This window comes from Trifolium pratense, linkage group LG2 (assembly GCF_020283565.1).
Source record: "Trifolium pratense cultivar HEN17-A07 linkage group LG2, ARS_RC_1.1, whole genome shotgun sequence".
NCBI classification, from domain to species: domain Eukaryota; kingdom Viridiplantae; phylum Streptophyta; class Magnoliopsida; order Fabales; family Fabaceae; genus Trifolium; species Trifolium pratense.
The window spans coordinates 69671209-69796071 of NC_060060.1; the positions used below are offsets into that span (position 1 = coordinate 69671209).

Here is a 124863-nt window from a genome sequence, read left to right on the forward strand (position 1 = left end):
AATAACATTAGTTTTTCTTTTAAAATTATTTCAAATCATTACCACATGCAGTTTTATATCATGTCGGATCGTCACATACAGTTTTATATCATGCCGGATCGTCAACAATTAGCAAACAAGCATCAATCAACCAAGTTTAAACTACACAAAGGTTAAACTCTAAGCATATACAACTATTATAAACATAGAAGTATAATGCTCACACAACTACTCACAAAAGAATGGATAATCTAATCCAATTTGCATCACTCATAGTTCCTAAATGAACAGCATAAGTGATTCCACAAAACAAACACAACAAAATTGTTAGACAAACACGACTGACACACAACACTCACTTGGTCTGACTGCACAGACCTGCTCTGATCGACACATAACCCACACAGTCCGAAGACAACGGGGCTCTGATACCAATTGTAACACCCAAACCCTTTATTGTCTTTATTATGGCTTTAAAAAAATTTCCTTTTCAAAAACGACGCAGCAGATGGAATAAAGTTCTAGACTTAAGTCAAATGGTTGATAAATTGTTGGTTCGAGATATTACACTCCTCTTTACAAAAATAATACTAATGTAATTAATTAGTAAAACTCGTTTATACAAATTATAGAATTAAATAGTGTATTTATTGATTATACAAAACAACCTAGACAAGGGACTCTATATACATATAAAACCCCTTATTCCCGTGTCACAATCAGAGCGGAGCTTCGCCGAAGACTCAACATCGATAAACACATAACCTGTGAAATCTGGTCCCAAACCAGTCAAATACACAAAACGGAGAGTTAGATAAACATAATCAAAATATACAAGTGTAAGTAAACGATACTTAAACACTTCATCAAAAATCATGCATATTCTAACTCATAGATATACTTCATTAATCTTGTTTAATTAGAAGTTACAACCTAATTATACTCACACTTCATTAATAAGCATACATCATCAATCTCATTTAATTATAAGCTACAAGAAGTTATAATCAAATATCAATCATAATCCATAAACATCAAACATTGCCAATTAAGTGTCACATATCAATTATCACCAAAATGTACACATAGCCTAATGCATTCTAATGCCACAATCTTCATGCTATGTCCCCTAGACATATCTAATGCATGTGGTACCATCTTCTTTATTAGAGTATCTCACCTCTAATATCCTTCTTTATCGGATAAATATAATCCGATATCCTTCTTTATTGGAATATCCAATATCACATATAATTCATGAATGCATGTGTGTATTTCATGAATTCACTCACAATCATTTTAATTAGCATTAAGCTCTTCTTTTACTAATGTGGAACACTATCCAACATTACTTCTTTATTAAGATAACACTATACCTTAATATACGTCTTTATCGAATAACATAATTCGATATACTTCTTTATTAAGTTGATTTACACCTTAATATACTTCTTTGATATTTAAACAAACATCATCAACAACCATTTAACAATTGCATACAAACACAATTAATTCATGCCATCAACATACATCGATTATCACATACAATGTATTTACTCACATTTTTAACACAATACTAATAATATAAGTAAAGTGTATTAAGCATGCATTTTATCATAAAACAAACTCCGGAATCGGAATCTACGCGAAAAATCGAGTAAAATAGGTTCTGGTTGCATAAACCGTCAATAGGTCAAAAGGCAACGGTCAACCCAAAAGTCAACAGTCAACACAGTTCAAGTTGAACTACGCTGGGCGTGAAAGGTTCACGCTGCGCATGACACAAGGCTACGCCGCGCATGGAAATGATCACGCTGCGCGTGATAAGAATCATGCTACCCGAGACGACCAGCAACATTTCCAAAAGGATTACGCTGGGCGTGATGGGGATCACGCTGCGCGTGAGTGCTGAGGGACAGTCACGCTGGGGGCGTGAAAGGCCACGCTGCGCGTGATAGATCTGATGTTCTTCATGTTCATACGAAAAATGGTCCAAAACTCACTTATTTGGCCCCAAAACCCCATTTTACATGTTATAAAACCCAAATATGTTTGTTTTCATGTCTACTACACATACATAAACATACAAGAACATATTGATTTACAGATCTACTTCAAAACACGTCATAAAGTAAGAGATCTATACATTTTACTCAAAACTCATAAAACACATTGTTCTTGGTTCTAAGATCCACAAATTCCCATTTTTACCCATTAAATTCGTTCATACAACTTGTTAAGAGTTTATTAAACATGTTATGATCAATAGATTTCACTTTCATTAAGAAAATCCCACAACCCAAAACGAAAATGAGTGAAAGAGTTTGGGAATGGAGGAATCGACATCCTCCCCTCTTTATGACCACTCATGAATATGAAATCTAACTCTCGTACCTTAGATCCGACGAAAGCTCAACGATTGCTCTTGATCTCTCTTGCTCAAGCTCTCCTCTTCTCCTCCTTCTCTCTTCTTCCTCTTCAAAGTCATAAAAATGTGACACTTTCTCTCTCTAAGGGCTATAAATAGCTCCCCCTCCTTAAGTCCAAGGCCCATTGGGCCTCAAGCCCAATTGCTTGGTCCAACTCACGTTTAACTCTCACTAACTCGCGCGTTAACTAAATCTCTCGATAAATAACTTAAAGTTACTATCTTACTTAAAAGCCACGTCACCAAATAAATAAACACTTACATAGTGAATAATAAATTTGGGTCGTTACACATTATAGATATTAAGTTTGTTGATACTGAAAATCAATGGGCTGACATATTTACTAAAACCTTACATGTTGAAAGATTTGATTTTATAAAGAAACATCTGAACATGTTTTCAATTTCTGAATGAAATTTTTTTTTGGCATTTAAAGTGTAAGAGGTTATGTATGTCAGAACTTATGATTCAGAACATCTGAAATACAAGCTCTGAAATACTTAACTCTGATAGATTATTTTAAAAACTCAGAGGCTCTGAACTATTTAAGTGGAAAACGTTTAGCATTCGCTGCTGAACAGTTGTCCATTAAAATAGCAGTTACCGAGTAATCGTCTGCACGTGGTCTACGTGTGTCAGGTAGTGGGTGGTTAATGATTACTTTTAGTATTCAAATATTTGTCAATAAGCGTAACTTCCCAAATTTGCCATTTTTGTGTTAACTGTACGCTTTTAAATAAACTTACACAATACACTTGCACACTTTTCACTCTCACAACCTACACTTTCTTTTCTCTCTAAACCTCCAACAAAAAATCTTCTTTCTCTCTCTTTAGTTCCTACCCTTACCTAAACTTCATCATGGCTGGTTCTTCTTCTTCTTCAACAAAGATTCCTCCGTTTATGTTCAAACATCTTCAGATTGTTGGGAACGAGATGGAATTCCCAGAATCTCAACTGACGTTACTACCTGAGAAGATGGTTGATTTTGACAGTTTGAAGGAAAATGGGTATGATGTGAAGCCGTATTTCTCTGCTCAAGGATGGAATAAGTACTTCGACATGTTGAATGGTCCTATTTATCCAGATCTTTTGAAGAAATTCTGGATGAAAGCAAGAGTATTTTCAAAGTTTGAAGCTAAGCAAGAAGAACTTGCAGCAATCGAAAGAAATCCTAGTCTGAAAGGAAAAACTAGGAAGGAGATGGGTCTATTGGAGTTTACTGGTACACAGATTAGGTCTAACATCTGTGGTACCAATCTTACCTTCTCTCCAATTCACTTTAATGCTTTGCTTGGCTTGGATAACTCTGGTTTGGTGCTGGATGATTTTGAGAAGGATACAAGATTCAAAGACGAACTTCTGCACAGGATGTGCATTGATATGAAGTTGAAGGGAAAGGTTAAAGGCTTGACAGATGAATGCAGGGTTTTATTCAAGATTATTCTGTCAACTATCAGTCCAAGAGTTGGTGGTACTGATACGATCTCATGGCCTCATCGTCATCTGATATACTTTCTTCTGACTGAAAGGAAAGTAAATTTGGGTAAATACTTCTTTGAGAGGATCTGTGAAGCCATATTCTTAAGCAAGTCTCAGAGGAAAACAACCATTGTTTATCCTAGACTGCTTTCAGATCTTCTCTTCCAAGGTCACATAGTTCAGAATCTGAAGAAGTTCTATCCAGAACTTATGGCTCAGAAGTTCTCGCCAGAAGTTCTGAATGCAAGTTTTTTGACAAAGATGCATTTAATCGACACCAAGCTGGTTCAACCTAAACAGGAGTTCAAAGTAAGTCTTGAAGATCGTCTGTATGTGGATGGTTATCCAGTAATCTCTGAAATGGATGCTGAGCACATCATTCAAGATTATCTGAAGGTTCTTCAAAGTGAAGGTTATACTGTTGATAGGAGCATGGTTCCAAAGGCTCCAATAAACATGTATAAGCCTAAGAGGAAACCCAAGAGGAAAGCTGATTCTCAGGATGAACAAGTTAAGCCAGATCTTCTTGCTCAGAAGAAGGTTAAGGTTGAGCAATCTATGGCTGAACAGAGAACTAAGAAGAAACATGAGGATGTTGCTAACAAGGTTGCTGAAGCATCATCTAAAAAGCCAATTATTGTTGAGGAGGATAGCTCATCTGATGAGACTGAGTCTGATGATGAAACTGAATCTGATGAAGAGACTATTGGTGCCAAGCTACGTAAGAGACAAGTTCCTGATCCTAAAGGTAAGTCTCCTAAGTACATTTTTAATGAAGCTGAGATTGGAATAGGGTTTACCAAACCTCTTAGAACTATCCTTCCCAAATCTACTAACATTTCAACTTCTGATAACCCCCTATCTGAACTAGAAAAACACCTTAGCCCTGACCCCCTAAATAATCAACCTTTTACTCATGAAACCAACAAATCTTCATCACCTCCTAAACCAAAATCACCTCAACCTCAACCACACAAATCACCTGATATTCCATCATCTGAACCCCAACCAGATATTCCTACCTCTGAACAAGCCTCTCCCATAAAACAACCCTCTCCACAAAAATCTCCTGAACCAACATCTGAACACATATCTCCTGAACCAACATCTGAACACACATCTCCTGAATCAACCCCTGAACCCAATCCTAACCCAAGTGCTGAACATGGTTCTCCTGAACGTATTCACACTTGTGCTCCTAACCCTTCAGAAGCAGATGTTGTTATCATTGACAACCCTGCTAATGAATCATCAAAACACTCTCTCATTCCCAATATCTCACCCTCATCCTCTGACCTATTTGGTAACCTCTCCAATCAGCTTTATGATGACTTACTTAGGTTGTCACATATAAAGGACAGGTTCTTGGTTTGTCCCTCTGATGTGGATATGGAGGTATCACTACTCAAGGCAAAGATTTGTAATGCTCTGGATGCAGTGGGTGATGATATCAAGTCTGTTATTGGAAAAAGGGATATGGAGGTTGTTCATCTGATGAAGGAAGGCTTAGCAAGGGCTGGTTTGAAAAGGCTGACTATGTATAGTCATGAAGAGAATGAGCGTGCCAAGTTTGCTGCTGTATCTGCTGCTGTGAGGCGTCTGTCTGCTTTCAAGGAGTGCTGGGTTGATTCCAAACTTTTCAAGAGTCTTGAAGATCAAAGGATTGAAAATGAGCGTATGGCTGAAGCTGCTGCAAGGATTGCCCAACTAGCTGATGAGCTGAACCAAGAGGATGCTCCAGATGCTGATGTTCTTATGATTGATTATCAAGAGGACGGTGAACCCTCCTCTGATAAAGGAAAAGCTCCTATGGTTTCAGATCAGCTAAGAATTCTTCAGGATGCATTGAGGCAACAACAAGAAGATCTTGAGAGGCACAGATCAAATCATCAGAATTTAGAGTCCAAGGTGGATAAGCTTGACTCCAAAGTGGACTCCCTGAACGACAAATTTGACATTCTCTTAGCTTTTCTTCAAAAACCCTAGGCTTCTATGCACTTTATGTTTTTAATGTTATTTATCGTCTGAACAATTTTATTTTGAATTTTAACTTATTTATTGGTTTGATATTTTTGTGTGTTGTTTACTTTTATTTTTTTTTTACGATAAACAAGAACATAAGAACACAAGGTGAATTTAAAAGAAAATTTTTATTGATGATCTGACAACGATGAGTACATTGGTAAAAAAAAAAAAAAAGACGACCTAATCCTAGTCAGATGGATAATACTCAGAAGAAATCTCAGATTTCTCCTCAGCATCCTCTGATGAAATTTCTATAGGATCTGGGTTCTGCTCTTCTTCTTCTTCTTCGTCTTATTCTTCTTCTGGAACATAGCCAGCCAAGAACTCAACATAGTCAGCGTCATCTTCATTTTCCTCAGCTTCAGAGTCTGATGAAATGATTATAATTTCAGCATCTTGTGGTTTCTTATTGTCTTCTTTACCTTTTTCATCTTTTTCGCGTTCTTCTTCTTCCTTCTTTCTACGAACCTCTGCAATACGTGCACTAAATCTTTTCATTCTTCTTGATATATTTGTTTATCTTTTGTGTGAAGAATGTGTGTTAACACAGTTCACCTTTTATAGACGTGTTTGGCGCGTTGGTTTTCGCTTTTGAAATTAATTCACCTTTGTATCAACTAATTTCCTTCTTTGACTGTCTTGGTTATCTAAATTTTTTTTTACTTTTTGATAATGACAAAAGGGGGAGTAGTTACGCATTAATTGAAAGTTGATAAGTTTCAAAAAGCTGAAACCACTTTTGTTTGTTAAGTTATTAAAAGTTATCTTTTATTTGTTTTACGTATTTCAATGCGGAGATTAAGTAATTTAAAACTGAAATTAAATTTCATAAGTAAGGATAAGTTAAAAGTGCAATTTTAACTTAGTCTTATGAGACTCAGGGGGAGAGCTTGCAAACCTCTCACTCTGAAGAAAGATATGAAATTTGTTTTACTCTAAACTACTTAAATCTTATACTAAATTAAAATATCATGGATAAAACTTAAAGTTTAGACTTTATGGAGTATCAATCTTAGGGGGAGCTTGCAAACCTCATAAACCTAAGAGAAACATGATAAGTTAATTTAACAACAATTGTCAATTAATACTTATGTTTGTCATCATCAAAAAGGGGGAGATTGTTGGAACAAAATTGATTTAAAAATGTTTGCCCCTAAATCTATTAAGGTTTTGATGATAACAAAGTATTAATAAACAATTGGAAGGACTAAAAATTTAATTTAAGTGTGCAGATATTAGCTTAAGATAAGCTCTGAGTGAAGCTCAGAAGATTTGCATTCAGAAGTTTACAAGCGCTCAGAAGATGTTGAACTTCAGAAGTTACAACCTTCAGATGATGAAGTCGTCATAACTTCTTAAGTGTCCAAAGCTTCATCAACCTCTGAAGATTTTCTTGAAGTCTGTGAAGATTCTCTTTTGCGAGTCAACTCTTCTACCAATGAAGAAAAGGACCTTTCAAGCTTAATCAGAACAGCTACTCTCATTTTGTCTGTCCACTCTTGAGAACGTGGGACATCAGACTTGTTAGCTGAATAAGGAAAGTCTTCTCTGCACATGGTCAAAGTATCTGAAACTCTTACTCAGTTTTAGAAACAACCAAACTGCATCAAGACAAGTTGCTTGAAGACAAAAGGCTATCTACTTCAACGGTCATTTCTGCAACGACTCTTTTCTAGCTGTATATATACTAGAAGGATCAGTTGTATTAAATATATAAGATTATCAAGGATTTAACACGCGCTGAACAAACTCTGAATTCTGTGTATACAAGCTCTGAACCTCTGATCTAGTGTTTTTGCACTTGTAGTTCAAATACTTTGTATTCATTGTATTTGCTCTGTTAGGTTCTTCTAAGAGCAGTTGTATTCTTTCAACTATTTACTATCTCTTGTACTTGAGGAAACTTAAGCTTGTGTGCTTAAGTGAGAAGTCTTAAGCTTGTGTGCTTGAGCATTGTTGTGAAGTCTCTTGCTTGTGTGCTTGAGCATTTTGTAATCTTGTGTGATTATAGTGAACTCCCTTGGAAGTGCAAGGGGACTGGACTACTCTCGTTTTGTGAGAGGAACCAGTATAAAATTGTTTGTGTGCTTTCTCTCTCTCTATCTTGTTATTATTTGTGTTACTTATCCGCTGCTAACATAGTTAAGTTAAGAACTTTGAAAAAGTTTTAACTTAGCTAAAACACAATTCAACCCCCCCCCCCTTCTTGTGTTTTCACACCTTCACGGAAGACAAACAACCGGTAAGCAAAGCGCACGACCAACGTTCGGTCATTCGAGGGTTTAGTAGAGGTAAACCCGTCAGTCCCATTTTAAATCCAAATTTCAGGGGAGTCTCTGCTGAACATTCACCACAGAGATAATGGACAGGCTTAGGCTGAGGATCCATGACTGGTTTAAGTAACAGACCTGCATAAAACTTAATACATGTTATCATGAATTCAATTCAAGAGGAAGCTAATACAATTCAAGAGTAAATACATTATTTAGCAAAAATGTATATTTTAAGAAGAAGAAAAAAATAGATTATGAAATATGAAGAACTTCATTTCATCTAACAGTGGAAGCAACACGGTGTGCCCATAATCTGAGACTATTCTTCATATCAATTTCATTGTTCAAAGAATGAACTTTCCAATTCATCATCAATGGTTTCTCTTTTTTTCTCCATTCATAAACCTCCCAAGCTTCAGAAAGATAAGGTCCTTGAACAATAAATTCATCATACATATGGTCCCTGATTAAGCTCCAGATGTATAGAATCACCAAATTACCAATCTAATGATATTGATAATGATGGTACACCACTTAGTAATACCTCCGTAGCTCCAATAACAACCCCCGAGTAGAACCTGGAGTATTTTGAACCATGAGATACATACATAGATACACAACTTGAAATAAAATCAACGCATACATAACATTAAAATGTGTCGTACGTAACTCATAAGTCCTATATAACTTATCTCTAACCATAAGTCAGCAACTTACGTATGATTGTCGCAGCTTGATCCCTGATTAATCCCAGCAACTTACGTATGATTGTCGCAGCTTGATCCCTGATAAATTAAAATAGAAGCTGTTGGATGCAACTTGAAGGAGGGGAAAATAAAGGCACTGCACGCATTTGTAGAGAGAACAAAAGATTGGAAGGATTGTGCAAGGAAAGAGATAAAGATAAGGCTTAACTATACATTTAGTCCCTTACGTTTATTTTAGATTTCAATTTGGTCCCTTACGTTTAAAAAGTATCAATTTGGTCCCTTACGTTTATTTTAGGTTTCAAGTTAGTCCCTTCCGTCAATTTTGTCACATGTGGCAGTCAATTTGCATATGTGGACTGACACGTGGCACTTGGACATGCTGACACGTGTACTGTTCAAACGGTGTTAGTGACAAAACTAACGGAAAGGACTAACTTGAAACCTAAAATAAACGTAAGGGACCAAATTGATACTTTTTAAACGTAAGGGACCAAATTGAAATCTAAAATAAACATAAGGGATCAAATGTGTAGTTAAGCCTAAAGATAAAGATAAAGTTGTGCTGTATTTAAGAAGAAAACTTAGTTTTAGTTGAAACTGGTTCTGAACCATTGCACATACATTAACCGGTTTAAAATAATGTTCTAGTTGATCAATTGATCAAACCTGAACCACAAAGTGGGTTGGTATTTTTGGTCCAGTTAACCATGCACAAACCAACACATTAGATTCCATTGATTCAAAACCAAGTAGTGTCATATTGCAGGAAATGTGGAAAGGCAAGAAACCAAACCCAATTCCTTGGATGCATGATGAAAATAAGATATTATCAGCAAGAGGTCCTAAGTAAAAACTAACCCAAGAATTTTTACATCAATCAACCAACCCAAGGTTTGATCAATTGATCAAACCTGAACCACAAAGTGGGTTGGTTTTTTTGGTCCAGTTAACCATGCACAAACCAACACATTAGATTCCATTGATTCAAAACCAAGTAGTGTCATATTGCAGGAAATGTGGAAAGGCAATAAACCAAACCCAATTCCTTGGATGCATGATGAAAATAAGATATTATCAGCAAGAGGTCCTAAGTAAAAACTAACCCAAGAATTTTTACATCAATCAACCAACCCAAGGTTTGATCAATTGATCAAACCTGAACCACAAAGTGGGTTTGTTTTTTTGGTCCAGTTAACCATGCACAAACCAACACATTAGATTCCATTGATTCAAAACCAAGTAGTGTCATATTGCAGGAAATGTGGAAAGGCAAGAAACCATACCCAATTCCTTGGATGCATGATGAAAATAAGATATTATCAGCAAGAGGTCCTAAGTAAAAACTAACCCAAGAATTTTTACATCAATCAACCAACCCAAGATTTACATATTCAACTACTCAATAAACTACATTTCTTCTGGTCAAGCATCAAGTTAAACAAAGGATGTACAAAAAAAGTAGACACTGATGTAATAATGTTTTTGAAGGTTTGTTTCAGAATCATCATGGTGAGTGATTCTGACTTCTCAGGATCTTAATGTATTGCTAAGATCTTATTTCAAAGAAAATCCAATGTTTTTTCACCATCATTCAGAAGATAGATCTAAACAGTAAACTAGGAAAGAGTAAACATTATCAAAATAAAGAGAAAATATAACATTGAAACCATAAGTATGGTTTTATGGTTTTAGCAATTATTCAATTCCTAAATTATTCAATTCAACATAATCTTCTTATGTCAATGTGAAATCAATGGTGATGAATGATGAAATCAAAATTCAATTTAGTTTAACCTAATTCTCAAAATCAGAATCAAAATCAATGGTGATGAATGATGAAACCTAATTCTCAAATCAAAACAACATTCAGTTCAGACAAAATCAAAATGAATATCAAAATCAGAAGAAGCTTACTCTAGTACTACAATGAACAGACGATGGAGAGAATGAAGAAGACGACGGAGAAGAAGCTTTGAAACGGAGAAGACGACGGAGAAGAAGCTTTGAAACAGCGATGGAGAAGAAGCTTACTCTAGTACTACAATGAACAGACGATGGAGAGAACGGAGAAGACGACGGAGAAGAAGCTTTGAAACGGAGAAGACGATGGAGAAGAAGCTTTGAAACGGCGACGGCGTAGACGAGCGATTTCGCAGCTGTGTGATCTGAGTGTGATCGTGTGTGACAAGGCTCACAGTGTCACAAATTCAGATCGTAACACGTGGCAAAACAATTCCATGATCAAATGGCTATAATTGACTTATGTACTGTGCATAAAAACACACTTATGCATATTAACTTTTGCCCTCTATTTTCATATTTTACAATTTTTGTACCAACAATCTATATTTTTACTTTAAAAATTGTGATTTTTGGCTATAAAGGTGATTTATTGTCTCCAACATTGAATTTAAAGATGAAATATCAAATTTGAGACCAAAATTCACATTTTTTGTCATTAAAATTCGATAATTTTATGGCAAAAAAGAAAAAAAAAATATTGAGATAGGACTAAAATTGCAACAAATGTGAAAATATGAGACTTAAAAAATTAAATATTAATTAAACATATTTTTTTATGTCATTTCATATTTATATATGAAAGTTCAACTGCTAATTTTATCTAATATTATAAAGTCAATTAATTATGAACTAACATTTACACTAATATTTTAACTAATATGTATACCGAGTTACTTATAATCATCAATAATATACTTTAAATTAATATTTACATTAATATTTATACATTAATATTACTGAGTAACTTAAAATCATTAATAATACATTTAAATTAATATCCTACAAATATAAAAAAATTATTTTTTGGGGTGGGATGGGTCGTGGCCCACCTCAGCCCACCCCTAGGTCGGCTGCTGGACAGGTGTCATATCTCTAATTAGACAATGATACAAGTATAAAATGCATAAACATAATATTAATTATTTGAGCATACTTTATATTATTATGTCATGTTTTCGTTTGATTAATTTGATATTAAATATTATGAAGTATAGTGCAAAATACTCTATATGATTAAAACCAGAACTGGATCTCTTTCATGAATTGCGTTCAAATTCTGAACAATTTTTACCTCATTAATCCAGTGTTACAGATGCAAAAGGTGTAAAGTGGACTTCATGGATCTTAGCCATTCGATTAAATCAGGTGGCTGGGATTTAAAAATCCTGAAACAGATCTCGATCCTTGGATTAATCTTTTGGCTATGTTTTAAATAGGGAACGACCGGTGATGGGATGACACGTGGTCGTCCCCTACCTCCAGCCATCTTCTTCACACGAAGAACAACAACCAGCGGCCATGGAAGCTTCATGAAAGCTTCGGCCTTGAACAACAACAACATCAAATCTTGCTCGAAAATTGAAAATGAATATACATTTTTACTCGAAATTTCGTGTAGATCATGAAAAAAAACTTGGATTTTTCAAAAAGTGTTTATATTTCAAAAACAATTCGAACTTTTAAAAACCCCAAAAATTTCGAAAACTCGGATTTGAATAGATTAAGCAAAAGTGTGGTCAAACCTACTTGTTTCAAGCCCCCTGGTTTGGTGGTTGATTCCAACTCTTTTCTTGGCAATTTTGGTGGTTTGGGTATGCTTCTTTGATGCTTTTCTTGCGTTTTTTTCTTGTTGGTTATGGAAGGTTTGTGATGGTTTTGATGATTTTCGAAATTTTGTGAAAATGGAGAAAAAGTGGATGAATCTTAATCTTTGCCTCTCTTTAGACTCTAACATTTTTTCCTTCTGTCCATACTCCTTTTATAGAGTCTTAAGGAAAGTTCTAGGCTTAGAAATTAAGTTAAAATGAGGGTAATAGGGTAAGAACAAGCGATGGCAATTTTGAGATTTTTTTTGTTATTTTTGGTGGTTTTATTTGACTTTGATCATGATCACAATCAGAGCGTGGAGAGGGAGCACAAATTTGATTAGGTGTGGAGTGTCTAGATTCTTCTAGACCCTTTTGTTATGAGATAAAGAGATAAGGTTGAAGAGAAATGAGGCGGATAAGTTTTGACAATTTTTGGTGATTTTTGTACTTGTCTTTTGGTCTGCCATTCACAATGTTGAAATGTTAAGAACTCGACTTTGCATATGAAGCATACTCATCTGAGTCTTCGCTGTATTGTAGCTTTTGCGTCGGCTGTCTTATTTTTTTAACAAAAAGGACTTTGGTCAAGTTTTTATTTGGCGAGTGAGCTTTTATTTTGGGTAAAAATGGAATTTTGTGGTAGAATTGGTTTTCTTGAGAATGAAGTAACAAAATGAATATCAAATTAATATTTTTTTTGAATTTGAATTTTTAATAGTAAAATAATAAAAATGTTTAATATGTGGAAAAATGGAACAATAAAAATATGATGAAAAATGGGGCAGGACAAAATTAGGGTATGATAGAAAAGACCAATTCTAATTGAATTGTTGATTCATGTTCATAAATATTTTACAGGTGCTTAAAGAGTGTCCCGAGAACACTGTTTAACCTTTTCCTTTCTTTAATTTTCTTATTTAAAGATTGATATTACTAACTTTAAAATGAATCATTTGTTTTAGAGGATACAACTTCTTGTGTCTAAATTAATGATACTGAATAGCCATCGCATCCTTCTTCAGGATGTTGTTGTTTAGTCTTGACATCTGAATTTTGGAATTTGGATTATTGCCCTCACATTTTTTTCTACATATCTCTCCTTACAAATATCTCTACATATATCTATTTTGCATGATTTGATTGAATGCGTGTGAAAAAAAAATTACATTGTCGGTACATATCAAATTGACAAAAGTATTTCATACAATTATTATTTTAATAACAGATTAAAAGCATTGCAATTCAATATTTCATGTTCCAGTAAAAGTATTCATCAGATCTGAATATATTCCAACAGCTATTACATTTAAGAAACAACTATTATTCACATTTCCTTATTAATATGAATGAATAATGAAACAAACTCGATCACATGCTAATATGAATAAATAATGAAACAAACTTGATGACATGCAGAAGTTTGTAACGGCGCTTAATTTTGAGCAATAGACCAAGAATTTGACTCAATCCAGTTGTATGCGATGGGACTCAAAAAAGCATCAGGAATACCAAAGGAATTAACCAGAGCAAGTGCATGAGGTCGAAGTTCGGCACATAGTTTTGGCACTTCTTTCCTCACTGCAGAAGCATTCTCTGTTGACAAGTACCCGTATCGGAGAAAGGCAGCGTCTTCATCCACACTAATCAAAGCGTATAACGATCTTAACAGACCTAAGACATCCTGCAAAGGAGAAAAGCACAGATTATTAAATAAACTTGTTTTACATATTTATGTGCTGTAAATAATGTAACAACTAACAAATACAACCACGCAGAAGGAATACTCCATAAGCAATAACATACCTTCAATGAACCAGCTGGTAAAGCTGACTCGGCCTCCATAAATGTTTTTAGTATTGCTCGTTCAGAGAAAGCTCTGCCCAAGTCCTCGGCAAGTTGATAACTCTGGTAAAGAGAGTAGCTTCAAACTGTAAGATGGTGACAATAATGACGGAATAATTAACAAAACGTGGTAGAGTCCTCACTAGAATAAAGGCAGACTCTTTGCTATTTCCTTGAGATTGATGTTCGGAAACCTCTTCAGCAAAACGTTTCAATAGATCTCGCTCTCTTAGGTGGAACAGATCAATCTGCATAAATGAGAGGTGAGAAACAAATAGAAGCTTCTACCAACCAGGTCACTCCAAATATCAACAGGTATATAGTCAAACGAATACCTGAAATTCACTGCTCTTGATGGTAGAACTTGTTAACTGAGATGGGATGACAGGACAAGATTTGTTCATGTGTTCTAATCCCAGACCTTTAAATGGCTTGTTTTTTGTCTGACATGCTATGTATTCTGCGAGGAGTGCCTTGCTTATCTGAGGAAAAATGTAGAACCGGTAAATTCAATCCGGATATTTAACAAAAAATAGTGGAATGCTGCTTAAATTTTACATGAGTTTTTCAATGCTACTTCAAATCTTCAATGGTATAAATCAAAAATCATCAGCTAAAAGTTTATTGACAAGGTCCACCGTATCAGAAATAGGAAATCATTAGCTCTGGACTGGGTTTCATTAAGTATCTCTATTAATGCATAAGAACAAATTTTGTTACTCATGTGAAATCACTTCTGGGTCTAAGCATGACAAAGGATAGGCTACCAATACGTTTTAGCTGAAATCTCAATTAATGAACAATAAGCATGATAAGGATCGACATTCTAAGTTCTAATCTCTTGAACAAAAAAGGCTCAAATGTTATGATTAGCTCAAATGTTATGATTAGAAACCAATTAACCCAAAAGTTTACACTTAAGACCCAAAGTAGGTTTTGTCTTCAACAAATTCAAATGAAGGTTCAAGCAATGAGCTAAACCCCTGTTAGTATTCTCAAAGTTAAATCACATATAATTATTTGATATTTCTCTATCTTCTCCACCACTAAAATATAAAATGCAACTAATCTGACAAAAGGATTCAAGTATTGTTTTGCAATATACACATCATATATCTCCTTGGTTTGAATTTCACAGAAAACCAATTTTGAATTGAAAGGGGAATTCCATATTCAAACAATGCACTGTTTAAGAACAGTTCTAGAGCCTATACCTCCTGCAGAAAATACTCCCTCCAGTCTTATATTTAAGTAACAAAAAATGCACATCCCTTAAGAAAGTTGGTTAACTGCATTTATTGCCCTTGCATTTGCTCTAATTAAATTAAATTAACTGATGATAAAAATAATTATGCTTCCTTTTTTTCCCTTGCGTTTGCTCTAATTAAATTAAATTTATTGTAAAAACAACAAGTCTGTTGCCCTTTTTAAGTTAAATAATACTGCACCTTTTGGCCATGCCTTTAAACTCTTGGACTTCTTCATGTAATAGAAGCTTAAGAACAGATACAAAATTTGGAAATTCTAGATATGAGATGCTAGTAATAAATGCCTTTAAATTAATTGAAAAATATTGGAAAGCAAACTCTGGGAGTATAACAAGAAAACTGGACGTGACTCACGTGAGATAGTAAATACCTCTTGATGTAAAAGGCATTTTATTGGAACATTTAAAAAATCGGAAAAATGAATTTATACTTAATTCAAGGGTAAATTTGGAATGACAACATTAAATAGAGTAGAGAATAGAGTAGTGGTAGTTTGATTTTGCTTAAATTTGAGACCACCAATTTTTGTCATTTTTGTTGCTTATATGTGGAGACTTGAGGGAGTATTTCTCAAATCTAAGACTAACATCAGAAGAACCTGCTACACACACCAATTTTTGTCATTTTTGTTGCTTATATGTGGAGACTTGAGGGAGTATTTCTCAAATCTAAGACTAACATCAGAAGAACCTGCTACACTTCGTTCGCACTAAGTTTCATATTGAATTTGAACAGAATACTATAACATACCTGCTGCATCAGAACATTGTTGTCCCCCTCAAATGTTGAATGCACATCATATTCACCCTTGAATTGACCAATACGATTTTCAGTTTTGATGCCTTGTCCCCCACATGCTTCACGACATTCCTAAATCAAGCATTAATAGAACCTTAGTGAGGTCCACAGCTTACAAATTACAATCAATCACACCCAAGTATAATAGTAATTTGTATTACCTGAAGAGTGCGCATATTATTCCATGTAAAAGTAGCCTTGTATGCACTAGAAACAATATGAATTGCTTTGTTTGATTCAGGTGTTCTACTCACATACATCATTTTGAGCTCAATTGAGGCAAAACTCATTGCGTATCTGCAGAAGACGTAAGGAGATGAACATAAACAGGTACATTATTATATCTGTTCATGGTCAAACTAGGATAGCCGCTTGTTATTAAATCTCTGACGTCTAAATAATTATTAGAACGTAACAGCATATATATGGTGCAGTTGGTTAAGTCGCACTCTGATGAGTGTGTGCTTCATGTTGATTTTATATCAAATGCTTTCGTCTGGAATACATATGGGAAAATATCCCGTGTGTGTGTGTGTGTGTGTGTGTGTGTGTGTGTGTGTGTGTGTGTGTGCTTCATGTTGATTTTATATCAAATGCTTTCGTCTGGAATACATATGGGAAAATATCCCGTGTGTGTGTGTGTGTGTGCTAAAAGTGGCATACGCATACCTAAGTTTTGGTTCCTAAGGGATTTGAAGCACTTTGAGTTCTCAACAAGTAGATATTAAAATGCATGTATTAGAGTACTTACATCTTAGCAAGTAAAGGCAATAGGCGCTGTTGATGACTGGGGTAATCAAGCAGTAAAACTTCAGGCCCATTTGGTGCAATAGAAAAGGCCCGCCGTGTCAATGCATATCTTATAGCAATGGCTAAACTAATCTAACAGAAGCAAATGAAAGGCACAATAATGTAAGATGTTAAAGTTTGGTGAGTTTATACATAAAAAAAATAAAAAAACAGACAAATGCAATCATATTCACAAATAAAGATGGAATATTTACCTTGGAGATGTAAACCGAACTGACGGCAATAGTTACACGACCAGAGGTCAAGGGGGCTAAGAATGCTGCAAACCTCTGGAGCAAAACAGGCATACAACAAAAGATATATCAGCAAACTTTGCAATTGGAACAAATAAGAGCACAAGGAGATAAAAAGGAATGCCATCTCTTAGAAAAAGCAATCACCTGATCTGTATTTTTTATTGCACTCAAATATTCGCCACTTGGTGAAACGTCAGCCACAGAATTCAACAAATTCTCTCTGGGTATTCTTAATTTGTCAAACCTGCAATCAGATGTACAATAAGAACTTGAGTTTACTCCTTTAGATAAAATTCATTATCAGGTGCAATCTTGCTTAAAAAAATGTATATATTACCAGATACGGCCATTATCAACCCCATTTAAACCAATTTTATGACCACATTCAGCTATTCGGATATTTGGGCATATATTTCCATCAAAATCTCTGATTTGGGCAATAAAAGCATGCACCCCTTGGTTGCTTCCATTTATGTTGAGTTGTGAAAAAACTATAGTATGTGTTGCATGCTGAATAGAAAACTAAGTTAATACAGTCTCTATATGTACAAAGATATAGCAGGGAGAAAGTGTCAGCATCCAAACAATCTTACAACAACTAGGATTATAAATGGAAACGATAATAAAAGAGTCCTTACATTTGCTGCACCACCGATCCAATACTTCTGAGCTGACTCACACGGAGTATTGATGACAAATTCTCCAGTAGTTGGATCATAAGTAGTGATTGTTTCAATTCCTCGGACCTACCAAAATTACTCTGGAAAGATTATTAAAAGGGACAGAATAAAAAGCATTATAAACTACATATGGACCTCATAATCCCATCCTATTGAGCAACTTTCACATACATTACTCCCATGGCCCAACTCAGACATAGAAAAACAACCCTTCATGTCATAGTTTTCAGTAGCTCTCAACCATTTGTCATGGTGACGCTTGGTTCCCAGAAACTTCACAGCCCCGCCCCTGAAATCCATTATTCATAAAGAAACCATTCCAACAGTGACTCATTTGTCAAATAAACGTTTTGGAAGAGGATAATAAATAATCTCTAAGATGGCATCATCAAACAGATCCACCACTCTCTTCATGTTATCTACAACCACCTCAAAATAAAAAATGAAGAAAAAGAAAAGAATACAAATTAATTTAATTACATCATAATTTTACCAACGGATAGCTTCAGAGTGCATGAAATCACATCAAACTATAGGTGCAGGAAGTTTTTCTAGTAAGAAACAATTCATTTAACAAGGCCAACTGGACAAGTATGTGTCAAACTTAAAAAGCATTCATAACCTTCATTTGAAGGCTAAGCTTTTCTAATACTCATTCTTCAACAAAGTGATCTAGAGTTCAATCGTGTTAGAGATGCTGAAGTGGGCCTTGATGTGAATGATAATAAGCCCAAAGTGTGGAGGTTTTATAGGAGGAAGCATAAAAGATGCTGAGGTGGCAGCTATGTGATGGATACAATCAGAGTTAGTTACTATATAAGGGGAGTAGGGGAGTTAGTTACTATATAAGGGGATTAGGGTCAGGTCTTTACGGAAGAAAAAAAGAATTAAGATCACACTTTGGATAGGGAAGCCGTTAGAGCTTTTTAGGGTTGACAGCCGTCGCTATCAACACATTCTATTTTCCTTTGCTTGTATTCGTTCTTTTCACAGTAATACAAACCTCTTTATCGTTTATTATAATTTTATTCACACAAAACCCATCAATTGGTCCGACCTACCGGATCAAAACCCAGTTGAAAATGAGTTCAGCTTATCACCCAGAGACAGATGGACAAACTGAGGTCACTAACAGAGGGTTGGAGAGTTATTTGCGCCGTTTTGCCTCTGAACAGCCCAAAACATGGTCGCACTGGATCTCGTGGGCAGAATTTTGGTACAATTCCTCTTACCATATTTCCATTGGCAAAACTCCTTTTGAAGTGGTGTATGGCAGGACACCACCTACTATCATGCGTTTTCTGAGTAATGAAACTAAGGTTGCAGCAGTAGCTTTAGAACTTAGTGAAAGGGATGAAGCTTTAAATCAATTGAAAACTCATTTGTTGAGGGCACAACAACAGATGAAGAAGTATGCAGACAAGAAGAGAAGAGAGGTTAAGTTTAACATAGGAGATTGGGTTTTTTTGAAGCTAAGACCTCATAGACAAGTGTCTGTGGCAAGAAGAATTAATCCTAAGTTGGCTGCCAGGTTTTATGGGCCTTTTCAAATCATTGCTAAGATGGGAGAAGTTGCTTACAAGTTACAATTACCTGCACAATCTCGTATACATCCAGTTTTCCATGTCTCCCTACTTAAAAAGGCCATTGGAGATTATTCTGTGCAGGGAGAACTCCCACAGGAGTTAGAAATTGGTCCTGATGATGATAATTATCCTGAAAAGGTTATTGGTGCTAGGACTATCACACGTGGGGGAGTATCTGTGTCTCAGAGTCTTATTAAATGGAAACACAAATCCAATGATGATGTTACTTGGGAGGACGATGTGTTTCTCAAAGGACAGTTCCCTGATTTCAGTCTTGAGGACAAGACTTTTATTGAGGAGGAGGGAATTGTTAGAGATGCTGAAGTGGGCCTTGATGTGAATGATAATAAGCCCAAAGTGTGGAGGTTTTATAGGAGGAAGCATAAAAGATGCTGAGGTGGCAGCTATGTGATGGATACAATCAGAGTTAGTTACTATATAAGGGGAGTAGGGGAGTTAGTTACTATATAAGGGGATTAGGGTCAGGTCTTTACGGAAGAAAAAAAGAATTAAGATCACACTTTGTGATAGGGAAGCCGTTAGAGCTTTTTAGGGTTGACAGCCGTCGCTATCAACACATTCTATTTTCCTTTGCTTGTATTCGTTCTTTTCACAGTAATACAAACCTCTTTATCGTTTATTATAATTTTATTCACACAAAACCCATCAAATCGTCACCAACTATCTTGTAAATTAAAGTTTAATTTTAGCATAAGTTGGCACAGGCAGCTTAGGTGAACATAACCATGAAAGTTTAATTATTGGTTCGTATCAACAAACTTGACGACTGAAAGGTCAATTAGCATAACAAAAACAAGTGAAATATATATAACAAAAAAACCCAGCAATAAACATACAAAAGTAACAAATGTAGCTCAAATATGTGGTTAGTTACGTTTAGTGGATAGTTAATGAATATAGCAAGTTACTGTAACTTATTAATCATCACATATGTTCAACTTCAAATAAACATGATATTCATTAATCATCTAAATTGTACTGTATTCAAATATACATATATCCATTATCCCGATTTGTGTTATACATTTAAAAATTGTAGTTAATTGTGTTCAATTGATGATGAATGAGTTGTGACATGTTATATACTACCTCCGTCCCTAAATATAAAACTCTTCAGATTTTTATGTCCTTTTCTTTTTTTCTTTTTCTTTTTTTATATAAGAGCCTTTCAAATTTTCAAAAGTATTCATTATTTTTTACCAACATGTTTTGGACAGTAATAAATACTCTAGAAAAAACATTAACTCATTCTCTCTGTCTCTGATTAATACTCCAATCAACTTTCTTAATCTCTACAATTTTCTTCAAACAGTCTTATATGTAGGGACTAAGGGTAGTTTTGTGTTAAAATATAAAATTGTAGTATTCATCAATCATGTATAAAGTTATATTTAATTGTTTGACTAACCATAGTTTTGTTTGAAAATAACAAATGAGGAAATCTGTATAAAAATGAGGTAGAGAGAGAGAGAGAAGAAATAGTTGGTTACCACAAGAAGATATGAACGCCAAGCTTAACAGCAAGAGAGTGATCATACATTCCAATAACCTCATGAAGAGCCAATTTCCTCAACTCCTCTTGTGGACCATCACCGGTAAGCCAACCGCGAAACACGCCGCGATCCAACAAATAAGCAATTCGCTTCATCGTCATCTCTCGCTGTTGCTCCATCGACTGATTATAATCGGGGGAAACGAACACACGTCCGTCGACTTCCCGTCGGTTGAATAGACCGCTCTGTATGATTAATCCGAATAGCCAGTCGCGTTCCTCCAAATTGTGGCCGTCTAACAGCCTCCGCATCTCTCGCACATCGAATGTTACCGGATTTGATTCCGAGAGCTCCGGAGGTGAGTAGCATAGGCAAGCGTTGTGTTGTAGAATTGTTGTGGCCGTTGGTTGATCGTGACGGAGGTGGTTCGTGAGGATCTCGGTTCGCCGGTAGATGCGGTTGGTGTCCATGTTCACTGTTCAGAAACGCGTGTTTGGTGGAATTTGGAATATAATAATGAAATGGAATTGTTATCCTGCACGCAAAAACATGTTCACGCATTCCACTTCTTTAATGGTACTAGTATGTTTGCTATGTTTAAACCAATTTTATAAAAACCGGACCGGCCGGTTTGACCGGTTCGGCCGTGAACCGGACACAGCATCGGTCCGGAACAAGTACCAGAACCGCTAGTCCATTAAACCGGGATAAACCCACTTTGAACCAGTCTGAACCGGTATAAACCGGAAAAACCGGTCGGTTCTCTTCTAATAAAAAACCGGAAATTCAAAAAAAAAAATCTTTTCTAGATTAGTTACTCTTTTTGGTGGATTTCGGATTTGAATTTGAGTTATATATATTAATGAGATATAATTATTTATATTTGAATTTGAGTTATTTTCTTTTAAAATTATTTTTAATAGGTGCATTAAATACGATTTATCTATAACAATATATAAAGGGGATAAGGGAGTTTGAGCTGGATTTTTTTTGGTTCATTTTGCCCTTAACTTCCTTTATGGTTTTTTAATTATTCCATAATTGCCCTTAACTTCCTCTCTTTTTTTTTTATGGTTTTTTCATCTATATCTATTCTATACTATATCTATAACAATATATAAAGGGGATAAGGGAGTTTGGGCTGGATTTTTTTTGGTTCATTTTGCCCTTAACTTCCTTTATGGTTTTTTAATTATTCCATAATTGCCCTTAACTTCCTCTCTTTTTTTTTTTATGGTTTTTTCATCTATATATAATATATAAAAATAATACATGAGTTTTGGGGTAGAATTTTCATAATACCAACATTACCCTTGCCTTTTTTTAGTAGCAACAAAAATATTTTATTAACAAACTCACCATAACATAAAGCGTATCTTTTTTTTTTGGTACATAAGTTAGACACAGGCAGGCGCGGAACCCGCTAGTAAACAATAATTGAGAAATGATTGAATTTCCAAATTAGCCAAAGATTCTAAGTAAAATGATATCATCATGTATTAGAGAAATTGCAAAGGCCTTCATAGTTAGTCACATAGGAATTGGAGAAATATTAGAATGCCACATAAGACATGGATCAATGAAATGGTGCCACATAGGAATAAGACTATGAGAGAGAAACTCCTAAACATATAAATCTATATATATAAATCCTAGATAGTTGTGGAATTGTTTATCTAAACCCTAATCCACAAACCAATGAAAACATTTCATTTAGCCACATCATCCACTTTCATCCATTTAATGTGGGGTACTAATTGTAATTATTATTATTATTATTATTATTATTGTTTTGAGTTATTATTCATTTTAAATTTTTTTTGTTCATTTTATTATTTTGTGTATTTTATTGTTTTTTTTTTCAAAAAAGTTAATGTTTTTGCTAATAATCTTTTGTCTAATCTTTGTAAATATAAGGAGTTGGTCGATTGTCAGGACTACTTTTTAATGTTAGTAAAAAAAATAGATAAAATAAAATTTACTAATGATTGTTATGTCATGTATGATTTTTATCATATTCGATATTTGAGTATGAGATAAAATAAAATTTACTAATGATTGTTATGCCATGTAAAATAAATTTTTTATCTTTGCTCCAATAAGTTTCATATTAATATAAATGTCAAATTCGATAATTATAGTAGTTTTTTGGTAAGAGATAATGAAGTAGTTGATCCAACTCAGAATCCTTCAATGAGATTTATAATATAAATAAAAACTTATGTTTCAACATCGATTGTTTTCCATGGTCAATTATATGTTGTCATTTCCATAGTTATTTTGAAGAATGAGTTAAAATATTGCTAATCTATGTTAATGAAGAAGATACCAAAGTAACTTCAAATGTGATGTATAAATAAGTTTTTTAAATGTATAAACATCTATATATATAATTCTTAGATAGTTGTGCAACCACTAATCTAACCACAGTATATGAGTATGACCACAAACCGTTTTCATAGTGGCATGCATGACAATTTATGGATTACCAACTTATGTTGATAGATGCGATATGATCCATTGTAATATTTTCGAAATGTATAAACACATCTTTAACTATCTTATATTTACATCACTTTTATTATTATTATTATTATTATTATTATTATTATTTTGTTGTTGTTGATGTTATTATTATAATTTTCATAATACTTATTGTTTCAATTTATACGAATGATTTTTCAACGTTGTAATATAAAATACAGCATAACACCCGTGCATCGCACGGGTGTGGGACTAGTAATAGATTACAAATCTACCTAAAATATAAAAATAACTAATCTAGGTGAAATATAAAAATAAGAAATCAACCTAAAATATAATAAAACTAAATCTAACTAAAATAATAATATACAGAAGAAATCCTCCTACATCAGTCTCCTCTACCTCAAAAGAACTCGACCCCGAGTTCTCGTCTTGATAAAAAGCTTCCTTTGCAGGTTGACTCCTCCAATGAACATGAGACCACCCTCCTGGATCCCATTGAATGAAGTGAGAGGACCTGTCTCGTGTCAACACATCCAAATGACCACCGGAGTTCCATTGCTCAAAGATAGCACACAAAATTGGAAATTTATCACAAAAGGGTATTTGACCCAACTCGGTTAACATGCTTGAGCTAGTGCCAAAACCATAAGATTTAAGGTAAAACCCGAATTGAACCCGATCTACAAGCAAATCCTTGAGTTCAATGTGACGGCTGTGATGCGGCGGTTTTGCTGAGATGGAATTCGCTGCATGCATCCTAGTGTCCGGAGGTTCTAGTGGCGGTGAGGTTGTTGTCGGATTTCGCACAAATACATTTGGCTTAGACTGAGCCGCCACAGGTAGGTCGACATCAAGTTGTGGATCGCCAGACTTGCACAAGACAATTTTTTTTATCCTAGTTGGAGTCTCTTCACCTCCCTTTTCGGACACAACTTCCTCATTCTCAGAACTCAAGTCATTAGTAGATGGGTTGTTGCGGTTGTTGTCGCCCATTTCTGTTGTAGTTATTGTTTCTATTGTTGTTGTAGTGTCGGTTGTTGTTAGCGACGTCGTCCCCCTTAGTCGTCAATGCCGTCAACTTATCCGACAGAGCTTTGACCATTGTAGCTAAATCGCCAAAGTCTGCCCTCGTCACCATGGCTGATCAATTCACGAAAGAACAGGGGAAACCTGCTCTGATGCCAACTGACGCAGTATGGAAGCGTGAAGGAAAAACAAGCGCTAATCCTATAATAAAACACAGGTTCGCAAGCGACAAACCTGTTACATAAGGCTCCGGAATCCACCAGAAAGAGTAACTAATCTAGAATCCACTGGACTTCCGGAATCCACCAGAAGGAGTAATTTGGAATCCACCAAATTTGAGAAAAATCTCTGTAATTTTATTCAATCAAAAGGTTGCCTTCAAGGCTACAATAATTTAGCTTAAATAGGAGTGAAAAATAAAATTAACAAATCTCCTAAAAGATTGTAAAAATAAAAACAACAAACCTAGGTAAATAAAAATTACAAATCTACCTGAAATATAAAAATAACTAATCTAGGTGAAATATAAAAATAAGAAATCAGCCTAAAATATAATAAAACTAAATCTAACTAAAATAATAATATACAGAAGAAATCCTCCTACATCAATATTATTCATGACGAAATATTTTTATGTCTTTCCTGATCAATAATTTTTTTCTACCGGATCATAAATTTAGAGAATTATTATCATGTGAGATTTGGAAAGTTATTATCAAACTCAATTCTGCTAAATCAATTTTTTTTGCAATACAACCAAACACAACCATAGTCACGTAACTAATCACATTCATTATTTTGATTTTAACATTGCAGATTTAATATTAACCGATGATCAATTGATACAATATGCACTAGCAGATATTGAGATGATATTATGTAGTTGTGGGAAGAGTTTAAAAGATTATCCTCCAATGCCTAGAGCAGACACATCATTAGTTCCTGATATACAAAATAGTTGAATACACGACGAATTGAATTATAACAGACAATCATTAGATAAGGAACATGTTAGATTGATGTCATCTATGACTTCAGAGCAACGTAAAGTATATGACACAATCATGACAAGAGTTAACGAAAACAAACCTGGTGTGTTTTTTCTTTATGGTTATGGCGGTACAGGGAAGACATTTATCTGGAGGGTCATGTCATTCCGCATTACCCTCAAAAGGTGAGATAGTTTTAACAGTTGCCTCAAGTGGGATCGTTGCATTGCTTATACCTGGCAGTAGAACAACACATACAAGATTTTGTATTCCTCTAAATGTTGACGAGTTTTCAACATGTACCATAGTTCCTAAAAACCCTTTGACGCTATTAATACAAAAAGCAAAGCTCGTTATATGGGATGAAGCACCAATGATGCACAAACATTGTTTCGAAGCTGTTGATCGAACTTTAAAAGATATTCTCAAGTCTGTTGATGAAAAAAATAAACACATTCCCTTCGGTGGAAAAGTTGTTGTTTTTGGTGGAGATTTTAGACAAATTCTACCAGTAATACCCAAAGGTACAAGCCCAAAAGTTGTTCATGCTACTATTAATTCTTCGGTTCTTTGGAATTTTTGTGAATTTTAACATTGAGTAAAAACATGAGGCTTCTCGGTGGTGCTTCGAGTGCAGACGTTGAACAAAAAAGATTTTTTTCTGAATGAGTTTTGGGTGTTGGCGATGGAGAAATTGGAGATGACAACGACGATGATTTAGAACTTGACATTCCATAAGATTTATTGATTCCAAATTCAGGTGATCCTCTTGCTTCTATCGTTGAAAGCACAAGCACCTATCCCCAACTTTTACAAAACATGAACGATATAACGTATTTCCAAAATAGAGCTATACTAGCTCCTAAAAATTCAATAGTCGCCACAATAAATGATTATATGTTGGATTTAATTCCTGGTGAAGAAAATACATATTTGAGTTATGATACTCCACTCACACAAAATGTAGACGGTCAAACAGTGGATGATGTTCATACTCCCGAATTTTTGAACACGATCTTTACGTCGGGACTTCCAAATCACAAGTTGAGACTTAAAGTTGGAGTTCCAGTTATGCTATTAAGGAATTTGAATCAAAAATTAGGATTATGCAATGGAACAAGACTTATTATTATGAGATTGGGAAAACGTGCTCTTGAAAGAAAAATTATTTCAGGAAGTAATATTGGTGATCAGGTTTTCATACCTAGATTTTCTCTGACACCATCTGACGTGAGAATTCCTTTTAAATTTCAACGGAGACAATTTCCTATAATGATTTCTTTTGCGATGACTATTAATATGACTTGGGGACAATCTTTAAAGCATGTTGGGATATATCTTCCGTCGCCAGTGTTTTCACATGGTCAGTTGTATGTTGCAATTTCAAGAGTTACTTCTTGAAAAGGATTAAAAATATTGATGATCGATGACAACGGTGAAGATACGACTAAGACTTCGAATGTGGTCTATAAGGAAGTCTTCCGTAATATAACATAATTTTCTTTGTATGAATATTTATCCAAAATTATTGTTGAACTATCGTTTAATTTTACTCAACTTTTTTCATATACCTTACATTATTGGAATTATCATATTTTATTTAATCATTATATATCTTAGAGCTAATCAGACCCGTGCACCGCACGGGTCGATGTTCTAGTAGGAATGAGAGGATATTTCAATTATAGGGTTTAGCTTATAATTGAGCTTTTGGGTCAATACAACTTGATAAAATAATGGCCCAATATATTATAAAATAAAACTAACTTTTTTTTTTTGAGAACTAACTTTCTTTTTTACTATGTAAAAAAATTTAAATTATTGAGTCTAAAATTATTATTTAATCTTCAGCATTATATTTATTTTTAATTATTCGGTTCAATAACGGTTTAATAGCGGTTCAACCGAACCAGTTGAATCATGAACCGGAACTCTTACCGGTTTGATCTCCGGTCCGATTTTTAAAACATTGGTTTTAAACTACAAAAACACAATACATAACTTTATTTCTTTAAAAAAAAAAAAAACAATACTCTCTTCGTCCTATTCGTCCTATTTTATAAGACCTCATTTGAATAAATATATTATTCATATGTCTTGTTTTGACCGAATTTTTATAAAAGTATATAAATGTAAATATTATCATATAAGATCTTATTTGATTTGTTTCGACGAGTATTTTCAAAATATCAAATTTCTATAAATTTTACTAATAGACAATTAAAAATATTGGTAATCAAAATTATGCATCGGTGTGTACGTGCAGTGGTCAACTAGTTCTTATATTTTGGGACAGAGGGAGTACAATATATCATTTAGAGTAATGTTATGGTCACACCCTCTAACACACTCTTTTAACACACTCCAATTAAAATTAGCCACATCATCCCACTTATTTTCTTCCTTGTCGGTTAACTGGTAGTATAGGTTGAACAACTTTTGTTCTTCGTCTTCTCGCAATAAACCAAGCTTTTGTAATTGTCTTTCTCGCAAGGTTTAATCCGACCCATTTCAAAGACAGGTTTAATCTGGTCATCTCACCTTTGCTAGCTGCCACTGTATCCTCTTGAATTGTTTGAGAGTTTATGTAATCGTTAAATCGGGTTCCATTTTTCGTTTTGTAGTTGTGCTCCGATTTTGTTGCAGAGTTTTTCCATTGCAGGATTTTTCAGATCTAATTGGGTTATGTACGAGTTTGTAATCTGGGTACACTAAAGTAGAGTATTATGTTTTCCCATGGTCCTGTTAGAGTTTATAGTGAGTTTTAACTTTGCTGATTCATGATTGCAACGTTTTTCCTTTTGAGATCTTATTGGAAACGTGAAGATCCAGGGGTGGGAGTTGAGTAGTAAAGATGAAGATGAAGTTATAATATAAGGGTCTTGTTAACACGTGCCTATAGAGCATATGTTAAGGTATTTTAATATAGAAATTCGGCGTTTAATGATACAAAAAATTTAATGTTTGAAAAGTTAAAATGCACAAATTCTAAAGCATAATTTCAATTTTTGATTCATTAACATGTGTCATATATGCACATGTTAACATTATCCATAATAAGGGTTCCATAATAATAATAAGGAAAATGTTAACTTATGTTAAGGAGATAAATATGAAAATATTCTCTTGAAAATTGTGTATTCAACTTCTTAAACATTAAATATCTTATAACATTAAATGCTAAATTTCTATATTTAGTTATCTTATCATGTGCCATAAGGGCACTATCATGTGTCATAAGTGCACATGTTAACATGACCCTAATAATAATAATATAATAATAATATATAAAATAAATGGTTACATATTCCGGTAACAGGTAAAACAAGAAAATAAGTGGGATGATGTGACTAGTTTTAATTGGAGTGTGTTAAAAGAATGTGTTAAAAGATAGGGTGTACGTGGGCTGAATTGGATTGAGTTTGGTCAAAACCAAAACTCAAACAACATATAGTACTCCGGGTTGGGTTTATTAAAATAACCACCTGTTATAACATTGGGTCGGGTTGGACAAATCCACTAATTTCCGGGTTGGATTGGGTTGGGTTGTGGGTTACCCAAATTATTATTTTATTTTTTTATATTAAATATCTAAATATTGAATCATCATATTTTTCATAAAAAATAACTCAATCAATCTATTTTCTTGAAAAATAGGCTAACTTTTTTTCACTATAAAAAATAATCATACATTTTTTTGTGTAAATCTACTAATTTACGGGTTGGATAGCGTGTTATCCAAATGATGTTTTTGCATTTTTTAATATCAAATGACTAAACCGTGAATCACTATATTTGTTTATGAAAATTATTCAATTTTTTTAAATTTTAAAAAAATAATAAGAAAAATTATCATATTTGTTCATAAAAATTATTCAATCTTTTTTATTTTTGTAAAAAATAGTATAACTCATTTTCACTATAAAAATATTTAATAATCAAATGAAAAAATCTTTAGTATTTTCATAAAAAAATTTCAAGAAACATAGTACTAGTGGGTTAGTGGGTTTTTTGGGTTGGGTCCGGTTTTACCCGAAACCCAATTTTTTAATGGGTTTTTCATTTTTGAAATCCATATCCATCCATTTACCCGACCCAACCCACTTTTTTGAATTGGATTGAGTGGGTTTGACCGGGTCGGCCGGATTTGCCCAACCCATGTACACCCCTATTAAAAGGTGTGACCCTAGCATTACTCTATAATTTAATATTGAAGAATGTTAACTTGTGCCCTTAAGGCACATGTTAAGAATATAAATGTGGAAAATATTTATTGAACTTGTGTTGTATTCAATTCTCTAAGCATTAAATTCTTTGTATCATTAAATGCTATATATTTCTATTTTTAGCTAGCTTAACATGTGCCATTATAACACAAGTTAACATGACCCTTTAATATTAGTTAATTTTCTAAAAACAAAGTGTGATTAAGGCAACAACAAACAAAAACAATAAAACATAATTTTTTCAAAATCAGATCCAAAGCTTTCCCAACCCCATCACCGTCTCTCTACTTTCATGGCTTTCCCAACCCCACCACCGCCTCCCACAAACATTTTCGTCTCTTTGAAATAGTACCAAAGTCCCCTAACATGAACATAGAACCTTGAGAATATTTCTCTATCTCACCAATGGAAGTCATGAGAATGAGTTATGAAACTCACGAAGATATATATGAATATGATAAGAAAGAGGGAGTCGAAATTACAATGAAGTAAGGAAAGGGATAAGGGTATATTTGAAAGAAAAAAAATTAGAACATGTATCATCCGTCTTTCTTCGCACTTGAGCGATGAAACAAAATTTGTGTGGGTCCCGCCAGATTCTTTCTCTTTTTACTATCTCTTTCATAAACCAAACATGAAAAGTGACTAGTTTCTCCTCTCTTTCTCTCGCTCATACTTCTCTCTCTGCTAAATCACTCCAACCAAACAAGCCGGAACAACCACGGTGGAGAAATCCAATTTTGAGTATCTAAATGGGTCTCGCGTATACACCTTACTTATTTATAATTTTTTAATAATAGTACCTAATAAACACTCATTCTCTCCAACTCAACACCTATTAAAAAATAGGTCTTGCTAACCAGGCAAAGGTTATTATGCATAAAGGGATGTTTATGCATGGTGCATAAGCCCAGAATTACTCGTGTGCCCCCCAGAAGTTTCTCGCGCGCGCCCCCCAGCCCCCCCAAAGGCTCGCTATCCCCACCCCCTTTCTGCTGATGCACACGTTTTGTTTTTATTTTAGCCTACTAGGCCTGAAAGCCCAGTTCCTTTTTTGTTTTTTTGTTGGTTTTGTTGTTTACCCAGTTTTACACCCCCAGATTTTATTCTTTTTCTCCCCTAATTTTGTTACAAAATCATTGGTTATTTATGCAATGTTATTTTGAAAATCATTATGAATAAAATATGGTTTTAGTTATAATATTTATTTTAAATTAAATATAAATATTTTATTTGAAACCATAAGAGAGCTACTTTGGTTTTCAGATACAACACTAGTGACACCATTAAGTTATACTTATGGTTTCGGTTAAAATATTTATTTTAAATTAAATATGGATATTTTATTAGAAACCATAAGAGGGCTATTTTGGTTTCAAATACAAAACTAATGAAACCATTAAGTCACACTTATGGTTTCAGTTATAATATTTATTTTAAATTAAATATAAATGTTTTATTTGAAACCATAAAAGAGCTACTTTGGTTTTCAGATACAACAATAGTGACACCATTAAGTTATACTTATGGTTTCGGTTAAAATCATTTTAAATTAAAATGATTTTGACATAATTAAGTACATTAAATAGTTTTTGAGTACAGATCTCTGAAACCATTCCACAGCACAAATGGTTTTGGAGTACACATCTTTGAAACCATTCTACAGCAGAAATGGTTTTGACATGATTTTAGTTTAAAACTAACTACTAAAATAATTAACCATACATAATACTCTGAAATTTATCCCTAATCAATAAAATAAAATAAAATTCAATCAATCAAAATTAAAAGCGTGATAAAAAAAATCTGAGGGGTGCGCTAGAAAATCTAAAAAAAAAAAAAACCTGGGGGGGTGCGCTAGAAATTGGGGGGGCTAGAAAATGGGGGGGGGGGTGTAGCAATTGGGGGGAGGGCGTAGCAGTTGGGGGGCGCGTGTAGCAATATGGGGGGCGCGCTAGAAATTGGGGGGGGCGCGTAGCAATTGGGGGGAGGGCGTAGCAGTTGGGGGCGCGCGTAGCAATATGGGGGCGCGCATAGCAATTATGCACGGTGCATAAGCTTGGGCTTATGCACCATAACCAAACCCTGCTAACCAGTGCCCCCAGGACACTAGTTAAGGAACCAAAAGAAGAAATAAAATAAAAGTTGTGCATGGAAAACATCAAAATATAGACTTTTGTTGTATTGACTACACAATTACCAGGTAAAACTTTCTAAATTTGAATCCTTAACAAGTGCCCCTGGGGCACTATTTAGCATTTGCCTTAAAAAATTATAATCGGGTCCCACGAACAACTCAACATCTCATCAATAACTAAACATCTTTATAAACGAGTCCCACAAATTATATTAGGTATAATGAGAGAGAGTACTTATTTGAGAAGTGATACCTATTTTGTACTTAAATGTGTTGTACTCCAATGATAGTACCTAATAAGTACCATGAGTACCTAAGGTCTGCTTGACAAGCCAAAAAAACTAGCTTTGGGCTTTTGTCTTATGACTTATAAGCTAAAAAACCTGTTTGGTAACAATCTTTTCAGAAAGAGCTTTTAGCTTATTTTATTGACTTATAACTTTTTTTTCATAAGTCATTTCAAGTAGCTTCTGAGCTTATAACTTTTAGCTTTTCATTTTTCTTCATCTTTTACACTTATTATTTTAACTAAAATCCATATTTACCCTTTATAATTTATTATCATTAGAATTTAAAATAAAATAAGTAAATGCATGTTTTAACGTTGCTTCTTTTAAAATCACACACATATATATATAGTATGTTTTAACGTTGCCTTATTATCTATTTTCAAATATGAAGACTAAAACATTTTTATTTATCAATTCATAGGTACGTACCTTACTATAATTTTTTTTTAAACAACGTACCTTACTATAATTAACCATTATACTATATTGTGAATATATTTTATTGTTATTTTTTTGTTGTTATTTTTTTATAAAGTATATCAACTGAAAGGAAAATAATTTTTTTTTAAAAAAATTCAGCGTATAAAAATTAGTTTAATAATAATATTTGAAAGATATATTTATTGAATTAATAAACTTAAAATATTGTAAAAAAAAAAAAACTTAAAATATTAAATTCTAAGTATCTTAAAGGGTCCGTTTGATCTGCTAAAAAATAAGGGACTGGACAGAACAACTGTAGTTGTACTGTGTTTGATTGTAAAACTGTTTCAGGAACTGGACAAACTGAGAGGCAATGGACAGGACAAAAACAGAATTTTTTGTCCCTCACTAAACCACAGCACAACTTTTTGTCCGCAATACAAGTTGTCTAAAATGCCAAAATACCATTTTATTAACAAAATATCGTATAAGACAAAAAAATGTTCAATATCCCAAAAGTTTGTTCTGTGCTGTTCTGTCATGTGTTGTGCTGTTCTGTCTTGTACTGTTCTGTCCAGTACTTACCCTTTAACAAATCAAACACGCTCAAATAGTATTAATTTGATAAAAAAAATTATTGAATTAAAGATGTCATTTTTATGTCATTTTACATTTATCAGTCAGTTGAACCGCTAATTTTACCAAACACTTCAATCAACTTATCAGCTAGAAGCTATCAGCCATAAGCTATTTTTGCCAAACAGAGCCATATGTAGTACACTATTGGAGATGGCCTAATGTTCCTCCTGTTATTTGTTCTCTCTTACGGTTCGTTAATTCGATAGCTTTTTATTTTTTTTTACGATGAAGCTTAGAATCAAAACTATGACCTGTAGCATACTAACCAAACCCTCACCACTCGACCAAAACCTAGTGTCTTATTGTTTTTTTATTACTATTTGTTTTGTTTTTACTTTTTTTTTCTTGCCTAGTCATAGAAACTGCCACATAGCCATAGGCAACAAGTGTAGAGTTGAAAACCGTTTATCCGTTTAGGTTTACAATTCACAAAATCCACCGACCCGACCCGCGTAAGCATACTAGTAGTATATAGCATAACAGCACACACTTTCTTCGTTGCGAGTTCTGAACTGAATTCAGCATCGCGCCGCCGAATCGGAAAAAATGGGTGGATTCATGTTAGGTTCAAAGAAAAAGAAAAACAATAAGGGTCAAGGCGGTTTTGAAACACTAGGTCTAAATCCAAATGTTTTCAGAGGAATCAGAAATAAAGGTTACAAAGTTCCGACTCCAATTCAGAGGAAGACAATGCCTCTCATTCTTTCCGGCGTAGATGTCGTTGCTATGGCTCGTACTGGCTCTGGCAAAACGGCGGCGTTTCTTGTTCCCATGCTTCACCGACTTAACCAGCATATTCCTCAGGGTGGCGTTAGAGGACTCATTTTGTCTCCGACTAGGGATTTGGCACTTCAAACTCTTAAGTTCACTCAAGAGCTTGGTCGCTACACAGGTTCTTTTTTCTTTTTAACTACATATTTTGTTTGTTTGTATAATCAGTTTAATTAAGCGCTTATAGCATAAAAACTTCCTAATCAGGTTTGTTTATTTCGCCTATGTATGAGCTATTATTATTTTTATAACAAAATGTACAATTGTTAAACTTCCTTAAAAAAAAAAAAGCCAAACTATTTTTGTATTTTTTTTTACAACATATTCGGAAGAGGTTATGGAAAGAAGCTGAAATTAAAGTCAAATAGTTTTCTATGGAATATTCTCGCAAGTGTTTATGCTAGTATATAAATTCAAATATGTCGATCCAAACATGTTCACAATCACATAGTTAAAGGATATGATGCAATGTCTTGTTAATGTAAACTACTTTTATGCTGACATCTAATGAGAATCTATTGTTTTGACGTTATCCCACTCTTGTAAGTGTATTTTGAATTTGATTATATGAAGTGATGAAGTAGTGAGTCCTTATTGAATATGTCAGTGATGTCAGTGTAAGACTAATGTACACAGACAATACAAGGCTTCTTTATGTGTATATATTATGGTTGATATATATATATATATATATATATATATATATATATATATATATATATATATATATTCTGATCTGTGCTTTTTTGTTTCTGAATCAGATCTTCATGTTAGTTTGTTAGTTGGGGGTGATAGTATGGAAAGTCAATTTGAGGAGTTAGCTCAGAGTCCAGACATTATAATTGCCACTCCCGGTAGGCTCATGCACCATTTGTCTGAGGTTGATGACATGTCATTGCGTAAGGTGGAGTATGTTGTTTTTGATGAGGCTGATTGTTTATTCGGGATGGGTTTTGCTGATCAGCTACATCAAATTCTTGCTCAGCTTGGTGAGAACCGTCAGACTTTGCTTTTCAGTGCCACATTACCCAGCGCTCTTGCAGAATTTGCTAAGGCCGGTCTGCGAGACCCTCGCCTTGTTCGCCTCGATTTGGAAACTAAAATTAGCCCTGACTTGAAGCTTGTCTTTTTCACTTTGAGGCAGGAAGAGAAGTATGCTGCTTTGCTCTATTTAATTAGGGAACTTATCGGTTCTGATGAGCAGACTTTAATTTTTGTATCCACTAAACATCATGTTGAGTTTCTCAACTCGTTGTTTCGGCAAGAGGGAATTGAGCCTTCTGTATGTTATGGAGACATGGATCAAGATGCACGCAAAATCAATGTGAACAGGTTTAGGTCTAGAAGGACAATGTTGTTGATTGTCACCGACATTGCTGCTCGGGGCATTGACATTCCATTGCTTGATAATGTTATCAATTGGGACTTCCCTTCCAAGCCTAAAATATTTGTTCATCGAGTTGGAAGAGTTGCAAGGGCGGGTCGTACTGGTACTGCTTATTCTTTCTTGACTACCGAGGATATGGCTTACCTCTTGGATCTTCATTTGTTTCTCTCAAAACCAATCAAAGCTGCTCCCACTGAAGAAGAAGTCTTGCAGGATATGGATGGAGTAATGTCAAGGATTGACCAGGCAATGGCAAACAGAGAAACCATTTATGGCCGTTTTCCACAAAAAGTCATTGACCTTGTTTCTGACAGAGTTAGGGAAGTTATTGATACTTCTGCAGAGCTGGAAGCGTTGCAGAGAGCCTGTAAAAATGCATTCCGTTTATATTCTAAAACAAAACCCTTACCCTCAAAGGAGTCCATAAGAAGAGTAAAGGATTTGCCAAAAGAAGGTCTGCATCCTATTTTCAATAAAATGTTGGGAACAGGGGAGTTAACGGCAATTGCATTTTCCGAGCATCTGAAAAAGTTTAGGTGAGTGCAAAATATATTCATAAACTGGAATTATTCTTACCAACCCTCTACAGAAGATTTTATAGATGCATAACTTACTTTGATAATTCAATATCAGGCCAAAGCAGACAATTTTGGAAGCAGAAGGAGAAGCAGCTAAATCAAAGGTTAGAGCAATATATTTCTACTTTCAATACACTGTTCATATTTTGTTTGTTTGTGGTGGTCTAATTTAAGAATTCTATTTTTTTATTAGATATTTTGAATTAAATTTTCTAGTTCCTCCTTCAATTGACTAAATTTCACGATTCTCTTGTGCAACTCAACATTTTCCATTTTAATATATTTGTAAACATGAAAGTTGGATATGGCGAGATCATATGGTTTGTGTCTTTTATCAACTTTTCACAATTCTTCTGAATTATTGTCCATTATATGTTTTTCAGTAAATCTGAAAGTGCCTCACTTGGTCAACAGATTTTGGTTATGAAATAGGAGTATTAGTTGAGAAGTAATATGCAATATATCACTTTTTGGAGTGTTTCTCCTTTCACTTAAGCCCATGTTTTTTTCCTATTGCCCCAATCTAAAAAGTACTGATCAGAAATCTTAATTGTCCGAGTCAAAATTACTATAAATTAGTCTGTGGGGAAGATGTATCAGTCGTGTTGAGTATAAGGAGTGAAGTAAGTTGCTATAGGGGTTAATTACTGTCGACCTTGTAGATTTTGTCAATTCTAGTTTGATAGCTTGCTCTTAATTAGATGTAAAATCTGAGTTGGTAAAAATGCAAATATCATAGTATTTATCCTTGGCCCAGCCATCTCTTCCTTTGTTGTTTTCCCCCACCCCCTTGCTCCAACTTTTTAAATGAAAGATATTGTTGATAGGACGATTGCAATATGCAATGGATAGTTTGTGATTGATTTTGCATTTCTGACTTTTGGGGGACTCAATTCATTTGCCTTAACACAGTTTCATTATACCTGCTTGTTTGTTGCTTCTATATCTCTACACCAGACACATGTTTGTGTTTGCTATACTCAGACATTCTAGCCATGTCTTGATGGCTTTTTTACATCGCAAAATATGCATAATGCAAGGGTCACATTGTACATTTCCCAGTTGCATTTATTGAATAAACTAATTTGATTATGAAAACTATAATTTGTTCTGTTTATTGCATATGCATCTGATTATGTATCAGACATTAGATGTCATGATGTCATTACATCAACATTTTGCATTTATGTCATTTTCCTATCTTGCTCCTACACTTCGAATTTTGCTGTGCTGTATTGACAACTATGTTGTAGATGTTTTGTTCATGTTCCATGATATATCATATTGGAGTTTGCACTGCCTATCTTAACCTATTGAAATATCTATTTTGATGTCCATGCCTGCATTACTGCTTCTGCTTTATACCTTTAGATTAAAATATTTAAAATGAAGCTCAATAAATAAATGCAGGGTGGTCAGAGGGTTGATGTGATGAAAAGAAAAAGAGCCGTTCATGACAGCACTATAAATTTGGTTCATGAACACCAATCTAAGACTAAGAGTAACAATGAAAAGGTACGTAGCTATTACAGTAACTCGGATTTGGACTAGTCGACCACCCTTTTCTAATTAACCTGGTTTTTCCTGCCGATTGATTGGAATCAGTATGTTTTATTTCAACATTTTCTTTTCATTTATTCATTTCTCAAGGACAAACATATGTTTTCTCCTTGCAGGACGAAAATCATTTGGAAATTTCTTCTTCCGTGGAGAAAGGGAGAAAAGGTAGATTGTTCTCATTTTGGTGCTCTTTTATCATTAAAATATGATTTGTGATGGGAAATGAATGTGTTATTTAATTCATGTAATTGATTCCATGTAGCGAGAAAATGCTGTAGTTGTTCATCATTGATTCTTTATCATTTGAATTCCTTGCAATTTTCTTGTCTTCATCTTAATGTATTTCTTTTTTTTACCCAAATAAATGTGGGATTTTGGCTCGTCATCTTTGAAATAACAGGGTCTTGGCCTTAGTAAAATTTGGTGATTTAGGAAGAAGAATGTGGTGCTTAATATTTCAGTGATATATGGGGCAGTCTTTGGCATGAATGTTAGTGCTGCCTTTCTCTGGCTGTTGATTGAATTTACTTTTTTGTTTACCACACTTGAACTTTATTTGAAGTTATTGGATAGACAAATAACTCATACTGGTTCCTGCCAACCCCCTCCTCCGGTTTTCATTTTTCTTTCCCTGTTTTATAAAGTGATTTTCAAGTGCATTGTACTTGAAGGTAATGAACCTAGTACCTCAACCTTATGACCTCAATTTCTTAGCTGTTAAGATTTTGGCATTGTGATAATTTGTATGTTAAAATTGATAGAAAATTTCAGGGTTTCTTTTATTTTGTATGCTTTTTGGATTTTGAGCAGAGAAGGCTAGACTAGGAAGACAAAATATGATTATTTTCTGACTGTTTCTTTTGGTTTCAACAGCACGCGGTTCTAAGAGAAAGTCAGAAAGCTTCAAGGACGAGGATTTCTATATAAGTTCTATACCTAAAAATCATGTAAGCTATTGTTCATATTTCTCTGGATTCACATAGACATATACTATCATACTATGTTATGTGATGGTTTTTTTTGTTTTGTTTTGATAAGCTATGTTATGTGATGGTTATTCTTTTGAAACAAATAATTCATCTACCTTCAACTTATATCTTGTAATCATAACACAGCACATGGAAGCAGGCCTTGCAGTAAAAGCTAAAGAAGGCTTTAATTCAAACAGGTAAATATTTACTAGATTAATTACTAATCGGTCCCTTTTTTTTTATTTTAAGCCCAGGATGAGGTTGTAGGGTGGGAGGTGGATTATAAGTTGGAACCAAAATATGGCTTTGGCCATATTCTAAGAGCTTGTTTGGCCTGACTTTACCTTGCCTTGTCTTCTCCTTAAAAGGAGATGGTAGGCCAAACAACATTCAGTAAAAGCTCTTTAAAGTAAAGCTACGTTTTTTTAATGAAGAAAAACACAATAAAAGGGCCATCAAAAGTATTTGAGAGGAACTTTGGAAAATATTTTGCAGAATTTTTCTTGTTGAACCTGCTTCGAAACCAAGGGCTGTCATTGTATAAGTATTATTATATTTGTACGTATTTGCATGTTCTTCAGTGTGGGGCAAAGGCCACAGTGTGTAATTAAAGCTTAGAGCTAATATTGTTGTGCACTATTTCGCTACTGCAAAGGATTATAGCTATATTTTTTTGAATTTTATTTATCAAAATGGGATTATAACATTTGACCCTTTAATTTGCTCCATTTATGCTCAAATCAAAGATTTTATAAAGATATTTTCCCAAACAACTTTCAATTTTAAATTGGCTTTCAAGCTATCAAAAACCATTTGCCAACCAATTTTACTTTTAGTGTATATTTCTAAATCACTTATTCTTATTTTTAGCTTCAAAGTAGCTTTTACGCCCCAAAATAGCTGGGCCTAATAGACCCTAAACCCTTAGTTCAGAGGCAGCAAGTTGGAACAGAAACTTTCGGCCCATTTTGTTTGTCTCTTGGTGTTTAACGATTTTTCTTGTATATTACATTGTCGATATTCAAACTGGATGATTCAGTTATACACACCCTCCGCTTTTTCTATCTTTTTAGCTTTTGTTTGCTTGGCTTTGGTCCTAATGATATGTAATATGTACAGATTGGATGATGCTGTCCTAGACCTAGTTGCAGATGATGGTGCTGGCATTAAGAAACAAAAATCTGTATATCACTGGGATAAGGTAATGCACAGTTGTGTGTGGTTGAGTTGTATGTAAATAAAGGACAGAAATTATTTGCTTTTAAATATTTTGCAAAATCTTCCATTCATTTCTTTTAAACCTTTTGCTGTCAGAGGAGTAAAAAGTACATCAAGTTAAACAATGGTGACCGTGTTGCTGCAAATGGAAAGGTATATTATTCATAAGGTTCTATCTTTTATGTTGGTACTTTGTATGCAAGATGATATTGTTTTAAACAATGGTGACCGTAGGATTTAGAACACAACATTTTTACTTAATTACAGATAAAGACAGAGAGTGGTGCGAAAACAAAAACCAACAAGACTGGTATATATAAAAAGTGGAAGGAACGCTCACACTCTAAGATATCTCTTAAAGGGACAAGTGCTGATGGTGATGCTCAGGAATCAACAAGTTCTAGAGGTAATATACTTAATGAACTACTTACTTAATTTAGGGATGACAATGGGTTGGGGTGGGTCACGCTTCCCCTGCAATCATCCCTGTCTATATTCATGGATGTTTATGCTGGTAGCATGTATCTATGAACATCCGTGGGTATTTAGGCTCTAGAAATTGTATTTATACTCGATAATTGGATTTACCTTTCTGCCAAAATGTATCCAATAAACAGAAACATAAGAATGGTTGTATTGTAGCTTGGTCACTGCTCAGTTTAGTAACTGTTCTAATCTAAGTAGCATATGAAATTTGGATATTTTTCTGTGTCTGTTGCATACTAAATCTGGAATCTCATTTTTAAAATTGCCTCATTTACTATGTCATATGATTCTCCACTGTCCAGGAAATAGTTTTGCATGTGATACCTGCTGGTTGGTTAGTAATATCGAAGAATGGTTCATAGTTGTAAGAATCTTTTTTTGGTATGAACGCTGAACATTACAACTTTCTGATATTTTGTAATGCAGGATCTTACCGAGCAGGTGGTAGGAATTTCAGAGGTGGCAAGAAGCAGCATTCAATGCCCAATGCTCATGTGCGTTCAGAAATCAAAGATATGGATCAAATTCGAAAGGAGAGACAGAAAAAAGCCAACAAAATTTCTCATATGAAGAACAAGTCAGCAAAGGGTAAAAAATCTGGCAGAAAGGAAAATAATAATAATAAAAGAAAATTTAAGTAGACATTGTTTTAGGCTTCAGAAGTTAATTAATCAAGGAAAGGTAAAACTGATTTCTTTGAAAATTCCAGTATAACTGTATCTTTAAACGAATGAGGGGCATAGTAAAGTAAGAAACCCAAGTGACTGGAAATCACCGTTATTTTTTATTTACCAACCAATTTTGTATGTTCAAACTTCATAGTAATATAACACTATTTGTTGCTTTACATCTCCTTGTGCATTTCTACTCCTTGGTTAATTTTCTTCTTTTGCATTTCTGCTCCTTGGTAATTATTTTGATGTGGACCTGTGGTAGATTCTTTATAATTTGTGTTTCATGTGAAGTGTGGCTTTTCAGCATTGATGCAACGAAGTATTTAGGTTTAAACTTCACATAATACAATACAACAAGTAATGTTTTCATTCTATGGAAATGATTATTACGGTTTAAGTAATTTTATACATTCTTAACTAAGGTGCCTCGATAGGGTCTCTTGGTGAAAAGTAATCGTCTAAGATAATGGGTATACTATTCTAGAGTGTGTTCAGTGCACAATATTGTTTCCACTACTTTTTCAATCAGACTGAATTTGGATTTCACTTATTTTTTGAGCTTATTAAAATAGTTAATGCAAATAAATGAACTTGTGTTAATTCACAAGTTTTCATTGACAAAAATAGTATTTTTATAAGCTGTTTTATCATAAACTATCTTTAAAATTTTATAATAATATATAAAAATTAATTAATTTACATAAGTTGTTTCGCATGAACTAAAAAATAAGTCAATTCAAACAGACTCTACCACACACTCTAGAGTGTTATTAAGCAACACATACTAGTCAATCTATAAAATAGTATAACTTTTGCTATCCGTAAGAATCTCTGAATAAACCATTAATTAGATTACTTGAAAAAACAATTTAGTGACAACTCACTTAGGCTTTGTTTGGATTGGTGGTATGAGATGGAATGGAGTGGTATGTGGTGGTATGAAGTGAAGTTCCATTGTTTGGATTCTTTAAAAATGAATGGAATGGAGTGGTATGTGATGGTATGGATTCCATCCCATTCCATCATTTTCTCTTATTTTTCTTCCCCTCCAATTTGGGGTGTATGGGATGGAATACAAAATGTCCAAACAATGGAATACATTTTATGCTCCATTCCATCCCGCTCCGCTCCATTCCATCTTATTCCATTCCGCTCCATTCCGTTATGTACCATCAATCCAAACATAGCCTTAGGCTATGTTTGGATTGGTGGTAAGTGATGGAATGAAATGGAATAGAATGGTAAGTAATTAGTTTCCATTGTTTGGATTTGCAAAAAATGAATGGAATGGAATACAATGAAACTCATTCCATCTCATACCATCCAATTCTTCACTTTTTCATTTTCCCAATTTGGGGTGTATGCAATGGAATTGCTTTTTTTTTAATTAAATTTAAAATATTATTTATTGTGTTCGTCCCCTCAATATATCAAAAGAACATTATTTCACTCACCGTCACCGCCTACTGTGTTTCATAATCACCATCAATCTTGCTCCTCCTTCATCACCATGTGCTTTTTATTTCTTGCTGCTTGTTTTTATTTTACTATGTTTATTTTATTTTAGATTGGTTGAAAATTACGAGTTTCTTACTCTGGTGTTGTTAGTATAAAAAACAAAACCTCTAGAGATTCTTGCTCCTGTGTACTTGTGTTTTTTACTATGTTTATTTATTTTAGTATGTTTATTTGTGTTTTTTTTTTACCACAAAGTGAACTCGTATTGATTTGGTGTTGACAAAGTGTTGGATTGACATTGGTTTTTCTACAAAATACTAATACTATAATATTGTATAAATAAATAAGGTTGTAAATGAATTTAAAAAAAAATTATAACTTGTTTCGTTCCTTCAACTTACTAAATAATGGAATGACGTATTTGCTCCTTTCCGCTCAATTCCACTCCATTCCATTTGGTTTCATTCCACTTCGTTCCGTTCTATACCATCAATCCAAACATAGCTTTAAGTTTGTCTCTGTATGGGAGAAATGGAGAGTGAAGTTGAGGAGAGAAAAAAAGGGAAATCTTTTACCGTTTTGTTTTTGTTTTTGTAGAGATTATATGAAAATGATTGGCTTAAATGTTGATTTTATGACTAAAAATTGCTTACATTGATTTTGGCTTAAATGTTGATTTTTTTATCAAACAAATCATCAAAATTAAATAAACATAAGAGGCGTTCGCAAAGCAGAAAGCAAACACTTTACAGACACTTTGCCGAGCATAAAGCGAACAAACTTCTCCAATGGTCACATCTTTAACACACTCGCGTTGTAGAACGCGAATAGTGCTTACACCCTAATTTGTGAGGGGGTTAGTTTGGTAATTTCAAGGGACGCAAGAGAAATTACGGGGGGAACAAAAAGTAAAAGTCACTAAATAAATGTGTCATTCCGGCCAGACTTTTTAGTTAGTGGGCATATTGACGAACCCGACCCAATCTATATGGTTATTCTGGGCTGATGGATAGGGGTGCCCAAATTCAAACCAATCCAAAAAATAACTGCAAACCGATCAAAAAAACCGAAAACAGCAAAAAACCAAATATTTTTGGATGTCCTTTTGTGAAAATCGCTGGATCGGATTTTGGATTGATTTTTCAAAACCGATCCAAACCGAATCAAATCGCATACATATTTTTTAATAGTTATTTAACTTTATATTGGTGTGATACATTGCATTAACATATTAATTATTGGTTTTTAATAAAACTCACTTGGGTAGCATTGGTATTGGCTTGGGACCTGGGAGTTTGCTCCTCTTGAGGTCTGAGGTTCGATTCTCTCTGGCGCCAATTTGGGTGGGCTAATTTAGCTTCTTCGAAAAAAAATTATTGGTTTTTAATTTTCTCAATAACACTTATTAGTTCAATTTCATCTATTTCTTTTTACTATTTCATAGGTTTCAAATATATTTGATAATTGTCATTGCAAAATATTAATTTTTAATATGTGTTATATTTTACATCAAATATATTATTTTACCATGTATTTATAATATTAATATTTAATTAAATAAAATTTATTTTGTAATTTGGATATTCAAAAACCAATCCAAATTAAACCGCACTAAATTAGATCGGATTGGATCGGATTTTTTTTAATTAGCCATCCAAAACCGAACCGAACCGCGAGTAATTTTAACTTTGGATCAGATGGATTTTTCCACAAAACCGATCCAAATCGAACCGCGTGCACCCTTACTGATGGACTAGTCTAATTCTTTTTCATTTTAAATTTTTTTATTCACTCTTTTTTTATGTTACTTTGATGTATTAGTTACCCACATTTATCAATTTTATTGAGATATGATTGAATGTAAGTTTTAATAATTTTTACATCATCATTAAATATCAAATAAACTCTAGTTTGATTCCTACAAAACATAATGAATCAAATTAATAATTTATAAACTTAAAATTTGTAAAAATTTAGGTAAATACATATACATTTTTATTAAACTTATTTATTTAAATATATTTTTATTAATAGTTTTTCAATTTGATGATAAGTTTTTATGTATATATTGATATATTTTTACAAAAATTACATAATTTTTTTTATAGTGGACCAGTCTGAATCAATAGACTAGTCTGATCCAACCCGACTTTCATATGGGCTATGACCAAAATCTGATTGTATTTGAAGATTTATTTTTGTCACCCTATCAGTTTCTCGCGCGCCTTACGTCTTTTTGATTTTACCCCTCCGCTACTTAAGTAGCGGACGACATTTTTAACAACTTTCTTATTTTTATAACGTCCTCTACTTAAGTAGCAGATGTTATAAAAAAACAAATCTGGTAGAATATTTTTGTAATTTCATAGGATATTTTTATAATTTTGTTGAGTGTATGAGAAAATAAATAGGGTGACAAAAGTAAATCTCTTGTACCTCATCCATTTGTTTTTTTTTTTTTACAAGACCTCATCCATTTGTTGACAGCTCTGACAAACATATATAGCATTAAATATGATCAAACTAGTTAAATTTTACTAATATTTTGTACCACCAAACATATCTTCCTTTTTTTTTTTGGTGAATCCAAACATATCTTATTTATTATATACAAAACAAATTCGTTTAATTTCCATATTTATTTTAAAGATCTTAAATTAATTTAGAAAAAGAAAAATATAATTGCCAAAAGGTGAAGGTTGTGTACAATTACAAATCCACCAATCATATGTTTCCTTTGAGTGATTCATATTTTTGGAGGAAAGCAAGATTTTGATACAAAACAAATGGACATTAATAAAATGATTAGATTTAAGTGGTTAATCATTTTTAGTTAAAAGACTAATTTTGTAAAAGAATTTTAAAATAATTATCGACCATATTTTATTTACTTTAAGATAGAATTCCGAAGTAATAAAATCTCTTCCTTTGAGAACATATCATAAGGACTAAAAAGTACTATTTTTGCTATTTTTTATAGGAAACAATTGATTTATTAAATTTATTAAATAATTTATGAATTTGATCTATAATATAAATTAGATACATCAATTATTTAATAAATCTAAGAAATTAATTATTTTTGTTAAAAAGGGTCGGATAGAAGTATAAATAAACTAGCATTGTATAGTGTCAAGTGTCAACTCTTTAATGCCTTTATATGTAGGCAAATGCTAACATGTGCCCCAAGGGCACATTTTAAGGTGCATTTAATTAACTAATATTCCATTTAATTTACTTCAAAAATAGTAATAATCAACTTTATTAATTAAAAGATATGGTTCACTATATTTATTACCTATTTAAAAGAATTGGAAAGACAGAAATATTATATGCTGCCAAATTTGATTTATGATGACACGCCTGATTATACGACCATAATTATATGATTCCAATTTTTGTTTTTGTTTGTTAACAATCAGGTTTATATGTACTCCTAGTAATATTTGATTTATGCTAACTTGTGTTTTTTGTTTTTTCTTGGTGAACAAGACCGAATATTATAGTATTATGTTATAATGGTAACGATTGTTAGTACTATTTTAACTTTTGAATTGCTAATATGTTTTAGAATTTTATAATACTTACCAGTATAATTTAATTTTGTTTTCAACTTAAAAAAAAGTTTGACAAAAAAAAAAAGCTTTGTAGCAAAAAAATATAGTTAATTATCATATTTGGCAAGTATCATATTTTGCCTATGCAATTTTTTTTAAATGGATAATAAATATAATGAACTATATCTTTTAATTAATAAAGTTGGTTATTGCTATTTTTGAAGTATATTAAATGAGATATTAGTTAATTTAATACACCTTAAAATGTGCCCTTAGGGCACATGTTAGCAAAACCCTTATATGTATTTATGTAACATTGTAAAAGTTGCTCTTCATTTATTTAAGTGTATACTTTGAAATTACTAACTTTGTAGTAGTCTAGAATTAATTAAGTGGAAAGATTGCAAACAATTATTTCTTCACTTAATTCATGTAGAATATTTGGTAAATACAAGATTGAGTTCCAAAGTTACTCCCAAAGTTTATGAAGGAAATTTTTAGAACAAGAATTCAAGAGATAATTTCATATTGAACACAACTTTTTTTTTTATAACCCTTTAGTTCATAGGGGAAAGGGGCCTTAGTAGTTCAGAATTCGATCACGAGGTAAGTAAAGTCTGACCAAGAAATTATTCTACACAGGAATCGAACTCGGATTCTCCCAAAATCCGTCCTTTTTGGTGAAGCTCATTAATCACTTGAGTCCAATGACTTGATTATATGAAATGTATGTAATAAAAAGACACAATAATATTCCCAAATTTCATGGGAATAAAAAAAAAAAAACCAAGTGTAAGTGACGTGGATAATAAATAAATACCATATAAAATATGAAACAGAAACGTGCAATAAAAATGATATATAAATACGGATAAGGGTTTTTTTGGCGTATCTGTATTTGTCTCTTTCTTGTTGGCGCTTCGTGGCGGCGGTGTTGCTGTAAAGGTGTACTTGACTTTGACTGTCTCTCATTATTACAAATCCAGGTGATTCTCTCTCTTGTTTTTTAATTTTTATTTTATAGCTTTTACCCTAAAAATAAATGTTGTTTATGTTGTCGGAATAGATTCTGTCATGTGAAAATTTCACTTAATCAAGTAAAAAAAAATTACCAATCAATTGTGTTTCGGTGTTATTGTTGACCACACGTGATAAAGATAATTGAGTGAGTGAGATTTCGTGGCATAAAATATCCATCGGCAAAGATCTATTCATGTTAGAGGAACAAATCGTTTCCATGGAAATTTAGATTTGGGAAATATAGTAAAAATCTCCACTATTTAATACTAGGATATTGAACGATTGAGATTCCGCCGTAGAGATTTTTCATTGGAGAGGATGCATTCCTATGTTGTGGGGATGATGAGGTAAAATTAGGGTTTTGTTTTTTCTTTTTTTCCATTTGATAAGACGTGTAGTAGTATTTGAACAAACTGACATTTTCCGTCATCTGTTGTTGACAACACTGGGGTAAAATTAGGGCTTCTTTTTATTTCCTTCTATAAGATGTGTAACATAATTTGAACAAACATCTATTTTCTGTTGTATGATATTGGCAACAATGTTAGGGAGGTGAAATTAGGGTTTTTTCCCCTTTCCTTCAATACGATGAAAAAAAACAAAATATTTGTGGAGAATTAAATTTAACTTTACAAATGGTGTGTGTAGGCGAACTCATTTCATATGGATCACTGCAAGGAACAACAAGAAGCAATGAAGGCGAATGTTACTCTTGACGTGTCTTCTCCGAAAGCAAAGGAAAAAGAGCATTTAGTCAAAAAAACTTCTGATTACAAAGTGAGAAAGCCTATGGATTTGGAACCTCAATCGCCTCTAATGTTGACACTTGTGAGGAAGACCCTGAATGGGATCCATATTGATTCCAACAATGACGATTGTAGCCCCCAAACACCCAAGGATGTTTTCGACCCTTTTGCTCCCGGTTCTGAAGACATGGTTCGTGCACCTCTCTCTCGCAAGTATCATGAAGAAGAGAGCAAACATGCTGCTCGCAAACTTCACTTTTATTCCTCCACTCACCATTCTGAATCTGTTTCAGACAAAAAGCATTAACTTCTGCAATAGCTTTTGCTTTCGTAGTAACTTGTTGCTTTGAATAATTTTATAATTTTCCAGGACACCGCTAATAAATAGATGTAACATTAGCAGTAGCAACATTTCAAAGTGTACTGTACACAAATATTTGATGTTATATTGTTTTCTACGATTGAATACTCTTTGGTGCTAAATAAATCATTTCTTGGTTTATGCACTCTGCATTAATTTTTTGCTGTATGTTTTTAATATCATACTGTATTGTTTTGTTTGAGAATGTTTTTAATATCATATATGTTTTTTGTTCAAGCAAATCATGGGAGTGTTATACACTTATACTAGCTGTGAAAAGGAGTGGAGTGCTTCAAGTGTTGTGCAATTGCTTGCTATCCTATTCTTGTGTGTGCTGTGATATTGTTTGCAATGCTTTTATTGTGTGCTGTGATGTTGCTTGCAATGCTATTATTGTGTGCTGTGCTGAGTACTATATTATTAATGGAGGCATTACATTACATTACATATGAAAGTTTTTTTAGCTTGCAACGAGATAGAATTTACTATGATATAGTTTAAGGCAGATATAGTTTACTATGATAGTCTACTATCAATCATCAATCAACCTAATAAAATGAATAGTTGAAATTTCAATTCAATACAAACAGTAATTTCGTATATCTAAGGGTAAAATGATATAATCCCTACGACCAACCAGCACTGGGTAAAAAAAAAAGTGACAATAATAAAGATAAAACATGAGGAAAGAAAATACAGAAAAAAAAGAAAGAAAAGAAAACCTTAGGTATTAAAACATTTCACATGGACCTCAAAATGCTGAGGATTGGTTGAATCATGCACAGATAGATATACCATGTGTTTCGAAGACGATCCTTTCTATTATCTGTCAAATTAAGCTGAGCAGCATCCAACCTTTTTAACAGCTGAGACATCATCTCTGCCAACATTGATTGTCTGTCCTTTAGGCAAAGCAGCAGGGTCATCTCCAATCTCAAGAGTCTTCCTACTAACAACTCGATATATTTGAGTAAGCACTTCTGTGAAAGAATTGTCAACATTCAATGACTCGAGGGCAGATGTTTCCATAAAAAACGTGTTTTCTCTTTCAGCAAATGCCTTAGCGTCGTCAGTGGATACGGCACGCAGGTGACGCAGATCAGCCTTGTTCCCGACAAGCATAATTACAATGTTGGCATCTGTGTGATCACGAAGTTCCTTTAACCATCTCTCCACATTTTCGAAAGTTACATGTCTTGTAACATCGTACACAAGCAATGCACCAACAGCTCCCCGATAATATGCACTCGTGATTGCACGATATCTGTGGGAATAAAAATTAACAAGTTAGTCTTCCAAAATAATACAGCCCCGCAAAACTGAGACCAAGTTAGTCCCTCAACCATTGAAAGTATCAACAAAATTATCCTTTGTACAGAGATTGATGGATAAAATTGGTATCATTTGTATGATTGGTGGACTGAATTAATATCAACTTTGCAAGACTGAAGGGGTAGATTTGATTGCGGAACTAACTAATGTCAACTTTTTTGGAGGACCAAATTGATGTCACTTTTAAGACATAGGGATCAAATTGGTGCCAGTTTTCTCTAAGGACCAATGATATCACACAAGGAAAAGGTACCCTAAACCTCCATCATAGGGGTGGGAATAAATCGGGCCATCCGAAAGGGGGCCTACGACGTAGCCTATTTCCACCCCTATAACCGCCTAACAGGGGTCTACGATCTGGCCTATTCCGACCCCTCACTCAACTGTTCTATGATGAGTATGATGTATTCCCTCCCCCCCAAACCATGGCTCGAAAGTTAAAACCCCGGCAACAGAAAGCCTTCAATCCATTCACCAATTTACAGAAGAAGTCATCAATTGTACAACTTTCAATACATGTATCAACTATGACAAAAATAATGAATAAATAGTATATATAGCAACATTGTCCCATACAAATGTGGATGATATTCTCCATCATACAACAAAGTCCAAGGCATAATCCTATATTTACATTTTTTTTTAAACAAAGAATAACACAATGCTTAATTTTCAAGTGCCCTAATTATCCAGATAAAAAACCAGAACCTCACAACAACAGAAAATAAAAAATTCAAATGCATGCAGCCAAATCAAATATCACTTTTTTAATAAAAAAAACCATGCCCCATTAAAATCTAACCAAACCCCACTAACATTAGGTCCACAAAAAGCACAAATAAAAAACAAAAATTCAGAAACCAGAAAAAGAAATCAACAAGAAATAAGATCAAACCCAAGAAAGAAAGAAAGAAAAATGTAACCTTTCTTGTCCTGCGGTATCCCAAATTTGTGCCTTTACAATCTTGTCATCAACATGGATGCTACGTGTAGCGAATTCAACGCCAATGGTGGATTTTGATTCCAAACTGAATTCATTTTTTGTGAATCGTGATAAAAGATTAGATTTACCGACGCCAGAGTCTCCGATCAGAACAACCTTGAATAGGTAATCGTAGTCATCGTCGGCTCTGTACGCACCCATTTTTTGTTAATCTTGATTGAGGTTGAAGATTAAGGATTTGATGAAATAGGGTTTTGAAATTGAATGAAAATTTGATGGTTTTTAGGTTTCAGAATTTGAGAAAGAGAGAGGCATTGTTAAAAGAGAGAGGAGGGGGGAGAAACATTCAAAGAAATGAAATACAAAAAGAATTACAACATGGTTTAGTTGGCTGCATTTTACTTTTTCCACCCTACATAAATTAAAATATTATGCTGTCAAAAAAGAATATATTAGTTAATTTAGAAACAAAACCTAAGTTGAATCTTTATTTGATCATGTTTTTTTATTTTTTTTATTTCTATTTTAAGCAGATTACACGTGACTTCTAAAGTTCATCAAGACGAGGAGTTATTACCAATTTACTGATGCATAAAATATATTTAATGAGCAGTTTCCAAGTTCTGACCAATGAAATTTAACTTAATATTAAGGTTGCTTCTAGGGTGAGGTATCAAGTAAGTCCCTCACCGTGAACCATGTTTAACAACCATTAGATTAAATAAACTATTATGCACCACATCACACTGGATCCTTTTTTCTTTCTTCTCTCTTCTCCTTCCCTGGTTCAAGTGCCCTCCTCCTCCCTCTTTCCTTTATCCAATCCATCCCCTGCTGAAAGAATACCACCATTTTCCTATTTTACTATTTTCTTAATTTCACTATGTTGAAGTAGGTTATATAATTAAATCATTTAATTGAACTTTTGATTTTCATTTAATAAGTTAACAAATAAACAAAAGCACAATTTTTTCTTCTCCATGTAATCGTTCATTTTCTAACCCCTTCCAGATTTTTTTATATGGACCAATCTAATAGTTGTTTAGTGGAAAGTGCAACAATTTGTGTGTTTCTCTGTTCATTTCATTTCTGTTTGGTATGGGGATAGTGGTGGTTGTTGTTGTGATGGAGAAGAGGAAGTGAAAGAAGAATGGGAGAAAAAAAGTTACAGAGCGTGTTGCCGTGTTCTGCTAAAGGAGAGGGAAATAATATGATCTAGTGTGGTAATGACAAAAAAAAATCACGTAGACTTTCTTAATCTAAGGGTCAATTTGAGTGGTACACCGATGAGGGACTTAAGAGAACCCTCACCTTAGAATTCACCTAATATTAATCATAAAATATGTTCAATAATAAAGATTAAATTCATAATCTTACTTTAGTGCGGAAGCCAAATAAACATATGAACATGTATATCAGAATCTACAACATGTTGATTTATCAAAAATCAGTATTAGGAATACCTGGATAGAAGAATATGAACAAACCGTTGATTCTAGGCTCTCAGCAGTAATCTGAAACACTAAGGAAAGTTTGGCGGCTTGTATGGTTCTTCCCACTTAGGCTACATATCGTTATAATTATATCATTATTTCTTAGGCGCGCATCCGAATGCTATTTATTTTTAGATTTCAACCTTACAATTTGGTCCATCTCATACACCAATAATGGGACCACCGCGGCCAATGTTTTAAAAACTGAACCGGACCGGTCCGGCCGGGAACCGGTAGTGTACACGGTCTAGTCCAGCCGTCCAGGTGCAGGACCGGTTTTGCATTTGGCCCGCTAAAAACCGGAGTAAACCGGCCCGGTCTATGGTTGAACCACGAACCGGATAAACCTAGATTGAACCGGACCGAACGGTTTAAGCATGAATAATTATTTCAAAAAACTCAAAATCTGGCCAGCAGGTATTGAACACAAGACCTTTTGATAAAACAAAGAAACACTTACCACTTGGCCAATTGAGTTATTATTCTTATGTTACATCTAATTAATATATAATTACTATCATTTAGGGAACATAAAAAATCACCATCATAGTGATGAGACTTATGTTAACATTTTTTTACGAATACCTATTAATTAATAAAAAAAGACATTGTTAAGTTTTTTTTTTTTACGAATACCTATTAATTAATAAAAAAGACATTGTTAAGTTTTTTCATACTTATTATATATTTCATTTTGAAAAATAGTTAATTTAAAACTATATATATATATATATATATATATATATATATATATATATATATATATATATATATATATATAGGGTCATGCTAAATAGTGCCCCCGGGGCACTTGTTAAGCATACCTAAAAAGGAAATAAAAAATAAAATTTATATTGAAAAGACAACTTTTTATACTTTTGAGGTATTGAATGCACGCATTTCGAGATAGAATTTCTATTTTAAGATGCTTAACCAGTGCCCCGGGGGCACTGTTTAGCATTTTCCATATATATATATATATATATAGGAGGCAATAGTTAATATGCATAAGTCTTTTCTTATGTATGGTGCATAAGTCATTCACAGCCATCAGATGATTTTACACATGTAATAATCATAACTAAAGAACTTTATATTTTTGCTTTCTCAATTTCGGCCACATTTTACATGCGATTCGATCACCGATTTCGAAAATTAATACCAGAAACATTCATAAAATCGAACGACGATCAAAACGGTATAAAGAACGTTGAGTTTCGTTGATTATTGAGGGAGAACGAACCGAGTCGACGAACCGGGTCGTCGTGACCCGTTTCTGCATAAAATGGGTGAGGAAGATGATGAACAGTGACGCGCGTCCACGCCCACTCTCACTGGCGGCGCGTGGGGGCGCGTGCGGTGCCAAGGAGACTCCAAATTTTTTTATTATTTTTACATAAAAATAGTAAATAATTTTCTGAGAATTTTGGGACCAGTTTGGTATTTTTCTGAGACATTAATCTATTTTTAGTTAATTAAATGAGGTAAATATGCTTTTATAAATATAAGATATTAATAAAATTTTCCCAAAATTTTATTTAGGGTATTTTGAATTATTTGGAACGGTTGGGGATACCTCACTCTCTTCGGTTTTATATCGTCTTAAAAATTTAAATTTATTTCACAATTTTTATTAAGGGTTAAATATGTTTTTGGAGAACAACTCTTTGAAACCATTCCACAACAAAAATGGTTTCATACCGTTATACACTGAAACCATTAGTCTAGTTAAATGTTTTCATGGCGTTATACACCGAAACCATTATTATAGTTAAATGGTTTTATATGAGCATTAGTGTCAAGATGTTATACACTGAAATCATTAGTCTTGTTAATTGGTTTCAAGATGTTATACACTGAAATCATTTGTCTAGTTAAATGGTTTGATACTGTTATACACTGAAACCATTATTATAGTTAAATGGTTTTATATGAGCATTAGTGCCAAGATGTTATACATTGAAACCATTAGTCCTTTTAATTGGTTTCAAGATGTTATACACTAAAACCATTTGTCTAGTTAAATGGTTTCATACTGTTATACACTGAAACCATTATTCTAGTTAAATGGTTTCATAGCGTTATACACTGAAACCATTAGTCTTGTTATTTGGTTTCGAGATGTTATACACTGAAACCATTAGTCTAGTTAAATTGTTTCATAGCGTTATACACTGAAACCATTATTTTAGTTAAATGGTTTCATATGGGCATTAGTGTCAAGATGTTATACATTGAAACCATTGTTATTAAGTAAAACATCACATAACCATTTTACTAAACCATGCTACATAAAGCAAAAAATCATATAAAGCAATTAAGATTAGTTTAGTTGAAAAAAATTTGGATAGTATGCATGAGATATTGGATTCGATCATTTTTTTATTGTAAAGAAAAATCGATATATATATATATATAATTAATGTATGAAATTTTATTTATATTGTGATTATGATTGATAAAACTTAAAATTAAATTGTATGTTTGACAAGTATGCTTTATATATACATGAATCATTCGTTATTATGTTGGGCTTCGAGGGGGTGTATGACGAAAATTAATTAAAAATGGATTTTTATAATATATACTTCAAAGGAACAAAAGTTATTATTTAATTGGAAACGGGGGGCGCGATAGAAATTTGGGGGGGTGCGCTAGAAGTTTGGAGGAGGGAAAAAAATTGGGGGCGCGCTAGAAATCTAGGGGAGGAAAAAAATTAGGGGGTTCACAAGAAATCTAGGAGAAAAAGGAAAAAAAATGGGGGGTGCGCTAAGCAAAAGGGGGGGCGCAAGTAATGGGGTAGTATATGGGCGGCGCGCGAGTAATGGATTGCCTAATTTTGGGCTTGGGCTGACCTTTGGTTGACTTTTGGTGTAGGAAGCAAATATGGTGGGTGTAGGAAGCAAGTTTATGCATGGTGCATAAGTTTGGGTTTATGCACCATAACCACACCCATTTTACAAAATCCACCGTTGAATTAAAAGTTTATATCATATAGATCATTCATGTTCAATTCTATAAAAATTTAAAATCATTTGATATGTTATTGAGATTGATCAAGCTTAACGGTATTCAATAAAAACACATAAAGCGTTAATTTTGATCGGTCTCAATAACATATCAAACGATTTTAGATTTTTGTAAAATTGAACATGGATGATCTAAATGATATAAACTTTCAATCCAACGGTGGATTTTGTAAAATTTGTATTCGTTGAAGCGTTATTGAGGCGGTGTAACATTACTCAAATGTTACACCGGTGTAATTTGATCCCTCCCTATATATATATATTAGAAAGTATGATGCAATATATATGTTAGTCAAAATATAAATAATGATGGAATGAGAAGTTTTTGAGCATATGAATTTGGCTTAACTACACATTTGGTCCCTTACGTTTATTTTAGGTTTCAATTTGGTCCCTTACGTTTAAAAAGTATCAATTTGGTCCCTTACGTTTATTTTAGGTTTCAAGTTGGTCCTTTCCGTCAATTTTGTCACATGTGGCAGTCAATATGCATACGTGGACTGACACGTGGCACTTGGACACGCTGACACGTGTACTGTTCAAACGGTGTTAGTGACAAAACTAACGGAAAGGACTAACTTGAAACTTAAAATAAACGTAAGGGACCAAATTGATACTTTTTAAACGTAAGGGACCAAATTGAAACCTAAAATAAACGTAAGGGACCAAATGTGTAGTTAAGCCTATGAATTTTTATATTTGATCAAATATTTTAGTATAATTATATTATTTTTTAAATAAATATCGGGTCAACAGTCATGCGGTCCGACCAATGACCCACCGGTCCAACCAGTAACCCGGTGATCCAGAGTTTCAACTGGGTCGATCATCGGTCCGGGTTTTAAAACTATGACCACAACTGTCGTCACTGACGTATAACGTGACGGAACCCCGACGACCACCACATCAATGTACTTGACGACATAGATCTGATATGGATGCGTGACATGGATTTCATGCAATATGATCTCTAAATCATGCCTATTTCCAACTGGTCAAACTAAAAACTTTAGTGAGATCAAACTGAAGTTTGCAAATTCAATATTTGCACCAAAGATACAGAAGCTGTTATAACAATAAGAACCTTAACCTTTATTTCTGCAGAAAATCTTAACAAAGCATGTATCTGTATTCGTATCAAAGGTAGAACATAATGAATAAGAGACTCCCACTAATCCAAGACATCCTTAGTGACAACAACCGAATGAAAGACCTTAAGTGTCAAGTCTTTGATTAGTGAGCCAGCTAGCATAAACTTTATCTCTATATGTTCTATCATTCAACAACAACAACTTATAATTCAATGAAATTTATAAAATAGTTGTTGATGTTGGAACAAAATTGATTTAAAAATGTTTGCCCCTAAATCTATTAAGGTTTTGATGATAACAAAATATTAATAAACAATTGGAAGGACTAAAAATTTAATTTAAGTGTGCAGGACTTAGATTCAATTAAGCTCTGATTAAAGATCAGAAGATAAGGACTTCAGAAGTTTGTAAGCGTTCAGAAGATTGTGAGACTCAGAAGTTGTAATCTTCAGACGATGAAGTCTTCAGAACTTCTTAAGGTCTAAGCTTCATCAAACTCTGATGATCTTCTTGAAGTTTGTATAGATTCTCTTTTGCAAGTCAACTCTTCTACCAATGAAGAAAAGGACCTTTCAAGCCTGATCAGAACAGCTAATCTCTTTCTGTCTGTCCTCTTTTGAGAACGTGGGTCATCAGTGGTGTTAGCTGAATAAGGAAAGTCTTCTCTGCAGTAGTCAAAGTACCTGAAACTCTTACTCAGTTTTAGATACAACCAAACTGCATCAAGACAGGCTGCTTGAAGACAAAAGGTTATCTACTTCAACGGTCTTCTTTGCAACGACTCTTTTCTAGTCATATATATATATATTCTAAAGGAATCAGTTGTAATTATTATCAAGGATTATTAACACGCTCGAACAAACTCTGAATTCCTCATACAAAGCTCTGAACCTCTGAACTGTGTCGTTGCACTTTTAGTTCAAATATTTAGTATTTGTTCTTCTAGGTTCTGATTAAGAGCTGTTGTATACATTCTATTATTCATTTCATTTGTACTTGAGAAGTCTCTTGCTTGTGTGCTTGAGCATTGTGGTGAAGTCTCTTGCTTGTGTGCTTGAGCAGTTGTAATCTTGTGTGATTATAGTGAAATCCCTTGGAAGTGCAAGGGGACTGGACTACTCTCGTTTTGTGAGAGGAACCAGTATAAATTGCTTGTGTGATCTCTCTCTCTCTCTCTGAACTTGTTTTATTGTGTTATTTATCCGCTGCTGTTGAAGTTAAGTTAATAACTTGAAAAAGTTTTAAACTTGACTAAAACACAATTCAACCCCCCCTTCTTGTGTTTTCACACCTTCAATTGGTATCAGAGCACTGGTCTGTTACTTTCACTTAACAGTGAGACAGTAAAGATCTTGTGAGAACACTATGTCTGGAGGAGACGATAGTAGCACTAGAACAACTGGTGAAGTTGGTGATGCCAGTGGTGCTGGTGGTGGTCCTAGAAATGCTTTTGGTTTTGACTACTTAAGTAATGAATCACATGAACATAGTGGCAATAGGAAAGCCCTATATTCAATGGTGATGCATCATTATTTGAGTGGTGGAAGGAAAGACTGTATAGCAATATTACTGCTATTGATCATGAGTTGTGGGATTTGGTTGAGCTGGGAGTAACTTTTGAAAACTTAAATGAACATGGAAGATTGTCCATTGAGCATAGAAAGTTACTCACACCAGCTAACTTAAAAACCTACACTAAGCATCATAGAGTAAAGGACATTGTTGTTGGTGCTATTAGACATGAAGATTATGTCAGAATAGAAGACAAGTCTACTGCTAAATCTATCTTTGACTCTATGTGTGCTACCTATGATGGTAATGAAAAGGTTCAAGAGGCTAAGGCTAGTCTCTTGATAAGGCAATATGAACTATTCACTATGCAACAAGATGAAAACATTGAGACTATGTTTACAAGGTTTCAAATCCTTGTATCTGGTCTTAAAGCTCTTAAGAGAAGTTATTCCACCTATGACCATGTTCAGAAGATTCTGAGAAGTCTTCCTATTGCTTGGAGACCTAAGGTCACTGCAATAGAAGAAGCTCAAAATCTCAAGACTCTGAGTCTTGAGGCTCTGATAAGCAATCTCAGAAGCCATGAGATGGTTCTGAATGCTGATTCAGAAGCTAAGAAGAAGTCCAAGTCTGTGGCTTTACAGTCAACTAGGACTCCTTCTAAAGCTCTTAAGACTCAGCTTCTTGACTTTGAAGAGGAATCTTCTGCAGATGGTCAAGAGGAGGAAATGGGTGAAGATGAGTTTGCTTTATTCACCAAGTTTCAGCAATGGAACAGATTTAACAAAAGAAACTTCAGAGGTAACAGCTCCAGAAATTTTGTCAATAAAAAGGATGATCAGAAGAACTGCTTCAACTGTAAGAAGCCAGGACACTTTATTGCTGACTGTCCAGAAATGTCTGCCAAAGACAAAAACAAAAGATACAGCTCAAAGAAGCAACAATTTAAGAGCAAATTGAAAAAGAGTCTGATGGCTACTTTTGAAGAGCTATCATCTGAGGAAGAAGTTGAGGAAGAAGAAGAGGCAAATCTAGCCCTGATGGCTTCAACTGACTCAGATGCAGACTCAGAGGATGAATCAGAATCAGATTCAGAAGTAACAGATGAGGTATTTTCTGACTGTTCTAAATCTCAACTTATAACTGCACTTAACAAGGTCATTGAGAAACATCTCAGAGTGTTAAGTAAACAAAAAGTTTTACAAGAAAAGCTTAACACTCTGACTGAGCAAGCAGAACATTTTCAAGGTCTATATCAAGAAACTCTGAATAGAGTAAATGACTTTGAAAAGGGTTGTGCTGTTTGTCACAAACCTATTGATGAGCAGGAAATAACTCTTCAACAGTTTGTGCATCTCAACCTTGGAAAGAGCAAAGCTGCTAATAGAATTTATAATGTTTTGAGACATAGAGGAGAAGGACTTGGCTATGAATATGGTAGAACATATTCAAAGCTGAAGACATTTGCCAAAAAGGTTGGAAAATCTTGGGTTTATTATGTTGTTCCACCAAGTGAAGAGGGAAAGAATCTTGGTACTGTTGAAAATGAGAATGATGATCTGAGTGATTTAGAAGCTGACAGCTCAGAGGAACCAAGTTCCTCAGGATCTGGAAAGAAAAGTTCAGAAGATAGAAGTTGTTCAGAACCTGAGAACATTAGTTCAGATGTTCTGAAAGCTTCAAAATCTGAGACTTCAAATTCTGGATCCAAAGGAACTTCAGTACCTGAAGCTAGTCAATCTAAAAGATCAGAAGCTTTTAAAAGAAAAAATTCAAACTCCAAATCTCAGATGAAGTACAGGACTCAGATTATTTATGATTCTAGAGTCAGTAGATATAATCAATCAGAACATGGGATTGGTGATAAATACAAACCCTGGAATCATAAACAATCCAAATCCTGGAATAATAACAGATTTCAAACAAAGAAAAGGTTTCAAAAAGGTTATTATTCCAAACCAAGATCTTTCTCTAACACTAGACAACATAGTAAGCATTTGTGGACTAACAAGCGTGGACCCAGAAGATGGGTACCAAAAGCTGAAATAATGTATCATTCAGATTTATCAACTAGGAAATGATATGTCCTACCTAGAGTATGGAAACAAGTCCTATGCAAAGGAAGAAGGGCTTATGTCCTAGACAAATGGCTGACAAGTTCTCAAGTTAACAATCAGAACTTGAGAAATGAAGAGGAAGAATACTGGGATGACTTTATCATTAACTGTGATGAAGAGTTCTACCGCAATGATTAAAGTTGTTTCTCATACAGCCTGCCACTCAAAGAAGTATCATGAATCACTCATGGTATCTGGATAGTGGATGTTCAAGGCATATGACTGGTGACAAACAACTATTTTCTAAGCTGACTATGAAAGAAGGAGGATCTGTTGGCTTTGGAGGTAATCAAAAAGGAAAGATAATAGGTACAGGTACAGTAGGTAATTCTTCCCTATCTATTAATGATGTTTGGTTAGTAGATGGACTCAAACATAACTTATTGAGCATAAGTCAATTTTGCGACAATGGTTATGTAGTTGTCTTTAATAAGGAATCATGTACTGTGTCTAAACAATCTGATAACTCCATTATATTCAAAGGTCTGAGAAAGAACAATGTTTATAAAATTAATCTTTCTGATTTGAATGAACAAAAAGTGATGTGTCTTTTGACCTTGAGTGAAGAAAAATGGATCTGGCACAAGAGGTTAGGCCATGCTAACTGGAGGTTAATCTCTAAGCTTAGCAAGCTTGACCTTGTCAGAGGTTTACCAAAAATCAAATATCACTCAAACACACTATGTGGTTCTTGTCAAAAAGGAAAAATTACAAAATCATCTTTTAAACCTAAGAACATTGTTTCTACCTCAAGACCATTGGAACTTCTTCACATTGATCTGTTTGGGCCAGTTAACACTGCCTCTATCAATGGAAAGAAGTATGGATTAGTGATTGTTGATGACTACAGTAGATGGACTTGGGTAAAATTCCTAAGAACAAAAGATGAAGCATATGATGAGTTTAGTGCTTTCTGCAAACAAATTCAAAATGAAAAAGGCTACACGATTTTAAAAGTTAGAAGTGATCATGGTGGAGAATTTGAAAATGAACCTTTTGAAAACTTTTGTGAAAAATATGGCATCTTGCATGAATTCTCTTCTCCTAGAACTCCTCAACAAAATGGGGTTGTAGAAAGGAAGAATAGAACTCTGCAAGAAATGGCCAGAACCATGATGCATGAAACTAATGTAGCAAAATTTTTATGGGCAGAAGCTGTAAACACAGCATGTTATGTTCAAAATAGAATCTATATCAGATCTAAATTGAACAAAACTGCTTATGAATTGTTCAAAGGAAGAAAGCCTGACATTTCTTATTTTCATCAGTTTGGATGTACTTGTTACATCTTAAACAACAAAGTCCATCTAAAGAAATTTGATGCTAGAGGTTATAAGGGTATCTTTATAGGATATTCTGAACGCTCAAAAGCATACAGACTGTATATTTCTGAAACACACACTGTGGAAGAAACTATGCATGTCAAATTTGATGACAAAGAACCTGACCAAGTGTCAGAGCTTGTGGAAGGTTTGTCTAGATTTCAGGTATCAGAGGATCAGTATTCAGATATTCCAGACTACTCAGAACATCCATTCTCTGAAGAACCTCTGAACATAACAGTTCCTACAGACTCTGAACAACAAAGAACTGAAGCAACTGCTGAACCTGCTGTTGATGAGTCTGAAGATGATGAGCCCCCAAGAAACACTTTCAAATACAAATCATCACATCCAGAGGAACTGATCTTAGGCAACAAGGATAGTCCAAGGAAGACAAGATCTCAACTGAGAAATGAGGAATCTTTAGTTGGTCTTATCTCAATGATGGAACCTTCAAAGATTGATGAAGCTCTGAAAGATGATGCTTGGATTGTAGCAATGCAAGAAGAGCTGAATCAATTTCAAAGGAATGATGTATGGACTCTAGTGCCCAAACCTTCACACAAGAACATTATTGGAACAAAATGGGTATTCAGAAACAAGCTGAATGAACAAGGTGAAGTGGTAAGAAACAAGGCTAGATTGGTTGCACAAGGTTATAGTCAGCAAGAGGGGATTGACTATACTGAAACCTTTGCACCAATTGCTAGACTTGAAGCTATCAGGTTACTTCTATCTTATGCTGTTAATCATGGAATAACCTTGTATCAGATGGATGTTAAAAGTGCCTTCTTAAATGGTTTTATTTCTGAAGAAGTGTATGTTAAGCAACCTCCTGGTTTTGAAGATATCTCAAACCCAGAACATGTTTTCAAATTGAAGAAATCACTGTATGGTCTGAAACAAGCTCCAAGAGCTTGGTATGATAGACTCAGTAATTTCCTTCTTGAAAAGGGTTTTGAGAAAGGGAAGGTTGACTGCACACTCTTTAGAAAAACAACCAAAGAAGACATTTTAATCATTCAAATTTATGTTGATGATATTATCTTTGGTTCAACTAATGCTTCCTTGTGCAAGAATTTTTCTAAGATAATGCAGGATGAATTTGAAATGAGCATGATGGGAGAATTGAAGTTCTTTCTGGGAATTCAAATCAATCAGAAGAAGGAAGGAACTTATGTTCATCAATCAAAATATACCAAGGAACTTCTGAAGAAGTTCAACCTAGATGATTGCAAAATAATGAACACTCCTATGCATTCAACTATCAACATGAGCAAGTCAGAAGATGAAGGAAAAGTAGATCAAAAGGTCTACAGAGGTATGATTGGTTCCTTACTCTATCTGACAGCCTCTAGGCCAGATATTTTATTCAGTGTTTGCTTATGTGCAAGATTTCAGTCAGATCATAGAGAATCTCATCTTACTGCTGTAAAGAGAATCTTTAGGTATCTGAAAGGAACAACTAATCTTGGACTTCTCTATAAGAAATCCAATGATTATGTGCTAAATGGATTCTGTGATGCTGACTATGCTGGAGATAAAATTGAAAGAAAATCCACAAGTGGCAATTGTCAATTTGTTGGTGAAAACCTTATCTCCTGGGCTAGTAAGAGACAAACTACTATAGCTTTGTCTACAGTAGAAGCAGAATACATTTCAGCAGCTAAGTGTTGCACACAACTACTCTGGCTAAAATATTAGTTAGAAGATTATCAGGTAAGCAGTCACAATATTCCTTTATATTGTGATAATACTGCAGCCATTCATTTATCAAAAAATCCTATCCTACACTCTAGAGCCAAACATATTGAAATCAAACACCATTTTATCAGAGATTATGTTCAGAGAGGCATTATAGATATTAAGTTTGTTGATACTGAAAATCAATGGGCTGACATATTTACTAAAGCTTTACCTGTTGAAAGATTTGATTTTATAAAGAAACATTTGAACATGTTTTCAATCTCTGAATGAAAATTTTTTTTTGGCAATTAAAGTGTAAGAGGTTATGTATATCAGAACTTATGATTCAGAACATCTGAAACACAAGCTCTGAAGTACTTAACTCTGATAGAGAATTTTAAAAATCTCAGAGGCTCTGAACTATTTAAGTGGGAAACGTTTAGTATTCGCTGCTGAACAGTTGTCCATTAAAATAGCAGTTACCGAGTAAATTTCTGCACGTGGTCTACGTGTGTCAGGTAGTGGGTGGTTAATGATGACTTTTAGTATTCAACTTTCTGTCAATTAGCGTAACTTCCCAAATTTGCTATTTTCGTGTTAACTGTGTGCATTTAAATAAAACTTACACAATACACTTGCACATTTCTCACTCTCACAACCTACACTTTCTTTTCTCTCTAAACCTCCAACAAAAATCTTTTTTCTCTCTCATTAGATCCAACCCTTACCTAAACTCCATCATGGCTGGTTCTTCGTCTTCATCTTCTTCAAAGATTCCTCCGTTCATGTTCAGAAATCTTCAAATCGTTGGGAACGAAATGGAGTTTCCAGAATCTGAACTCATCTTTCTCTCTGAGAAGATGATAGATTTTGATAGCTTGAAGGCAAATGGGTTCGATGTGAAACAGTACTTCTCCACTCAAGGTTGGGATAAGTACTTCAACATGCTTAATGGTCCTATTTACCTAGATCTCTTGAAGAAATTCTGGATGAAGGCTAAGGTCTTTGATAAGTTTGAAGCTAAGCAGGAAGAACTTGCTGCTATTGAAAGAGATCCTAGTTTAAAAGGTAAATCTAGGAAAGAAATGGGTTTACTGGAGTTTACTGGAAAACAGATTAGGTCAAATATCTGTGGTATGAATCTGGCTTTCTCTCCTATTCACTTCAACGCTTTGCTTGGTTTGGATAACTCTGGGATAGAGTTAGATGTTTTTGAGAAGGACACAAGGTACATAGATGATCTTCTGGCTCTGATGTGTACAGATCTGAAACTGAAGGGTAAAGTTAAGGGTTTGACTGATGTCTGCAGAGTGCTATTCAAGATCATACTAGCTGCTATCAGTCCAAGAGTTGGTGGTACTGATACAATCTCCTGGACTCATCGTCATCTGATCTACTTCCTTCTGAAAGGAATGAAAGTGAATCTGGGAGAATACTTCTTTGAGAGGATCTGTGAAGCAATCTTCTCAAGCAAATCTCAGAGGAAAACAGCCATCGCTTATCCAAGATTACTTTCAGACCTTCTTTATCAAGGTCATGTTGTTCAGAATCTGAAGAAGTTCCATCCAGAACTTGTGGAAAAGAAGTTCACTCCTGAGATTTTGAATGCAAGTTTTCTAACCAAGATGCGTCTCATCTCGTCAAAATTGGTTCAACCTCCACAAGAGTTTACAGCCAGTCTTGAAGATCGACTGTATGTAGATGGATATCCAGTAATCTCTGAAATGGATGCTGAGCACATCATCCAAGATTATCTGGAAGTTCTTAGAAAAGAAGGGTATACTGTTGATAGGAGTATGGTCCCTCCAGCTCCTGTAAACATGTACAATCCTAAGAGGAAACCTAAGAGGAAAGCTGAACAAGAAAAACCAGATCTTCTTGCTCAGAAGAAGGTTAAAGTAGAAGAAGCTATTGCTGAGCAAAGAACGAAAAGGAAACATGAAGCTATTTCTGGAAAAGCTGCTGCAACTTCATCAAAGAAGCCTATTGTTGTTGATGATGAAGAGGAAAGTGAAGAAACTGACTCTTCTGAAACTCAGTCTGATTCAGAAACTGAGTCTGATGAAGAAACTCTGAGTACTAGGATGCATCAGAAACAAGTTCCTGATCCCAAAGGTAAGTCTCCTAAGTACATCTTTAACGAAGCTGAAATTGGAATAGGGTTTACCAAACCTCTTAGAACTATTCTTCCCAACATTTCAACTTCTGATAACCCCCTCTCTGAACTAGAAAAACACCTTAGCCCTGACCCCCTCAATAATCAGCCTCTTACTCATGAAACCCACAAATCTTCATCACCTTCTAAAACAAAATCACCTTCACCTCAACCTCAACCACAAAAAGAATCACCTGACATTCCATCATCTGAACCTCAACCAGATAATCCTACCTCTGAACAAGCCTCTCCCACAAAACAACCCTCACCTGAAAAATCTCCTGAACCAACCTCTGAACACAAATCTCCTGAACCTTCATCTGAACACATATATCCTGAATCAACATCTGACATCTCATCTTGCAAAATAAGCAAAGTTGCATAAACATGCAAAACCATCATCAAACATATACATATTCCCTCCTAGATGTTCATTAAGCATACTAAGATGAAAAGACATGTTTATGATAAAGAAACTTCACCCAAACCCCAAAGAAATTGGATGAGAGAGTTTAGGAATGGAGGCTAGACACCTCCCCTCTCTTGGATCACCCAAGCTTATGCTTAACCACTCTCACCTTAGATTGAATGATGATTCTTGGCCTCTAAATCTCTTCTCCTTGCTCGTGTTCTTCTTCTTGCTCTCCTAGAGTTTTGTTCTTGCTTCTAAGCTTACAAACTTCTAACTTCTCATGAAAAACAAGTTGTGATACTATTCCTTGGTTTGACTTGCTACTTATACCACTTCCTATTGGTCATGAACCAAGCCCAATGGCTTAGGCCCATTAAGCTTCTATCACACGCCCAAGCCCACTAACACGACAAAGGTTTCGCTCACAAACTTATGTTCGCGATAAATAATTATACGTCGCGTAAATAAATATTTAACACTAACCCAAAATATATGCATATATATAAAATATCGATTTACTAAAAATCGGGTCGTTACAACTCTACCCCCCTTAAAAGAATTTCGCCCTCGAAATTTCCTAAGAGATAAAACAGAGAACGAACCCTCAACGCGGCATCTTCGGTTTCTTGCATACCAGACTCTTGTGACCTTCCTCGCCACAATTGAAACAAAACACTTTCACCCGACAAGCATCGGCCTTGTGCCCAAACTGTCCACAATTGAAACACTTGTCGCTTCTCCTCGGGCAATCATATGACATATGACCCCGCTCTCCACATTTGTAACAACTTCCACTTCCTTGCTTCTTCTTTCCATTTCCATTGCCCTTGTTCTCATACGGCTTACCACGATCCAAACCTTTTCCTTTCCTAACATTCAGAACCTTATAGTAGTTGGTCTTGGCTTTGCTATCTTCATCACAAATCCTTGCCTTGGTCATAAGGGTCGGAAAATCCCTGATTTCAGAAAATCCAATCAAAAGCTTGATATCCGGACGAAGTCCACTCTCGAACTTGACACACTTATCCTCTTCGGCTTCCACCGTGTTGTAGTGTGGACTAAACACACACAAAGCTTCAAACTTAGTCGTATACTCGGCGACCGATAAATTTCCTTGCTTGAGCTCCATGAACTCGATCACTTTCTTATTCTTCACATCAGCCGGAAAGTACTTCCTTAAAAATTCCCTTTTGAAAGTTTCCCAAACGATAGCAACACCGTCCACCCCTATCCTGAGTCTCACATTCCTCCACCAAACGATTGCCTCCTCTCTAAGGGCATAAGTCCCCAAAGTAGTCTTGTTCTCCTCAGAACAACACATTGCTTCAAAGATGATCTCAACCTCATCTAACCACTTGATAGCCCCCTTCGGGTTATAGCCTCCGGTAAACAGAGTTGGTTTATGCGACATAAACCTTCCCAATCTTTTCTCACTATCCCTTCCCGGGTCATTATCCCTTACCACCAATGTAGTCAAAGCAGTCAAAGCTTGTGCAATCTGAGCGTTAGTCCTAGCAGCAGCCATGATTCCTGAACGAATCACAACTCGACGTTAGAATGTATTAACAGTGTACCCAACACATGCTTTATACAAGAGAAAGAAAATCCTAATGGCTCACATGAACCGACCTGCTCTGATACCACTATTGTAACACCCTCAGCTAACTACCCTTAAAAACGTGATCTTAAAAACTTTTTAAGGATAAGTAGCCGGAGCGCTACGGAAAACATTTTTATAAAACGATCGTGCACATGACATGAAACGTCGCAGCGGAAAACATTTAAATAAAGGATTTTCAAAGCAATGAACAAAATAGTTCAAAAGATAATTCATCTACATAAAACATAAGTTAAGATGTTCGCATCGATATACGACGGAATACAAACGATCCCCGACTCGATGTTACAAAATACCAGAGCACTAATATACATCACAACCCAACTAAACTTAACAAAACTATACAAAGGTAGCCTACACTAGCTCCTCACCAAAAGTGCTCCACACCAAAACGATCTGCAGCTAAAGCTCGATCGAAACCTCGACCTGAATACCTGAACCCCCAAAGGTCCAGCACATAACAAATAGGTAGAGAGTTAGTAAACATAATCACATACATACGAATATAGAAACGCACCTATATTCAACCTATCACGTATTACTAACTCACACACATACCTCAATAAGTAATACACCAAATAACACATACTCACAAATACACAACCAGATAGTTTCACGTCGTTTCGGACAACACAAAGAACTCACGTAACACATAACACATAATTGCACATTTACTCAAATGCGACTAATGCCAAACATTCAATGTCATGCCAACCTAGACACGACTAATGCATGTGGTACCATCTTCTTTATCAAGGAACTTACCATTGATATTCTTCTTTATTGGACAAGTCCAATATCCTTCTTTATCAGACAAGTCTGATATCCCTAAATAATGCATGAATTTATGAATGCCATGCATTTACCAAACATATGATAATCACTTAGCACGAAGCTACCGCTCACTACATGGATAACATAATCCATTAAACTTCTTTATCAGACAAACTGATATTCTTCTTTATCGGACAACCCGATATACAAAAATACATATACTTCTTTGACATTTTATATAAATGCCATCACACAACACAATTATTAAACATATAATAATTCCAAACCAAAATGAAACCAAATACATGGATACACACACTTTACAAACATTAACAAAAATTGCTGTCACAGAGGCCTTCGCTAAGCGAGGGCTTAGCGAGACTTGGCGAACCTCACCAGGAAGTCACCTGCTCATGGCGAGCATTGGCGAGCTTCAGCGAACATGTTCGCTACAGCGAACTCCTGGTCGCTTAGCGAACTACACCAGAAAAATATCTGTTCTTGAGTTTCAATAAGGCGGTTTAACATTAAATCCAACCAAAAATTCACTCAAACATGTTATAAATTCTCTTAAACAACAAATCCAAGCATATATGATATCAAGGAACATTAATCATCCCTTCCAAACATCCAAATACATCAAACACTCAAAATCATGTCAATTTCTTGCAAAATAAGCAAAGTTGCATAAACATGCAAAACCATCATCAAACATATACATATTCCCTCCTAGATGTTCATTAAGCATACTAAGATGAAAAGACATGTTTATGATAAATAAACTTCACCCAAACCCCAAAGAAATTGGATGAGAGAGTTTAGGAATGGAGGCTAGACACCTCCCCTCTCTTGGATCACCCAAGCTTATGCTTAACCACTCTCACCTTAGATTGAATGATGATTCTTGGCCTCTAAATCTCTTCTCCTTGCTCGTGTTCTTCTTCTTGCTCTCCTAGAGTTTTGCTCTTGCTTCTAAGCTTACAAACTTCTAACTTCTCATGAAAAACAAGTTGTGATACTATTCCTTGGTTTGACTTGCTACTTATACCACTTCCTATTGGTCATGAACCAAGCCCAATGGCTTAGGCCCATTAAGCTTCTATCACACGCCCAAGCCCACTAACACGACAAAGGTTTCGCTCACAAACTTATGTTCGCGATAAATAATTATACGTCGTGTAAATAAATATTTAACACTAACCCAAAATATATGCATATATATAAAATATCGATTTACTAAAAATCGGGTCGTTACAGGTGATGAGATCAAGACTGTTATTGGACAACGGGATTTGGAAGTGGTACATCTGCTGAAGGACAGCTTAGCAAGGGCTAGTTTGAAAAGACTGACTGTGTTTAACCATGAAGAGCATGAGCGTGCTAAGCTGGCTGCTATTTCTGCTACTGCAAGGCATATGTCTACTTTTAAGGAATGCTGGGTGGATTCCAAGCTTTTCAAGAGTCTTGAGGATCAAAGGATTGAGAATGAACGTCTGACTGAAGCTGCTGCAAGACTTGCTGAAGTAATTCCTGAGCTGAACCAAGAGGATGCTCCAGATGCTGATATTCTGATGATTGATTATCCAGAGGAAGGTGAACCCTCTTCTGATAAAGGCAAGGCACCTTTGGTTGAAGATCAGCTGCAGATTCTTCAAGAAGCTCTGAGGGAACAACAAGAAGGTTTGGAAAGGCAAAGGACAACTCAACTCAATTTGGAATCTAAAGTGGATGGTCTAGTTTCCAACGTGGGTTCTCTGAATGACAAATTTGACCAGCTCTTAGCCTTTCTCAAAAAACCTTAGGATTCTTTGCACCTTATGTCTTTAATGTTATTTATCGTCTGAACAATCTTTTTAAATTTTCACTTCTTTATTGGTTTGGTATTTTTTTTTGTTGTGTGATGTTTACTTTTATTTTCTTTGATAAACAAGAACATAAAAACACAAGATGAATTTAAAAGAAAATTTTTTATTGCTGATCTGACAACGATGAGTACATTGATTAAAAGAAAAAGACGACCTAATCCTAGTCAGAAGGATAATACTCAGAAGAAATCTCAGATTTCTCCTCAGCATCCTCTGATGAAATTTCTATAGGCTCTGGGTTCTGCTCTTCTTCTTCTTCCTGTTCTTCTTCTGGAACATAGCCAGCCAAGAACTCAACGTAGTCAGCATCATCTTCATTTTCTTCAGCTTCAGAATCTGATGAAATGATTATAATCTCAGCATCTTGTGGTTTCTTGTTGTCTTCTTTATCTTTCTCATCTTTTTCGCGTTCTTCTTCTTCTTTCTTTCTCCGAAACTCTGTAATACGTGAACTAAATCTTCTCATTCTTCTTGATTCTTCTTGGTATACTTGTTTATTATTTTTTATGAAGAATGTGTGTTAACTCGTTCACCTTTTATAAACCCTTTAGCGCGTTGTTTTTTGTTTTTGAAATAAATTCACCTTTGTAACAACCACTCTTCTTCTTTGACTGTCTTGGTTATCTAAATTTTTTTTACTTTTTGATAATGACAAAAGGGGGAGTAGTTACGCATTAATTGATAAGTGATAAGTTTCAAAGCTGAAACCACGCTCACGCTTTTATCCGTTAAGTTAAAAGTTGTTTCTTTTAAGTTGTTTTACGTATTTCAATGTGGAGACTAAGTAAGTTGAAACTGAAATAAATTTCATAAGTAAGGATAAGTTAAGAGTGCAATTTTAACTTAGCCTTATGAGACTTAGGGGGAGAGCTTGCAAACCTCTCACTCTGAAGAAAGATATGAAATTTGTTTTATTCCAAATTATCTTAATCTTATACTAAATTAAAATATCATGGATAAAACTTAAAGCTTAGGCTTTAAGGAGTATCAATCTTAGGGGGAGCTTGCAAACCTCACAAACCTAAGAGAAACATGATAAGTTAATTTAACAACAATTGTCAATTAATACTTATGTTTGTCATCATCAAAAAGGGGGAGATTGTTGGAACAAAATTGATTTAAAAATGTTTGCCCCTAAATCTATTAAGGTTTTGATGATAACAAAGTATTAATAAACAATTGGAAGGACTAAAAATTTAATTTAAGTGTACAGGACTTAGATTCAATTAAGCTCTGATTAAAGATCAGAAGATAAGGACTTCAGAAGTTTGTAAGCGTTTAGAAGATTGTGAGACTCAGAAGTTGTAATCTTCAGACGATGAAGTCTTCAGAACTTCTTAAGGTCTAAGCTTCATCAAACTCTGATGATCTTCTTGAAGTTTGTATAGATTCTCTTTTGCAAGTCAACTCTTCTACCAATGAAGAAAAAGACCTTTCAAGCCTGATCAGAACAGCTAATCTCTTTCTGTCTGTCCTCTTTTGAGAACGTGGGTCATCAGTGGTGTTAGCTGAATAAGGAAAGTCTTCTCTGCAGTAGTCAAAGTACCTGAAACTCTTACTCAGTTTTAGATACAACCAAACTGCATCAAGACAGGCTGCTTGAAGACAAAAGGTTATCTACTTCAACGGTCTTCTTTGCAACGACTCTTTTCTAGTCATATATATTCTAAAGGAATCAGTTGTAATTATTATCAAGGATTATTAACACGCTCGAACAAACTCTGAATTCCTCATACAAAGCTCTGAACCTCTGAACTGTGTTGTTGCACTTTTAGTTCAAATATTTAGTATTTGTTCTTCTAGGTTCTGATTAAGAGCTGTTGTATACATTCTATTATTCATTTCATTTGTACTTGAGAAGTCTCTTGCTTGTGTGCTTGAGCATTGTGGTGAAGTCTCTTGCTTGTGTGCTTGAGCAGTTGTAATCTTGTGTGATTATAGTGAAATCCCTTGGAAGTGCAAGGGGACTGGACTACTCTCGTTTTGTGAGAGGAACCAGTATAAATTGCTTGTGTGACCTCTCTCTCTCTCTGAACTTGTTTTATTGTGTTATTTATCCGCTGCTGTTGAAGTTAAGTTAAGAACTTGAAAAAGTTTTAAACTTGACTAAAACACAATTCAACCCCCCCCCTTCTTGTGTTTTCACACCTTCAGTTGAAACATCATCCGACTGACTTATGTCACAATATAACTTTAGTTGTCTTTCAAAATCTTTTACTTATGCAACCAAGTGACATAAATACTTACAGTCATTTCTTGAGTTATAATGTCTATTATATATATAGACATCTAAAAGGATCGGAGTCGAACATCCTGATGATCTCCAAATTGTTAGATCTCCGATATATGAGCACAAATTATTATTCTCTATAACAATCTTTATGGTTGCCTGATTCCAACAATTCAAATTTTGAATTGCTCAAGTACCTGCAAAATGATCTTATCGTATACACTATTTTCGGGTGCGTATAAGTAAGATCATACATAAGTTTCTCAATGCTAAAGCGTATGGGAAAATACTTTATTTTCTAAATTTCCAGATTTTCTTTTGGACAATGATTGAGACTAGACAGTCTCCCTTTATGATTAAGGCAATCTCTTAGTTTATTGACCTTATGTCGAATTTATACCTGATAATACATTGAGAATAATTTCTAAGTATCAAAATGCCTAATACAAAAGAGATGTGCCCAAGATCTTTTGTCACTAAACTTTTGTTAGTGATTTCTTGAATTTGCACAACAATCATATATCATTGTTGACTAGATAAAATAAATTTGACACATTAAATTTAGAATATAAACATACTCCCACTAAACTTGTATAATCCACAACTCTCCATAATATACATCTCAAAACCAAATGAGACAATCACCTTATGAGACTTTTGTAGTATCAATAATGAGACAACTTTATTAACAAATAAATGGATTTCTTTTGTTTGCACATTATCTACTTTGTGTCTATTGACATAAAGTTTTATCTGATTGCACTTTATTGTGTTTCTTAATGTTTGACATTAAGAAACACTATCTTGATATCCATCTTATTTAGCTCCGAAAACTATAATAAGTAACAAGTGTCGTGACTGTCCTAATAGAGTTTTCAAAACAAAACGAATATGATTTATCTTTTCAGTCAATACTTTATGACACTTGATGCTTTAATTCTTGAAGGTATTGAGTTTGATCTTCATGAATTAATCTCTTAACTTAATTGAGAGAAAGAACATTAATATCCTTATGAGAACCCAAATTTACTATATAAATATAGTAACTATATGAATTGATTTAGAATCAATTCTTCATCACTCAATTTTGTTCTTTTACCATATCTCTCCCCCAAACTCAATATCTTCAAGAGACTTTGTAATTTTCGTCTCATAATGTTCATTAACATGGGACCGAAGTTTATATTTCTCAAAATTTTCAACAATTCTAGATTGTCACAAGCCATAACTGAATTGACTATAATAATATTTGTATTTAAAAAACAAATTGAATCCTTAGTTTTAAAATAATAATAAAGAATTTATAACATTAAAACAAAACTTAATTCACATGATGATTCACCAAATTGTCTTTTAAATACAAATATAAGTTAATAACAACAATCTAACAAATAGTTGAAAAACCATCAATCTTCACCGACTTATTTCCCCTCTAGATTGATGTGTCTTTCAACATCATTGGAATTTGTCAGTTTAGATCATAATTTCTTATTGTTATTTATTTGCCTTTATCCTTTGAGGTATTTACATAATGAGCATTATTTTATTTTTCTCTTGCTTCAACATTTTCTTCATTGCACACTTTATGAAATGATCCTATTAAAAGAATCATTTCTAACTTTAATAGTTATACAATTAATTGTGCAAAGAGAACACTAAAGACTAAATTTTCGACCAAGTCACCTTATTGTCGAAACCACATCGCTTTACCAAGATTAATAGTTACATAATGTGCTCCTGATATTTTCTTTGCTCAATAAGAAAAAAGGTATTTTGCAGCGACATATGTCGTTGAGAAAAATACAAAGTTGTTGTAAAATGTGTTTTTCCCAGCGAAAATATTGTCGTTGCATGTCGTTGGTATAAGTGCTGTTGCGAAAAGTTTTGTAAGGACAATTAATGTCGCTACCATAACTAGTGTTTTTACAACAACAATGATTGTTGCCTTATATAACATAAATAATGACTATTGTCGCTACGAAAAGGTATTTTTGTCAACAACTAAAGTCGTTACAATAAATTATTTTTTGCCAACGAAATAAATCGTTGTTATATCTTTCATATCTCAACAACAAAAATAGTTGGAATAAATTTCCAACAATAAATGTCATTTAATATAACTGAAATTATATATTTTTGTTAATTATATAAAGTACTAGCATCAATCACATTTCTAATTTAAACCGTCTTAACTATACCAAAAAAAAAAAAATTACATTGTAATTTTTTCTAGCAAGAAACATAAACACAAATTAATATAATATTAAAATATAAAATATTGTAAATTATCCTTGTCTACATCAAAAATGAAAAAAATATAAATTATCTTGTTCTAATGAAAAGAAAAACTGAAACTGAATAGCCAAACAAGCCACACGCAGGTAGCGAAACACAAATACCATTGCTGACGGACAAAACCAAAGGCCCCAAAAATTAAAGCCAATGGAACACTAGACAAAATCTAAAAACTGCTAGCAAAACCAAAAAACAAAACGCAGACACGAACAAGAAGCAAACAACACCACTACAAATAAGAATTCCATGTCTTCCTCAAAGAAAGCAAACCATTGTAAGGCTAAGGGAACTGAACAACACAAGGGCCAAAATAGCAACAATCTCAATTCTTCTTTATATATTTGCTTCGAACTTTTCTTTGTGAAGTAGTTGAAACACCATTACTTGAACTGCAATTTCAACACAATCAAAAGTTATTAATTTAATATGTCATTTTCTACTTTTTTTTTTTTTTTTTGCAAAGACAAAAAGGGCTAAAATATTAAAAACAAGAGAATGTCTAGTGAAATGTGATACATTCAGAAGCAATTCCAACTACAATCATTTTAGTACTAAATTTAGCTAAAATTATTCAATCCACCACACTCATTTCATATTAAAACAAGAAAATTTAACGTATATAATATGACAGTTTTAATAACATAAGCAAACATCTCCATTCCAAATAAAATATTAAGGACACAAATGTATGTCAAAAGTTAGGAAATTTTACTTACGGTTTGTCTGTAGTCATGTTATTAGCTCTGTGATTAGATTCAGACTCTATATTCAGTGCACCGGAAGATTGTCCATCCTATATAAATATTCCAAATAGCACCCATAACATATTCAATATAATAAACTAATAGAATTCTATAATATGAACTACTAATTTATTATATTTTGTACTAAAAAGGACTATTTTTATACTTACTTGAAAATTCAGCATTTGGCGAAACATATTAGCCATTTTTGCTTCAACTTGTTTCTCCATTTCTTCTCCGATTTGTCTTTGACTCTCTTCAAACTTGGCTGTCATTTCTTCCCTCATTTTTCGTTCTTCTTGGAGTTGAGTCTCTACATCTTTTAGTTTCATTTCCATATCATGCCTCTTTTCACACTCCTTTTTCAATTCTTCATGTAAACCTGTAACAACTTTTCTCTTTTGTGGTTTAATTCCAGCTCCTAACCCACGACTATAACCCGATCTCTCTCCTACAACTGATTTAAAAGCAATATTTGCAAGCATGTCTTTATCACCGTCAACATGTTCGGCTGTTGCAAGTTCTGAACAAGCTTCTTCAACCTTTGTCTATTAAAAATATTAATTATAATTAGAAATAACAAATTAATCACAATTATATATGTTCTACAAATCACTTAGCACTTAAACATGACATACATGAATTTCCTTAGAAGCATCATCTTTCCATTCTCCATTGCTATTTGTGTGAGTCATTCGCCACAAGTCTTGAAAGTTGGGCTCTTTTTGAGTTTCAGGATCTCTCTATAAACAAATTTACATTATCACCAATTATAATTATCTATTAGTTGGCAATTCGGTGAACAATATACACACACAAAAAAAAGTTCATAACTTTATAGATTACCGCATCATAGCTCACAGCTTGAAATGACTTCCTTCCACATCTATGTTTAATAACTTGTTTTGCTTTATTTACTTTGTTCCTTTCACTGATTGCCTGAAAATAATACATAGAGAAATATAGTAATTGTTTACATTTAAAAGTAAATTGTCTAAATTTATAGTAGATTTAGTACAAACATACCTTATAGTCAGGACTTGAGAAATAATCTACCAAGAACTTCCAATCTTCTTCACTTATATCTTCTGGTTTGTGTTTCAAAGCTATCTCATTTGTGTTATATTGGCTAAAATGTTGATGAAATCTACATCTATGATTACGATAGAGTCTTTTAGCGGTCTCAAGAATAACATCATTATTATGTGTTGTATTATCAATGTCAAAAGTATCCTGCACTCAACAAATTAAAATAACACTATTGTAAGTTCTCCAAAGAAGAAATCAAATAAAATAAAAATGTACAAGATTATAATTTACCAAAACTTTTGAAACTATCTTGTCAAGTTGTAATCTGAAACCATTTTGCTGGTAGAATGGTTTCAGTAAGTTGATTATTAGTTATTTGCTTCTGAAACCATTTAACTTGTAGAATGGTTGCACATAGTTGTATTCTGAAACCATTTTACTGGTAGAATGGTTTCAGTGAGTAATTTATTAATTGTGTTTGCTTCTGAAACCATTTATCTGGTACAATGGTTTCAGAGAGTTGTAATCTGAAACCATTTTGCTGGTAGAATGGTTTCAGTGAGTTGATGTAAGGTAGTGAAAAATGAGATTAAGGTAGTGAAAAATTGGGTTTTTTTTTCTGTGTCCAAATCAAACGAACCAAGTCTCTATTTGTAGAGAAAAAAAAATTATGAATTTTGGTATAAAAAAAAAAAAAAATTAATTTACAACGAAATAATTGAGTTCAAAGTATTAAATGGAAAAATTATGAATCTTGTCAAGTTTAGCTTGTGGTATTTTTCCCCACTTTTTGACATTAAAAGGAGCATTCTTTAGGACAACGATTGAGACCTCGGTCACAAAATTTGCAGCTCCTGGTCCAACAGCTACCATTTTATCTGCTGGAATATCAACATGCAATTTTCCAGTAGCACTCTTCTTTTTCCTTTTTGAGACACCTAAGCCAATGGTTCTTCCTCTTCCATTTTTTCTTGTATTTGTACAATCTATTGCATTTTTACCCAAAAGAGAAATTTATGAGAAGTATAATGTGATATTTTAAGATACTAAAATATAAGAACAAATAGTATATGAATAAGAAACATTAAAGTTAAGCAAATTAAATAAGTAAGTACCTTGTTGACTTATAATAGCATTTGAAGAATTTGGAAGCTGATAATCTGGATCATGATTTGAGGGTGCCATAACTAAATAAAGTAAATGACAAAACATATCAAAAATCTTTTAGAAAAAAGAAACCCATAAAATATATGACTGTGATGCGCAGAGAAAAGAAATAAGAAAAAAATAATAATAATAAACACGCAGAAAAAAAAGGACACAAGAAAACTGCACAGACATAATGAAATCCAAACTCAACTAGCCAATTCTTACTTAACCCTTTCTTCAACCCTAGATTCGTTACTTAAATACCCAATTCTTCAACCCCTTTTATTGACAATCAAACAAAAAGAAACCCTATATTTTCATAGAGAGAAATCCAGCAGAAAAATTCCTAACAAACCCTATCAAGAAAATATGCATTCAATCAAACATTTTACCAAGATTGATCAAGAGAAAAACGCAGCAAATCAAAGCTTGTACCTGTCGAAGAACAAAATAATTTCTATTTCCACTGATTTAGAAAGAAATTGAAAGGGGTTAATGATCTGATTATGAAAGAAGAGGGCTTTGTTAAGTTTTTGATTTACATAGATACTACTGGAGCTAGGAGTTCCCATTATGAAGATAATGGAACAGTTATTGTAGAGAAACTGCCCACAAAAATATTTCAGCGCTAAGAAATACCGCCAATGTTTTGGTCTAATTTTTCAATGCCGCCTTCTATTTAGTTTTTGGATTTTTATCTATGATTTTTTTTGTGGTGTTACCTAATTTTTTATTTTTTTTTTGTGTTTTGACTTTTAACTATAATGTCGATATTTTTGGGCATATGTTTCAAATTTATTTAATTTACTTCTTTTAGAATGATTTTTTTTTAGAGATAATCTACTACTAATATATTAAAATTAATTTAATGTACTAAAAAAAAGATGATATGCTTCAAAATAGGAATAAAACAACAAAATAGAACAATATATATGCATAAAAATAGCAACAAAAGAGTTGATTATGATCAACTCAACAATCACACTAGCTTGTTCAAAAAAAAAACTCAACAATCACACTAAAAAAAAAAAGATAAATACAATAAATTTTTTTTTTTTTTTAAGAGAAAAGAATTATTATATGCTTAATATATATATATATATAAAGAAAGAATATAAGATAAAAAAAAAAAAGATGATATGTTTCAAAATAGGAATAAAACAACAAAATAGAACAATATATATGCATAAAAATAGCAACAAAAAAGTTGATTATGATCAACTCAACAATCACACTAAAAAAAGAAGAAGATAAATACAATAAAAAAATTATTATTTTTTTTAAGAGAAAAGAATTATTATATGCTTAAAAAATATATATATATATATATATATATATATATATATATATATATATATATATATATATATATATATATATATAGAACAATATATATGCATAAAAATAGCAACAAAAGAGTTGATTATGATCAACTCAACAATCACACTAAAAAAAAAAAAACAACATAAATACAATAAAAAATTATATTTTTTTTTAAGAGAAAAGAATTATTATATGCTTAAAAATAAGAATAAAATACGTCATAGGTAGGAATATAGAAATGAGAATAAAATAGTCAATTCTATCCCAAAAAAAAAAAGAACAAAATAGTCAATAAAATATGATAGAAAAAATAAGACGAATATATCTAATAAAAGTCAATGACCCGTGCGAATGCACGAGGGTTTAAACAAATTATATATGAATCTATTCTCATATTTGAAGAGAATTTTGTTCTTAGACTCTACTTCCTTTTAAGTGATGAGAAGTTTTAAGAAACTCAAGCCAAACAATAATAGCGGCAACAATGATGGTTGTTACAATAAGTAACTTTTTTCAGCGATGAGATTGTTGAAAAATAATAAAATTATTATAACAACTTAAATTAGTCATTGACATATATATCAAAAAGTTGTATTATTTTTAGCAACAATAGTTATTGTTGGGATAAGTGATTTTTAACAACGATAATGAGATTGTTGAGAAAAAACAACTTATTACAAGGACTTAAATTAATTGTTGCTATATGCACACTTAAAAATTACATTATTTCCAACAACATTAATTGTTATTGGGATAAGTCACTTTTCTCAACAATAATGAAATTGTTGAGAAAAAAAAAAACTTATTACAACAACTTAAATTAGTTGCTGCTATATGCATGTTTTTCTCAACAATTTAATTATCGCTGCAAAAAAGTCGCTGCTAAATATCTTATTTGTTATCTCTCCAAAGAAAGTCTGTCTTTCACCTTATTGCTTTAGAAGCACTTTAATTCAAGCAAAGGAAAAACATGACAAAAATTATGTCATCTTAAATAACACCTCAAATGTCTCTGAAAAACAAAACTTTATGACCATATAACCTATGTGATTTGGAGTATACTCTCTTTCTAAACTTGTGTCTCACTTTAAATTTACCAAGTTGTGAGAGAATTTGAGTTTCTCCATCTTTACATAAGGTCTAGATCCAAGAACACAATGTTCTTCCTTTATTCCTAAGCGCTAGAATTTTTAAGAATTAAAATTCTAACATGATTTTGCAGATACATAAACTATATTAGTTTATAGAGAACCAAAAAATTACTCTCCAAAATACCTAGTGCACCATTGATGTCAAGCTCTTAGAAAATCACATTAACTGCTAATGGTATTTTGTGACAATGATCAAACACTAACGATCAATATTGACAAACAATAAATCCTTATAATCGTCACATGTTTACCATTACAAGTGTAAATGCAATCCACCAATTACTTGTATGGATTTACACTAACACGAGACATGCACATCTTTATTTGTAAATTATAAGACAAACAAGATACCAAACGCACCATCAATCCCTAATCTTTGATTATAAGAATTAATTGCAAGCGGTACTCTCAATGTAATGATCAAATGTTGGTAATAAGTTCTGTCAGATAATGTGTGTCTTTGACACCAACCATTACCCACATGGATAAACTTAATAATTACCACACATTTACCATCATATGTATGTATATTATTCAGCCAAACTACACGTCTTCCTTTTGGCCAACTGTAACAGCTCGCATAAATAATCTCATATTAAATCTTTCATAATCTCAATTGAATATAGTCTACGCATCGGAGGTTGCTTTAGGCAACTTTTTGTTTCAACCAACTCAATCAAAATTACTAGACAATTTAATAAATTGAATATATATATATATATATATATATATATATATATATATATATATATATATATATATATATATATATATATATATATATAATTATTCGGCTGAACTGAACTGTGTCTACCTTTTGATAGACCATAATAATTTGCATGAATAATTTTATACATCCTTATGTGATTCTAACTGAATCAAATCTACGCAACAGAGGTTACCTTTGCAACTTGTTGTTTCAACCAACTCAATTAAAACCACCTGAAAATTTATTAAATCATATGGGAAAAATCTTAAATTTACAAGCACTACCCACAAAATGTAGGTCATCTTTATGTTTGACACCGCTTGATAATCATTAGATTACTTGGCATCCCTTAATGTGAGAACAAACTCACAAGCAAACTGAAATTAACATGAAATATATCCGAAGAGCATGATAAAAGAAAATTATTGTAGAAATTTAATAACAATTAACTCAAACATTATAATCATGCTATAAACCAAATATTTAATTTCAAATAAAATTAAATCTTTATATATACCAAAGAATATTCATGCCACAATTTATTCACATATACTCAATAATTTTTTAAATAATTAAATAGAATTATATAACTGTATTTTCCAAAATAGAAGGAAACCACAAATTTTATATATCTGTAATTAAACAAATTATTATAGAATCTGTATTTTCCCAAAATTTTAAAGAATCAAAACTTTAATTTCTGTGCATACCAAATATGATCAAAGTATTTTTAGAATCCTTATTAATTGCTATATAACCACAATTAATTTTCAACAAATATATATATAGGGGTTTTCTAACTTAGACCCTAGTTAGGTCTAAGTTAGCAAGGTGCACCTTTTCAATTGGACCAAAATACCCATTCTTTTTAATTAATTAACCAAAATACCCATCAATGGACGCGGATCCAGTGTCGCGCGCGTACCGAAGGACCATGGTTACAGACCGTTGATTTCCATCAGACAGCCAAGATCTGATCTCATCTAGACTGTCTGATCAATCCGACAGCCCAGATCATCCTGATTCATCAGATTCCAGCGCGTGCGCCACACTGGATTACACCCTGGAGAGAGAAAAATTTGCTTTTTAAAAGTAGGACACGTGTCACACAATGGTTGGCTGGACGTGATTTTTGTTCATTTAATACTTTGAACTCAATTATTTCGTTGTAAATTAATTTTTTATTTTTATTTTTTTATACCAAAATTCATAATTTTTTTTTTCTACAAATAGAGACTTGGTTCGTTTGATTTGGACACCGAAAAAAAAAATGCAATTTTTCACTACCTTAATCTCATTTTTTGTCTACTAAATACGTTACTTGTGTGTTGTAATTTAACACGCACCACTCAACCAACTCACTGAAACCATTATACCAGGAAAATAGTAGATAATATTCTGGAACTTTTGGTATATTTTATGAAATTTTTGGAGACCTGAAACTATTTTTAGTTAATTAAATGAGATAAAACGGTAATTAAAAACTAGTGTTTGCTTCTGAAACCATTTTACTGGTAGAATGGTTGCACATAGTTGTATTCTGAAACCATTTTACTGGTAGAATGGTTTCAATGAGTAATTTATTAATTGTGTTTGCTTCTGAAACCATTTATCTGGTACAATGGTTTCAGAGAGTTGTAATCTGAAACCATTTTGCTGGTAGAATGGTTTCAGTAAGTTGATTATTAGTTATTTGCTTCTGAAACCATTTAACTTGTAGAATGGTTGCACATAGTTGTATTCTGAAACCATTTTACTGGTAGAATGGTTTCAGTGAGTAATTTATTAATTGTGTTTGCTTCTGAAACCATTTATCTGGTACAATGGTTTCAGAGAGTTGTAATCTGAAACCATTTTGCTGGTAGAATGGTTTCAGTGAGTTGATGTAAGGTAGTGAAAAATGAGATTAAGGTAGTGAAAAATTGGGTTTTTTTTTCTGTGTCCAAATCAAACGAACCAAGTCTCTATTTGTAGAGAAAAAAAAATTATGAATTTTGGTATAAAAAAAAAAAAATATTAATTTACAACGAAATAATTGAGTTCAAAGTATTAAATGGAAAAAAATCACGCCCAGCCGATCAGACAGCGACACGTGTCCTGCTTTTAAAAAGTAGATTCTTCTCTCTCCAAGGTGTAATCCAGTGTGGTGCACGCGCTGGAATCTGATGGATTCGGATGATCTGGGCTGTCTGATTGATCAGACAGTCTTGATGAGATCAGATCTTGGCTGTCTGATGGAAATCAACGGTCTGTAACCATGGTCCTGCGGTACGCGCGCGACACTGGATCCGCGTCCATAGATGGTAATTTGGTTAATTAATTAAAAAGAATGGGTATTTTTGTCCAACTGAAAAGGTGCACCTTGCTAACTTAGACCCAACTGGGTCTAAGTTAGCAGCCCCAATATATATATATATATATATATATATATATATATATATATATATATATATATATATATATATATATATATATATATGTTCTGGTAAAAACTCAAAGGGGGTTATATTATTGAGTAAATGGTGTGATTACACTTGGTTCAATCCCAACAACCCTGGGAGTTTTATAAGTCCGAAAAAAGGATCCCTTTACAAATGAAAGCATGGAGCTATTTATAGAGCCTCTAGTCTTCTTCTCCAAGTAAGGATTCCTAGAAATCCGGTCTACAGCGCCTTCTTCGGTGACACATCGTGAAAATAGGGATAAAGACCTTGGTCTCCAAGCTATGGCGGTTGCGGGAGGTTGGTTTCTTCCTTCCCAAGTCAGTTGCTGTCGCTGGGAAGAAGAAGATATTTTATAACAATGCGGAATTCACTTCTGGACGTTGCCATGTTGTCGTTGGTCACGCCTTGGTCTCGAGTCGCCTAATGTGGCATTTAGGGCTTTCTGGATTTGGGCCTAATACTCTTTCCTATATTATTTGGGCTTGTTGAATTTGCTTCTAAGCCCATTGCCCAGTCCACAGCCCCCCAAGCACGAAATCCATAGGAGCGAAGTGCTTGAATATGATTCAAATTTCCCTCTAAAATTTTTGGCGCGAGGTGAATCTTGTCACGTTCTTACCCATTTTCTAATGCACGTTGTTCTATTTACACCATGTTTATTAACCGTTTCTCCACTTCCTGCAGCCACGATGAGATTTTTCTTCTATAAAATGAAGCATTCGATGCTGGGATCAACTCATCACATTCTCACCTATTTGCTTAAGAGTTTTCTTTTTGCAGTATGTCTCCCAAAAATCCTCCCTTTGAATGTGGTCAATCCCCTGCTTCCCCCGTCATCAAGCGGCTCCGGCGTATGTTGACCCTGAGTACGGAGGACTTAATGGACGATTTTGGTGAGTTCTCGGAGTTTGTCAAAGAGCTTAATGATTATTGCTGGAGGTTGACCAAGGAAGAGAAGCGTTTTCTTGACAGTGTGCTGCGTCTGGAGAAGGAGTTGAAGGATAGTGCATCCTTTGTGATTGCTGTGGAGAATGTCAAAGAATGCCATGCCGAAGTTACCGAAGCTATCGATAGCCAGATAGAGATCACGAAAGAGACCATGGACGTGCAGGAGGAGATCCTGGGTATATGCTTTAACGAGGAGCGAAGGGTGGATGATCGTTTGGCGATGTTGAACAAAGAGATGAAGCCACTCTTGAAGAGGAAGAGGGCTCTTCAGGGTGAGATTAGGGATGATGTTACTAAGCTGATTTCCAGACGTCACTCTTTGGTGGACCTTTTGGACAAGCAGGGCGAGCTGAAAGAAGATTTGAAGCCCATTGAAGAAATTATGGTGAAGGCGAAGAGGGTGAAACGGGCACTGGAGGAAATGCACCGTATCGCCGTCGCTGATGCTGGTGAATTGGGGAGTTCTACCATGCCATGAAGTCTTTACTTGCTTGCTCTTTTATGTCTTTTTTTCTATGTTTGTAATTTGTTTCCGTATTTTTGAACCTTCGCTATTTTCATTCCGTTTCTTTGCTTCCGTTGTATTTCCTTTGCAAAAAATTTGAATATTAAGCAATTTCCTTTCCTTATGTGTTGTTCTTTTGTTCCTTTTAGTACCGCCTCCCTTTGCAGTCTTCAGTAACAAAAATGGGTCAAGTTTTTGACTCCTTGGAAACGTAAAAGTGACATTTCTCGAGACAGTCAAACTTGGTGGTTACGACCGTCCAAGCATTTATTACTACCGTTAATAACGATGTTAAGGTTAAAAATTGACTATAAATATCACCTGCTAAAACTCGAATTTCCATCAACTTGTTTGGAATCCTTCCGATGGAAAAGAGTAATACCAAAATACCTGCTGCTGAGAAGTCTCAAACTCAGCGAGGGAAGAAAAGGGTAGAGGTATCTACCTTTAACTCCACTCGCTCCCGAAGGTCTAAAGAGGTCAAAAAGGTGGAGGTTATCGTTCTTTCCTCAGATACCTCCGATTCTGGTAGTGGTGATGAGGATTACGTTTCGTTTCTGGAGACCTATATTCCTCCTGAGCTTCGTGCTTCTTCGTCCAGTGAAGAAGAGGGGTCCCGGGTCACCGTGGAATCCAAGATGACTTTTCCTGAGCCTACGCAGAAGGATTCGGAGTCTGATTGACAAGATTTAGGACTAGGTCTTTCTTTGTAATTTTGCTTTCTCTTTCTATCATTGTACCTTTATTTTTCAAAATAAATAAAGATTTTTGGTCTCCGACTGAATTTATTGTTCCTATGTTTCGCCTTCTCCTTAATCTTGAATCTTTTCCTTTTGGGCGTTTTCCCTTTTTACTTCTGTTACGCCTTAAACAGGGCGAGGTTTGTATCCCTGGCGTGGTTATTCTTGAGGCGCGTTGTGCTTCGAGGTAGTAATTTGGCGACTTCGATTTCGCCTTTTAGGATAATAACTTTTTGACGATAAATCTTCCAAGGTTTACTCTCGGGATACACGCTTTTGACACGTATTTAATCCGACGACGCGTGCGTTACCTCTTGCTTCAACTTCTGGACTTCAACCAGCCGAAAAGGTTTCCTTCTTTAAATAGTATCTCCGTTTCTCTTTCCCTTTACTTACTTTTTCTCGCAAATCCGTATTCTTTTTCGCATATCCTTCTTCGATCCTCCAGCAAGCCTTTGTTCAACGCTTCGTGTTAGGACGCTTCCAGTTTATTGCTCCAAGCTTTGTCAATTTCCTAAGGTATTCTTCTTTTATACCTTACTCCTTTTCGCCGATTTGGTTTGTCTTGAGTAGGAACCCTAATTTTCTGATTTAGGTTTAAAAAGATGGTTATTTTGAGGGAGTTAGATGATAATGAGGGGAGGGTTCCTATTTCTTCTTCTAGTTATCTCGAATGGGCGCAACAAGTTCGCGCCCACTATACTAGGGCTAACGGCGTTCTTAATAGCCGAGGGTTTTACTCGGAATTATGGGGTTTTGATGTTGGGAGTAGTAGTAGTGATAGTGATAGTGATAGTGATAGTGATAGTAGTAGTGCTGATAGTGGTAATGACAGTGATTGCGTCATAATCTCCCCTTCCTCTTTCACAGGAAAGCGGAAGAATCCTTGTCGAGATCTGGTTGTTGCTGGTTATACTCCCGTCACCATGGAAGTTTCTTCAAAGTATACCAGTATGAAAATGGTGAGGAGCTTTAGGAAAGCCGTCAAGCTTTCTGACCCTTCTCATGAAGACTCTATTATAACCGAACCCGTCAGAGAGGACGAGTTTGTATTTTCTAAGAATGACAACCCGCCGCATTATTTCTACCTTTATACTGGCGTGATCCAACCCCTCAACATTTGGTTGCCTTTTACTCCCTTTGAGGCGGAGATATTGAAGGTTCTTAACGTCGCCCCTACCCAACTCCATCCTAATAGTTGGGCCTTTATCAAAGCCTACGAGGTAATGTGTTTAGGCTTCGAACTGGAGCCCTCAATTGGCGTTTTTTTCTCTTTCTACCACATAAAGAACTTAAAACCTCAAACTTTGGTCTCCCTTAGCAGTCAACCTAACCGTCGTCTTCTGAATCTATACGCTTCCAACTTCAAGAACTTCAAGAATTCTTTCTTTCGGGTTCGTAGTGATGAGAAATTCTCTGACTTGATGTATGATGAGGTTGATGATCCTCTATTTCCTTTCTACTGGACCGATAACCCTAGGCTTATCAAGGGTGCTATCTTTGAGGCCTTAAGCGATTTTGAGCAAGATACTGTCAACTTTCTTGACTCCTATGCTCTTATGGATACCGCCGACATTCTTAGGTGTGAGGGTAATAGTGAAGCCCTGACAGAGTATTTACGTAAGTAATGCATTTGGTATTTTTCTACTTCTGTTTAATGTTGATCTCGCCTTGTTACTAACTTGTGTTTGTTTTTTTTTTTGTCTCTTTTTTTTTTTGCAGAGAGAATGAGAACTATCTCGAATGAGGAAAGATTGGCATTTTTGGTAAAGGCTCGCCAACAGAAGGCCAATCCTGTCGTTACTGTGGTTGATCCGTTGAAGCAGCTGCAAGTGGAGGAAGCTGTCATAAAGGAAGGGCGGAGCAAGAAGAAGCATGAGGGGCGTATCCGTGTCAAGATCCCGGGGAAAACGGCTTCTGGAGCAGAGGGAACCGGGGGTGTTGCTCCTCCTCCTCCCAAAAAGCAAAAGGTTGAGAGTACCGCTCAAACTGCCAAAGACGCCTCCAAAGGCAAAGGTGTGGCTTCCAGCTCCTCTCAAGGCCCCGACGCCGGTGCCTCTCTTACTTGGAGCTCCTTTGATCCTTTTGAATTCATTGAAAGGGGGGTGACTATGGTTGGCGATATGACTCGCTTTACCAACACTTCTACTGAAGATTTGAGGAAAAAGACTTTGGAGTACGAGGTTAAGGGCACTCTTCTCAACTATTTGTTGACTAATCGCCAAGAACAAGAGGTCCAAGAGGCGAAGCAAAAGGTGAAGACCGTTGATGATAATCTGGCTGATATTGAGAAGAGGTATACTGAGACCAAGATCAAGCTGGAGGCAGATATTAAGAAGCTGAAGGAAGAACAGGAAGGCGAGGCGGAGAGGTTGAGGAAAGAGTATGAGGAGAAGCTGGCCAAGATTAAGGAGAGCTACGCCGCTTCTGAGACCAAACTTAAAGAGAATGCCGCTGCTCAGGACGAGAAGATTTTTAAGCTTTCCAAGGAGAGGGATGCGGCGGTATTTTCCGCTGGGACTTTAGCTGATGAGAAAGCTAGATTGGAGAGTGATGTCACAGAGCTTCAGCTCTATGCCGCCAACCAATATGACGAGGGCTTTTCTTTTGCTATAGAACAGGTCAAGCTTCTTTTTCCAGATCTCGATGCTAAGCGCCTTGGCGAAGCTGATGCAATGAATCAAATTGTTGACGGCAAGCTCGTTCCCTACGTTCCTCCTCAGTGAATGATCTCTTTTGTAATGATCTTGTTTTTGCCCTTCTGTGGCTTTTTTGTAACTATCTTGTATGCCCTTTTGTGGCTTTAAACAATTTGCCCTTTGTTGGGTCCTTTATTAATTTCTTCATTCGCCCTTAAGTTTTTTCTTCATAATTTCGCGGATTGTTTTGATATAACGCCTCTTATCATTCTTGCTTTTGGAACTTTTACCTCTACACCTGTGATGTCTTTGACAATTTAACATAATTGTGAGTTGTTTGAGAATAAATTTATACCTGTTGCCTTTTTGGCGATTGTAGCTGGTATGGCGATATGTCGCCTTGTTTTGAGTGCGTGCAAGCTTTTCCTCTTGGTGATGTTGATAATCTTGCTTTTCTTCGCTGTTCATTTTCTGTTTTTGGCGCCCCCTACGGGTGACGCCAGGGCCTTTCAACCTTGATTTAATTTCTGTTCTTGACGTCCCCTACGGGTGACGCCAGGGCCTTTCAACCTTGATTTAATTTCTGTTCTTGACGTCCCCTACGGGTGACGCCAGGGCCTTTCAACCTTGATTTAATTTCTGTTCTTGACGTCCCCTACGGGTGACGCCAGGGCCTTTCAACCTTGATTTAATTTCTGTTCTTGACGTCCCCTACGGGTGACGCCAGGGCCTCTCAACCCTGATTTAATTTCTGTTTCTGACACCCCCTACGGGTGACGCCAAGGCCTCTCAACCCTGATTTAATTTTTGTTTCTGACGCCCCCTACGGGTGACGCCAAGGCCTCTCAACCCTGATTTAATTTCTGTTTCTGACGCCCCCTACGGGTGACGCCAAGGCCTCTCAACCCTGACTTAATTTCTGTTTCTGACGCCCCCTACGGGTGACGCCAAGGCCTCTCAACCCTGACTTAATTTCTGTTTCTGACGCCCCCTACGGGTGACGCCAAGGCCTCTCAACCCTGACTTAATTTCTGTTTCTGACGCCCCCTACGGGTGACGCCAAGGCCTCTCAACCCTGACTTAATTTCTGTTTCTGACGCCCCCTACGGGTGACGCCAAGGCCTCTCAACCCTGATTTAATTTCTGTTTCTGACGCCCCCTACGGGTGACGCCAAGGCCTCTTAACCCTGACTTAATTTCTGTTTCTGACGCCCCCTACGGGTGACGCCAAGGCCTCTCAACCCTGACTTAATTTCTTAGTCTATTCAGAGTTCATAACTTAATTAGGTTGATCTTGATTGACGTAAATGTTTTGACCGTGTAAGAAAACATGTGCAATAAAGTAAAAGAACTACTAAGATGTTGAAATTTAATGAGCCTCGATAAAAACCCTAGTTTGCACAAGGGAAAAGAGTATCTCATTGTTTTTATTTATTAATGAAAATGGTTCTTGTACATCATTAAAATAGTGCTGAAAAGGCATGAATTTACTTGTTCTTCCACCAGTGGCGTGATGCTCCGTAACTAGCTATAGTAGAACTTTAAGTTTGCTATGTTCCACGTCCTGGGGAGGGTTCTTCCTTCCATAGTCTCTAAGCGATATGCTCCTCCTTCAAAGGCTTCTTGTATACGAAAGGGGCCTTCCCAGTTTGCCGCGAACTTCCCTCCTTTATCCTTTCCCATGGGTCTTTTCAACACTAGATCGCCCTCTTGAAAACTTCTCTGTTTGACTCTCGTATTGTAACGCCTAGCGGCCCTTTGTTTTATGGCGAATTCTCTGAAGTGTGCTCTCTCTCTTCTTTCTTCGATCATGTCTAGGTTCTCCTCCAAAGCTCTATCATTCTCCTCCTGCGTTATGGTTTCTCTGCGCCAACTGGGAGGATTTATTTCCACCGGGATCATTGCATCTGAGCCATAGACCATTGTAAATGGTGCTTCTCCCGTTGAGGATTGGGGAGTGGTATGATAGGACCACAGGATGGGCGAGATGTGGGCTACCCAAGCCTCGCCTTTGCTATCTAGCCTCCTTTTCAATGCCCTTAATATAACCTTATTTGCCGATTCAGCCTGTCCGTTAGCTTGTGGGTGCTCCACTGATATAAAGGTGTTTTTGATTCCTTTGCTTCGACAGAATTCCACAACCTTTTCGCTGGCGAACTGAGTGCCGTTATCGGACACGATGTACTTAGGCAAGCCGAATCTGCAGATGATTTTTTTCGAATAAAAAATCTTGACCTGTTCCGCCGAAATACTAGATACTGGCTCTGCTTTAATCCATTTTGTAAAATAATCAACGGCGACGATGATCCATCTTGCTTGTTTGTAGCCAACTGGGAATGGTCCAACAATATCCACCCCCCACATGAAAAAAGGCCATGGGGATAATACTGATTTCAATGGCTCTCCAGGCATGTGATGTAAATTAGCGTGTCTTTGGCATTTATCACAGTTTCTTACGTACATGGCGGTGTCATCGTGTATATCCGGCCAGTAAAAACCTGCCCTTAATATTTTTCCTGCCAAAGCCCTTGAACCGATATGGCTGCCACATGAGCCCTCATGCACTTCAGACATAATATGTTTTGCTTCTTCCTTGCTGACGCATAGGAGGAGGGGGGATGCAAATCCCCTTTTGTATAGCCTATCCCCTACCATAGAATACCATGCCGCCGTCTTCTTCAATTTGAAAGCTTTTTCCCTTTCTTTTGGGAGTTCATCCTTTTGGAGGTATCGTATAATGGGCAATCTCCAATCTTCTTCCTCTATCACCATCATCAAATCTTCTCCGCCGATGCTGGGAGTTTTGATCGTTTCTTGGATAACGGTTCTATGGCTCCCTGGTTTCTTTGTGCTCGCCAGTTTTGACAATAGATCTGCTCTCATGTTTTGCTCGCGAGGGACATAAACTAATTCGAACGAGTCGAAGTGTTTAGCTAGATTTTGCACTCCCTCTACGTATTTGATTAACTGTGGTTCCTTCGTCTGAAACTTTCCTGACACTTGGTTGGTTACCAGTTGGGAATCACTCATGGCTTTTAACTCCTTCACTTCCATGTCTTTTGCTAACTTCATTCCTGCTATCAAGGCTTCGTACTCAGCCTGGTTATTGCTGGCTTTGAAGGCGAAGCGTAATGATTGCTCTATCATAACGCCATCTGGTCCTTCCAGCACTACTCCGGCTCCACTTCCCCGTACGTTGGAGGCTCCGTCTACTGAGAGGGTCCACGCCGCAGCTTTCTCAGTTGTTGGCGGGGTAGACATTTCTAATACAAAGTCAGCCAGCCTTTGCGATTTGATGGCCCCTCTAGGCGAGAAAGTGATATCAAATTCTGATAATTCGACGGACCATGCTACCATCCTTCCTGCTAGGTCTGGCTTTCTGAGGACGTTCTTGATAGGGTAATCTGTTCTAACAACTATCTTGTGGCTTTGAAAGTATTGTCTTAATTTTCTAGCTGTGACAACCACCGCAAGAGATAACCTCTCTATCCTCTGGTATCTTGTTTCTGCTCCTCTAAGGGTTCTACTTACAAAATATATAGGCTTTTCTTCACCCTCCACTTCCTGAACCAGAGCTGAGCTTAAGGCTCTGTCAGAAACTGCAAGATAAAGGTAGAGGATATTACCTGGTAATGGGCGCGTCAAGATGGGCGGCGATGCAAAAAATTCCTTTAGTTGTCTGAAGGCTTCTTCGCATTCGGGCGTCCAGGAGAATCTTTCATTCTTCCTAAGGGATGCGAAGAAGTGGAAGCCCTTTTCGCCCGCGCATGATAAGAATCTGGATAATGCCGCTATTCTACCCGTCAAAGTTTGGACCTCTTTCACAGATGTAGGACTTCTCATGTCTATGATAGCTTGACATTTTTCTGGATTGGCTTCTATTCCTCTGTTGGTGAGCATGAAACCTAGGAATTTTCCTGCTTGCACCCCGAAGGAACATTTCGCTGGGTTTAATCTCATGTTGTACTTTCTTACTGATCCCAGGATGTCTAAAAGGTCTTTGTCATGGCGATTTCCTTCGGGAGTTTTCACTACCATATCGTCAATGTATACCTCTAAGTTCTTTCCTATTTGCTCGGAAAAAACCCTGTCCATCAACCTTTGGTATGTTGCTCCTGCGTTCTTCAACCCGAAAGGCATAACGTTGTAAAAATAATTACAGGTATTCGACATGAAGGCTGTATGACAAGCATCTATAGGGTTCATCTTTATTTGATTATACCCTGAGTAGGCGTCCATAAAACTCAACATTTTGCATCCTGAAGCCCCATCAATCAACCTGTCTATGTTGGGCAAAGGATATGGGTCTTTGGGGCATGCCTTATTTAGATCCGTAAAATCCACGCACATCCTCCACTTTCCGTTGGCCTTTTTCACCATGACGACGTTAGCCAACCAAGTGGGATATTTTATCTCTTCAATGAATCCAGCCTCTTTTAGTTTCTCCACTTCCTCTGCTATTGCAGCTCGCCTTTTCTCCCCAACTTTTCTTTTTCTCTGGGAGACAGGTTTTGTGTTGGGTGATATTGATAGTTTATGTGTTATCACCCCTTCGTCTATTCCTGGCATATCTGAGGGTTTCCATGCAAATAGGTCAGCGTTGTCCTTCAATATTTTGATGATTCTTCTTCTCTCCTCATTGGGCAACGCCGTTCCTAAACTGGTTGTTTGGTGCGGGAGATCGCCGATTTGAACTTGCTCCAGGTCTTCTATAGGGCTCACCCTTCTGTCTTGAAATTCTTCCCTTGGATCCATGTCTGAATTTTCTATGATGTTTATGCCACCCGGAACTGTGGCTTGTCTTCTTTCGGACGCTCCATTCGTATTGGATGCTCGATGCCGTATCTTCAAGCTGGACTCGTAACATTTTTTGGCGAGGATCTGATCGCCTCTAACTGTTCCCACTCCTCCGTTATCTAGAGGGTATTTAATTGCTAGGTACAGAGTGGACATGGCCGCCCCTAAGGTGTTGAAAGCAGGTCTTCCTATGATAATGTTGTAGGAGGTGAACGGAGTTTTGACTACCAAATATCGCACTTTGATGGTCTTGGCGTTACTTCCCTCCCCGAAGGTAGTGAGTAGGGAGGCGTAACCCATCACGTCTACCTGTTCTCCGGAAAACCCAACTAGAGTTCCTGCGTAAGGCTGCAATTGTTCTTCCGCTAATTGCATGGCCTTGAAAGCTTCCCAGTACATGATGTCTGCTGAGCTCCCTGAATCAATTAGTACTCTCTTTACATCGCAGTTTAGGATTTGGACTTGTATTACTAAAGGGTCATCGTCATGGGGCGCTACCTCCAGGCCATCCCTTGCCGTAAATGCCAAATCCGGGACGTCGAGTGGTTGGGGTTGTCTCACGAGATATATCTCTGAGATGGCTCGACGCACATATCTTTTCCTTGCTGAGCTTGACTCCCCTCCTCCTGAGAACCCCCCCGCTATTGTATTAACAGCGATCCTCTCCTTTGGAGGCTCTTTACTTGGTCCCGGAGTATCTCGTGGCTCATGCCTGGGGATTTTTGGCACGACGACTCGGCCTTGCGCTGCATCGTCAATGAACCTTCGGAGGTGTCCGCTTTTAATCAGTTCTTCGATCAAATCCCTTAGGCGGAAGCACTTTTCCGTAGAATGACCTCTGCACCTATGGTAGGAGCACCAGACATTGTCGTTGAGTCCCATGGGGATATTGTTGGCTCTTTTTGGGGGGAGATTTGCCAAGCCACTGGCCAGAATTTCGTTTAACACGTACACTTTTGAAGTGTTTAATGGCGTAAACTCTTCCTCGGCGGGGTGATTCCTGAACTCTCTCCTTGGTGGTTGATGGTATGGCTTACCATGGTGCCTTTGCCATGTGTTTCCTTGATGACTTCCCGTTTTTGGTCGCGGGTGTTCTGGGGCTCTAGTAGCACGGCCTACATATTCCTTCTCCTTGGCGTCTCTTTGCCTTTTCTCGGCGTTGCTTTCTTCGCCCTTTATGTAACACTCCGCTCTTTTGTTTACCTCCTGCATTGATGAGGCTGGTTTTTGGGCTAGGGATTCGTTGAAATGTCCTGCTCTTAGCCCATTGTGGAAGGCCGCCACGAACATCTCCTGGTTCGGATTTGAAACCTTGATGGTGGCCTCGCTGAATCTGGCTAGAAAACTACGCAACGATTCGCCGTGGTTTTGGCGAATGGAGAATAGGCTAGTTGACGTGACTTTCACGTGTTTCGATCCGGCGAACTGGTGAACGAATTTTTTGTGAAAATCCGCGTAGCTTTCTATTGAATTTCTTGGAAGGTTCATATACCAACGCAAGGCTACATCCTTGAAGGTGCCGGCTAGTAGTTTACATTTTAGGTGTTCTGGAGCATTGATTATGGCAGTTTGTGTTCCAATTGCCATCAGATGCTCTCGAGGATCAGTTTTTCCATCAAAGGTAGGAAGGTGAGGAACTTTGATCGCTTCCGTGACTTGTGTATCCCATAAATGCTGTGCCAGAGGCTGTACATCCATGATGTTCTCTCCTTCCTCCTCTTCTGAAATCATTTTTGCTTTTTCTTTCTCATGTGTTCTTTCGGCTTCGATAGCCGCGATCTGGGTCTGCAAACGCCGAATTTCTACGACGGCGGCTTGCAAGGTGTTAACGCTGGAATTATCGTTGTTTCCATGTTCTCCAGCCATGTGGAGATGTTTGATTTTTTCGTCTAATTGCTGTGATAGGCTGGGATCAAATGATTTTACCGCAGCCCCACGGTGGGCGCCAAAATGTTCTGGTAAAAACTCAAAGGGGGTTGTATTATTGAGTAAATGGTGTGATTACACTTGGTTCAATCCCAACAACCCTGGGAGTTTTATAAGTCCGAAAAAAGGATCCCTTTACAAATGAAAGCATGGAGCTATTTATAGAGCCTCTAGTCTTCTTCTCCAAGTAAGGATTCCTAGAAATCCGGTCTACAGCGCCTTCTTCGGTGACACATCTTGAAAATAGGGATAAAGACCTTGGTCTCCAAGCTATGGCGGTTGTGGGAGGTTGGTTTCTTCCTTCCCAAGTCAGTTGCTGTCGCTGGGAAGAAGAAGATATTTTATAACAATGCGGAATTCACTTCTGGACGTTGCCATGTTGTCGTTGGTCACGCCTTGGTCTTGAGTCGCCTAATGTGGCGTTTAGGGCTTTCTGGATTTGGGCCTAATACTCTTTCCTATATTATTTGGGCTTGTTGAATTTGCTTCTAAGCCCATTGCCCAGTCCAATATATATATATATAGGGGTTTTCTAACTTAGACCCTAGTTAGGTCTAAGTTAGCAAGGTGCACCTTTTCAATTGGACCAAAATACCCATTCTTTTTAATTAATTAACCAAAATACCCATTAATAGACGCGGATCCAGTGTCGCGCGCGTACCGAAGGACCATGGTTACAGACCGTTGATTTCCATCAGACAGCCAAGATCTGATCTCATCAAGACTGTCTGATCAATCCGACAGCCCAGATCATCCTGATCCATCAGATTCCAACGCGTGCGCCACACTGGATTACACCCTGGAGAGAGAAAAATTTGCTTTTTAAAAAGTAGGACACGTGTCACACAATGGTTGGCTGGACGTGATTTTTGTTCATTTAATACTTTGAACTCAATTATTTCGTTGTAAATTAATTTTTTATTTTTTATTTTTTATACCAAAATTCATAATTGTTTTTTTTCTACAAATAGAGACTTGGTTCGTTTGATTTGGACACCGAAAAAAAAATGCAATTTTTCACTACCTTAATCTCATTTTTTGTCTACTAAATACGTTACTTGTGTGTTGTAATTTAACACGCACCACTCAACCAACTCACTGAAACCATTATACCAGGAAAGTAGTAGATAATATTCTGGAACTTTTGGTATATTTTATGAAATTTTTGGAGACCTGAAACTATTTTTAGTTAATTAAATGAGATAAAACGGTAATTAAAAACTAATGTTTGCTTCTGAAACCATTTTACTGGTAGAATGGTTGCACATAGTTGTATTCTGAAACCATTTTACTGGTAGAATGGTTTCAATGAGTAATTTATTAATTGTGTTTGCTTCTGAAACCATTTATCTGGTACAATGGTTTCAGAGAGTTGTAATCTGAAACCATTTTGCTGGTAGAATGGTTTCAGTAAGTTGATTATTAGTTATTTGCTTCTGAAACCATTAAGCTTGTAGAATGGTTGCACATAGTTGTACTCTGAAAGTATTTTACTGGTAGAATGGTTTCAGTGAGTAATTTATTAATTGTGTTTGCTTCTGAAACCATTTAGCTGGTAGAATGGTTTCAGAGATTTGTACTCTGAAACCATTTTCCTGGTAGAATGGTTTCAGTGAGTTGATGTAAGGTAGTGAAAAATGAGATTAAGGTAGTGAAAAATTTGGTTTTTTTTCTGTGTCCAAATCAAACGAACCAAGTCTCTATTTGTAGAGAAAAAAAAATTATGAATTTTGGTATAAAAAAAAAAAAAATTAATTTACAACGAAATAATTGAGTTCAAAGTATTAAATGGAAAAAAATCACGCCCAGCCAATCAGACAGCGACACGTGTCCTGCTTTTAAAATGTAGATTCTTCTCTCTCCAGGGTGTAATCCAGTGTGGTGCACGCTATGTAATCTGATGGATTTGGATGATCTGGGTTGTCTGATTGATCAGACAGTCTTGATGAGATCAGATCTTGGCTGTCTGATGGAAATCAACGGCCTGTAACCATGGTCCTGCGGTACGCGCGCGACACTGGATCCGCGTCCATAGATGGTAATTTGGTTAATTAATTAAAAAGAATGGGTATTTTGGTCCAACTGAAAAGGTGCACTTTGCTAATTTAGACCCAACTGGGTCTAAATTAGCAGCCCCCATATATATATATATATATATATATATATATATATATATATATATATATATATATATATATATATATATATATATATATATATATATATATATATATATAATTAAAGAATTTAATTTATATGCACCATCGGTGTAAAATTATTTTGCACATGCGTCCAATAATATACTGACACATCATGTATGGTAATTAAAAACACATGATGTGTCACATTCATTAAATAATGTGGCAACGCGTAATTGGATGTATGTGTAAAAAAAAATTACACCGACAGTGCACAACAATTAAACTCATAATTAAATATATATATTTACCAAATATTCATATGTCTTATTTCTCAAAATAGGTACAAAATTAATTTGACTTAATTTTAATTTCAAATCAAATCAAAATCCTTATTTTTTAGTAATAATTAACCATGATCGGATCGGTATAGAGTTCAGATATGCTCCATTAACTTATCCTCCATTAGCTTCCATTACTCTATACATAATTTAGACTGAAATATTTGATTTGAAATTACCCAAAAATTAAATTAGCCTTATCACATTCGTATCAAAATCTTTATTGTCCAAAATATAGACCTTTAAACATATGTCAAATAGCAAAACTTATTTGACCAAAAATTAGATTTCTCATGTGCACAATTAGTGCATTACTTTTGAATTTCCAAAACTTAACAAATTTTAGATGACTCAGGGCCAAAAACTTTGATTTGGAAAACTGAAAACTTAAATCCAAATTCTATCCATAGAGATGTCCAACAACTTGACCGTAAGGGAAAATAACAAGCAAAACTTCACAAACTTATTTCTTTAATAGCCAATCTATACTCTTCACGAAGAGAGTATCCCCAAATCCACTGTTGATTCACATTTTTGGTGGTTTCGTCTTCTTCCATATCTGAACCAGAATTTTCCCTGCTGTTTCTCGCGTGTCGTGTTGGGTGTGGTCCTGAACGAAGATGGCAGGTTCGTTCTTTTTCCCATTCTGAATATTGCTTTTTAGATTACACTTGGCTTTTCATATCTGTTCTCTTCATTCAGATTGCTGTCCTCTGTCCAAATCTGATACAAAATCTAATACTTGAAGGATTCAACACGATGGTTAATGCTTATAGCAAAATAAGTGATGTTCCTTGTTGGAATATATTTAGTTTCCTAATTTGTTATTCTAAACATATCATTATTTCCTTTTATTTCTCCTAAAATCAAGGAGATAGCCAGTTGTACTTTTATTATAAATACCAGCCTTGAGCTGAGGAATAAATCAATAAAGCATTCTCACATATTTTTAACATGGTATCACGAGACCTAGGTTAGGGTTAGAGTGCTTCTGTTCGACCCGTTCTTTTACCCGACCCATTCCCATACCCGTTTAGCCTCTCATGGCCGACCACAACAAGTGGCCTTCCCTAGGCCAGGCCTATACCGGATCCTCGGTCAATAACGATGGCCAACCTGCCAGTGCTGGCCGCGGAAACGGAGGAGGTGGCCGCGTAGACGGAGCTGGCTGCGGAGACGGTGGTGGCCGTGGTGGTGGGATACCAGACTTCGGAAAGATACCAGACTTTATCGCTAACAGTAGCGGTAATGGCGGAAACAACGAAAACAGGAATAAACCTGTTTATGGTGACAGAGATTTCAACACAGGCTTCAAAGACAAGGAGGGTTCCTCCCTCAAGGTCGATATTCCTAAGATGAACGAGAATAACTATAATCAATGGGCCCAAACTGTTCGCTTGGTATTGGATGGCAAAGGAAGACTTGGTTTTTTGACGGGAGCTTTCGCTGAACCGACACAAGGAGACCCGCTTCACCAACAATGGAAGTCTGAAAACTCCATGATTATTGCCTGGTTAGTAAGCACTATGGAACCTGGCATAGGCAAGCCTTACATGTTTTTGCCTTCAACAAAGGATGTGTGGGAAGCTGTTAAGGAAACATACTCTGATATCCAAAACGCCTCTCAAATCTTTGGTTTAAAGTCACGATTATGGCATGCTAAGCAAGGTGACCGGAATGTAACTACTTATTACAATGAGTTGCTGACCCTGTGGCAAGAGTTGGATCTTTGTTATGATGACAATTGGAAATGCGCAGAAGATAGTGTTTTATTTCTAAAGAGGCAAGAGAATGATCGTGTGTTCATGTTTCTCGCTGGGCTGAATAAAGACCTTGATGAGGTAAGGGGTCGAGTTTTGGGAAAGGTTCCATTGCCAACTCTTCGTGAGACTTTTGCGGAAATAAAAAGGGAGGAGGCACGACAAGGAATTATGATGGGCAAGACACCTCGCATCTCTGAATCTGAAGGCTCAGCTTTGGCAACTAGAAACCCCTACGAAGGAAAAAAACCAGACGAAGTTCCTCGATGTGATTACTGCAACCGCGAATGGCATACGCGTGAAGATTGTTGGAAGCTCAAAGGCAAACCTCCTAACTGGACTCCTAATTGGAAGAAGAAGAAAGGTGGTACGCGTGCATTCCAAGCAAGTAATTCTGATCAAGGACAACAATCTACTTCAACTCAGGGTCCATTCACTACGGAACAACTAGAGAAACTGTTCAAACTCCTCGAGTTTCAAACTCCCTCTTGCTCTGTAGCAACAACAGGTAACTCTGTTTTTCTTAGTGTCAGTCCCCATCATACTTGGATAGTAGATTCAGGTGCCTCTGATCACATGACAGGTGAATCCACTTTGTTCTCTTCATATAGTCCATGTGCAGGTAATCAAAAAATAAAAGTCGCAGATGGCTCTTTTTCAGCCATTGCCGGCAAAGGGTCAGTTGTGTTGTCTCCAATGTTAACTCTTAAAAATGTCCTTCATGTTCCCAACTTGTCCTGTAGTCTAATGTCCGTTAATAAGTTAGCCCAAGATATAAATTGTCAAACTAATTTTTTCCGATCTCATTGTGTCTTTCAGGATTTGAACTCGGGAAAGATGATTGGCAGCACTGAGGAGAGTGGAGGACTCTACTACTTTGACATTGGATCTGCATCACAACTACCTTCTGAAACAATATGTTCCTGCTTTGAGTCTTTTTCTGTTTTGAAATTCTGGTATCACTAGAATGATGTTACTGAAGATGTCCCAACAACTACTTTATGATAAATGTTGTTTCTATTGTTGGCACATCTTACATAACATATAAAATACTGACAGAAAATAAATAAAGTGCACAAGAAATTGTTAACCCAGTTCATCCAACTGCCTACTCTGGGGGATACCAATCCAGGAAGGAAATCCACTAATAGCTCTAGTTACTAAGACCTCCAGCAAACCCTAGGATTTACGCCTTAAACTAAGACCTCCAGCAAACCCCTGGTTTACGCCTTATAACCTCGACACTACTCATGCAACTTCTGCCTAGGAACTCCTAGACATGAGATCCCATCTCACTTCCACTCACACAACACAACCTGTGTTGATTATACAATGTTAGGAATGATGTGGCGACAACTTGCCAAGACAACACTTCACTTTTGCTTAAAAGCTTCAAGTGAATCACACACGGTAAACTCCGTACTTCAAAGCTTAGGAGTAACCTTAAAATAATAAACTTACTTCTTAACTCGTGTTATAGAATCCACAAGCAAGAATTACAATCAAACAATAAAAGACTCAACAAAGACTCGATATGTGAACTAATATTTTTCAATGAGATACTTAGTCTTGAGCTTGGTCTTCGTATATATAATGATTAGGCACGCTCCTCTTTCTTCACAAATGCTCAGACGCTCCTTGAGAATCATAAAGGATGATCTGATACTTTTTCAATCTTCATTAAGGATATATCAAGACTTTCCAAAAGTGTTTAAAGGACTTTATAAGATAGGATAAGTCATCCAGCTATTCCATTAAGTTTGTCTTATCCTTAAAGCTCCTGATCAGATCAAATCTCCATTGAGCGTGCTCTTTAAGTGGATTTCCATATATAGCAGATGCTCTCATAAATGCGCGAGATTTCCTTGAATAAATATGATGTTGTAACATGTTTTCCAACATCTTGTTAGTATATTTGTTTTAGCAAAATTAAGCCAATTCAAATATCCAACAATCTCCCCCTTTGGCAATTTTTGGCTAAAACAATTTCAGGCCATTACCTTTGAGAGATATAAAGAGCGCAATCCTTCAAATCACCATGGTCACACAAAAGAAGGAATGTTAGAGCATCATTTAAACAAAATTTCACATAGGTGAAAATATATGCATCAGAGGCAGCATCAGCGGAGTTATCATCAATTAGCCTCGAGCAGAATAAAACGTGGTATCAGAGCAAAACATATATCATATGTCATATGTCATCAAAGGTGTTGTGACATATGGGAGCACATCTTCTAGCACATGTTCATCCAATCAGGGCAGCATCCATTCAGTAGCAAACTCCCCCTGACTTCATCAGCTTGTGCATCATCTCAGGGTAAAAAATTTTTACTCCCCCTGAATACTTGCTTACTGCTACTTAAAAACATGTCATAACAAAAGACACAACAACATGTAGCAGAAACAAACAAAACAAAGTACTACTCCCCCTTTTTAGCCACAAAATGTGCCAAAACAGGAAAGTTAAGTATCCAAAGTGCAGAATTAAAAATACAGACCATGCACTCAGAAGGTGCTAAAATCCAGGGCACAAATACACCCACAAACCAAAAACAAAGTACAGTAAAATATTAAACAGATTACAAAATCATTCATCATCACTACTGTCAGAGTCTTCTTCCTCATCTGTAGCAGTAGCATAACCTTCATCCTCATCTGCATTGTTTTGATCACCTGTAGCAGCCACATTTGCACTAGCTTTTACAGGTACCTCATCAGCTTCCAATCCTTCAATCATCTTCAAGAACACATTCTTCCTCTCCTCAAGCTCAGCCTGCTGTTTATCAATGTCCTGACATTGAATTTTCAAACCAGCAATAATCTCCCTTTTGGTCATAACACCAGCTCCAGCAGCAGATGTCCCAACATGATCAGTAACATTGTGATTACCAAAGAGCTTATGATGAAAAGTAAAGCCAGATTCCCTTTTCTTGGGAGTGTCAGTCACAGTCTTAATGTCTGGATATTGGGCCAAGATGATTCCACATAACAACGAGGGAAATGCTATTGGCATCTTCACAGCTGTTGATCTAATATGCTTAATGGTTTGATCAAAAATAAAGGTTCCATAGTCATAGTCAACCTTGGTTCCTACAGCATATATAAATCTACCCAGGTTTGTAGCAACATTGGTTGCATGCTTGGTTGGCACCCAATTTGTTGACCCTATCCTATTGAGGATGGCATATTTGACATTCAATTTACTAGTGGGTATCAGTTTCTTTGTGGGCCAGACCTTAACCTTACCAGCAGTTATTTCAGCACTCACAACATCATTAGCAACCTCTAATTCACCCTTAGGTTCTACAGATCTTCCTAAGTAATTATTGATCACAACAGGAGAAAAATTGATACATTTACCTCTGACAAACACTTTGTGGTAGTCCTTGCTCAGTGGGTTATCACATTCTTCAGGGATGTTCACAAGAAACTCTTTCACCAGCAGCTCATAGCAGGGACTGAAGTCACAGACTGTCTTCATCAGACCAGCTTCCTTGATGTAGTCAAAGATGTCTTGACATTTGAGAGCATCTTTGGTCAGTTCCCTTTCAACAGCCAATCTCCTTTGGTAAATGTAGTCCCATCTCAGTGCAAAGGCAGCACGATGGAAGGAGATGTTATCACAGGGGGCTTCTTCAATACCTTGAGGAGCCTTCTTCACAGTAGCCTTCTTAGGATTGGCAGATGAGATGTTAGCAACATCTTCAGCAACATCATAATCTGAGTCACTGGATGACTCCTTCTTTCTCTTCAGTGTCTCCTTCTTCTTGACAGGAGGGGAGAGAACTTTGCTCCAACCTTTGACTGGTCCAACACCTTTTGTTTTCACTCTTGGTGCAGGAGTCTTGCTTGCAGTGGCCACAGCCTTCCCTGTACAGCTTCTCAACCTTTTTGTTATACCACCAGTAGGTTTTACAGCAGTCTTGGTGGTGACATAATCATCAACATCTACTACATCTCTCTCTGTTTCCTTCTCAGCTTCTTCAGGCTTGTCAGCTTCAATCTCTTGCTCTTCTATGGGTATTGACTGGTTACTTTCCTTAGATTGAGTGTCTCCTTCATCATCAGAAGTACCCTCATCAGCAGTTCCAGTTTCTTCATCTGTGGACTCAGATGTTGTGGCAGTTGTCTCAACATCCTTTTCAGCAACAGTTTCCTTCACAGGTTCTTCCTCAGCAGTTGCAGTTTCAACTTCTTCATTCTCATTCAAGGATGTTTCAACATCCTTCATAACAACTTCTTCAGTAACAACATGGGTTGATTTTTCAGCCACCATCTCAGCAATTGTTGGTGATTTATCAGAAATATTAGGATCAACCTTTGTAGGAGTATCTTTCATCTCAGTATCAACAGGCATATTATTCAGATCTCTCTTCTCAGCATCAGATCCCAAATTATCTTGATTAGGGTTTCCAGCAATTGAAATAAGTGTTTCAACAACTTCAGAGACAGATTTAGGGTTCTGAGATTCTACTTCGGTTGCTTTCTCGGATGTGTTAACATTCGATTCAAAAACCAAATCGGACATAGACAGAGCAAACTTAGATTTATAATCCCTTCTATTCCTTTTAGAAGTTCCTTTACTAGATTTAACAGTCGAAGGAGAGATATCATCACTTACTTTTGGAGTTTCTTTCTTTTCAGCAGTTTTTCCTTTCCCTTTCTTCTCAGCGACATTTGTTTGGGCTTTAGATTTGGAAGCTCGAACAGTTGTAACAGGTGCAGCATCCTTGATGATTAGTGCCTTTGATCGAGTAGAACGACCGGACTTTGTAGTTTGGGAAGATTCAGACATGTTTGGATGATGATTTTTGAGGTTTAGGAAGTTGAATGGATGAAAGTTGAAGTTGGAAGTGGAAGAATAGGGTTCACGATAAAAAATTAGGATTTGAGTGAAAGTGTATTGATTGCGTGTACAGACACATTTAAGGGAAGTTTGTAATGATTTCCCTAAATTAGCGTGCATTGAATGATGGGAGAGAAAACGGTTTCCTTTTGCACGCCTCAACTGTTGTAACTGCTATGCTTCTTCATGCAGGCAAATTCCCAATTTGCCCCTTAAAAATTCAAATTGATTAGCATCAAGCGCCTTTGTAAAAATGTCAGCTAGCTGTTCACTTGTACCAATGTGCTTGAGTTCCACACAATTTTCTTCAACAAGGTCTCTGATGAAATGGTGCCTGATGTCTATGTGTTTGGTTCTTGAGTGTTGAACTGGATTTTTTGATATATTGATTGCACTCAAGTTGTCGCAATATAATGTCATGACATCTTGGTCAACATTATATTCTTTCAGCATCTGTTTCATCCACATCAACTGAGAACAACTGCTACCTGCAGCTATGTATTCAGCCTCTGCAGTGGATAGAGACACACAATTCTGCTTCTTGCTGAACCATGAGATTAAGTTGTCACCCAAAAAGAAACATCCTCCTGAGGTACTCTTTCTATCATCAGCACTTCCAGCCCAATCTGCATCACAATACCCTACCAAAGTTGAATTCTTTGTCTGGGAGTACAGAATCCCATAATCACTGGTGCCCTTTATATACTTCAGAATCCTTTTGACTTGAACAAGATGGCTCATCTTTGGCTTGGCTTGATATCTTGCACAAACACCCACAGCAAAGGTGATGTCTGGTCTACTAGCTGTAAGATACAATAGACTGCCAATCATGCTCCTGTATAGGCTTTGATCAACATCAATGCCATTTTCATCTTTGGTTAGCTTTAGATGAGTAGCAGCTGGTGTTCTCTTGTGTGCTGCAGTGTCCATTCCAAATTTTTTGATCATGTTCTTCGCATACTTGCTTTGAGAGACAAATATGGTGTCTTCCATTTGTTTTACTTGCAGACCAAGGAAATATGTCAGCTCACCTACCAAACTCATTTCAAACTCTGATTGCATTTGTTGTACAAAATGTTGCACCATCTTTTCAGACATTCCACCAAATACTATGTCATCAACATAAATCTGGGCAATCATCAACTTCTCTTCTTGTCCTTTAACAAACAAGGTTTTGTCATGGCCTCCTTTTCTGTATCCTTGACTAACAAGAAAATTTGTCAGCCTTTCATACCAGGCCCTTGGAGCCTGTTTCAATCCATAAAGAGCCTTCTTCAGCTTGTACACATGATCAGGATTAGCTGGATCTACAAAACCTTTTGGCTGCTCCACATAAACTTCTTCATGTAAGTACCCATTAAGGAAGGCACTCTTGACATCCATTTGGTACAGCTTAAATTTGAAGATGCATGCTATACCAAGAAGTAGCCTAATAGATTCCAGTCTTGCAACTGGCGCAAATGTTTCATCAAAGTCAAGTCCTTCAACCTGAGTGTACCCTTGAGCCACTAACCTTGCCTTGTTTCTTGTTACAACACCATTTTCATCTGACTTGTTCTTGAACACCCATTTTGTGCCTATGACATTAACACTATTGGGTCTAGGAACAAGGTCCCACACATCACTTCTTCTAAACTGAGTTAATTCATCTTGCATGGCTTCTATCCAGAACTCATCAGTGAGAGCCTCTTTTACATTTTTAGGCTCAACCTTTGAGACAAAACATGAATTAGTAACCACTTCATTTGTCCTTCTTGTAGCAATTCCCTGGTTAGGATTTCCTATGATGAGATCCTTGGGATGGTTCTTCTGTATTCTTATTGAAGGAACTTTACTCACAGGGCGAGGTGTAGGAATGGTTGATTCATCATCTGAATCTGATTCCTTTTCTGCTACAGCTTCTTCAGATGTTGGCAAAGTTGTTGCAACATCATCTTCAGTATCAGATGTTTTAGCAGATGTCAAATCATCTATCACAACATTGATAGATTCTACTATTACCTTAGTTCTCTGGTTGTAAACTCTGTAGGCCCTGCTGTTTGTTGAGTATCCAAGAAACAAACCTTCTTCACTTTTAGGATCCATTTTTCTTCTGTGCTCTCTATCAGATAGGATATAGCACTTACTTCCAAACACATGAAAGTGTTTGACAGTTGGTTTTCTACCTTTCCACAGTTCATATAGTGTAGTAGAAGTTCCAGTTCTGAGTGTGACACGATTGTGAATATAACAAGCAGTATGCATAGCCTCAGCCCAGAATTGATATGGAAGATGTTTTGCATGCAACATCACTCTGGCTGACTCTTGTATTGTCCTGTTCTTCCTCTCAACAACACCATTTTGTTGAGGTGTGATTGGAGCTGAGAATTCATGCTTGATTCCTTCAGAGATGCAGAATTCAAGAAAGCTTGCATTCTCAAACTCTTTACCATGATCACTTCGTATCCTAACAATAGCAGAGTTCTTTTCTCTTTGGAGTTGAAGACAAAGTTCTTTGAATGCATCAAAACTTTCAGATTTGTCTTTTAGAAATTCAATCCATGTGAACCTTGAAAAGTCATCTACCATGACAAACGCGTACCTTTTTCCTCCAAGGCTCTCCACTTGCATTGGCCCCATCAGGTCTATGTGCAGTAATTCTAGAACCCTTGTTGTGGTAAGATGTTGCAACTTTGGATGCGACATCTTTGTCTGCTTCCCTATTTGACATTCTCCACATATACTTCCTTCCTCAATTTTGAGTTTTGGAAGACCTCTGATTGCCTCTTTAGCTATTGCCTTCTTCATGCCTTTGAGGTGCAGGTGGCCAAGTTTTTGGTGCCACAACTTTACCTCATCTTCTTTACTAATAAGACATGTTGGTACATCTTCTTCTTTAGGGATCCAGAGATAGCAGTTGTCTCTTGACCTTACTCCTTTCATCAACAGCTCTCCTTGCTCATTTGTAACTAGGCACTCAGCTTTTGTGAAGTTAACTTTCATGCCTTGATCACAAAGTTGGCTTATACTGATTAGATTAGCTTTAAGCCCTTTTACAAGCAGCACATTATCTAGCTTTGGTAAGCCATGGTTTGCAAGTTTACCAACTCCCTTGATCTCTCCTTTGGCTCCATCTCCAAAGGTTACAAAACTGGTAGCATATGACTTCAAGTCTTCAAGATAGTGTTCAACACCTGTCATGTGTCTAGAACAGCCACTATCAAAGTACCATGTTTCTCTTGAAGAAGCTCTTAAGGATGTATGAGCTATTAGACCTGTGATCTTCTTCTTTTCTCTCCATTCCTGTCTTGTTGTGACATTAGGAAAGGCAGGGGTATAGAATTCTTGATGAACTCTCCTTGGATATCCGTGCAGTCTATAGCAGAAAGGCCTAATATGTCCTTTCCTTCCACAATGATGACATGTCCAGTTATAGAACCTGGGCACAGGATGTTCCATAAGATGTTGCGACAATCCTCCTGACACAAACGTGTTGTTGATTGGAGTATGTATAGTGGCATTGTTGAATTTCATCTGTTGCTTTACTCTTTCATGTTCAAAACCAATGGGCTTAGGTTTCCCGTAGTTTTGTCTTTGTAACATTTCCTCAAAGGCATCAGTACCTTTGGTCATCATTTTAGCCACTTTTGTGACTTGATCCAAGTCAGCATTTAACTTGGTCACTTCTTCACCTTGTTCAGCAACTTTACACAGGAGGTTAGACTTCTCCATTTCCAACTGTTGAATTTGACTACTCTGATCTTCAACCTTAATGTTGAGATTATTAATGTTCATGAGTAAGTCATTTCTCTCAGCTTGCAGTTTGCCATTGATCTTCTTTTGTTTCTCCAATGCTTTGCACACTTCTATACTTCTATTATGAAGATCTTTGTAAGTAGCAGCTAGTTCTTCATAAGTTACCTCCTCATCACATGATTCTGAGTCAGATACACAGACTCCTGTTAAAGCATTAACAAATTTGGCAGATTCTTCCTCCTCTGAATCTGTATCAGACCATGAAACCACAAGACTTTTCTTTTGCCTTTTTAGAAAGGTTGGACATTCAGGTCTGATATGGCCAAAACCTTCACATTCGTGGCATTTCACTCCTCTTTCATCTTCAATTGTCTTTTTCTGAAAGCTGGACTGTTTGTTGTTGTTGGATCGACCATTTGGCTTGTGCCTTTGATCCACTTTCCTCATCAACTTGTTGAACTGTCTCCCAAGCATAGCCATAGACTCAGCTAAGCTTTCTTCACCTTCAGATTCAATTTGTAAATCATCAGCAGCACTTTTTGAGGCAAAGGCTAGATTCTTATCTTTCTTTTCATTCCTTCTGTTCAAACCAATTTCATAGGTCTGAAGTGATCCTATGAGTTCATCTAAATTTAGGCTTGAGAGATCATGAGCCTCCTCAATGGCTGTCACCTTCATATCAAATCTTTTAGGCAAAGATCTGAGTATTTTTCCAACTAGCTCCTCATCTGAGATAGGTTTTCCAAGTGCATCAAACGAATTTGCAAAGTCAAGCACATTCATCTGAAAGTCATGGATGGTTTCTTCCTCCTTCATTCTGAGATTCTCAAAATTAGTTTTGAGCATCTGAAGCTTAGATAGCTTTACTTTAGATGTTCCTTCATGAGCCTTTCTCAGAATTTCCCAGGCATGCTTGGCAGTAATACATCTCTTTACAAGCCTGAACATGTTAGCATCCACGCCATTGAAAATTGCATACAAGGCTTTGGAGTTGCCAAGTGCCAGATCATCCTCATCTTTTGTCCATTCATCATTTGGCTTCTTAACATCAGTTTTATTACCATCTTTGTCAAGAACCATTGGTGGTTCCCATCCACGTAATACAGCCTTCCATGTCCTGCTGTCAATTGATTTAATGAAAGCCTCCATTTTAGATTTCCAATAATCATAGTTCTCAGGACCTGTCAGTAAGGGGGGTTTAGACACTGACCCTCCTTCTTTATCCATTGTACCAGAAAGTACTCTCCCTGGAGCTCACCCAAAATAACAGAACAGGGTGCCTGCTCTGATACCAATTGAAATTCTGGTATCACTAGAATGATGTTACTGAAGATGTCCCAACAACTACTTTATGATAAATGTTGTTTCTATTGTTGGCACATCTTACATAACATATAAAATACTGACAGAAAATAAATAAAGTGCACAAGAAATTGTTAACCCAGTTCAGCCAACTGCCTACTCTGGGGGATACCAATCCAGGAAGGAAATCCACTAATAGCTCTAGTTACTAAGACCTCCAGCAAACCCTAGGATTTACGCCTTAAACTAAGACCTCCATCAAACCCCTGGTTTACGCCTTATAACCTCGACACTACTCATGCAACTTCTGCCTAGGAACTCCTAGACATGAGATCTCATCTCACTTCCACTCACACAACACAACCTGTGTTGATTATACAATGTTAGGAATGATGTGGCGACAACTTGCCAAGACAACACTTCACTTTTGCTTAAAAGCTTCAAGTGAATCACACACGGTAAACTCCGTACTTCAAAGCTTAGGAGTAACCTTAAAATAATAAACTTACTTCTTAACTCGTGTTATAGAATCCACAAGCAAGAATTACAATCAAACAATAAAAGACTCAACAAAGACTCAATATGTGAACTAATATTTTTCAATGAGATACTTAGTCTTGAGCTTGGTCTTCGTATATATAATGATTAGGCACGCTCCTCTTTCTTCACAAATGCTCAGACGCTCCTTGAGAATCATAAAGGATGATCTGATACTTTTTCAATCTTCATTAAGGATATATCAAGACTTTCCAAAAGTGTTTAAAGGACTTTATAAGATAGGATAAGTCATCCAGCTATTCCATTAAGTTTGTCTTATCCTTAAAGCTCCTGATCAGATCAAATCTCCATTGAGCGTGCTCTTTAAGTGGATTTCCATATATAGCAGATGCTCTCATAAATGCGCGAGATTTCCTTGAATAAATATGATGTTGTAACATGTTTTCCAACATCTTGTTAGTATATTTGTTTTAGCAAAATTAAGCCAATTCAAATATCCAACATGTTTTGAATAATCATGATGACAATATTATGTTATGGCATTTACGATTAGGTCATCCTAGTTTTCCCTATTTAAAACACTTGTTTCCAAAGTTATTTCGTAATAAGGATATTTCTTTGTTTAAATGTGAAGCATGTGAATTTGCGAAACATCATCGTTCCCATTTTGCAATACAGCCTTACAAACCATCAAAACCTTTTTCTGTTATTCACAGTGATGTTTGGGGCCCTAACCGTACAAGTACACTATCTCTTAAGAAATGGTTTATCACCTTTATCGATGACCATTCAAGGGTATGTTGGGTGTACTTGTTAAAGGGGAAATCTGATGTTTGTCAGGCTGTAAAAGATTTTTGTACAATGGTGCAAAACCAATATCAAACTAATATTCAAGTCTTTAGAAGTGATAATGACAAAGAATATTTTAACGCTAATTTGAGTGATTTTTTTCTTAAAAATGGAATTATACATCAAAGTTCTTGTCCTAATACTCCCCAACAAAATGGAGTTGCAGAAAGAAAAAATAGACATTTATTGGAGGTAGCTAGAGCTTTACTTTTCTCAAGTAAAGTACCAAACTATTTGTGGGGTGAAGCGGTTTTGACTGCTGCCTATTTAATTAACAGAATGCCTTCAAAAGTTCTCAATTTTCAAACTCCAATTGATACTTTCAAAGAATGTTTTCCTAGTACTCGTGTTTCAAATGATTTGACATTAAAAATTTTTGGTTGCACAACCTTTGTACATGAACATAAGAATGTTGGAAAACTCGAACCACGTGCTATAAAATGTGTTTTTGTTGGATACTCCCCAACCCAGAAGGGATATAAATGTTTTGATCCAAAAAACAAGAAAATGTATGTCACTATGGACGTTACATTTTTTGAAAACAAATATTTTTTTGATGATACTCATCTTCAGGGGGGGAATGTAACGACCCGATTTTTAGTAAATCGATATTTTATATATTTGCTTATATTTTGGGTTAGTGTTAAATATTTATTTACGCGACCTATAATTGTTTATCGCGAACATAAGTTTGTGAGCGAAACCTTTGTCGTGTTAGTGGGCTTGGGCGTGTGTTAGAAGCTAGTTGGGCCTAAGCCATTGGGCTTGGTTCAAGGTCCATAGAGAGTGGTATAAGTAACCAAGTCAAACCAATGAATAGTTTCACAATTCATTTTTCATGAGAAGTTAGAGTTTGTAAGCTTAGGAGCAAGAACAAGCTAAGCTAGGGTTTGGCTAGAAGAACACGAGCAAGGAGAAGAGATTTAGAGGCCAAGAATCATCATTCAATCTAAGGTGAGAGTGGTTAAGCATAAGCTTGGGTGATCCAAGAGAGGGGAGGTGTCTAGCCTCCATTCCTAAACTCTCTCATCCAATTTCTTTGGGGTTTGGGTGAAGTTTCTTTATCATAAACATGTCTTTTCATCTTAGTATGCTTAATGAACATCTAGGAGGGAATATGTATATGTTTGATGATGGTTTTGCATGTTTATGCAACTTTGCTTATTTTGCAAGAAATTGGCATGATTTTGTATGTGTGATGTGTTTTGGTGTTTGTGAATGTTAATACATGTATATATGTATGGTATATACATGATTGATCACTTGTTATGCATTTATAACATGTCTAGATGTATTTTTGATGGATTTGAGTGTTAAACCGCCTTATTGGAACTCAAGAACAGATATTTATCTGGTGTAGTTCGCTAAGCGACCAAGAGTTCGCTGCAGCGAACAGGTTCGCTGAAGCTCGCCAAAGCTCGCCATGAGCAGGTGACTTACTGGTGTGGTTCGCCAAGTCTCGCTAAGCCCTCGCTTAGCGAAGGCCTCAGTGACAGCAATTTTGCTGATGTTTGTAAAGTGTGTGTATCCATGTATTTGGTTTCGTTTTGGTTTGGAATTATTATATGTTTAATAATTGTGTTGTGTGATGGCATTTATATAAAATGTCAAAGAAGTATATGTATGTTTGTATATCGGGTTGTCCGATAAAGAAGAATATCAGTTTGTCTGATAAAGAAGTTTAATGGATTATGTTATCCATGTAGTGAGCAGTAGCTTCGTGCTAAGTGATTATCATATGTTTGGTAAATGCATGGCATTCATAAATTCATGCATTATTTAGGGATATCAGACTTGTCTGATAAAGAAGGATATTGGACTTGTCCAATAAAGAAGGATATCAATGGTAAGTTCCTTGATAAAGAAGATGGTACCACATGCATTAGTCGTGTCTAGGTTGGCATGACATTGAATGTTTGGCATTAGTCGCATTTGAGTAAATGTGCAATTATGTGTTATGTGTTATGTGAGTTCTGTGTGTTGTCCGAAACGATGTGAAACTATCTGGTTGCGTATTTGTGAGTATGTGTTATCTGGTGTATTGCTTATTGAAGCATGTGTGTGAGTTAGTAATACGTGATAGGTTGAATATAGGTGCGTTTCTATATTCGTATGTATGTGATTATGTTTACTAACTCTCTACCTATTTGTTATGTGCTGGACCTTTGGGGGTTCAGGTATTCAGGTCGAGGTTTCGATCGAGCTTTAGCTGTAGATCGTTTTGGTGTGGAGCACTTTTGGTGAGGAGCTAGTGTAGGCTACCTTCGTATAGTTTTGTTAAGTTAGTTTGGTTGTGATGTATATTAGTGCTCTGGTAATTTGTAACATCGAGTCAGGGATTGTTTGTATTCCGTCGTATATCGATGCGAACATCTTAACTCATGTTTTATGTAAATGATTTATCTTTTGAACTATTTTGTTCATTGCTTTGAAAATCCTTTATGATTATGTTTTCCGCTGCGACGTTTCGTGTCGTGTGCACGATCATTTAGAAAATGTTTTTCCGTAGCGCTCCGGCTACTTATCTTTAAAGAGTTTTTAAGATCACGTTTTTAAAGGGTAGTTAGTTCGGGGTGTTACAGGGAATTTAAAGGAAGACTCGTTTCAAACCGAGGACATGAGTTTTTTTAATAATTTATCTTTGCCTGAATCAGAAAGTTCTAAGACTTACAGTTTTGCACCAACAGAAAATGGCCATGATTCTTTATCTGAGCCTACTCCTGTTATGAGTAAGGAACTTGGTGAATCTGAGCCTACATTTTCTCATGAAGAAAATCATGAGAATTTTCAAAGTAATAATGATGATCTAATTGAAATGCCACAAAGTAGTGAGTCATCTAAAGAGAATAGGTTTGAAGCAGAAAACAACATTTGGAAAGGAAAGGTTTTTGTGAGAAAGAATCACAAAGGAAGTGATGAGTCCACATCTCAACAGTGTCATGAATCTGAACCGGGGAATGATCAACCTCCTAAAAACCGAAAAGGTAAGTCTATCTCTGTTTCTGAGAGTCGTATCTTGTATCCCGATATAGATGATCCAGTTGCTGTTAGAAAACCTGTTAGATCTTGCACTAAACATCCCTTGTCTAATTTCATATCATATTCAAAATTGTCTTCATCATTTTCTGCTTTCACCTCAAAATTGTCTAGTGTAGAAATTCCAAAAAATGTACAGGTTGCTCTAGAAGTTCCAAAGTGGAGGGAAGCTGTACTTGAGGAGATGAAAGCCCTTGAAAAGAACAAAACTTGGAGTGTTATGACACTACCGGATGGGAAGAAGACGGTTGGATGCAAATGGGTGTTTACTGTGAAGTATAATTCAGATGGGTCAATTGAAAGGTATAAGGCTCGATTGGTAGCTAAGGGGTTTACTCAGACCTATGGTATAGACTACTCAGAGACATTTGCTCCTGTTGCTAAATTGAATACTGTTAGAATTCTCTTATCTGTTGCAGCTAACCTGGATTGGCCCCTACATCAGTTAGATGTTAAGAATGCCTTTCTCAATGGTGATTTAGAAGAAGAAGTATATATGGACATTCCTCCTGGTTTTGAAGACAGGTTTGGAACAAATGTATGCAAACTAATTAAGTCTTTGTATGGATTAAAGCAATCTCCTAGAGCTTGGTTTGAAAAATTCACTCAGTCCATGAAGAAACAAGGGTACGTTCAAGGGCAGGCTGACCACACCTTGTTCACAAAGTTCTCCCAAGATGGGAAAGTAGCTGTCCTGATTGTTTATGTCGATGATATTGTTCTTACCGGAAATGATACAGTTGAAATGGGAAGAGTAAAAGAGAAATTAGCAGCAGACTTTGAAATCAAGGACTTGGGGTCCATGAGATATTTTCTTGGTATGGAGGTTGCTCGATCAAAAGATGGTATTGTTGTTTCCCAGCAGAAATACATCATAGATTTATTGAAAGAAACGGGAATGAGTGGATGTCGACCGGCAGATACCCCCATGGATCCTAATGCAAAACTTTGGGAAAAAGGTAATGTTCCTGTTGATACCGGAAGATACCAGAGATTGGTTGGGAAATTGATTTATCTGTCACACACCAGACCAGACATTGCTTTCTCAGTTAGTGTAGTAAGCCAGTTTATGCATTCTCCTTTTGAGGAACATCTTGAGGCAATCTATAGGATACTGAGATATTTAAAGGCAACTCCCGGAAAAGGATTATTTTTCAGAAAGACTAATGAAAGAAATGTATCTATCTTCACCGATGTTGATTGGGCAGGTTCGATTACTGATAGAAGATCAACTTCTGGATATTGTGCCTATGTTTGGGGTAATCTTGTGACATGGAGGAGCAAGAAACAAGGAGTTGTAGCAAGAAGTAGTGCAGAAGCTGAGTTTAGAGCTATGGCTCAAGGTATATGTGAAGGATTATGGATCCATAGAGTCTTAGAAGAACTTAAGATGAAAATTGAGCTTCCGTTAAAATTGTACTCTGACAGTAAAGCTGCCATTAGCATAGCTCATAACCCTGTTCAACATGACAGAACCAAGCATATTGAGATTGATCGACATTTCATAAAAGAGAAGTTAGATGCTGGAATCATATGTTTACCTTTTGTAACTTCAAGTCAACAAACTGCAGATATCTTAACCAAAAGTTTGGCAAGACCCACCTTTGAGCATTTGATAGGCAAGTTGGGCATGACAGATATCTATGCACCAACTTGAGGGGGGGTGTTGGAATATATTTAGTTTCCTAATTTGTTATTCTAAACATATCATTATTTCCTTTTATTTCTCCTAAAATCAAGGAGATAGCCAGTTGTACTTTTATTATAAATACCAGCCTTGAGCTGAGGAATAAATCAATAAAGCATTCTCACATATTTTTAACATTCCTGTTCATCTCTTTCTTTATCTTTTCACAAGTCAGTCTATTATAATGCTTTAATGTTCATTATTCTTGAATTCTTCAATTATATTTACTTAATTTTGTGAATTTAGGATTTCAATATACATGAATTAGGAATTTATGTGGTTTTCATTCTTCATAGAAAACGAATTTAGGGTTTATTAATTACTAATTTTTGTTTGGAAAACCCTATTTATTTGTGGATTTACATGTTTAATGTGTGTTTCTTCCAAACTAATATCTGGCCAGGACAATTCAATTGAAATGGTGCTTATGGATGAGAAGGTACGTAAAATAGCTTAATTAAGCCATTTTTTTTTATTTACATGTAATGTAATTATGCTAATCTACTTAAATAAACTGTTTATCAGGGTTGCAAGATTCTGTCTACTGGCTGGCAGCACCTGATTCATTAGTTTAAGGGTGTTCTTAAGGGTGCACCTGATTCTTTACAGGTAGTTGTTATCCAATTTGGAAAAATTAGATATTTCAGGGGTACACTTTTTTTCTTTTTTTTTTGCAATGAAAGGGTAAACATTTTTGTTGTTAACAAGTTATAGATGTTGTTTTTGTGATTGTTGTGTTAAGGTTAATGTTTTAAGTTGTTAATTATTCTGCCTTGGAATTTCTTTGGATTTTTCTTATTGTGAAAGCGAGCACTCTAAGTATTTGAATAAATGTCTCAATATGAAAAATTGATGGCTTTGTGGTCTCATTTTTTGTGCTTTCTTATATTCATAATTGATATGGAGTAATTTTACTTGGCCTTTTCTCTATGAATATTAGGTTGATCAATATATGATTTTTTCTTTCTTTCTCTACAACCTATATGTTCCCTAACACTTTAGGTCTTTTGATTATGAAAGGTGTACATGGATTTAATACGCAGTGGTACAACTTCTATATGCATAACTTGGAGGAGCTTAACAAATGTTTGGAGTCCAAGGCTTCTTTCTTTGAATATCTGGTATTTTTTCCAATTATATCCAGTTTTCAGGTTCATTTTTCCTCTAAATTTCAATTAGGTTCAGTTTTCATTTATTAATTAATTTGGATATTGACCATTTGATAGTGGAAGTGGTAAGAAAGTTATATACATCTTTTTATCCTACTGGTTTTTTCAATTTTTGTTTATATGTTAATGTCTTTTTGGTTTTATACGTTAATGACTTTCACTGTGTCTATCTTTCCTTTTTCCTGTTTTCTACTTATGAGTTTAACTTTTGCAAAAGAGTTTAAATCAAAAGGATTTTGTTTCACTTTTGCAAACTTAATTATTTGTTAAATGCTATCTATTGATTGATGATCATATGAGCTGGGTTTTGTTGGTTTTCTGTTGTGTTGTTAAGTGGAGATCCGCATAGAACAAAAACAGGTTAGACCTGCAATTTCAAAGGTTAAATTAAAAAGGTTGCTGTTTTTTATAACAAAATTTGGATCTCCTTGCATTTGAATTTTTCCTAATAGGTAGACTTGATGCTCTCTCTATGCTTTTTCATTCTTTCGAACTTAAATTTTAGTGTATCCAAATGTGAAGTTAAGAAAGGAACTTAACATGTTAGTGAAATATAGTTTGAATACGATATTGACATTTGTATCTAATTACATATGAAGGAATGAAAAAGAATATGTGGTTGTAGTTGAAAGTTTAAGGTGATTTATTATTAATCACTGTTAATTGCCATGTTTTACTGTCAGATTTTTTACAAGTTTTGAAGGATATATACTTGACTAATTATGTAGTCCCTCACAAATTGCCCTGTTCAGAATTTTTCATGACTAATTATGTATGCTCTTCATCACATAGTGTGCACAACAAATTTATGAACATGTACTCCTCCTATCTCTAATCATTCACTGGATTAGAATGAAAACATGAAAAATAGATACACATGTACAACGTCTTATTGGTTTAAATCTATTACCCAAACAAAATGTAGTATAAATATAGTGTAGGTTGCTTGACCAAAGTTGTTCATTCCAATTACTGTTTTTCTGCTGTTTTTTGCTACATGTAGTTGCTCTTACATCTTTTTTTTTCTTTTGGTTTTTGAAAATTGGAGTTTAAATTTTTTGGAAGTAAATTAGACCGATCTTAAAGTTGACTTCAAACTTTAATTTTTCATTGAATAATATGAATTCACACTTGGAATTTTCAAGATAGTACGACATTCATCAATATAATCTTTAGTTACTATTTTCCCTTTGAATGCATTTTGGACTTTGAATGACTGATTTTCTAACATTTGTTGAATTTCTATTATTTGTATTTTTTTTCAGAGAGGAGGCAAAGAAAGGTTCAATTGATATATCTTAATTGGTTCTATGTACTCAAAGTAGCCACATAAAAGGTATGACACTATATTGACATTAATATGATGAGAAATTAGTACCATACATGACACACCTTTTTCCAAACTAATATTAGTTTTTTATTTACTCAAGAAAGAAGATATACAATTATAGTTGAATTATGAACAATATAAAAATGTGATTGGAGATTTAAAGGATGTGATTATTTAGATTTTCTTTGTTTATTATGTTCTTTCCATTTTATATGGAGATAGAAACTCAACTTTTGAACCAATTTTACATTCCTCTATAATCTTGATTTTGTTTCAATGTCATGGTTTGTTGGATTAAGTTAGACTTACGTTGACTTTTTTGTTTACTAAAGTACATTTAAATACTTAACTAAATGCAGTAGAGCATTTTCTATTCATATTATCTCCAGTTTAATGTTCTCAAGGAAGATTGAGGAGGGAAAACTAAGAAACATTATTTTGTCATTTGATTGAATATACTTATTTGTATGTGATGTGTGTTCAATCAGAATTGGTTTTCCATCTGGCTGAATCTAGGATTGTTACATTAAAAACCCTGCAACATCATGCAGATGCCCTTTAGCATGACCCAATGGGTGCAGGGCTTGCAACAGTGGATTGAGCTTATTTTCACAATATTAGATCTGATTATGTTACATTTTCTGAACATAAACTATGGTTTTTATTGCCATTATATATAAGATTTTGAATTAGTTAAGAAAACTGTGTTGGACGTTTGAGAGCTATTACACCAAAACTGGTTCATGTATCTTGGATGGAACATGTTGCATTTTGTTACTTAACTTTCATACCGTATATTTGACCTACTCTTGGATGAAACATGTTGCATTTTGTTACTTTACTTTCCCAACTTTCATACAATATATTTGACATACTACTTTTATTACAGGTGTAACGACCCAAAATTTAGTATTCGTTATTTAATTATTTTATTACGCGAGGGCGTGATTTATAATTAAATTATTAAGCGGCGAATAATCATTTAGCGAGAACGTAAGTTAATGAGCGAGAAGTTATGTTGTTTGGGCCTTTGGGCGTGGAATAGGCATTGGGCCTAAGCCAAGTGGGCTTGGATCCATGAGAATGGAGAGAGCTATAAGTAGCATAAGTTTGGGTGAATAGTCTCATAAGTTACAATTCCATGAGAAGTTCAAGAGCTTAGCTAGGGCAAGGAGCTCATGAGGGAGAGGAAGAGCTCGTGGGAGAGAAAGAGAAGAGCAAGCTTGTGGATTCGTCGAGCTAAGGTACGAGAGTTAGATTACATATTCGTGAGTGATTCGAAAGAGGGGAGGATGTCGATTCCTCCATTCCCAAACTCTTTCCACTCTATTTTCTTGTGGGTTTTGTGGGTGATTTTCTTAATGGAAAATGGATTCTTTTGATCCTAACATGTGTAGTGAACTCATGGTAGATGAGGTAAACAACTTTGGGGAGTTGAAAATGGGAATATGTAGATGTTTGATCAATGATTTGCATGTTTATGCAACTTTGCTTATTTTGCAAGAAATTGGCATGATTTTGATTATTTGAGGTATTTGGATGTTTGGAAGGGATGATTAATGTTCCTTGATACCATATATGTTTGGAATGGCTGTTTATATGAATTTATAACATGTCTAGATGAATTTTTGAGTGGATTTCATGTTAAACCGCCTTAGAAAACTCAAGAACAGATATTTCTGGTGTAGTTCGCTACGGATTCGCTACGGATTCGCTACGGATTCGCTCAGCGAATAAGTTCGCTACGGATTCGCTACGGGTTCGCTATCTGTTCGCCATGTACCTGCAACCCTCTGATGTAGTTCGCTACCTGTTCGCTACAGCGAACGTGTTCGCTACGTGTTCGCTACGTGTTCGCTACGTGTTCGCTACGGGTTCGCTACGGATTCGCTCAGCGAACAGCACTGTGACAGCAACTTTTTGATAATTGTTTTAAGTGCAATTAGGCACTTGTAACATGGTTTAAGGGTATCCTTACATGTTTGTTGATACATGTTGATGTTGTTAATGCTTATTGTTAATCGTTATATGATTCGCACGCGTATGCAATGACTTGTAGTTCAAGTGACTATGTTTATGTTTTAACATTAATTTGCAATGTTAAGGAAATGATGTGTGTTTTATGACATAAGTGTAAATGAAACTTTATGTGTATAAAAATGGTTATGCAGATAATTATCATGTGAATAATTATGATTTGAGTGATAGGATATTGTGTTATCCTAATGTGTTAGATGTTGGAATTGTGTTTCCGCATCAGTGAATGAATAGCTTCGAGCTAGATAGCGTCATGTATTTGATGTGTTTAAAAGTAATCATGCATTCATGAATAATTGTGTTATGGGAATCATGTGAATTCCAATAATTGATGAAAATGGTTTATGTTTATGAAAAGTGGCCGAAGATGGGATTATGTTATCCGAGATCTGGAGCCCATATCCAAACATGATATAAAACTGTGTGACTCCTCTTTATGGGAGAGATGGTTGATGATAACCATATCCTACATGATATAAAACTGTTATTGAGCTTATCCAAGGGAGATAAGGTGGTTCGGTAAGTTCCGACGCATCCAACAAGATGTAAAACTGGGTTCATCTTAAATGGGGTGAATAGCAGCATCCAACAAGATGTAAAACTGGGTTCATCTTAAATGGGGTGAATAGCAGCATCCAACATGATGTAAAACTGGTTTGGTCCACCATTGGTGAGACGCTTATCCTGCATGATGTAAAACTGATGTAGAGTCCGTGCATGACTATAATCTGAACAGTCCGTGCATGACTATAATCTGAACAGTCCGTGCATGACTATAATCTGAACAGTCCGTCATGACTGAAATCTGAACAATGTAAATTGGTACCACATGCATTAGTCGTGTCTAGGGATGACATGACATTGGATAATTGGCATTAGATGCATTAGGGTAAATGCACATGTATTTGATAATTGTTATGTGACAATATCTGATTGGATTGTAATGTGTTTTCCGTATGTGTTAAGCTTTGGTATTTACTAATTGTTTAATACTGTGATTGTTGCCATGACTTGGTATGTGAGTAGAGTCCGTCATGACTATAAAATGAACAAGTGTAGAGTCCGTCATGACTATAAAATGAACAAGTGTAGAGTCCGTCATGACTATAAAATGAACACTTTGGTAGTGTCCGAGAAGACGTGAAACTATATGATTGGTGTGTTTGTAAATGAATGATTAATTGGTAGTCGTATTTGACGATGTATGTGCGTGAGTTAGAAATGTATGATAGCGTGTGAAGTGTGTAGTATACTACTCTCACTTATATTTATGTTTATGTTTTCTAACTCTCTGCTTTGTGTTAATTGCTGGACCTTTGGGGGTCCAGGTTGACAGGTTATGTGTTAGCCTCGTCCGAGTGCAATGGTGAAGCTCTGCTCTGATTGAGACACGGGAAAAAGGGGTTTTTATATGTATATGCATGTAGTCCTCTTAGTATACTCTGTTGGTCTTAAGCTTTCTTTTGAAAAGTATCCGTTTTGTATAACTAATAACGCATCGTTCGATGCGAGGTTTTGTTTTTAGTTCATTCGAATATTTTACTACATAAATGTATTAGTATTATCTTTGAATGAAGTTTGTGATATTCAAACCAGCGCTTTATAAATCAGATTTTCAATTTTTCCGCTGCGTATTTTCGAAAAAGATTTTATAAAGGCAGAGTTAATTAAATAACGGGTTTGGGTGTTACAAAGTGGTATCAGAGCAGGTCGTCTTCGGACTGTGAGGTTGTGTGTCAATCAGAGCCGGTCTGTGCAGTCAGATCGAGTGAGCGTGTGTGCCAGTTGTGTCTGTCTTTTCTTGTTGTGTGTACTTGATGCGATTGATACTTATCATTGTTATAAGTTATCAAGTCAAGTAGTGGTTGAGTATTTTTATGCTTAAGTTTTAAAAATTTGTGTGGTTTGAACTTTGGTTTGTAGATGCTTATTGCTAATAGTTGATGATCCAGCATGATGTAAAACTGCATGTGATGAAGATTTTGTTGAAAACATAAGATTATTTTCTTTTGAGTAAGTGAAAATGAATTTTCTCACTAGAGTGAGAAAAGAGTAGGATGTAAGTAGATCCTAATGTGTGTTGTTATATGTTTGTTTATAACATGTGGTAGATTGATTACTAGTACTTAGTGTGGTTCTTTAATTGAACTATGTGAATGTATTCTCATGATGAGAACTTGTTTGAGAACATGCTATGTTTTATACATGTTTGAGTAGATGTTGTAAGTATGCGGACAAACGAAATGTAATGCATGTACTTGACTCGATGTCTTGTGTACATGGATGTTTCATTGTCTTACATATAGTTTAGTTATAAATATATGTATAGACATGTGGTAGTAATTATGTATGCTAGTTGTTACGTAGGTTGTTACGTTAGCATAGACGGGAATAGTGTGTTTATGTATTTTGCAGTGGTGTGTTTGTCAAGAGGACTGCACCGGGGTTTTGAGTAGATGCTTAGATATCTTACCTTATGTTTACCCTTTTCATACGACATGCATGTGAATGCTGTCGGTATTAGATTTCTCTTGGGAGGAATAAATTTGGAATCGATAGGACGGTTAGGTGCTTACACCGGATGTTCTAGTGGAAGTATAAAGGTGGGTTTGAGATAAGTGGGGGAGAAGATTTTGTCTCTCCAAGATGTTTCGAACGCGAGAAGTAAGGACGAATAGAGATGTTCTTGAAGTGGATTGTTTAAGATTGAGTAGCATTGTTCGAAGTGGAGTTCTTATTTGGAGAATACTTTGGAGGAAGTATCAGATGATCATTTCGGAGTGAGCCGGAATGAAGTTGTTTAGCCGTAGAGAGAATGTGGCCATTGGGGAACGATGGAGCAGATTGAATGTTAAGTGAACACCGTTGCTGGGAAACGGAGAAGATGTGTGCGTCGAGGGTGAGAAAACCTGGTGATGATCATACGACGAGTATGCGAATGGTGGATACCTTGAGGGTTAAGTTAAGTGGGAGATTGATGTCAAGGATTGAAGGTGTGGTTAGGGAACTGAAAACCCGATTACAATAAGTGAGACTGGTGGTGTTTCTAGCGGAACTCGTAGCAAGAATGTTCCATTGTTTGGTTGTCTTTCACTGGATGGTTCATCCTCAAAGAGGAGGAAGAGTGATAAAGATGGAAGCTTTGTTGATGAAAAGTTTTCAGAGGAATCTGATGAGAGTTGTGTTGGAATCAACAAGACGGAGATCATGGTTGTTTGGAAATCAACTTTTGATAGTAGCTGAGATTTAAATACAGAATTACTAGGTGATCAAGAAGAGCCTAGGAAGGATTTATAAAGGTTGAGTATGTTTGAACCGAGTGGTCATTTCTTGGAAAGATTTGAGAAACTAAGTGCGAAGTGTTACCTTTGGATGTTTGGAGATAAGAAAGTTAGCCTTTGGAAACGTGTCAAGCACGAGTATTAGAGAGACGTAAGAAAGTGACTTATGTCAAGTAAGAATTTGCGGAAAGGACTATCTCACACATAAGTGATTGTTGTGTTTGGAAAATGTGTATTAAGAATTTGGAAGCAATGCTCAAAGTAAGTGTCAAATGATGTTTTGTAGCAATTGGAAAAATTATTTATGGAATGGAAAAGTCGGTGGAGACTAAGTGATGTTGGGAACATCGTATATGTTGGAGTAGTATAGTAATACTATGTGGTAAGGAAATGAAATATTTTGGATAAAAGTACCTCGACGGAAAAGTGACATTGGAAATGTCGTGTTAAGGAACCTAGAAATTTGGATAAGAGATTGTTTGGAAAATAAAACAGTTATGATGGGGTTCGACGCAATGATTTGGGAGTTGCGAAGGAAAAGAATTTGACGGTTGGAGATAATATATTTTTGGAATGTGTTAAGAACTTTGAGAAGTTGGACAACAAATGAGCGTAGAAGTTGTGCTACCGAATGAATGGTTGGAGTGAGATTCGACGCAGTCAAGAACTTATGGAGTTTGAAAAGTTGTGGAGTATGCAACGGAAGGGTCTTTCGGAGTATTGTGGGTTAAGTGGTTTTGTTTTGGAGTGGTGCTACGAGTACCGTAAGATGTTAAGAGAAAGTTTTAAGTAGTTTGATGAGAATGGTTTATGCCATCATCACAATTGTTGACTATCTATCGACAAATCAAGGGATTAGCTGTCCTTGATCTATTGTTGATGAGTAGACGAGATTGTGTCGATTGGGATTGACTGATTTTGTCAAACTTGGTATGATTTGGAGTTTGTATGTGTTGTTGGTATGAATTCGGAAGAAGTGTGATTTTGAATCGGGGTTTGTGTAAGAGACCGTATCGGTTAAGGTGTTATGACTAGAAAACCCGTTGGTTAGAATGCAAGTTGAGAATTAGAAAGTCGGATGAGGGAGTTTATCCGGAGTTGTGTTTTAGTCGGGTAATTTTCGAGGGCGAAAATCTTTTAAGGGGGGTAGAGTTGTAACGACCCAAAATTTAGTATTCGTTATTTAATTATTTTATTACGCGAGGGCGTGATTTATAATTAAATTATTAAGCGGCGAATAATCATTTAGCGAGAACGTAAGTTAATGAGCGAGAAGTTATGTTGTTTGGGCCTTTGGGCGTGGAATAGGCATTGGGCCTAAGCCAAGTGGGCTTGGATCCATGAGAATGGAGAGAGCTATAAGTAGCATAAGTTTGGGTGAATAGTCTCATAAGTTACAATTCCATGAGAAGTTCAAGAGCTTAGCTAGGGCAAGGAGCTCATGAGGGAGAGGAAGAGCTCGTGGGAGAGAAAGAGAAGAGCAAGCTTGTGGATTCGTCGAGCTAAGGTACGAGAGTTAGATTACATATTCGTGAGTGATTCGAAAGAGGGGAGGATGTCGATTCCTCCATTCCCAAACTCTTTCCACTCTATTTTCTTGTGGGTTTTGTGGGTGATTTTCTTAATGGAAAATGGATTCTTTTGATCCTAACATGTGTAGTGAACTCATGGTAGATGAGGTAAACAACTTTGGGGAGTTGAAAATGGGAATATGTAGATGTTTGATCAATGATTTGCATGTTTATGCAACTTTGCTTATTTTGCAAGAAATTGGCATGATTTTGATTATTTGAGGTATTTGGATGTTTGGAAGGGATGATTAATGTTCCTTGATACCATATATGTTTGGAATGGCTGTTTATATGAATTTATAACATGTCTAGATGAATTTTTGAGTGGATTTCATGTTAAACCGCCTTAGAAAACTCAAGAACAGATATTTCTGGTGTAGTTCGCTACGGATTCGCTACGGATTCGCTACGGATTCGCTCAGCGAATAAGTTCGCTACGGATTCGCTACGGGTTCGCTATCTGTTCGCCATGTACCTGCAACCCTCTGATGTAGTTCGCTACCTGTTCGCTACAGCGAACGTGTTCGCTACGTGTTCGCTACGTGTTCGCTACGTGTTCGCTACGGGTTCGCTACGGATTCGCTCAGCGAACAGCACTGTGACAGCAACTTTTTGATAATTGTTTTAAGTGCAATTAGGCACTTGTAACATGGTTTAAGGGTATCCTTACATGTTTGTTGATACATGTTGATGTTGTTAATGCTTATTGTTAATCGTTATATGATTCGCACGCGTATGCAATGACTTGTAGTTCAAGTGACTATGTTTATGTTTTAACATTAATTTGCAATGTTAAGGAAATGATGTGTGTTTTATGACATAAGTGTAAATGAAACTTTATGTGTATAAAAATGGTTATGCAGATAATTATCATGTGAATAATTATGATTTGAGTGATAGGATATTGTGTTATCCTAATGTGTTAGATGTTGGAATTGTGTTTCCGCATCAGTGAATGAATAGCTTCGAGCTAGATAGCGTCATGTATTTGATGTGTTTAAAAGTAATCATGCATTCATGAATAATTGTGTTATGGGAATCATGTGAATTCCAATAATT

The 124863-nt window shown here is 35.5% G+C and overlaps 7 protein-coding genes and 1 long non-coding RNA gene across 8 annotated transcripts; 2 read left to right on the forward strand and 6 right to left on the reverse strand.

Annotated features, from left to right (window-relative positions):
- Positions 1-8375: 8375 nt before the first annotated feature.
- On the reverse strand, positions 8376-12981 carry LOC123910237. The gene is made up of 4 exons (XR_006810170.1): positions 12448-12981; positions 10813-11165; positions 8906-8973; positions 8376-8766 (listed from the first exon to the last, which is right to left on the reverse strand). It is a non-coding gene; the product is annotated as an uncharacterized LOC123910237 (long non-coding RNA).
- Positions 12982-13722: 741 nt separating this feature from the next.
- LOC123905496 (acyl-coenzyme A oxidase 3, peroxisomal-like) lies at positions 13723-21818 on the reverse strand. The gene is made up of 13 exons (XM_045955118.1): positions 21241-21818; positions 18315-18432; positions 18102-18209; positions 17801-17973; positions 17608-17707; positions 17422-17496; positions 17169-17299; positions 16579-16714; positions 16370-16489; positions 14687-14833; positions 14495-14599; positions 14313-14414; positions 13723-14190 (listed from the first exon to the last, which is right to left on the reverse strand). The coding sequence occupies exons 1-13, from the start codon at positions 21711-21713 to the stop codon at positions 13942-13944; spliced, it is 2037 nt and encodes a 678-aa protein (XP_045811074.1). The 5' UTR covers positions 21714-21818; the 3' UTR covers positions 13723-13941.
- An 11997-nt stretch (positions 21819-33815) lies between these two features.
- Positions 33816-41278, forward strand: LOC123911113 (putative DEAD-box ATP-dependent RNA helicase 29). Its single transcript, XM_045962465.1, has 11 exons — positions 33816-34352; positions 34993-36154; positions 36252-36300; positions 37607-37711; positions 37873-37921; positions 38630-38703; positions 38872-38924; positions 39847-39928; positions 40042-40098; positions 40213-40351; positions 40858-41278. The coding sequence occupies exons 1-11, from the start codon at positions 34007-34009 to the stop codon at positions 41070-41072; spliced, it is 2331 nt and encodes a 776-aa protein (XP_045818421.1). The 5' UTR covers positions 33816-34006; the 3' UTR covers positions 41073-41278.
- Positions 41279-47045: 5767 nt separating this feature from the next.
- LOC123909714 lies at positions 47046-48533 on the forward strand. Its single transcript, XM_045960594.1, has 2 exons — positions 47046-47106; positions 47789-48533. The coding sequence occupies exon 2, from the start codon at positions 47804-47806 to the stop codon at positions 48191-48193; it is 390 nt and encodes a 129-aa protein (XP_045816550.1). The 5' UTR covers positions 47046-47106; positions 47789-47803; the 3' UTR covers positions 48194-48533.
- A 116-nt stretch (positions 48534-48649) lies between these two features.
- Positions 48650-50922, reverse strand: LOC123909713 (ras-related protein RABA1f). Its single transcript, XM_045960593.1, has 2 exons — positions 50503-50922; positions 48650-49511 (listed from the first exon to the last, which is right to left on the reverse strand). The coding sequence occupies exons 1-2, from the start codon at positions 50721-50723 to the stop codon at positions 49082-49084; spliced, it is 651 nt and encodes a 216-aa protein (XP_045816549.1). The 5' UTR covers positions 50724-50922; the 3' UTR covers positions 48650-49081.
- Positions 50923-74121: 23199 nt separating this feature from the next.
- On the reverse strand, positions 74122-75245 carry LOC123909402. Its single transcript, XM_045960233.1, has 3 exons — positions 75035-75245; positions 74838-74914; positions 74122-74510 (listed from the first exon to the last, which is right to left on the reverse strand). The coding sequence occupies exons 1-3, from the start codon at positions 75200-75202 to the stop codon at positions 74444-74446; spliced, it is 312 nt and encodes a 103-aa protein (XP_045816189.1). The 5' UTR covers positions 75203-75245; the 3' UTR covers positions 74122-74443.
- Positions 75204-77679, reverse strand: LOC123905329. Its single transcript, XM_045954936.1, has 9 exons — positions 77478-77679; positions 77009-77080; positions 76647-76879; positions 76185-76202; positions 75891-76097; positions 75711-75803; positions 75503-75607; positions 75247-75412; positions 75204-75211 (listed from the first exon to the last, which is right to left on the reverse strand). The coding sequence occupies exons 2-9, from the start codon at positions 77076-77078 to the stop codon at positions 75204-75206; spliced, it is 900 nt and encodes a 299-aa protein (XP_045810892.1). The 5' UTR covers positions 77079-77080; positions 77478-77679.
- Positions 77680-89025: 11346 nt separating this feature from the next.
- On the reverse strand, positions 89026-94164 carry LOC123905330. The gene has a single exon (XM_045954937.1). The coding sequence runs from the start codon at positions 94162-94164 to the stop codon at positions 89026-89028; it is 5139 nt and encodes a 1712-aa protein (XP_045810893.1).
- Between the last annotated feature and the right edge of the window lie 30699 nt (positions 94165-124863).

Coding starts and splice junctions, on each gene's coding strand:
- LOC123905496 (XM_045955118.1), bottom strand. CDS start 21,713: ATGGACACCAACCGCATCTACCGGCGAACCGAGATCCTCACGAACCAC. Junction 17,497..17,607: donor CAATAAAAAATACAGATCAG/GTGATTGCTTTT, acceptor GTTTTGCTCCAG/AGGTTTGCAGCATTCTTAGC. Junction 17,300..17,421: donor GTTCGGTTTACATCTCCAAG/GTAAATATTCCA, acceptor TGCTTCTGTTAG/ATTAGTTTAGCCATTGCTAT.
- LOC123909714 (XM_045960594.1), top strand. CDS start 47,804: ATGGATCACTGCAAGGAACAACAAGAAGCAATGAAGGCGAATGTTACT.
- LOC123905329 (XM_045954936.1), bottom strand. CDS start 77,078: ATGGCACCCTCAAATCATGATCCAGATTATCAGCTTCCAAATTCTTCA. Junction 75,608..75,710: donor AAGCTGTGAGCTATGATGCG/GTAATCTATAAA, acceptor ATTTGTTTATAG/AGAGATCCTGAAACTCAAAA. Junction 75,413..75,502: donor ATGCTTCTAAGGAAATTCAT/GTATGTCATGTT, acceptor TATTTTTAATAG/ACAAAGGTTGAAGAAGCTTG.
- LOC123909402 (XM_045960233.1), bottom strand. CDS start 75,202: ATGGAAATGAAACTAAAAGATGTAGAGACTCAACTCCAAGAAGAACGA. Junction 74,915..75,034: donor GCCAAATGCTGAATTTTCAA/GTAAGTATAAAA, acceptor ATATTTATATAG/GATGGACAATCTTCCGGTGC. Junction 74,511..74,837: donor AACATGACTACAGACAAACC/GTAAGTAAAATT, acceptor TTGAAATTGCAG/TTCAAGTAATGGTGTTTCAA.
- LOC123905330 (XM_045954937.1), bottom strand. CDS start 94,164: ATGGCTGGAGAACATGGAAACAACGATAATTCCAGCGTTAACACCTTG.
- LOC123911113 (XM_045962465.1), top strand. CDS start 34,007: ATGGGTGGATTCATGTTAGGTTCAAAGAAAAAGAAAAACAATAAGGGT. Junction 37,712..37,872: donor CTAAGAGTAACAATGAAAAG/GTACGTAGCTAT, acceptor TTCTCCTTGCAG/GACGAAAATCATTTGGAAAT. Junction 38,704..38,871: donor GTTCTATACCTAAAAATCAT/GTAAGCTATTGT, acceptor ATCATAACACAG/CACATGGAAGCAGGCCTTGC.
- LOC123909713 (XM_045960593.1), bottom strand. CDS start 50,723: ATGGGTGCGTACAGAGCCGACGATGACTACGATTACCTATTCAAGGTT. Junction 49,512..50,502: donor GATACCGCAGGACAAGAAAG/GTTACATTTTTC, acceptor TTATTCCCACAG/ATATCGTGCAATCACGAGTG.